The sequence below is a fragment of the Diplotaxodon limnothrissa genome, linkage group LG18 (genome assembly GCF_057381915.1).
Source record: "Diplotaxodon limnothrissa isolate DT_005_m linkage group LG18, D_limnothrissa_male_GT1.1, whole genome shotgun sequence".
NCBI classification, from domain to species: Eukaryota; Metazoa; Chordata; class Actinopteri; order Cichliformes; family Cichlidae; genus Diplotaxodon; species Diplotaxodon limnothrissa.
Genome location: NC_140613.1, coordinates 15,977,101 through 16,121,279, shown reverse-complemented (window position 1 = coordinate 16,121,279; position 144,179 = coordinate 15,977,101). Strand labels below are relative to the sequence as shown.

At 40.8% G+C, this 144,179-nt stretch overlaps 6 protein-coding genes across 7 annotated transcripts in view; 3 read left to right on the top strand and 3 right to left on the bottom strand.

Moving 5' to 3' along the window:
• The window catches only part of LOC146613343 (uncharacterized), a 19,361-nt gene extending 15,678 nt beyond the window's left edge, over positions 1 to 3,683 (top strand). Inside the window, exon 2 of the mRNA XM_085379010.1 lies at positions 1,750 to 3,683. Within this exon, the coding sequence (XP_085235136.1) occupies positions 1,750 to 1,769 (20 nt within the window). The 3' untranslated portion in view covers positions 1,770 to 3,683. The remainder of the gene's footprint in view (positions 1 to 1,749) is intronic.
• Positions 3,684 to 31,048: 27,365 nt separating this feature from the next.
• Positions 31,049 to 103,134, top strand: agap3 (ArfGAP with GTPase domain, ankyrin repeat and PH domain 3). Its single transcript, XM_085379009.1, has 18 exons — positions 31,049 to 32,749; positions 39,937 to 39,995; positions 42,413 to 42,500; positions 45,528 to 45,613; positions 49,013 to 49,154; positions 49,585 to 49,719; positions 53,047 to 53,174; positions 53,448 to 53,603; positions 58,552 to 58,635; positions 62,928 to 63,032; positions 64,804 to 64,975; positions 70,829 to 70,978; positions 76,869 to 77,024; positions 88,719 to 88,873; positions 89,359 to 89,449; positions 90,207 to 90,429; positions 101,347 to 101,602; positions 102,572 to 103,134. The coding sequence occupies exons 1-18, from the start codon at positions 31,174 to 31,176 to the stop codon at positions 102,794 to 102,796; spliced, it is 3,987 nt and encodes a 1,328-aa protein (XP_085235135.1). The 5' UTR covers positions 31,049 to 31,173; the 3' UTR covers positions 102,797 to 103,134.
• Positions 103,135 to 110,273: 7,139 nt separating this feature from the next.
• gbx1 (gastrulation brain homeobox 1) lies at positions 110,274 to 112,428 on the bottom strand. Its single transcript, XM_085378105.1, has 2 exons — positions 111,719 to 112,428; positions 110,274 to 111,062 (listed from the first exon to the last, which is right to left on the bottom strand). The coding sequence occupies exons 1-2, from the start codon at positions 112,167 to 112,169 to the stop codon at positions 110,548 to 110,550; spliced, it is 966 nt and encodes a 321-aa protein (XP_085234231.1). The 5' UTR covers positions 112,170 to 112,428; the 3' UTR covers positions 110,274 to 110,547.
• A 1,778-nt stretch (positions 112,429 to 114,206) lies between these two features.
• On the bottom strand, positions 114,207 to 119,117 carry asb10 (ankyrin repeat and SOCS box containing 10). 2 transcript variants are annotated; one of them, XM_085377864.1, is made up of 5 exons: positions 118,688 to 119,117; positions 116,826 to 117,093; positions 115,902 to 116,406; positions 115,273 to 115,386; positions 114,207 to 114,899 (listed from the first exon to the last, which is right to left on the bottom strand). In XM_085377864.1, exons 1-5 carry the CDS (start codon positions 119,001 to 119,003, stop codon positions 114,714 to 114,716), a joined length of 1,389 nt encoding a protein of 462 aa, XP_085233990.1. In that variant the 5' UTR covers positions 119,004 to 119,117; the 3' UTR covers positions 114,207 to 114,713. The 2 variants fall into 2 exon arrangements, with proteins under 2 accessions (XP_085233990.1, XP_085233991.1); XM_085377865.1 differs by lacking the exon at positions 118,688 to 119,117 and adding an exon at positions 117,783 to 118,098.
• Positions 119,118 to 125,156: 6,039 nt separating this feature from the next.
• Positions 125,157 to 125,606, bottom strand: h2bk1 (H2B.K variant histone 1). The gene is made up of 2 exons (XM_085379125.1): positions 125,493 to 125,606; positions 125,157 to 125,393 (listed from the first exon to the last, which is right to left on the bottom strand). The coding sequence occupies exons 1-2, from the start codon at positions 125,604 to 125,606 to the stop codon at positions 125,157 to 125,159; spliced, it is 351 nt and encodes a 116-aa protein (XP_085235251.1).
• Positions 125,607 to 138,050: 12,444 nt separating this feature from the next.
• On the top strand, positions 138,051 to 138,650 carry LOC146613338 (acid-sensing ion channel 1C-like). Its single transcript, XM_085377798.1, has one exon. The coding sequence runs from the start codon at positions 138,051 to 138,053 to the stop codon at positions 138,648 to 138,650; it is 600 nt and encodes a 199-aa protein (XP_085233924.1).
• The last annotated feature ends 5,529 nt before the right edge of the window (positions 138,651 to 144,179 follow it).

Here is a 144,179-nt window from a genome sequence, read left to right as displayed (position 1 = left end):
AAATTGAAATAGTCCGTGCTTAGAATATTATAAAATGTTTAGTATTTTATCGTCTTCCCACTGTGTCTGTATATTCATGCAGTAGGGAATTGGTCTGGGCATTTTAATCAAGCTATAGTTTCAATTTCGAGTTTGACTTCTGTTTGCAATAATTTTCTTTGTTAGGGTTTTCTGTGATAAATAGAGTGCCCCCACTCCCCACCCCTACCCACCAAAAGCCCAAACTCATTCCCTGTAATACCTTTGACAGATACAGTTCAATTTAAATATATTTCCTTTTGAGTTTTATTGTTATCTTTACTGTTATTGGTAACTGAGTTTAGACACAAATATTTTTTGCCACAATCCTTCTGTCCTTTTTACATGTGAGCTTCTGTGGAAATTGTTTAGATAAGCCATTCCCAGACTAATTTGAAATCTGAAAATCCAACGTGGCCTTCTTCAGTCACAGCTCTAATCAACACTTGAGGCATAATAAAAGTACTTCTTCCTTTTTATTTTTGATTCAGTTCATTTCAGTTTTATTTATACATCCTAAAATCACAACAACAATTGCCCCAAGTCGCTATGATGACTCTCTATGAGCAAGCACTTGGTGACAGTGGGAAGGAGAGCTCCTTTTTGACAGGAAGAAACCTCCTGGCAGAACCAGGCACAGGGACGGGCATCCGTATGCTAGTGTCGAACTTCACTGTGCATTCATGGCTCACCAGGGGCCTGCATACTGATTTTTAGGCTTACCCTCAAGCGCTACCGGGTCTTCAGATGGCTCCTGTTGAAGAAGAAATTATGTCAAATAATGCAGGGCAGTTCTTTTTGTGCAGTTTCATCAGATCAGGTGAACCATGGGTGGTAGATAAGTAGATGGCTTACATGCAGAATTAACTAGTTGATTTAAGGACTGGAGATTGAAGAGCACAAGCAAAGATAATGTAAATATGTCTGATGCCAACAGATGTTTTGATGAGATGTCACTGAGCTGGGCTGTTATCTTGCCATCTGATAAATATCTGTCAAAGATTAAGCTTGCAAACAGTATTTTACACTGCTATTAAAAAAATCCCACTTTAACCTATGCTTGCTTCAAAGACATAATGAAAATGCCATCCAGATAGAGCGTCTCACTGGATGAAGCATACCCTGATGAACTGTGTCTGTTTGCGACGATTTTCATGAATTATTCACTCATTATTTTCAGATACATTATTCTATGCTGTTGCTGAGCTCCATTAGACAGCTTGCGTAAGTTTTGCAAGGAAGTATCAGCAAACTGTCAGCAAACTAAACTATCAGTGAAGATTATTTCCTTTAATGAAAGAGAACTCATCGGGTGGCAGGTTGAGAGTTTAATGTGAACACTGGCAAACTTTAGATCATTAAACAAGATACATGCTATCAAATCGATGCATGCATTTGATAGCATGGGTGGTAGGTCTTATGAGGTAGCTCTCAGCCTTCCACAAATTTCATACTTTATGAATTGTGTTTTGAAGTCAGTATTTATAGGGCAGATAAGTAAGAAGGCTCACGGGTCATGTGGTGTCTCATTAGAGTGTACATAGAGTCAATAGATATGATTGATTCATAATGGAAGATGTTGCCTTATTGAGTAACCCACTGAAGTTTGGAGTGATTTATTTTTAACTTCACATCTATTGGACTTTTCACTGATTTTCTTTGCTTCTTCTCCCTCATGCCCCTGATGCCTTTGGCCCATCTCCACGGACTCGGACACATTTAACTCTGCAGGTAAGCCCCACAAATACTGAATAATATCAACACACGACGGGAATGGCTATATTGTTAGACACCATCATTTTTTAGAAGGTTAATTTTGAAAACCCCTGGGTGAATTCGTAGATTCATAGACTGGGCTTTCTGACACCATCTGTGGCTCTCAAAGAAGACTTCCCCTCTGTAGTCATGGAACCAGCTGTTGAGTGTACCTTTGTATCATTAACTGTGCTTAGTGGCCATCTGACAACTGGTCATAGTGATTGTCAATGGGTACCCTGCCAGTCACAGGTCTAAATAAGAGCCAGAGAAGTATAAAAACATTTGCTTTCCATGCGCTTAAATGCTTAAAAGGGTTTACTTTCTGACTTTATATAAGAGCCTTTTCTAAAGTTGGAGCTAGTTTATCCACCCATAAGCCTTCTAATATATTACGTAGGTGGATTGTTTGTTCTAATCTGATGAAGGAGTAAAAAAGGGGAAGAGGGGGTTTAGCCTTGGGTTTCTGTGCTGAATAGATTTGAATCCAGTGTTTTTATTTCCAGCATATGCTCCATGAAAGGTAAGGAACATAGGCCAGGCTAGATCATAAGCAGGACAGTGGTGGTGATTTATTTAGAGGTCTTAGGAACAAAGGGGTTTTGGGAATCTCAGATTCTTTTAGAGCACGGGGGATTCTCACAGTGATAACCTCCAGAGACGATCCCAGATGGGGATGCCATCCTTTCAGCTGGCCTACTTCCCTGCCACTCGTCGCACATAGCAATTTGTGCAATCCGCCTTCACCACTTGTCCTGCTAAGCCAGCCATGTAATTATTGTGTACATTTTAGCCTTGCTGCAGTGGAAGACATTCATCTTGCTGCATGAACAATTTCCATACGGTTTGGACGCTGTACTTTGAGTGATTGTGGTTAGAGCTCCGGCATGGCAGGAGTGGCAGGAATGACAGCAGAAAACGTGTTTCTAACAGTGATGCTGTTATGTCTTAGGTAAAAAGAAAGAAAAAAACACCCCAATCCACATCACTGTGTAACACCACAGAGCTGTGGGACATAATATAGTGGGACTTAAGTACAGTGTGCTACAGCTATTTTCTTTTTCAGTCACCTGCATGATAACGCACGTGAAGCCATTCAGTATTAGCTCAATAACAGGTCTTGGTTGGGAATACAGCTTTGGTGTCTGCTGCTGTGAAGATGCAGCTGAAATTGGTGTCCTGTGAGTTCAGTAGTAAGTCAGTCCTGACCTGAAGGACAACTTTGGTGTGTGTGGTGTAACATGCAGCAATAGCCTTTGATTTATTGGAGGAATTCTGTTTATGAAGTAGTTCAAGAGCTTAAGAGAATATTTTTTAAATGTTCTTACAGTGGCTGCCCTGATATCAGAGGTTCATGTTGCTGAAAAAAAAATGGTAACAGTGTTGTGATGATTTCTATTGAAAATCTGGTGGGAAAAAGGGAAAAAAACAAAACAGTTGTTAAAAAAATATTATTGTGCTACAAGTCAAATTAATCTATAACTACCATAAAATTCATCATCTGTAGTTATTGTGATGACCCCAATTCTCCATAAATTTTTAAACATAAACTTGCAAATAAGTGGAGTCAACTCCCTACTCTTCCATTGATTCCCAATTTTAAATTGTGTCTGAAGTTGGAGTCTGTGGTTTGGTTTCTGAACGCTCCAGGTGACAGTTGCAGATTGATTAGGAGTTTCTGTTTACTTCTCTACTTGCTGTAAACATATCGACATGGACCGCATGGTTTTGGCACTAGGTGGCTACATAAACAACATCTAAAGGTTTCTGTGCAATAAAAATCGAATAGCCTAACTTGTAGGGCTTTGATATGTAACAATATCAAATGTGTATTTATCTATGAGACCTGCAGAGTAATTTCCCTTAAAAAAAACAACTAACTAAAACAAATTAAACTGTCAGAGCAGATTTTATCACTCAACTCGTTCAGTAACTGGTGTTTCTAATATTAGGTTATTCAGCATTTGCATTTGTGAAAGACAAAACAGAAAACCTATCACCAGTTCCAGTGTAAACTTTGTTTTTCAGTGATTTAGCTCTGTGTGTAAATGGTACTTGGCAGCAAAGCCTTCTGTACTTGTAGCTGATAGTTGATGGTTCAGTGTTCATGGAAAAGAATTTTCTGTCAGAATTTGTGACGTCTTTAATACAGTGCTGTGCAAAAGTCTTGAGCTCCTCCTCATTTCTTTATATTTTGCTTGGAAAATTAAAAATAGGTGGAGTGATTTATTGAACCATATGGATATACATACAGGAAATACAGGATATAAGGGAATTCATTCTAATGAGCTTAAAAGTCAACATTAGATATGACCTTTATTCTTCAACACAGTGGGAACTGTCTCTTGTTTTTTCCTTATGTAGTTTTCAGGACTAGTCCTCCAGACATCCTGAAGGACATTCGAAGCCCTTCTTTGGATGTTGGCTGCCTTTTGTTCTGTTCTCTTTTAAAAATGATCCCACACTGCTTCAATAATGTTGAGGTCAGGGCTCTGGTAAGGCCTGGTAAGGTGTTCCATGGTATGTTTTTCTATCTAGTTATGCTTTTAGTGCGTTGGCAGTGTGTTTGAGATCACTGACTTGCTGAAAAATGACCTGTTGCCACTGAGTTTCAGTCCAGTTCTTGTGTATCTTGGCGTTACTCAGCCTTTCCTCTTCGTTTCCTGTCTCTAAGAATGGCTTCTTGAACATTTTTGATGAGGCTTCAGTGGACAATAGATGGATAAGTTAAAAGGCCAGGATCTCTGAGGTCCTATGTCAGATCTTTGCTGGATTTTTTCCCCCCCGTATTTCTTAAGGATATCAGATTCTTCTCATCTGCTTCAGATAGCTTTTAAGCCTGCCACTTCTTCTTTTGTCCTCCAGTTGTGCAGTTTCCTCTTTTTAAGGAAACATTGAACACCATGTTGAAATTGCCATATTTTCAGCCAGTACCTCTTTGGGAATCAACAAAGCAGTTATAGGTGACTTAAGACTTTTGCACACAACTGTATATTTCCTTTATGTGTGGAGTTTGGATGCTCTTCCCATTCCTGTGTGCCTTTCCTCCGGGTTCTTCTGGCTTCTTCCGCAGTCTAAAGATATGTTTGTTTGGTTAACTGGTGATTTTAAATGCTCTGAGGATGTGAGGTATATAAAGTGCTTAAAGTGCATTGAATAAAGCACTTTATAAATGTACGGCTAGTCCAAAGCACTTTGAGTGGTCAGTAAGACTAGAAAAAGTGTGATATAAATGTCATTCCATTTCCATTATTCTTATAGCTACACTCATGATTTTCCCCACGCATGATCTGCTTCTGTTGTCCATGTTGTAGAATAAAAAATGCTCGTTTAGAGCATATTTCCTCTTCCTATTGTCTTCTTGTGCTAATGTAAATGCATATTGACGTGTATGAGTTGTTCTTCAATAGCCAATGCTGCCTAAACCCTGTTAATGCTTTGCCTGTGATTTTGTCGCATTGAATGAAAATAAGCAATACAGTCCCACGCTTCAAAGCATCCACTTGTTCCATTATCCAACTTGTTCAATGAAAAGGGAACAAGGACATGGATAAAGAGAGACAGTTCACCTTCAAAGTATACCTTGCATGCTTTTAAGCGTGTTGGCTGCAGTGGCAAATTTTAGGAGAACTAGACTAAATAAATAAAAAGGCAAGGGAAAAAAAGTGGTCCAGTGAGTGACTCTGATACGCAAGGCTTCACTCAGTAGAAACTTTTTTTCAGGACAAATCTAAGTGGAATTGATCAAAGCCCACTGATTGGCTTAGCCTCATCTTTTTGTCCGAACCCACAACACGCAGCACTCACCTCAGAAATAATGATTTTTAAAAAAAATCAATATTAGCGTAATGGGTCATCACGAGCATGGTTACAGATCTGATTCCTCATTATTTATTTCAGGCTTGCTGGATGACTAAGCGTCATTTTGCTCTTTTGATCCCAAATTGAAAGAAACCTGTTTATGTCCACACCTCACTGCCTATAATCACATGTCATTTATAATTCTGTTTTAGCTCCTCAGACACTATTTGTGAAAATTACCTCATTTACTTAAATACACATCAGACTACAACTGAGCCAGATCAAGGGAGAAAATTGCTTTAAGTATGCCTTTAGGTGCTTTTTTTGGTGCTTTTTGTAACATTGGATACTGTTTGTGTTGTAATTGGTTTGAAGACCTGCGGCCGGACAACAGCACCTGGTGATGATGGCAGGTTTTATGTGATCCATGCGGCTTAGGCCCCTTATTTTTATTTATTTTTTGCATTTCCTGTTGTGTTTCTGTACAAATCAAGGCACTGGACACTGGGTACAGGCAGCACAGGAATCATTCAATGACACCCTGTGGTGTAGTTCACAGCTTCTCCAGTTGAAGGGGGTTACGCAAGATCTGCAGCATCACACTTAAAGAGGAGAGTCATAAATCAAACAGCGCAGTCACAGCAACGCAGCAACTTTGTGTCTGAGTTGCTCTGAGTGCTCTTCATCTCTTCTGCTTCGTTTCCCCTCTGCTCGCTCTCTTTATCCAATCTGGAGGAGATAACAGATAACAAATAAATAAATAACTTCATTGTTCTTTTTCTGAGAGTCTTTCAGTATTTGTGTGGTTAATGACAGCAATTCATGTGAAAATTTTCTTATCCTTTGTCATGTCCCCACCTCTTTCACACTTCTTCACTGCAGTGTCCTTTAAGCCTGTAAATTATAGGCACACTTTTTTTTGCCTGAATTGCCACTTTTCCTGTCTCATCAACTTTCCTGAACAAAGAAGGAAGTCTGAGATTGTTTTTTGCTTACTGTTTCAGCACCAAGTTGCAGGATTTTGGCACGAGCATCTCTTGAACGTCTTCCAAAACTCTGAAAAAACAGAAGCTGATGCAACTTTTTTCACCCATAGTTGAATTTAACGTTTTCATTCAGGTAATTCAGTTGCAGTTACACACTCTTTTTGAACAGATTTATCTCTATTAAAGCCGTAAGTTTAATTAAGTTTTAGATTTCACTTCTGTTTTAAAATGACCGTCTTCCTCTTTTTTTCTTTCCGATAAATACTGTTTTAGAGGTGGATGCTCATATATAATAAACATGGTCATTCATTTAAAATGAATGAGGTCAGCGTATGTGTAAGAAATCCACATGAGAACAAAGCTCAGGCTTCAGATTGCTGTAAATACTCAGATTCCAACAGTTTATTTCGACACCTGGTTTGTGATGAATTCACCAACACTAACATTATTTCTAATGTGGTCATGTCAGGCACACAGCGCAAGGCCTAGTTTGGAATAAGTAAAGGTTATTTTGAACTGTGAATCATACAAAACTACTCTGATGGACTCTATTGAATAAAAATACAGAGGTGCATAAAAGACCGATTTAAAATAAAATCCTAAAGAATCATAAAAAAACAAAAAAACCAAACTGGTTACTACTAGGTATCTTCTTTTTTGCAGAAACACAAGTTTTATGCTCTTTGTGGATAAAATTTTTTGGACCACACCTCTTAATCTTTGTATTCAAATGGCCTCAGTGCTATTCCCACAGGTGTAGCTGTGCAGTCTGCCATACTAAAGAGTTCACTGAATTTGAGTGTCATAGTGTAATAAGATGCCAACACTGCTACAAGTAAGTGCATGGAATTTCTTCCCTCCTAGCTATTCCAACAACTGAATGTGGTATTTTGGCAAAATTTGAGCAAACTAGCAGACCATGTAAAGTTACAGAGCGAGGTCACCTAATGGTATAGTCAACATCCTGCTGACTCAATAACTGCTGAGCTCCAAACTTCCTCTGGCATTAACGTCGGCACAGTAACTGTGGGCCGGGAGCTTCGTGGCTTGGATTTTCATGACTGAGTGACTCCTGTAGGTGTAAGGTGGATGTGGCCCAGTACTTTTGTTCATATACTGTAAGTGAGTAGTGAGTGTAGGCATTATATTTTTAAGTGATTCCACCTGTCATCCATCCCATTATTGTGAACATGATATCCCAGGAACGTTGGAAGGGAATTTCTTCAGATTTGGCACAAATGTTTACTTGAACTGGAGCATGAACATCTAACATGGGAGGTCAAAGATGTCGCAACACATGCTTTCAGGCACAACTTGGAAAATTCATATTAGAAAATTAGTTTTTAATGATAAAGTAATAGTGATGATCTTTAATGTCCATAGGTCAAAGATCAGGTTTGATCAGATGATGATTGTAGTTAAACTTTTATGTAAAAAAATATGTGGCCTCTCTAAAGAGCTTGTACTGCTTTGACCTTCCAGCACTCCCACAGAATCACGTTATGTTCATAATAAACAGTTTAACACCTCGCTGAAGTACAGAGACCGGGGAGCATCCGGTATCCATGGCCATGGCTGGCATGTGATAGAAGAAGGAGGAGAATGGGACTCAGCCGCCGGATGTGTAGTCAGGAACCAGTCATCACTCTCTTCCTAATCTCCCTGTTCACCCCCCTGTTCACCACCATCTGGAGAGGATGCCAGGGACTGGCCTGGTGGCAGAATTAGACTCACGGGCTCGGAGCGCTGCCAGGCTTGAGAAGAAAATCCTAGAGGGAAAGGGCCTTTTTGCTGTTCACGCTTGTCTGTCCTGCGTCCTTGCTCTGTGGAATTGGACAGCAGCCTATTGTGCTGACGTAGGCTGCCCGGCATCTCAACAAGACAACATCTAGCTCATCTGGCACCCAAAACATGCTCATAAGAGCAAAACCCTTGATTGTGGATTAGTCATTCTCTGCAAAGAAGCATGAGTTTAAGGTGTATTGAAATCAAGCTGCACACAAGATCACTGTAGCTATCTGTAATCAAAGCCTCTTTTATGCTTTCCCCAAACCCTCCTTTGTAGCAACTGTCTAATTCAAAGCAGTTGCAAGGTTAAATTTGTGGTAGAGGTGCCTATCGTTTGAGCTCTACTCCCCTGGAGATCACCAAACTGTAGAAAGCTGTCTTTTGCCAAATAATGAGAGTTTTAGCAAAAATAATGAGTGCAAAGATGCACTGAGGATGTGTTCAGATGTTTCTGGTGTTTGCTGTACGTTCTATAAATAATGCTTTATTTGCTTTGAAAAATGGGGAGCCCATCAGATATCATCAATTCTGACCCTCTTGTCTTTTGAATCGGTGCAAGTTGGCTAATTGGTGATGTGAGCAGAGATGCAGAGTGAAGTAAACCCCTCTCCATGGTTACCCAGGTTTTATGCTTACAGCAGGCCACAATAAGGAACATTTTGTCTCTGTCAGCATGGTTAGTAAGCCAGATGGAATTGAGGCTGCATGGAGGAATAATTTTAGTTCATTCAGTGGACTGCCACTGCCAAAATGTCTGATTATCTCCTCTTTCTGCACCTCCTCTCCTTCATCGCTACCAGTCAAACTAGCTTTAATAACCTGGTGGTCACTGCTTTGCTTTCACCTTTCATATCCTGACAGCTCAGTGGTCTGCCGAGAGACGAGACGAGGACAGGAAGTTATAATAGGTCGTTTGAGGCAGGGGTACAGCGCCAATGTTTGTGTGTGTTCACAAATGAGCGGCCTTGACTATGAGCCACGAGAGGAGCTCATCCTCGCTGATGAACTGCCTCTGATAGATTCCCCCCCCCTGCAGTAATATGGGTCACAATCATGAGGGATCTTCAAATGATAATACAGATCAAGTCCAACATGATTCCCGTTTCACTTAGACTGCTAGGATTTTGATGTAAGCGGTTTGTACTGTTTGTACTGATTTTGGAAATGCTGAAGTTTTGATTGCTGGCAGCAAAGACCCTAAACACTAAAAAAAGCTTAAATAGTTTTCATATCGGGGGATTTTTTTTCTAAATGTCATTTTGTATTGAGGTCTTTTGTTACAATTTCTTTTAAACATGAGTGCGAGACCACTCTTTAGCCATCCCTAAAGGCACACTTCACTGTCCGGGGTCGACTGTCTGAGACAAATAAAGATCCACAGCACTATAGTATCACTGCGTCTATGCAGGATTTGAACTTGAAGGTGTTCAGTCACAATGGTAGCTTAGCATTGTTTGCTCCTATCTGACCCGCAGTTCCTACGGTCGTGCATTGGTTAGGACTGGGTTTTAATCCACTACCTGGGTGGGGCCTTTTTATCTAGTGTTTGTATATTTTGTGAGTTCTGTCATGCTAATTGGTTTTCTTGTCGTAGTCCAAAGAAATGCATTTTAGGTTGGTTGGCAAATGTAAATTAATTTACTTGGACTTAATCATGAACCGATTTGCTCACTGTGACCTCACATCTACAGAATGTATCCACTAATAGTCTAAAATGACAATTTGATGACATTTTATATCTAAAAAGGTCAAAGGTCAAGACTGAACAGGCATGGATGTAAAGTGCAAGCTGACTCGATGGTGGAGGCATACTTTTAGTTTTTGATTAAGGTGATAATCAGCGCATGGCTCCTCCTCTAAACTAGAATGTAACCTTGTTGTTATCATTAGTAGCAGCTACAGTTCATGTCCCCATTTGCACCATCAGACCAGTTTATGATCTTTTAAGATTTTTAATATGGAAAATAAATAGCCTTGCATAACACGACCGCACTTTGTTTCCCCCGTTGCTGCTTCTTAATTATGAAAGCCGCGTTTCACAAACAGATTTCATAATCTTGCTGCAGTATTCTGAGTTTGAATTCTGTCTAGACAGAAAAAGCAGCGTTTCTTGAGCATTGCTACGTTAGAAAAACATGGAAGCTGGAGTTGTTCGCTTTCCCCCCCGTGAAAATCAATGTTGTTCTGACCTGAGGGATAAACAGTACCTGAGTCTGTTGAAGTGGATTTCAAACAAAATGAGTTTCCTTTTTCCTTTAATTTAATTAACCAGAAAATTGCTGAAGTTCAGGAAGGACAAATGTGTTCCCCGCTGTATATATATAAAAAACCCCAAAAACAAAACATAAACATAACCTATTGGTGAACACATTTAGAGTTTGCGTATTTCCCTTCTGGCTCTAGTCAGCCGCTCAAATGGGGCGATAGTAATCAAGGCCTGGCACGCCGCCTTCGATGTGTATAATATGCGAGCGTATTGTTTGTTCGTGTAGTCGTTTGTAAGAAAAACAGCATGGAGCAATATGGTTTGTCCTCCCATAATGTATTGTTGGTGTCTTACTGTGAAAGCAAGGTTTTCTCCTGTACTCCCTCCTACTCTAACTCCCTCCCTCTCTATCTCTCTCTCTCTCGCACTCTGCAAGGTTGAACGTGGGCGGCTGTACAGAGCATGACAGCAGTGCTCTGTTGAATGTAGACTTGAAATGAGGAATAAAGAAATCCAGCACCCATGGAAACACTGAGACAGTCTTGATAATGGTGCTTGTTTGTCTTTAGGGCAGTGGATGTGCAATTGTTGAGCCGATAGTTGCAGCGCCATTTTGTGGTTTTTGTTTTGTAGTATGTCCACGTTTAGGGAAAAAGGTGGATTGCGAGACTTTCCATTCTATTTTATTTTATTTTAAAAAATTTGAACGTGAAGTTTGTTTTTTTAATCGATGCTGTGTTTGTGGGCCAATTTCTAGTTTGAGTGTGTTCGTGATTTTCTCTGTCATGCTGTATATTTTGTTTGTTCATGCCAGGGGATGTTTGCATCCCATAAAGCCTTTGTTTCTATGTTCGCCTTTATGTAAGCATCCTTTTTCTTCCATCGTCTGCGCTCCTGCTGTGAATTGTTCAGCGAGGGGCTCAGCAACAGTGACACTGATGAGCACAGCATCAGCCTCCAGCAGTGTGTGTGTGTGTGTGTGTAGTTGGGGTTTTGTGTGTGGTTGTCTGTGCATGTGCCTCATAGTGAGTTTTTCTATTTGTGTCACGCCCCTCTTGACAGTGCGATGGCATTGATGAATGCAGTTGCAGCTGGGCTGAGCTGAATGTTGCTTGTGATTGTGTATCTTTTCTGCCTGCTCTTTTGTTCTTTTGGTCTCACCCAAAGTCAAACAGCAGAAAGACGTTTTTCCAATTTCTTGACACACTTTAGTTTCTGATAGAGAGAGGGGAAATGGTGTTGATTAGTTGGATGGCTGCACAGCAGTCAAACTGGGTGTGGAGCAAAGGCTGCAGTGGGGAGCTAGTTGATGGGTGACTGTGCAGAAATCGCAGCAGAGTGGATTAAATGTGAATTGAAATTTAACCTAATACTCTTTTAATGTTCTTAGATTTTAGACATTAGAAGGTCATTTAAATGTAAATAGCTAGCCAGAGAATCTCATTTATCATGTGTACAAGTTTATGGAAAGCATTAAACTGTAATTCCCCATTGCATTATGGTAAAACACTGGCAGCTAGATTTTCTGGTGTTAAACTGTTATTTTACTGTGCACCTATCTTATTCCAATACAGTACTGTGCTATTATCTTGGTTTCATACTGTTATTTACTGTTCTTGCTGTAATGTGAAAAAATAACAACAACAAAAAAACTGTTTATTTTTATTGATGTACTAAAGTAATCTGGAACTATGCAAACACGGTGCCTCGGCTTTGTCAGAGTACCCTGAACTTGTGGGCGTTGTAGCCTAAATATTATATCAAGATAGTGTCACGGTCCGCTGTGACGGACCGAGTGGAAAGTGCGTGGAGGACTCAGGTGCAGACACGAGTGATAAGGAAGTGGACTTAAACAAAAGCGAGCCTTTTATTGTGGCTGATGAATACAACAGAAGCAAACCAGAATAAGGGCAGCACAAGAGCAATAACTAAACAGAAACCTAAACTGGGAATAAACTAAGGTAAGGCTATGACTTGGAATATAATAGACCGGGCATGGAAACACGGAGGGTGGGAACACAGACGACGCGACACAGACTGTACGAAACACAGAGACTAAATACACATGAGGGATGATCAGGGGAAGTGGATGCACACGGGGAACACAGGTGACACTGATAATCATAACAAGACACGGCAGGAGTGAACGTAACACTGATGGGAGATGGGCAAAGTAAAGCAGGAAGTACACAGAGGTTCAAACAGGAGGAGAGAGAGCACGGGGAGAACGCAGACATAACGGGCTGGGGAAAACATAGAATAAAGCACAAAGAGAGACGAGGGCTCATAAATACACAGAGGGGCACACAGGGGGTAAGAGTCACGAAGGGAAAACACATAAGGAACAACGTAACAGATCAACCCAGGAAGCGTGGCCTAAATAAAGAACAAAATACAAAAATACATGAAAACTAAGAATACTGGGCCCACATGGCCCAGGACCATGACAGATAGTTCAGGAAAATGTGCATTTTATTGATGCTTGCACCAGTATTTAAAAGTGTCAGTAAATTAAGAGTATTTTCCATCCTTTTTTTCCAGTCAGTTTCTGTCATTGATGATGCATCACATAATTTGAAGTGTGAATCTATTGAAACAAGATGTTAGCACATGCAGCAGCAGCATTATAGTGCAACAGTAATGACACGCCATTATATTTAGTAGCTCCCATTTTAGGTATTAAATTGTAATGGCAGTGTGACACAGCTCTTGCTCTCAGACATGCCCGGGCTTGTCTTGTTGTCTTGTTGTTGGAAGGGGAGTTAAATGTGTGGCATTGCTGTAGCAATGATATCTAGATATTTTTAGTTCATGTTAAAAATTAAGGCCGGTATTGTCACGACAATGAGCTTTTGGCTCCCTTGCTCTTAAACACTTAACCTTATGGGAATGCTCCTGCATTCAACATGTGAACATTTGTACACCTGAGCCTGACATGATTAATTGGACTCTTTCTTTGTAACTTCTTAGAAATCACGTCACACATCCAGAACAGTCACAGTTTAAATGCAGCATTAAGATTGGAACTGAACCATTGTGATACTACTTTATATTTTTAGCTCATCATCTGTCCATCAACAGTTGACAAGAAGTACTAATTACAAACTTGCACAGATTGTGTCAGGGTCACATTTAAACCAGGACATTCTGCTTCTGTGTGTGACTTAAGTCATTCAAATATGATGCAATGTGATTTTTCCCACATGATGTAGGAGCTGAAAGAATTGAACTGTGTTAACTGGGAATGGTAATGCCCAGAATTCCTTTATTTTATTTTTTACGGCAAGTTGTTAGAGTGTATAGTCTACAGCAAACTCTTGGTTTGAGTGGTTTTATTTCCAATACTTAAGAGCTCAATAAGACGCCCTCTTTCAAAAGAAAAAAAAAAAAAATCAGACTCCTGTTATGTAACTGCAATTATGCCAATATCTGCCTGCTTAGTTGTTTTTGTTTGATAATTGATTTTGATCATGACTTTGGCTGTGTTTCACTCCAGCTTCATTTTTGCACATATAATAATTGCTTTGATGGAAACAAGCACATAGTAATTGGAATTCAGATTATACTCATCCATCTGAGCTATTTGAAGATGATCTTAATCATTTTTTTTCGCTGCTCATGGCCTACTTTGTAAAGACTAAAGGCTGCCACTTTTTTTTTAGTTCTTATCATCTCATGACTGATATAAGTCAGCATCTAATTGGCTGTTTCAAAAATTCTCTTCACTTTTATCAGGATGCTGTGGGGTTAAAGTCTGAGCACCAGGTTTTGCTTACAAAAAGCGACAGGCAGATGTGGAAATAAAATCATGAATGAACGGATGAATGAAAAATGAAGTGTTGTGCAAGTAAAATGTAAAACAGAATTTGTCTTGACACTTAAACAGGCACGAGGGCTTTGAGGTTGCCTAGGCAACTGGTTGCCTGTGCGATGGATGGGCAAGTGGGCGTGGAGTCAATAGGGGTTTGTGGGCCGGCGAGAGCGGAGGCAGCCGATTGGCACACAGCACATGCAGCACGGGGGCTTAAAGCAGAGCTCATCATCTGACAGTGGTGTCTACCCGCGTCCATCTGCAGCGAAATGAGGAGGGTCACGGCAGCGCGGCATCCTGGGAGTCCACACCTTTGCCTTTGTATCCCACAACAGCTGTTTGTGAAAATGGCACAGTCATGGGGACTCCCTCCCCTCGATTTTTTTTGATTGCCGCGTTCTCTGGATGCAGCTTTAAAAAGTCACGTACTGCGCCTCTTAACATCAGACTTTTTAGTCATGAGCTTGAGCTAGAAAACAGAATAAGAAATGCTTATTTATTTTTTGATTACTGGTCCATATTCCAAACTAATGTCAAGATTATCCTGGCAATATTGAAACCTATTGATCTCCAATGAAGTCCTGTGATCTAAAACCTCTTCAGAGATGACATACAAAGCATCAGATCATCACCTACTTGCAGCAAAGGCAACGCATTACACACATCTGGCAAAGCTAATGAGTCTTCTATTGTTTGAAAAGCTATGTAATCAGCTAATATTTGCAGCTCTGGTTTACTGTAAAGTGAGACAATGAAAACAACAAATCCTCACACTGGAGAATAATCAGCCTTGAATTGCCTTGCAGTAGTCTCACCACTTTCAGTGTTGACAACCTAGGCATGCAGCAGTGTTTCCAGCAAAAACCACTGAATAGAAATTCAAAGCTCCCTATTAAAGGTCAGAGGTCTTGTGGTTTGCACATTATTGTGCGCTCTAACCGCAGCGAGGACTCCACTGACCCCCACTCTGGTGTTTATTTACAGTTGTGTTGCAAAATGATACCCTTAGCTATAAGACAGGTAGTGGTTTAGCATGAAATAAACAGCTATTTTCACGGGTATATATTTGTTATTCCAGTGCATAAGTGTTGTTTTTGTTTGCAGTAAGAGCCTAATTAGTATTCCCTCCTGATAGCATCTCGTCTGTATAAATACATTTAGCTTATGGGGATGTCAGCAGCCATTTCTCCTCAATCATACAGCCGCCCAGGTCATTTGCATTAAGTAGCCTCTTTTTTAGGAGCTAATTATTCACATGAATTTCTAGCCTCTGCACTGTTTTTTCCCCCTCAGGCTGTCACCTCAGCCATTTTGTTCTTACTTTGAGTGAGAGGCTGATCAACAGTGAGAGATTCCACTGAGGATGCATTGTGCGTGGGCCACTACCCCACTGATGAGCTCCTTATGTAATATCCGTCTTCCAACCTCTCAGTGCACACTGGTGGTGGATTGTCCACAGTCAGCGCGACCTGGCAGATTTCACTCTTGTGTGGACACATTTAACATATCTCACCCATGCATGTGTAATATAGTAGCTGCACAGGAATCTGGAATTTCTTTTAGGTAGATTCAGATGGGTTTACCCTAATACACACATGCAGTAAAAAATATGCCATGTGTGTCAGAGGTCATCTTTGTTTCTTTCTGTATCTCCTGTCACTCTGGGTTAAAAGGGCCTTTAAATATATATATATTTTTTATTATAGTCTGTCTAGTGTATTTGGTTTTTATATAGCAACAGTGGCCCCCTGTGGTGAGGCTCTGTCACCACATACACAACAACTGAGGCAGGTTTTGACCTTTGGTGTGAAAGCTCTCTTTTCACATTTCATCTCACAGAGAAATAAAGGACAAAGTGAAGCCAGACTGCAGCAGAATCACTGCAACAAGCAGTATTACCCACCAGCACCGGGGTGGGGGGTTTGCAGAAAATGAGGGTGTCTGTTGTGTTGTGCCCTGCACTAAGTGGGCAGAGCTTATGCTGGGATTGACATCAATCTCTTTCGTTTATTGTGTCAACGCTGCGCTCAGTCGTTGGCTAAAGTCAGATTAGCCATTTATTTACTCTGCAGCTGTCCCTTCTCCAGAGGCAGTGCAAAGGCATTATTGTGTTCGGGTTATTATCTCTGGATCTAGCAGGCGATGGAGTACCCTCCTCAAAAAAAAAAAAGAAGAGTCTGTTACAATAATTCCCTTTATCACTCGTCTGGCTAAATTGCCTTTTTTACCATGTAGGTTTGGTTGGTTGAATGAATGGGAACATCCTTTTCCAACCTTTTAATATTCTGGAATCTGGAATTTTCCGGATCCGGAAGTTTTTCAGCCATTTTCTCTGGTAATTCAGCATTTATGACAGGAGCTTTAAATGACTGTGCTGACTTTGCCTCAAGACGCCCTGCATTTTGATGGCTGAGATGCTCATTGAGAAGTCAGAAGGCATATAGGGACAGACAGAGTGAAGAAATCAATTAAAACATCATTACATCTTCACAGCATTCACGGCATTGCACCGCTGATGGTCTTCACAGCAGCTCTGAATCATGTGACCGTCTCCTCTGATGATAAGGCATAAAATAAGTCAGAGTATCCGAGTCCTAACATGTATAAAGGCGCCTGACATGCAAGTAAAGTGAGGTTCATGAATACTTTGATAGATGGATAAGCCGTAGATGTGTTCTAGCATGAGTCATTGCCGGACCATTAGGAGATATGGACACACCGATAGGATTACAGTGCACTGAGCAGCTGTTTATATGTAAAGAGGATAATTAGCAGCACTTCTCCCACATATTTTTATTAATAGAATAGACTTCAGAATAGTCAAGAGAGTTTATTTGCGGTCAGTGCCCCACAGGATGCCGGCAAGTACGGCCTCTGTGCAAGTAATGCATTCTCTGTGGTGTTTGTTTCATGCCGAATGTGCGTGTGTCATGACTTTTTCAGTGTGTGCTTTGAAAGCAAAGTCTACTTAGCACAGAGAAAGTGAAAGCCAGCACAAATGAGACTGAATCCCGAGAGCAGCTGCTTATCTGTCAAGTATTTCATGTGCAAACATGTATTTACCTCCTTAGACAGTTTACACAGGATGATGATGATTTGCCATTCGAGCGCCATAGAGATCGACGCCATATACAGTTTCTTGGTTCATGTAAATATTTTCTGTGCTGCTGATTCCCTCACACACACACACGCACACAAACACACACACATATACGCACCATTCTGATTTTCATTTACGTTAATTGCACTGTGTATCTTTGTTTTTTATAATTTCCACGCCGGACACCAAGATAATTCTTTGAATAGATGGAATTTAATTTGCGACTGCAGCGGACTGTGTCAGGGTGATTCATGAGAAAACTCATATCGGCCGCTGTGAACCCACAAGATCATCACTTCTTGAATTTATGCATAACAATAAAATCAATTTTAAATCTCTCTGATCACCCCGTGCCTTGGTGTAGCACATAAAAATGACCATCACTAAAATAATCATTCATTTTGACAGCAGCAGCGTGGAGATAATCACCCGATGGCAGTGCAAGATGAAAGCAGTGATGTCACCTGCATGCATGCATGTAGATGTTCACTGGGAGGTTGGATAATGATGAAATACGCTGAGGGCCGCGTGGTTCCTACCGATCATCAATGAAATGCACATCAGTTAATGGAAACCATCGTTCTTCTCATTCACTTGCCACAACTGATATGAAAATGCACGCTTTCAGCTTGTTTTCTATTAGAGCGTCAGCAGTTTTATTGGCTTTCAGGTGCTTTAATCATCTGTTTGATGGCGCTCTTTCCATTAGGTAGTCTGCGTCAGCGTGCCTGACTACATACCAACACAAAGGAAGAACATCAAAGGATGTGGACTTGTTTGTTACACACTCCTTGGGAAACCCAGTTTTTTGTGTTGTAGCTTATAATAATTTCAGTGGAGCTCATTTAATTTTGAGTATGTTTTCTTTCCTGTTGCATCATTTCCTCAAATGTCCTAAAGTCCAAGACTGCATGCTTTTTAGTTTGCTTATATCTTTGACAGGAATTTGCCTGAAAGAAAGAAACAGACTTTTTGCACTCAATTTATCCACAGTGGGTCACAGAATCTGTTACTGACTCAAACAATCAAGGCTTTCTATTCGAAAACTTGTACAAGCATATATCTTATACAAGAATCGTGGCCTAAAATTAAGTTTTTAACTTAATTAAGTTTTTAACTTAATTTTAGGCCACAATTTTAGGCTCAGATGTGATTGGCAGCATGGGGACAAACAGTTGTTGAGCTGGTCACAACTGCTACACAGCAACTGGTCACAAGGTTTTGCAATTAGCCATACCTTCTTTTTAAGTGGCCACAAGCCAAAGGGACAGGAAGTCAGTGACAACCCCCCCCAAAAAGCATAGCATATGACTGAAGTAATGGTTAGCATTTAACAGTAAACCACACTGTTTTTGATATCTGTCACAATACACATCTACTCAGTAGTTCGCTGCCTTCTCTCCTTTTCTATTGTTATTCCTGACCAGCTTCACCAGCTCTCTGAACGTTACCAGCCCTGTGTCTTTACAACAAAACTGTAGATGAGGCAAAAGCGAGCGATATGCCAGCCATCCTGCAGCTGTCACTCTGAAGAGGCGCAAAACCTGACACTGCGGCTGTGCTCATCTCATTGGCATGCACCAGCAGTGACCAGGCAGTCGGTTCAGACTCAGTACAGACAAAAGGGCCTATCAGAGAAAAGCGACAGCAGGCTTCACGCGCCTTTACCTTTTGATCCCCAAGCACTGACCTTGACTCCCAACTGTTTAAACTGCCTTTGTTGCTGCAGAGGTAAGACAGGAAGGGAATGAGGCTTGGGATCTCTGTTATTTTTTTGCACCATGTGGTAGCTTTCCATCATCGGCCCTGAAACAGTGGTGTGCTATGGCACCTTTCAGCAGGTTTCTCTCATACCTGATTCTTCCTGCTGGGAGCCCAGAAATAGTGCACTGCAGCAGTGTGCTTCTCCTAGGGGTGGGCCGCCATGTGACCTCAGAAACTACCTATGGAGATGCCTGAGTAAAAATAGCAGAGCCGTCATCTTCTGCTAATACTGGAGATCAGGCTGTGTGTGTGTGGGGTGGTGTGGGGGGGCTTCCCCTGAATTTCATTAATCTCAGAGTGTCTGCAGTTATTTATCACGCAGGATTGCATAACAGAGAATCGCATTAAAGAGCTGCATCTTCCCAGAAGTGCGGATGAGGCTGATGCATCTTGGAGGGTTTGAGGTAGCAGGTATTTGTAATGGTCCAGTTAAAGAACAGGTCTCCCTTCTGCTAGGGACTCTGCTGATGCAGTGTTCAGCAAGCACAAGAGGGGGATGGAGGATTGTGGGCGGATAGGACTGAGTTAAGGATGAAGAGATGCAGAAGGAGAGAGGAGGAGGAGGTGGAGAAGAACCAGAAGGAGATCACATTCTTGTGTCATTTCTGCTGCTGAGGATTGTGTTCCTGTAGCCTAAACCTAAAATTCACAGCTCATTAGCCTGCTTATTTCACTTTGGAGTACAGAAAGGAAGATGTGGTGTGCGTGTGGAGTGTGTATGTGTGGCAGTGTGTTTATCATATCGAAACACATTAAACCTTAGTGGCAAGGAAAAAAAATCAATTGCTGAAAAGTTAGCATGGATTGGAGGTGTAGGAGGTTATGACACTTCAAATCTCAATGAGGCCATAGTGTTGAATAATAATGCACACTGTACATGCTCTGCATACAAGGTGCTTTCTGTTAAATGGATTCAAGAGGACTCTGGAAAATGAAATGTTTAAAACGGGTTAGATCGGCATCTCAAGTGCAACATTGTTCACTCTTGCTCATTAAATGGCCATTTATTGCAATTTAGATGCAATTTTCTTGGCTTTTAATAATTTGTTACAGGTGAGAGGGCGCTAAAATTTTCAGCAAATGGCTCAGTTACTGATATTAGGGCAGGCTACGCCTAACGTCAGTAGCAGTCTGGCTTGGCGAAGAACACGATGTTGACGTCTCAGCAGTGAAAGCGGAGAGATGATGACTGCATCATTCCCATGGATGTTTCAAGGTCTCAACTGTACTTCTGTGGCAGCTGTCTGCCTGGACACTCTCCACAGAAGTGCAGAAGTTATTAAATTAATCTCTTTGGTACAGCAGCTACAGTATGTTCCTCCATTAAACTGACTAGATTGTGACACATCCAGAAGAGAGAAGTCCCCCATGTCTAATAAAGACCACTTGTCAGCATTTTAAAGAATCCAATCTGTGGTTTGGATGTAAGCCCGAAGAAGTGTGATCAGTTAATATAAATTCCAAGTACATTTTATATTTTGCCCGCAGGTCTGTTCACATGATATCTCACAAGCCTTTTGCCCCTCTTAAAAAGAAAATCCCCCCCAAAAAAATCAAAGTAATAAAAAAACTGATCAGTGCTGCTTCTGTGCACTTTCTGTTTCGCTCATTTGACGGTGATTTTTAAAAGGTCTCTCGTTCAAGCTTTTACGTGTTTTTGTTCCACCTCGTCTGTGTCAATACCCGACAAAGGCGCTGCGGTAAAATATCAGATGGAGGCACAGAAGCTTCGCATCGAGCTCTCTGCGGTCATGAGAACCGTCAGAAGTTGACAAACGGGGGGGAAAGTGCTGAGCTTATGTGTGTGCGACATATTACCGTTGTTTCCGTGATTAAGCAAAGCCGTTGTGCGTGTCCTAGCTAGTCCATTACTCTCCTGCCATTTTCAGATTTGGCTTACATTGTAACAAAAGCCCTCCAGCAGGCCTCAGTTTTTTGGAGAGCCAAATTGCAGGAAACACTGTTTGGGCACCATTACTCAGTGTCTCCATGTCAAGTCTAATCAGGTCAGGTTTTGTGATTCATTTCGGCCTGCTGCTCGTGCCCACACCATGCTGGACAGAAGCAAATAGCACAGCGAAGTGTTTCCTCCTTCAGTGTACCTGTCGGGGACAGGATGATAGGCCATTATGTTAAGGGGACCTAAAAATGTCACAAGGAGATGCACAGCTCCATATTGACTTGCACTAATAGAGCTGTCACGAAACTTCACCAAGTACGATACAGATGTTTTCACTGGTGTCCTCAACTTCTTTGTCATTCAGCCCCTGTAGATAGCAGCTGAGCTGGAACTAAGCCTCTGTGTCTGGCTGTCTGGGTGAGGACGCGTTCTCCTCCAGAATACTGAATGTCTGTCATTTCTGATAGAGGTTCAAAACGTTTACTGTAAATGACTTTCAGGTTATTCAATTTCATGCTAAAGTGCCACTTTTGATGCCTTGGAGAGACGCCGGGCCTGTGGAAGTTGCAGAATGGGAGTCGTTATCTGTCAGTTTGGTGGGGTTTTTTTATATCTAGATATTGTAAGTGAATGTTTTCTGGAAAACCCACAATCTGCCTTTGATGGATGTTAGTAAGCATGTTACAATGGCGTTCACTCGACTGAGTGCCATTAAACTGGAGCCGCTGGAGTGGGAATTAATTTTCAGTCACCTGTAGAAGTTTGTCTCCCATGGCTTTTCCACAGGCTGAAGATATGAGATTCTCATCAGTCACAGATATGCTAGTTAGGCGAACATAACAACAATTAATCCCACACTGAATGCAGAAATCGACGGTGCGTCAGAATTCTGGAGCCGTTATCTGTTGAAAACAAATTGCGTAACTGTATGCTGTAAGCCAGCAGCACCGAATCTATTCACATGCAGCTTTTATTTTGCAAACCTGGGGTTCATGAACTCAATTCAAAACAAATAAATGCCCCTATTAGCTGCTTCACAGGCGTGCATGAGGACGGGTCACTTGTAGGTATGATTGTATCCCTCCTGACTTCTTGGTTGTTGTTGGTTTTTTTTTTTAATTAATTATGTTTTTTAAAGGCGCTGTTGTCAGCTTCATAACGAAGCTCCCAGCTTATTGTTTCAGCATGCATGGGCGGCACAGGAACGGAGACAAAAGGCGTGGGAAATTACATGGGAGCTTGTGCCCGAATGTGTCGCTATTCTTGGCCCTCTTTTTGGAACAGCACAGGAAGAAAAACCTTGATAAGGAGTGAAAAGACTCGACAGAATCAGACAATATACTGTAGATTCTGTGGTAACGCAGCAGAAAGAAATATGGCCCACTTACGTATTTTGCACAATTACTAGCTTGTGAAGATGGAAAGATAAAGAAAACAGTTATATTGCAATCGGAACTAAAGTAAAAGTCTCCTAATAGTTTCGAGTTGCTTTACTGTGCTTTAGCAAGATGACAGCTGCGATTGGCTGCTCCATTTATTTTTCCAACTGCAGGGTTGCTGCAACAGGATGCCAGTGAGATACAAGAATGAAGCTGAAAGCCAGATGGTGCATGACAAATTACATTTTGCTGCTAGTAGAAAAAGAAAAAAAAAAACTGAGGGAAAAGATGATCCAGTGATGATCCAAATATAGTCCAACTCCAAGTTTAAAAAAAAGACCACACAGCTTGATTAAAAGGATTTCTTTCTGTTTAAATTGCTTCTCACAAACCGTGCCCTACCTCTGACCTCTTTTTTATTAAGCAACAGTTTAGCTCACACAGATGTCAGCGAATTATTGCACATCCTAGCCATCGCGGCTCGCTATTTTGAGTGGATTAATTCACTAAAAGCGAGCATATCTCTTATCAGCTTCGCAAAAAAGATAATTGAGGATCGCCTTTATGTAATAACACTCCAAATAATGCTTATATTGCTGCTGCTTGCACATTTCAATAAAGATTACACAATATGTGCAATAGCACATCAAAGCTATTAGATAAAAGCAAGTTCGAAGGCAAGTATGAAAAGATGATACCAGAAGTAAGCGGGGGTTTGCAAACTAATGTGGAGAGGAGGAGGACTGGGAGCCACCAGCCCACACAGATCTGCCTGTAAAAAAAAACCAAATCAACAAAAAACAACAAAAAATGTGCATCTCTCTACAGCTTCCTCCTACGTCTTCTTAGTGGTCATTTTGTCATCTTCTGCAAACCAGTATGTTGCCTCCGTGTTTCCCTGCTCATGCCCAGTTAGTGAATTCCAGGCTGACCTTTCCTGCACGCACTTGTTTCATTCTCTTCTGCCAAGTGTGCAAACCTCATCTTTTCTGCACAGTGAATTACTCCCTGTGGCATCACATGGCCAGTAGTATGTTAGCTGGCAGGGGCGGCTGTGATGATTACATGACACGAAACTCAAAAAGTCAAGTCTCCCGCCTATTCATGCCCCCATGCACATACAGTAGACTTGCAGATACAAAACATAAACACACAGCAAACAAACACTGATCCCTGGTACTGTTTTATTTTCTGTCAAAGGGAACAAGAAAATTAGCAGTGAGCAGCTTGGATGTCAAACATTTTAATTAGGGCTTATACAGCTTAGGTTACGCAACTAATACACACTCTTGTCACTGTCCCTCTCTCCCCCATTCAATCTTGTTGCATTCTCTGTCTCCGTCGTTCTCTCACACACACGCTATACAAACGCACAAGCGCTCGCTCTCAAAACCTGAATTTTAGAGACAGAAGCGTCTGGAATTTTTTCACAGCCTCCCACAGACGTCCTCGAACCTATCATTTTCTCTGCAGTGGAGCAATGGTGACGTATGCTCGTCGCTAGTGCAGCTGAATTTTAAAAAGCTCTCCACCCACGCTCAATACCACTACTGCAAGCATAATTATCATAAACTTTCCTTGCTGTCTGTAGCCCCTTCTGTGTGTGATTCTCTTGACTTAATTCATTTGCAGATATTAATTCAGCATCGATGTGGGGAAAAGAGGAGTGGTGGGGTGAAAGGGGTCTGGTAAATTTATGTCTTTTTCAAAATTGGCAGGTCATTGTGTAATTAGCAGCACTGTGTAATCACCTGGGCGAAGCGCTTGTTTGCATATATATATATATATATATATATGTTTTTTTTCTTGTGCCCGGAGGTTTGTGTGTTTTTACGTGCACAGATCGGCTTATATCCCTCTCAAACTGTTTGTTTACATTGTGTCCGTGGCTGATTCTTGCTTGGGAATAAATACTGTTGCACAATATTTTTTTAGGGGAGGAACACGTTGTTTTAGTCCTGAGCTGTATGCAGTATTCACCTGTGTTTCTGTGTAGGTTTTATTAGATGTTCTGCAGATGTTTGTTGAGGATTTGCAGATCTTATTTGTGGTTTTTGAGGGAAGCCACCGAGTGCTGAATGTGCCACACAGAGACCTGAATATTCACACTCCAGAATAATTCCCCCTTAAGACTGTTAAGGCAATAATTAATTCGAGGGACAGATTTTTTTTCATTTAATTTTTCGGTTTCGCTTACTTGTCCTTGTGCAAGAGTGGCATAATCAGTCAGGAAATACTTCTGTATTAAAAAGATCTGTTGCATTAAAAGAATGTGAGAGCATGCACCGAAGCAATCTTAAAAATAACAGTTACACTATGATTACTGGTTTTCATTTTCACTCATGCTTGAATAAATCCCCCCATACCTTCCCTGGATACTGATTCCTGTGATCTCAAGGCTGTATTATCTCCTGATTGCTTTCCAGATTATTTGATTGCTCTGTAAATCTCATATAGTAGTGAGTTTTGCATAGCCAGTAAAGGTTATATATGTGAGATGTTACTGATATAGTTCCCATTTTCTCCCCCAGTTGCCCTACTGACTCCTGGTCTGTGTAGAGCAAAATTGGGTCTACAGAGGGGTTTTTTAGTGTTAGCACAACTGTTATTATCTCTAGATCTAAATACAGCGTGGAAACAGTAGAAAGAAAGACGTGCAGCTGTGTGAAAACTGACTGCTATGAGTTTGGCATCATTATTTTGCAATATGCAACTGTCTGGAAATCATGCCAGTGATGATTAACGGAGCTGATAAGCTTGGAAGGACATAATTTTGAAGGATTGGGCAATTTGGAACCTGTTCTCATTTCTCATCTCCACCTAAAGCTCCAGGTTAAAACCAACAAAATTGCTTGTTTTTACTGACACATTCTTGCCAGCTAAAATCTTGTTTTCATGATCACTGAGGTAAAGCCCAGATTTTAAACGCAGACAATTAATGGGTTGGTTTACTTGAGAGTCAGCCAGGGAATTTAAAGACAATTGACTTCAGTCACTATGTACTGATTTCTGGTTTCTGCTTCTGTAATATTACAGAAGATTCACCTTACAGGCACAGAGTTCAGTTCAGGTTTACATGCTTTGTCTGCCCTGTGTATACGCTTAAGGAGCTACATAGTTTAAAATGCAATCATCCAATTTTATTAAATATTAAAATTGGTGTTATCAACCTTAAGTTTCCCATGTTTTAATAAATCCTTGTTCAGCCTTATATTTTTTAAAACAAGTGGTCGCTTGGAAACTGTTCCAACCAGTCTTGCCATGTTCAGTCTTTTTTTTCTTTTTTCTGAACCAGGTCAACTGGCAGCACGTTACGTTTAAATGCTAAAGCTTCAGCTAAGCTGATTTGAATACAGTTATCACTAAGATCTTGAAGGAAGCCACACGGGTTCCACTTCTGTCAGCAAAGAATAGGAAACCGAGGCAGCAGTTTACATGAGCTCACCAAAATTGGAAAATGACAGATTACAAATTTGTTGTTTGGCCTGATGGATCTCATTGTGTCATTCAGATGGTGGGGTCAGAATTAAATAGCATGAAAGCATGGATCCATCCTGCTTTGTATCAATGGTTCAGGCTGGTGGTGTAATGGTGTGGGGATATTCTCCTGGTGCACTTTTGGCCCCTTAGTACCAAATGAGCATCTTTTCACCACCACAGTCTACCTGAGTATTGTTGCTGATCATGTCCATCCCTTTATGACCACAGTGTACCCATTTTCTCATGGCTGCTTCTGGTCAGGATAACACGCAGTGTCACAAAACTCGAATGATCTCAAACAAGTTTCTTAAACATAACGATGAGTTCGATGTACTCAAATGGCCTCCACAGACATCAGATCTCAAGCCAATGGAGCATCTTAGGGATGTACAACTGACAAATCTGAAGCAACTGTGGGAAGCTATCATGTTGATATGATCAGAATGTCTGACGAGTGTTTCCAGGATTTATGCCATGAAGAATTAAAGCAGTTCTGAAGGCAAAACAGGAGTCCTCCCTATTTGTGAGGTGTACCTAATAAAGTGTCCGGTGATGGCGTTATTCTGACGAGTGCTCTGAGAATTGTTTTTCTCTATCAAAAGAGCACAGCACTTTTTCTTGCATTTTTTGGAAATCCAGAAGATGCCACCAGGATTCCTTTGTTATTAGAGCCTCAGGCAGTCTTGCATGAGGTCAATTAGCAATTCCGAGCTCCTGTGTTTCGTCTGTGATGATGATGATGATGATGATGATAATCACAGTACCTGACTCTCTCCAGTGAGGGCAAACATCTCTTCAATCAAGGGGTATTTCTGATAGCTCTGAGTAATTTTCTCCTGTTTCTCCATGCTGCGCTTCCTGAGCAATATATTACATTCACATGTTCACACGAGGCTATATTTAAAGCGTGACATCAACACCTATGAAAAGTCATGAACATTTCTGTTCTCATTAAAGCTTGTTAGTCACTGTGGCAAACTTTGCCATCAATTTGTCACACAGAGCTCAGTTTGAAAAGTTCTGAATAAATGTATTTGTGTTTTTTAGAAAGCAAACAACACTGGAGTTTTGTTTTTTTTCTCCTTTCTCCCCTCATACGTAATGCTGGAGAATACCGGATGCCTGAGGCTTGAGCTGTGCTGATGTGTGAATGAGGTCAGCAAAAAACCATATTCGAGAAGAGTTGGGCTACAGCCTGCTACCTGCCGAGTGCTAATTATAATAAGTCGGGAGGCCGCCTTCAGTCTCTCTTCCTGTCACCCTGTTTGCCGGAGGAAGCAAACCGTCTCCGCCAAGGAGTTTACATATGTACGCGGCCGTCTTCCTCACACTGACTCATGTTCTAATACTGACGAGGAGTTAGTAAGCTTTACTCATGTGGCTTGAATGCATCATGCAATCTGCTAGACAGCACCAGTGTTTGTCGCACATAGTGTCTGCGTCTTATATAAACACACTAGTTCTGACTGTCTGCTATGTCTGCTGTTGAGACATTTCCGTTATGTGTGTGTGAGTCTGTGTGTGTTTCCAGCTAATGGTTATCCAGACATCATCACAAGCCCCAAAACTGCTTGAGTCTTCCAGATAAGTGATGTTGCTGTAAAAAAAAAAAAAAGGCCTTCCCAATTCAGCCTCTTAGTTACCCCGGGCTTACAGGGCCACAGAGACCAGTCTGAGTGAAGCTTCTTAGTTTTGAAAGTTTTCTTTGTGTTATGAAATACTTTGTTATTTTAATGTAACTGATATAATGTTATAATTAGGATGCAATTCCTTAGCGACGTGACTGCCCCCCACTGGAAATGTGGTATATTGTGTCAAATGATCTAATATGAAGAGAAATACTGCTGACTGGCAAAAGCCTTGATTGAATTCGATTAGAAAGTGAAGGCGAAAACCCCAACAGGCAGTCTAATTAGGGATTTGACGAGATTGTCCAGTCAAATTTTATAATGATGCCTGCTTTGAATTCAATTCTGATGCCGCCATAATAACAAAAATGAAAGTACTGTAGAGATGATGTGCACGCTGTATTTGTGACACATTTAAAATATAATGTCGTCTTATGGGATGCTGGAAAAGTACCAAAGGGGTTTTTTGGGATGTTAACCTGACAAAGAAAGATTCCAAACGTAGCTTATAGGTGAGATAATAATCGCATGGCGAGAAAATTGTCTTGCAAAAGTACAGAGCGTACCTTTCTGTTGCTGAACGACTAAGGAATGTAGCCTAAGAAAAATTGAAAGAGAAACTCAGGTCGGGGTGTTGGCAAAACAGCTACGCCTGTGTTTGACAAGGTGACGCACAGAAATGAGATAAACGGCCAACACACACAGTATGACCTCCGCTTACAATCAGGCAGATGTGTACACATACACACAGGGAGATACAGACGCAGAGGGTAATTCTGAAACCTCAGAACATGCCAATCCAGTTTTTCAGAAAAGGTTTTCCCTCCACCTTCCATCAAGATACAGTTTCAAGACGGAGAAATATTTAGCTGCAGGACAGGATTAAACACAAGAGAGGCTCTGTTACCTGGTCAGCACTTTGAAATGCCAGGATTTACCGCAGCACAGGTTTCCTTTGGACCGGACCACAACAAAGACAACAGGATAGTGCATTAACTTTAATCCTATCAGGACTTCCCATGTAGGACCCTGCTAACCAACACCTGCATTAAGGAAAGGACTCAAAGGGAGCGATACCACATGGCCTTTCTGGGCCGCCTCCTCGGACTGTCCATTAGCCGCTCCGGCTTCTGCTTGTTACCACAATATCAGGCTGGCATGGAGTGCGTGCCAGAAATGACAAAATAGTTTTTTTTTGGTTTCTATGCTGGACAGAAAAAAACTGGGGACTAACTGAGCTGCAGATGTCAACAGAAATGTCTGAAAGAAGCAAAGGAAGATAAAAACCCAGGAGTGGCGCAATGAATCAAAGATGATCAATAATCTGAACGTGGATTCAGGCACCTAAATATCTTTGTTTCTTTTTGGTTATATCACGGAAAAGTGCCTCTGAGGTTATAGCTAGAATATGTTGATGTGCTTCGGGAGTCGCAAGCAAACTCGAGACCGGCACGAGATCCAGTGGAGTGAAAAGGACCGTTTACTCGACGATGAGACCCACATCCTTTCAAACCCCTGCTTCCTAGACACAGGTAAAGGCCGAAATTACAACCTCTGACAGCCTGATATGGGATTCAACTTTGCTGCTGTACTTGCTCACTTCAGATTTTTCTGACGGTGCACGCGCTTGGTTAGAGTTTCCTGTAACAATATCTAAAATGCTTTTGATTGTTTTCATTCTAACACCGCTGAGTCAGTTGATAAAGAGACATAAGGGAGAAAGAAATGTGCCAAGAAACACTTCAAATATCAGGAATATCAAACGTACTGTAGATGGCACACAACGGCAATAGCAATTGGAGGACTTTAGGGAGACGTTACGAAAAAACAAAATCAGTTCAAGTCAAATGCTGTTGAGATTTAGCGTTTGGCACAAACTGCAGCAGTTGGGCTGTAACTTTCTGCCTCCCGGTTATTCTGGTTTCCCCACAGTGATGCACTCAAGGAATGGCCACTTGTTGTTGTTGTTGTTGTTATTCTTCTTTCCTCATAAGCAGTGTTGTTAACTTCTGATTATGCATCTGTTTTAGATATATGTTTTTTGTCCAGGCAAATCACACCAGCTTTGAATGGTTATCCAGCCGATAACAGTACATGCCCAGTGAACATTTTCCCTTCCAGTGTGCTTTCTCTTGTTGACCACAAAGGGGCAGTGTTCCAGTCTTAACCACACTGGGTGCTGCAGAGTTGTGGGGGTAAAATCTGCCTTGATTCTTTGTGGTGCATGGCTGTCTAAATGAGCTCTGCCCATTACGCTGCACTAATGCACCAGAAGATTGAATAGGCCACGTAAGGCTGCTCAGTCTTTTTATTCTCTGCATTTAATCGAATGCCAGCATTCTCAGTAGCTCAATGTGCTAATTTTCTCAATGAAGTTAGATGCAGGACTGCCCACACAGTGAATGTGTAATTATGTTTAGATTCAGAGAATGCCATTTTACATAATGTCCAATGTACTGCTTTCTGCCATGGTAACCATTAGTGCTTTAAAAAGAACAAGTTCCTCAACAAAAATAGCTGTCAGCCAATCTTGGAATTAAGTTAAGCTCTCCCATTGAGTGTAGGCTGTATAGTGGGAGCCACTGGAAGGTTGGTGTGTGGTTGTGTGGGTACTCCCATGTTACTCCGTGGCTGTGCTGCATTAGTATTCTCATAGATCCTGGAGCAAGGGAGACATTTTGACTTCTGCGTCCCCGTAAAAGTGTTTAAAACCTAAGCAGCGTATCCCCAAAGCTGATGTGTTTAGGTGAATCAGTCAAGTGTCTAAATAAATACGAGAAAGTTTATAGTTTATTCTTTTCTTCTACCATTGGTCAATCCAAATAAAATGCCCACTTATGGCTGTTTCTTGTGGCTTGTAGTCTGTATATATCAGTGTGTAATCAGCAGAGTCTTATCTCGATCCTGTGTGTTCACTTTTGTCTGTTTATACCTCCGGGGGCTGTTAGCAACTCTGGTGAAATCATGAGGGCGTGTTCAGTGTCCTTGGGATCCACTCCTTGTTTTCCATGTGTCCCAGGGGTTGGAAGGCAGCTGAAACTTCAAACAGAGACACACTCCCTCATGCTCTACATGGCAAGAGCTCAGAGATTAAGGGGTTTCTCTGCACCGCCAACAACAGGGATTGCTCGCAGTTTGCAACTTGCCGAAGAAGAAGGATGATTCAGTTTTTTTGAGCTGTAACTTTTGTGTCTGTTACAGATATGCCTTTGTTGCAAAATCAGCAGTTAAAGTTTTGTTTTTCTTCTGTGCATCTACTTGCTCGAGACAGGTAGAATAGAGCGGAGCAAAAAGCAGCTACCATCTAAATGCCTGTTTGATTCTGCTGAGGAAAGGAGCCAGAGGATGCAGGTGGCAGCGAGGCTTTGAACTAACTTGTTTGAAGTTGTTTTTTTTTCTTTCCTCATGTCAAAGGTGAAAGATTATACCTGGCAGAGGAATTTAGTCTTCAAATGAAGGACTTCATGAGCTGAATCTCAACTCTCTGGCAGAATGTAACACACTGGTTTCAGTGTGTTAATGAGGATGATTGTGTGAATCCGTCTGAATGAAGTGTGATGCTTTTCCTTAGCAGTGGGAACGTGGATGTGACCCCAAGGAGTACAGCTATAGAACAGCAGCAGCAGGAGATAACTGTATACCAAGTCTCTGTAATCTTGAAAGAAACACATACAGATGCACCGGTGTCAGAGCTGGAAATGGGCCAGGTCACTCACACCCTGGTTGGGAATTGTCAGCCAAATGGAGAAATGACTTGTATAGTCCAAATGGAGAAAAGCCCGAGGTTGGGCAAGGCACAGCACGAGCTCAGCAGGTGGCTCTCCCTCAGTAGCGCCGGGAGGCATAGAGAGGAGGTAGTGGTGGAGGAGGATGAGGAGGAGTTGGAGGAGGTGATTGCGGGAAAAATGAAGACAGACAAGTTTTTTAAACCACCTTCAAAATACACAGGAAACTCCTTACTGCTAACAGCTCAACCAGACGCCAAGGAGCAGCTCATTCAGAGCTCAACATCGTGCTCTGCCACCATCCAGGCTAAAGGACTTGTTCATGGGAATCATGACAGTGCACCAGGAAGAAGGTCTCTGCCTTGGGCCCTGCTACGAAGGTCACATCAGGATGAAGCCCTGCTCGGCAGAAGGACGATGAGCATGTATGACGGTCCGGTCAAGGTCCAAAGAGATCGTCAGCCTGAACAAGAACGACGGCTGCTAAGGCCCAGGAGCGTTTGCATGCTTCCAGGCGCAGTCGCAGTTCTGCCAGAGCCCCAAGCCCAGGAATCCTGCAAATGGACAGGAAGTTTAGACAGCCACCAGCACAGGAGCAGGAAGGCTGAGCTAAGAGCAGTGGATGGCCTCAATCCTGTTGTGGCTCAACGGCCATCAGGCCCTGCGGAGGTGAACCTTAGGGTCCGCCAGAGGAGCTGGAAGCCCAGGCCCGTCAGTATGACAGTACTGGAACTAAAAAAGAGGGGCTCTGATGATGAGATAAACAGCGAGAGGAGTGGCAGCCACAGAGGTGGCGAAGGAGAGGGATTTTTCAAAGGAGGCTTACGACGGAAACTGTTTGGCAAAACCTCTCAAGAGAAGAACAAGGAAAAGCAAAATGACAAAGATGCTAAAATTTCCCCCAAAAACAACAAATCTGATACTTCAAGAAGTACACTGAGCTCTTTAAGACGGAGTTTTAGTCTGCGAATCAGGAGGACTCGTCCTAGGGATTTGGGTCCTGGGGTAGAGTCAAAGGAGTACTCTCAGACTAAAAGTACTGCTGAAGAGGCAACGATGCCTCCTCAACCCTTCTCGTACCTCACAGGAAGAAAGATTTCAACTTCCAGTGATCAGACGGAAGATGGAGGCATGCAGTACATTCAGTATCACAGCAGGGGGAAGGTCAAGGTAATGGAGGTACCTCTCCATCCACCAAAACTGACTTCCAAACCAGTTCAGGAAGAACAAAGTATATGGCAGCTCATAGCAAACCGTTTCAGGAGGAAAGACCAGCCAAGCAGTGGCAAAAGTGAAATTCAGCAGTCCCAAAGCAAAGACAGTGGTCAATATCCCCAGACTGGGAATAATAAGTCACAGCCTGTCACCATAGAGACTCTGGCAGGCATTGACTCCCACAAAGGTCAAGGTAAGACCTGCAAGACTGCTGATTTATTTCTCAGCTCAGTGCTCCATTTTATATACCCCCTCTTGCTCACTGCACAGAAAGTTACAGCTCGAGAGAAATAAGGAAGTGCACTTTTTTTAGGCCAAGCAAATGAAAAACATGTGGGGGAATTGTGAGTTTGGATGGCATTCAAAAAAAGTCCAAAGAGTCCTTTTGGAATTTCTATTTCGGGTATTTTATTTCTCCAGTGTTTTTCATGTGTGAACCTCAGTTCGTGTGCACATGCACAGCAATTACTTTGCCTTCTTTGAGGTTTTTGTAGTTCAGTCAAAAAGTAGGTGAAGTGAAATCACCAGTGACTGCAAAGAACACATGATAACAGTTTGTTTTACAGAGGGGCGGCTGTGGCATAACACAGTCCCCGTGCTATCTCTGTGTTATCCTGACCCAGGCCTGCTTATTGGTCTCTCAGAGACGCAGCTTAAAGAAGTAGCATTAAAGCAGTTAGTGGCTGTAATGGGGATGCATTTGGCAGTCTCGCAATGCTAAATTAAGAGGGCTTACATACTGTAATGATGGGGAGAGGAGCAAACGACTTAAGCGCTGTGTTTAAAGGTTAACTCTGACAGTGAAGTGTGTTTGTCCAGTTGCCTGGAAGAGCAGGCAGAGAGGCAAATATTTGTAACTATCTGAATTAATGGCTGTGATTTGCTGCGTTTTGTGCGTCAAGCTCCAATTTCACACCTTTTCAAAGAGACCTAATTAGTCGTCTGTGACAACCTAATAACTTCCCCCGATGTCAAGTTGCACATGTCATGTATATATTCGCAACTTTTGAACCAGCAAAACATTTCTTTTGTTTTAATTTTCATGTTAAATTGAGACTCATGAAGGGGCTGAGGTCAGACTTGTTAATCTCTTGTCTGTTTGTATTCTCCCATGACACGTTACCAAGGATACCTATTGATTTGTTTTCCAGAGTCAAGTGGTATTTGTCCATTTCTTCCACTGCAGTCAGTCAGTCAGTCAAGCTTCAGGAATGTAGGTGTGCCGATCAGCTTCAGTTAAGCTGGGTGTTCAATGCCCTGGGCGGGACTCTGCGCTTGTTGCTACCTGCCTAACTGTTGGTCTTAAAGTAAATTAAATCCAGAAAAGCCGAAGCCCAACTCTTCTGTGACTGAACGCTTGCATACACTCAGGCTGTACTTGAGTGTGTGTATGACGTTTGGGTGGAGGAAGGGAGTTTAACAGGGGGAAGAGTTTGAGGTGTCCCCACCCCCACCTGTCGAGTAAACAAAGCCATCCTGTTGGATCCAGGAGTGGCCAGTGAACTGTGTGCTGAAATGGGGAGTGGGGTGTGGTCTCTGGGGTCCTTAGAGTCGGAGAAGCAGTGTAGGTGGTCAGCGGTGCACATGTGTAGCAGAGGTTGAAATACTGCAGTGGTGCTGCAGATAGAACTCTACAGTAACCTGTACTCTAACCTGTCAATGTAGCTTGCAGACAGGAAAACACTCAGTGATGGGTATTTTTTGGAGTTACCTTTTAGAGAAGAAAATCCCCCCCACGAAGGTGAAATCCAGACTCATTTATCTTAAATCTGACACAAAATATATTCATGAGGATGGAATTCCCTTTGTTTCCCTTTCGCTTTGCCTCCTTCGATATTAATTCATGTGGTGCTTCCTGTATGTGCTTTACCTTTCAGATGGAGTGGGCCTTACTTTAAAACCTGCAGAGAGAAAAATAATTAGAAAAAAATGCTTTTGTTTTTGGCGTTCATATCAGCAGGTGTAGTTGAGTCCCCAGCAGGTAGCTATGTTCAAGATAAATACACTTTCAGGGGAAGTTGAATAAACAGTGACACAGCGATAATGCCCTCTCAGCTGCAGCAGGACACATAGGGAGACGGCAAGATATTGAAAAACCACTGAATCGCAGACAGTCTGGTTAGGAGCAGAGGGAAATCTGTTAATAACTGAATGTAACTTGTATATGAGCAGCTGCCACTGCAAATCTCAGCTCCAGTACATTGTGTTTTTCAGAACTGTGGCTCATTTGAAGCAGGATCCTGCTGTTTCACCAAGAGGTCTACCAACCATTTGCCAAAAAAGCTGCAATTTGTGGATCTTCTCTAACTTATGCATGAATGAAACTGAAAGCAGACTGATTCCTTTGGTTTTTGTTCTTTTTTTATTATTCCTTTTTGTAGCTGCAACGATAACCTCTGGCACATTCCCTTCTTAATTTGACAAACTGAGTCCGTCAGCCTGGGCATTCCACTGCAAGGCTTCTTGAAAACCCAATTTGCAAATCTCATGTTAAATGTGAATTGGGATGTCCAATTTATTTTAAGGGGAAGTGATCAATGCCTTTCTGCAGACAACACAAGGCTCTGGGAGCTTTAAGTAGGCCAGACCATCCAGGTTGCATTAGACGAGCTCGGGGTAAAGATTTTCACCTTGTTCTCTGGTGACTGTGTTTGTCACTTACCTAATTTGATGGAAATGACTGGCTTGTGCTTGGGAGCTCAGCAGAAGAAAAGTAAGAGCTCTTATGCTTGTTTTTTTCTGTAATTTCTTTCTTTTTTCTTTTTTTTTTGTAGAGCTACAGAAAGAAGATGCTGCAGGACCGTCTTTGTCATGACATGCATGATAAAAGTAGCCAGACAGGGAATGTCAGTTGGTGAATCATCAGAGTAGAAACACTAATTGCTAGCTAAATTCTCACTCTGTAATTCATGACGGAAGGAAAGTATGGTTGGAAAGTTGGTCAGAGTAAGAGTGGAAGTTTAGATCTCAAGGTTGTCCTCTCTCGTTCCCCAAAAAACCACTTCAGATTCACTGCACATTGGCACGCATGCATGCATGTGCATACGCACGGACTTGCTGCTCACATTAGATTTTCTTTTCTCATGGAATAAGTTGGGGCTTCGCTTGTGCTTCGCTACCCTCAGACTGAGTGGTCATTTTTATCTGAGCAGACGTGAGCAGCGAAGTGAAAGACCTGACAAACATGCTGCCAACAGTTTTACCCTCACAGAGACAAAGACACTGGTGTCCTCTGTAGGCATCGCGAGTCCCGGGGCTCCCTTGTTTCCATAGGCATTCTGGGACACAGCGATATGGGGATGGTCATATTTAAAGAATGACGTAATGCTGACCACATGGATTCAATTAGGGGTTTTTCTTTTAGTGGGGGAACAGTTCGGTTCCACTTTATCTCTTTCGGGATGGCAAATTTCAGGCATCTTCACCATGATGCTGTTTCTTTGTTGTGTTCTTGATTTCAATATTATTTTAGTGAAAGGCACTCATTTTCTATTGCTTCCTTTTGTTGTTATTATTGTCTGTGAAAGAATAAGTGGTGCTGTTTTCCGGTAGTCAATGCGGTGCTCCAGAGATGAAGCGATTGTCAGTGGCCAACAACACAATTTCTGCATTGACCTGCGATGACCCAAAATTTCCCTTCATGGCTACACGTTAGTTGGGTTGAGTTTAAAATACTCCTTGTTTAAAATCTGAAAATCATGTTTTTTGGGGGCTTCATTTATCAAATATTATTCTTTATTCATTCTGCTTTATTTCACTAATAACCAGTTCTTCATTAAAAGGACAATCTAGGAACTACTTGCTAATTATATTACTGTACTGACGAAAGCATCTATGTACCCATGATGGCAGGCTTGTGCTAATGATACAGTAACAGGATGTAAACATTAGATGGGCTGTGATGAGACAGTAGAAAGAAAATAGTTCCTATATGAAAGTGCCGGACCATTCTAGTAACAAGGTCATGATACCACGTTTGACAAAAACATATTTGTTGGCACTTTAAGTACAACAAAAAAAGCTGCGTTGAGTTCCATTATATTCAAGAGAAAGCAGATATTACTACAGCCAGTATAAATGACTCACAATCTAGTCAGATAAATAGCAATGCAGCCCAGAGGAACATACAGAAAGTTTGATTTTGGGTGAGCTGTTAACAAAGCCTGAAAGACTGGCACCTTAAGATGGGTTCATGTAATTGCTATTTTTGAGCATTACCGCTGGTTGACCTTTCAATAACAAGAAACAGGAACTGTAATAAAATGGGGCGGCAGCCTTATCGGAGATCGCCTCAGAGAGCCGTGACCTGCATTGAGTTTCCTGCACTTAAAAACTGAGGCAGTTTGGATGTCTCCGCTCATGTTCTGACATGTCAAACCCACACTGAGAGGGCTTAACTGGAGGCGTGCTGTTTAAAGACTCCTCTGCTCCAAACAATGGTTGGTGAAAGGCCCCTGTGTTCGGGATGCACTCTCCTCTCCCACAACAAGTGAGACATCCACAGCAGAGTGACGCTCTTTGTAAATGGATTGGAGAAAAAGTCAAGATTTTAACTGATTTTTGTTTTTGTGGGGTTTTTTTTAATGGACAAGTCAAGGGGAATTTTTGGCTCATGTCTCCCCGTCTATGAGTCATTTATGCTTTTAGCATATTTTGGAAAAAAAACCCTGAAACATGTCCTATAATGACACTGGGGTCCTTACTGTTTATGCTTTGTGTCTTTTCATATTGGCATCGCCTGCAGCAAAAAGAAAAACCGCCATAGCTGTGTAATGATGGTGTACGAGTAGTTTAATTGTTATGGTTTAGAGATGTGGAGGGGGTTACCTGTGCAAGGCGGCATGTAGGCTCCTGTATTAGAGATGGTATCTTATTTGGGAGGTTCAGATGGCAAGAAAGCCTTGATCCAAAACAGGAAGGTGGTCTTTGTTCTAATAGATGTTATGACACATAGCTGTACTCCATCTCTGTGGGAAATGGGCACAGCTTGTGGAGCTGTCATTTGTGTTTTTAGTTCTGAGGGTTCACATTGTACTTTATAGTGTTCTGCCCTTTTTCAGAGCTCTATTATCTAGTCAATGTCTCCAAATGTCACTGGTAAACCTACCATGCTGAATCAAGCCTGATAATAACTGCCTTTTAAAACAGATTAGCAAAATCCCCTCCTAAGATTGGGCTGTACATTGAAATGGCCTTCACAGACTGCATTAACTACTTCTTCACACTTGTGTTGTGTACAAATAAACAAATCTAGAGGAAACAGAAGAGTCGGACAGATTGAAAATCGTGGGGATCGATCCATCCATCCATGCATTTTCTTAACCACTTATTCAAATCAGAATCTGGGGGCTGGAGCCAGCTGACATTAGCTGACAAGCAGGGTAGTGGCTCTTGGGGCTTCATCTAATATCGCCGTTAGTTTTTGGTTTAAGTTGCTTTAATCAAAGTGCTTCTATCATTGAACTAAGCCTGAAAAACTGGCACCTTAAGATTCCTTATACTCTGAATGCAGGGAACAGTTTTTCCAGGTATCCGTTGTAACCAGCAGATACCTGGTCCAAGGTATTTTGTGATGTTTACAAATGGAGATAAACTTTTTAAAAAGTTAATTCGTCTTCAGATGTTAGCTGATGAATTTAAGATTGCATTTCAGTAAACGGGGTTCCACTTTTGAGGGGACCTGCATACAGCTAAGGCCTGCTTGGATTTGATTGGTCGATTGAATTTGAACTAGGAGCGGACTATAGACTGAAACCAGAAAGCTTCCAGCACTAGAAATCACCAGAAGGTTCGAATTCAGCTCATTCATATGCAGATATGTTTCTGGAGGATTATAAAAAAATTCCTACTTTATGCAAATTATTATCACAGAAATATGAGATGCACTGATTGTAATTTTCTTGGCTGATTTTTATTTCTTATTTATTTATTTATCTACTGATTTATTCATTTAGTTATTTATTTAATTTTATTTTTGCTTATTCCAGTTTTCTAAGCTCTATAAGGGACAGCTTATACAAAAAAATCAACTTTTTTTTTCTATGCGGGATATTTTTACACTAAAATAAATTATTACGTTTCTTAATTTCCCACAAACTGGACATGATAGACTCTCACTGAAAGAACTGAGAATAAAGCTACAGATAATTAGCTAAAATGGGTTTCTATACATTTGCCTTTACTTGACATATTTTACCCTACCAAACAAAAGCAGGTTTATCAGATTTATATATCAACACAAATGCAAGTTACATAAATAATATAATAATTATGTTTATAACTTCATCAGATAGCAGCACGTGGAACCTTTGCTCTTTTTTTTTTTTTTTTTTACTTGGCTAAACAATTTTTTTTCTTTTGTTCCTGCTTTGAGCCCTTGCTCATACCGAGTCTGTAGATACTGAGCTCTGGATAGCTTTAGCTTTAGCCACTCTTCCTTTATTAGCCTCTTTAAAATGTCCATGTTCAGCTGGGTGAGGGTGATTTAAGTGTCTCATTAGGTTTAACATTTCATGGCGGTTCCTCCATGGTTTACTTTGGCCAACTTTGTGTCTTCCTCAGAGCTCAGTAATGGCTGTGAGCAACTATTAGCCTGTGCTGCTGTGCACATGTTGCACATGCATAATCAGACATATGTGAGGCTGTCCTATTGGTCACCAGTCAAGAACACAGCATGACTGTATCTTTTTCTTTTTACTTATTTAAAAATTCTACTTTTTTAAAGTTTTTTTTTTTTTTACCTGTCTTGTCCAACAGCATTTATTATCATAATTATGATCTGAATGCACTGTTTGCCATACAGATTTGGTTTGCCTAAACTCTATAAATAATGTTTTAATAATTCATATATTTGTATTATTATTCACATAGGATATGTGTAATTTAGCAATGCCAAAGCTGACAAGCAGGGAGGGGTTGAAGTGGTAAAGAGAAGAAGGGGGGAAATTAAAGAAAGATAAAAGAACAATGAGGGAAAATAGGAAAAAGGTAAAAATAAAAGGACAAACATTAGAACACGACAGGCCAAATGGCTATATATTCATAACTACACAACTTTTTCACTAAAGTTGGCTCTATCTATCTGCCATAAAACTTTGATTCAGTGGTTCTGGTTAACATGTGTGCAGGAAATCTTTTTTTAAAAAAGGGCAACAACCCCACAATTCCTTTAAAAATGTTTTACTGTAATTGAGTCGAAATGCTTGATGTGACTGGTGTAGCATTCAGCATAAAACTTATTGCAGACTCTTTAAATTCAGCCGCTAGCAAAAGCTGTCGGTGCCATATTATAGCTGGGGGTCAAATAGAACAGAACGCATATTATCGCTTAGTACTTTTTGCTTTTGTCATTTACGTCTTCATTTGTCTTTTTCTTTTTAGACTCTTTTGTCAACAGCCAGGAATGGACATTGAGTCGATCAGTGCCGGAGCTGAAAGTGGTGAGTAACTTTTTTTTGTTGTTTTTGACAATCCTGGTGTTAATTTGCCCTCAGAGGTTTCATCTTACTAACAGATTTAAATGTCAGTGGGAAAGCATGTTCTCTCCATGTAATACTAGTTTTGCATTTCACATGAGAGGGAACATTTGAGAAATTGGCTGGACTTTTTCCCTGGCACATAGTGGGTGATTTTTAATGAGATGCGTTGGCATGGCGATACAGGGTGGTTTTGCAGCAGGACACAGGATGAGTGACAGTTTTGGGCTAGGCCGGTGACACATCCTGGGTCCGCTCCCACCCGCCAGTGAAGCACACGCACAACCTCTGCCAAATGCACTACTAACATCCTCACATGATTTAATGCCATACCCACATAAAGACTAGCAGCCTTGGAAGGCTCCGGTCTGCCGTTCTCCCAGTGGATATGATATTTTCAGTGTTAGGTGAATTCATTGTTGTGGCACCTCGAAGAAGGGGAAACTTCAATGGGGGGATTCACAGCAAGCACAAAGACAAACTTCCTTTATTGGCTTCAAACACTTTTAAATGCGTCTGTTGCTTTTTATGTTTCTAAGGTGTTAATTGGCAGCTTCCATGCGGGGGTTTGTTAAATGGACCCGGTAAGACTAAATTAAGTGTCGCAAAAATAGTAATCATTCTTTTCAAAACTTTCACAGAGTTACCGTGCAGCGACAAGGTCGTGCTGAAAGGAAGTTGGTTACAACTCTCAGAAGCTTTTAAAAACGATAGGGGGGAAAAAAGCAGGTTTTGCTTTCTTCCTCTTTGATACCACAGTAATAGGGGTCAAAACAATTCCTGTAGATGAATTAAAACGATTAAAACCATGTGAGAAAACCTCTAATTTTTTTCTGCCGCAACAGTGAGCTGTACTCTGGTACTGTTGATTTCGTGCTGGTGACTTGACTGTGGTTAAATCCTGTTTTATTGTCATCTTTTGATCATCTCACATCAGAGCTAAACGTCTACAAAGAAGAGTGAAGGTTCTGTAGTAGCATAATGCTGATACAGCATTTCGAGATCATAAATCCTATATACCAGCGGGCCACAAAGCCCAGCAGTTAAACAGCAGGAGAATGCTGGTTCTGTGGCACATTCAAAGCCTTTTTTTTGACTCACAGCTTTTACAGCACCACAACTTTTTGCTAACTTTGAATTTATTCATAGCTTATTCTTCTGGGTACCTCATGATATACATACTTCAGTTATAAAGAAGCTAGACTAGGAAAAGACCTTGAACACACCTTTTCTCTTGTGCCTCAAACTTCCCTATAATTAGAACCATACCTGCTTTAACACCCACTAATGATCTGTGGAAGGAGAGGGCGATGGTGGGTAGAGGAGGAGCTGGAGAGGGAGGAGATGAGGCATGTTGCAGTCTTTGTTCTTCCCAGACATGCTGGCATCGTCAGCCCACCCTCAGCCATGCATCACCCCGAAGGCACTGCAGTTTGGTCTGGTCTAGACGGCAGGGAGAGGTAGAACAGGACAGACTACAACCAAAGTCGGGTGTAAATCAGAGGCACTTGGACAATATTTCAAACTCACATGCCCTACGAAAGGGACCTTTACCCCCTTGAACACAAACCATATGGAGTTTCTTTTACTGCCTACTACGTTCTAAAGTTTTTAATTTGATTTTCTTCCACCTAGCCAACACTTGTTTTCACTTCAGGCCAGTGTGTAATAAAAATCTACTTAGCAGAGAAGCTAAAAAATGGAGTCACCTTTAGGTTTAGTGTGAAAGTTTCATTACTTTTTCAAATAATTACACCTTGACCAATTTTAAGAGTAAAAAATAATAATAATAGAAAAATCACACCCACAAAACTACATTTTTCATTTTTTGAATAAGAAACTTGCATACTGGTAAAAAAAAAAAAAGAGTTAGTCTTTTCAAAGATGCCTTAAATGCAGCACTTCTTCTTTTTTACTTATGTTCTTAAATGCACACACATTGAAATATATGCGCAATAAAAATGCCCAGAGCGTCAGTCTTTGATTTTTCAGTTGAGTTCTGATGGTATGTCTCTGTAGAAAGAATAATCTCTAAAACTTTAGTGACTCATACAGCTAGGATTTAAGACTTAGCAGCATAACTAAAGATTAGGAATTAAATAAGATGTGGAGATGGTTTTATTTCTGATATTATTGACCTTGATGCAGTGTTTTCCTTTTTGCCACACACAATTTGCACACACTGGGCTGAAAACTTGCAAAGCCTTTATGATTGAGGTTGAAGCTTCAGTTTTTTGGAAAGAAAATATAAAAAAATAAAACTCAAAACAGCACGACTTATGCAATTTCAGTGCCTTTGTGGTAGGATTTTTTTTCTTTTTCTCTGTCAGGTCACTTGAACCTGTACATCATCTCATAGCTTTTTGCTCTTGGACTTGCAGGGGATTGTGGGAAACCTGTCCAGCGGGAAGTCTGCCTTGGTTCATCGATATTTGACAGGGACATATGTGCAAGAGGAATCGCCTGAAGGTAAGAGCCTGCTGAAGAAAGCGTGGGTCAGGAGGTGGATTACAAACATGATGCCCAGCACAAAGATCAGAGCATTGCAGATTAAATGCAGCATGTTTACCGTGGCTCTTTTGACCTCAGCGCCTCAGCTGCCGCAGCCTGTCATATGTATTACATTGTTGACGATGTGTGAAAAGCTGGTTTTGTCAGCTTTCTGTTAGGATGGGACGGTTGGGTGACCATATTTGGAAGAGTGTAATAGGATATTTAAATAATGAAGAACAGCACTGTTTTTTGTTTTTTTTGCCGCTTCTGTGCGTATTTTTATAATTAACTTCCATTAAACTGTTTTGTTTTGGATTTTGTTAAGCTTCCAAATGGCGAGATTGATAACTGGCTCAGTTCTATTTCTCCCTTCACTGAAAATGGAGGGAAAATGACAAAATGTAACATTTCTAGTAATTTGAAGCTCATTACTAAAACATGCAAGTAAAAGTGGCACTGTAAATGAAGGTTTTTGTCACACTCAGGTGCTTTTTACACATTTAAAGCACTTGATATGAAAGGAATCCTTTTATGTGTGTGTGTATATATATATATATATATATATATATATATATATATACATACATACACACACACACACACACACACACATAAACCAAGAATGCCCCCCTCCTCTACAAATTCCAGCAAGATGTTGGCAAACCCAGAGTTAACTGATGATCTTTGAGGGGTTTGCAGTGTTTCATTTTAGTGTAATTATAGTGAGGATGAGACATGAAGCGCATAATTAGTTTCTGGCATTTTGCTGCACCATGGGAGAAGGAAAAAAATCCTCATAGCTTAATTAGTCCTTGAGAAATCAATGGCTGAAATGCTGGGGGAGGAAAAAACCCCCAGATCGACCCTTGTTGCTTTAATCAGGGAAATGTATCGGCTCATATATGTCCGTGTCCCTTCACATCGTTGCTCTGATACGACGTACCTGTCTGGCGAACACCGGGCACCTCATTGTTTCTTGCGCTTCAACACTGGCTTCACTCCAGACTGACTATTAACATTGCAGAGAAGCTTCACCCAGCAGAGGGAAGGTTCATCCGTGGCTGTTTCTTCACTGCTTTGTTCCTGGGCTTTTGCTATGATATCTGAAAAAAGATACTGGGGTGTGTTACTATGGCAACGCCGGATGGAGCTCCGTTGGATTGTGGCTCTGTGTCAAGGTCTAAGCCTCCGTGTAAGCAGAGTATGCTTACTGCGTGTTAACCATGCCTACCAACTCACCGTCTCTCTGTAGGCTGTGTGTGCAATGTTATCACTCGCCTGTTTTTTTTTCTCCTTTATGAGACGTTGAGCACAAATTCACATTATTCATAATTAGTCTTCATCACGCCAGGAAGAGAGAGTGAGGTAGTCTGCCTCATTTATTCACAGCATTGGCTTATTCAGGCTCTAAATAGAGACGACGACATTCTGGATGATTATGTAACTGAGATGTTTGCTTTGAATTTCCATCCATGTTTTCTCCAGAGCCGTATGCTTTCATTACAGATACTGGTTTCTGAGAGTCTCCTCCATAATCCGTTCTGGAGTACGAACATGTTGCCAGCTTCCATGCAAATCCTTTTCTCTGATAAATCTTTGGTTTGCTCTGATGCAATCAGCATTCACACATACAGATGCATAGTTTCTCAGTGCTTTGTCGGAATCTGCAAAGCGCTTTGACTTCAGTAGAAAAATATAAATAAATAAAAAGCTGACTGGTGGTTTATGAATCTCTCTCTCTCTCTGCATGTTATGCAACCAGCATCCAGCAGGCTTTGAGAGCCCGTGCAAAAGGCTGGGAGAATCCCCGATTTGCAGAGCGGGCTAAAATCGACTTAAAAGCGTGGAAGTGTGGCTCAAGTGCACGCTGACACAGGAATAGTGTCCGACTATTAAAAAGAAAAAATCTGGGGCCCCGCCCACTTACAGCTCCTCTGATGTGTGATCTTTAGTTCTGTGGGCTGGTTTAACAACACGATTTCCAACTTGTTCTTACTCAGTCGTTCCAGGAGTGCACACATCTGCTGCCTTCAACATAATTTTCCTTTTTTTTCCGGGGGGGGGATACATTTCACGATCATTCGTAGACCTTTTTAAATGTGTGCCTTATTCAGTTTTTGAAACGGCTTTTGGCATATTTTTTTGTATTCATGAGACATCGTTTTCACTCCCAGGGACATCTCTAGCCTCACAACTTTCTCATTTCAATGTTTTTAATCTCCACAGGATCGAGAACCATTCAAATGATATGCAAAATCTAATTTACAGCGTGGTTCTCCCATTGGTGTAGTCTTTATCTGCAGCCAGCTTTGCTAACGGCAAGGAAAATCTATTTGGGCTACAAAAGAAATGAAGAAAAGGGGAGAGAAACTCAAGGCAGTATGGATGCTACGTTCTTAACTTTCCACCAATTTTTCTGGGATGTGACTTAAAGCAGAACAGTTTCGGAGTCACGACACATTTACTGGATTCTGATGTTTATCTCCCATTGCTTCCTTTCCATCCTTTTATCATCTTTTCTAAAATGAAGTCTATTTGTCTTAAGATATCATTTATTACAATTAGCCGGAGAGTGTTTGTGAAGCAAAAGTCGGGCCTTTTCGTGACTCATGGAAGTGCAGTGATAGTGGCGCTGAACTGGTTCCCTCAGCAGCTGTGCATTTGACACGCTAAATGGCAATTTCTCGCCCACATAATTGGCTCCAGAGAGACCTGGTTTCCTGTCAGCATGTGATCCAGGCAACACCGTGTTCAGCAGGTCTAAATTGAGAAGCTGCACTTAAATTCAGATGCATATCAACAAACTTTTAAGAGCCATACATTTCAATTGCTTTCTTCTTCTTCTTCTTTTTTAAATTATCAGTGGGTGTGAAATGTGTCTGCTGTCTTTCCTTTTTTTTGACAACCCCCTGGTGGTTGGTTTACGTTCTAACAGACAATTTACACTTTGATTAATTGACTGGCTGTGGAGTAAACTCTTGGAATAAACATCTCTTCCTTTAGGTGGACGTTTCAAGAAAGAAATTGTGGTGGATGGACAGAGCTACTTACTTCTGATCAGAGATGAAGGGGGGCCTCCAGAATTGCAGGTAGGATCCTTAAAAAGGTCTCTTTAATCAAAAGCTGCTGGGTAGAAACTGTCAAGCTGACAGAGCCTGCTTAGAGACAGACCATTACTTCTCTACAGGACTGTTTGGAGCAGACAGAACTCTGTGGGTGTTCTAACAAAAGCAACAACGGATTGATGCAAAAGCCAAGTCGAGATGATTTTTGTGGTCAAAGAAACAACGCCTAATTATCTTATTAGTATGCGAAATCTGAAGAGTTATGGTTAATTTTTAGGAGAAAATGTGATGTTGTGACACGTGTTATGACAGTGCAGCCATCAAAATCTTATCTTCGATTATTTGTGAACAACGGAGGGCCCAATTTTGAGCTACTGCAGGACTTTGTGACATTGGCTGTCTCCAATTTATATACTTTATCCAGTCTAAGAAACTATGAAGCTGAAGCATCAATGTCTTGATCAATCATCCAGGTAAGGAAACCCCAAAAAGTTTATTCTGTTCATCTGGACGTAGCATTTTCGGTGGGAGAAACATTTCATCGCTCATCCGCGTGACTTCCTCAGTCTTAGCTGACTGCAGGTTTCCCCAGCTTTCCCCAAGAGTACATTTGCAAAAGGAAAATAGCACCACTGGCAAACAATCATCATGATCAAAATGCTTTCCTTTGTAAAGCACGATGTTAGAAATGTAGTAGAGAAGTAAGAAGAACATTGTCATGCTACTTTATTATTTATACTTGAAGTAGAATAAGTAAATCCACTTAATTATGGGAGTGCCTGTGATCACTGGCACTGTTTGTGTCAGCAAAGCATGATATCTGACAAATCTCCTTGTTACACCCTGTTTCCACCTTCACTCCTACAAGGCTCTACTCAGACCGATTTCCATAGATGGGAGGATTCAGTTTCCCATAACCAATCATGAGAGACTAACGTGCCCCCCCCCCTCCCCACCCCATGAATGTAACCTAATTTCAAGTCCACCTTGATGCATGCTAATGGCACCACACTGTTATACAGCTGCATAAACCGTGAGTTTAGCCTGTTCCTTCGTTTAACTGCTGTGCCTCAGGGGTGCCAACAACAAACATGCACTGGCCGTTTAAATTTAATATCGCTGTTGTGGCACAAAGCTTGACTACAGCCCATGTCAGTGATTGGCTAATTGGCACTCATGGGACACCTGTTTTTGTAACTGAAAAACTGTTGTTTCATGACGTAATGTCCGGCCAATGAACACGTCCAAAGAGCTTGACTCATTCAAAGCTGGCGGAGCTTTACTTATAAACTTATCTGAACTGATGACTTCCTCATGAGGTCACAGAGGAATGTGACGACATCTACGGTACCTTTTTGTCGCCTAGCGGCCGTAAGCTCTCGAACACATGAAGGAAGGGTTGGGAAAACAAGGGGCAGGGGTCGTCACACTCCTTACTGTACAAAGTCGGGCTTCCAGCAACACAAGCTTGAAACATAGTGTTTGATGACATGGACAAAGAACAAATATAGATTCCTTAAATTTTAGTGAGATAAGAAAAAAAGTAAAGTTAACCCTTATTTATGTTTTTTTTCCATTTGACAGCAGTAAAAATACCATAAAGGTCATTTTTTTAGCTTGAAATTTGATGACTTTCTTAAAGTGCCCTGATATGCCACATTTGCACACAGAGATGGCCAACTTCTGGCTAACCCATCTAACTAATTTTTAAATAATAATAATACAACAGAATAATAAAAAGTCCAAACTTTATGTCCTCCTTAACATTTGTACTTCATATGTACTTAACATCTTCCAAAAGTCATCTAATGGACGGGATTGAAGTGTTCACCGGGCTGATTCTGGCCCCCAGATTTCTGTTTGACACTCCTGTCTTAAACCAATAACAACATATAAAAGGGGTTAGGGTTAGAAAAAAATCACACTGATGTAAAGGTCTAAAAAACACGTGTCAGATGTGATACACTTGGCGTTACAAAGTTAATACATGCTTTGTGGTCACCCATAATTACAAACTCACAGATTTAACGTTGGTTCTACTGCCCACTTCTTAGACATTAGGATTCACTCTTCCCATTCTCACCAGCATGGTTTCCAGCTGCAGCAGGCAGCTGTTTTAAGCAGAATCTGTGATAAGCCCAGTGTATACTAAACAGCCCAGCACTAAACACCAGTTGAGCAGTGTTAGCAACAAACACACAGGGGCACATTTAGCAGGTAGAAGGCTTTATATGAAACAGGACCCATTTGCCTGGTGATAAGGAAACAAATTAATTGACTTTTTATGTTCACAGGTTATACTTATTGGCCCCAAGTTGGCTAGTCACAACATCTTTTTATACACTGAGTAATATGTACTCAGTTACTTTGCACCCTTAAAGTAAATAAACTCTCTCACGTGAGTCTTTCTTCTAACTGCAATGTTATTAATATTTTCTGTTGCTAAGCTTACATAGATTTGATGAGGGATTTAAAAAGATTCAAATGTAATAATCGGATTCAATTAAAGGCCCAAGTATCAAAACCACCAGCCCCGGAGAATATAGACAAACTTGCTTGTGGCTTCATTCACAGGGTTCAGTGTTTCCGGTGTATTTACCCTGCAGTTGTTTTAGCGGCTAGTGATGCCTGGCTTGGCAAAGCTCCGATTTACGCTTGCATTACGCTCGGCGAGATTAGGGAATAGAAATGAGTGCAGCTCAGTTGTCAGCTGCCTGTATAATTACTGGCATAATTAAAGGCCTCCATTATGTTCCCACTCGCAGGAGGCTGAGCACAGTTGTGGTTTGGAAGCTCGATTTGCCATTCAGTCCCTGTGGGGGTCTGGGCAAACGTAAAAGCTGAATAAAGAAGAGGGCATTACAGGAGAATAGTTTGTCACTTGATTGTCACCGTTACTAGTACTGTGGAGTCAGCTTAGCCTATTTCCTGCTGTGGATGTTGAATCAGATTGATTCGCTCTGCTCCCTGTTGGATCATAAACTATCCAGAAATTCTGACATATATAGAGATGACACAGAAAATACACATTTTCCTGTATTATGGTAGCTGTGGGGATAAAGAAAGCAGATACGCATTCAGTAGTAATCATTATTCATTCAGTCTGTTCACCTTGGTCTGGTATCTTGCCTAAAAACATGTTTCAGTGTCCTAAGATTGTTGCTACACTGCCCCCTTGTGTAGATATACATGAAGTACAATAACAGTAAAAGTGCTGCAACCTATTATAAGGTAAAATGTATTCATAAAAGCTAAAACAAATAATGGTTTCCATCCCTGTCTCCCATTATCCCTTTTAAAATAAAAAAAAATAGTATATTTTTGTGGTCAGTGCATCAGCGATAATAATGCAAACGTTAATTTGTGCAAATGTTCTTGTGGTAGCTTTTTTTCTTTAACACATTACCTCTGCTCTGCCCTCAGTTTGCTGCCTGGGTGGATGCAGTGGTTTTCGTTTTCAGCCTGGAGGATGAGATCAGTTTCCAGACGGTCTACAATTACTTCTTGCGCCTTTCCAGCTACAGGAACACAGCAGAGGTCCCCATGGTCCTCGTTGGAACACAAGGTGCTTGCCCTGCATCTGATATGTATATACAAATGTTCTTTATTGCCTCTTACATAATGAAACTATAGCTGTTATATGCTATTCTTTAATAAGTGAGGTATATTGAATTTATATCTTAATGTCAACAAAAGTCAGGAGAAGACCAAAACAGTTTTTGTGGTTTGAGTGCCGATTTGTTTTTGTGCAAAACGGACCTCTGTTGCTGTCCACACATCATTAAAACACACCAGCAAAGCACGCTGTTGCACATCAGTACCCATCAGTTTTGGAAATATGGAAATATGTAGGCGTCTTTCAGATTCCGAGTATATATTCGGGACTTCTCTGTGGGGGTTTTTGGTGAAAGCTGTTGACACTGGGTATTGCCAGCTTCATTCATGGAATTAAATATTTGATCCACATCTTTTTTTTTATTGCTCTCTTCTGCTAGATGCAATCAGTGCTGCCAACCCCAGAGTGATTGATGACTCACGGGCCAGAAAGTTGTCAAATGACCTGAAGCGCTGCACGTACTACGAGACCTGCTCCACCTACGGCCTGAATGTGGAGAGAGTCTTCCAGGACGGTGAGAGGGGGTGTTTTAAAAGTGCAGATAGGTTAAACAGGAAGGTGTAAAGCGTAGCTTGAATGTAATGACGTTTTATTTTACAGCCCACTTTTAGTTCGATATACTTAGTAGGTTGTTTATCCTGCAACGCTTCAGTCAGTCGAAAGAGCAAACACTTGTCAGCATTTGCTAATTTTAGAATAAACTAGTTCTTCAAATGTAAGGATATATGCTTAGGAACAATGTTGCAAACTTTGGATAGGCATTTTACATTTTTGCTGTTTGTAATGACCTTCATCTAAATTGCCTTATTCCCAGGTTCCATTGCAGGCAAAACATTTAAATTAGCCTCATTTCAATTCCACTCTCAGACTTCCACTTAGGATTTCTTGACAGCTTCTTGAAGAAACATTTAAATTGCAGTTTTTCAAATACCGGATTTTGTGTGAATCCGACTAAGATATGCAATCTTGTCACCTCCTTCCAATTTTAGGAAACACGGTCCAATTTGGTATAACTTGTATTTGCAAAACTATGAGCCTAGTAATTAGTGTAACCCTTATATTACACCCTCTGGAACTGGCTCAAACTGGCAGGGAGGGCATTCACAGAAGAGTTTTTCTCAAAACCAATGTAACTTAATAAAGCTGAAACTCACAAGTCGGCATTATTAGTGTTAGTTATTAGTGTCCTGTTTGCTGTGGAGGTGCTGAAAGGTGCAAAAAAAATGAAGGGAACAGGAGGTTTGAGGGAATAAGCACATTTTTATAGCCTGGAAGGTCCAGCTGCCAGTCTGCCAATGTCAGCCAGTTTCCCCCTGATGCACAGCCTCCACTGTGTGATGCCGCTCCCTCACATGGGAAAATGTTGGATCAACTCAATAAACTTGGATCAACATTTTCCTTGCTTTCCCGTGTAACTTTGTAAAGACGAGAAGAATTTGTGTCGAAATTTCCATAATGACAGTTGTTTCTCTGTTTCTCTTTACCTCAGGCTACATGCAAAGTACTATAATATTTCACATTCAGTAACATATGATTGTCAGTACTGCAATTAGTCATTGTGGAAGTTAGATTCATGATCAAGGCTCGCATGTAAATGTGGACTTCATTCAGTTCGGCATAAATGGCGGAAAAGCACCATCTTGTATATTGTCTCTTTTTCAACTTTCTGGAAACTCTTGAGTTTTTCCCTGAATCCATAATTGAAGTCATGAAACTGTTATTTGGAAACTCGGCTGCTTCAACTCTGGCACATTTTCCCCTCGGGCGGCAGCTCCTTTGAAAGGCTGTCATCCCTTCAGAAAACATCTGAATATGTAACGCTGTGTTCACTTTGCATTTAACTGACTGTTGATGCGCAGGCACGTTGTCTTCCCCCCCCCCTGCCTTAATTGCTTCCTGAAGCTCAATTTGAAATAATTAAAAGAGATGAAGGGAGCGCTGGCTGTCTGGAGAAGTCGCCCAGTATCACTCGCACCCTCTTTCTGTATTTGCCATGCTGCAGCAGGCAGCCGGGCGTTATGGTCCCAGCTGTCAGCACGACTTCAGATCATCTCCCCTTCCCTCAATGCTAATTCACGTCACGCAGCCCCGAACATCACCTCCCTCCTTCGACGCCTCGCGCTCAACCCAGTCGCGTGTGCAGCAAATTAACGGTTTACGCCACCACCAGCATAGCCAATCAGGCTGTGACACAATAGTTCCATTTGGCTAACATCACACTATAGAGCTCCATGAATGACAGAAAAAAATTAAAGCAAGTCATTTTGTATGATTACTTTTCTTGGTAACCTTATTGTCCCAGGAGACATGCATAAGCAGTATGTTCCTTATTACCTGCCTGGAAAACAAATGGCCCGAGGAGGTCTAGATAATGTGCGTAGTTGGGAGTGCTAGTTTTCTTTCATTGCTTTTAGCGCTCTACAAAGACTTTTTTTGGCATTTGAATTGCATTAAGACTGAATGTTGTGATGCTGTAGTCCAAATCTACAGCAGTCACAAGGTGAGATGCCTGATGTAGTTTTTCTTCTATCTCTTGCTCTAATGCTGTCAAGAAAGAGTGGAGAATTTTACATACATGCGACCTTTAATAGCTTTTGAAAGAAAGCTATGCAAGTAAACGCATCAATCTGCTATTTACTATAACTAATAGAAAATTATGTCTGCTACTAGCATATCCCAAAGTGGAACTGTTTCTCTAACTTTTTATAATTCTGTAGCTGGTTTATACCTGAAACACATTCTTACAGTCATGTCTAAGACTGGTAGCTTGCCAGAGCCAATTCCTGTTAATCTTATTGTACTGTTTTGGACAGTCTATTTGGGCACTCCTGAATCTCTTTTAGACCCTGTGCACTCATATTGGGAGATTAGATCTAGTCTTTTCTGCACCTTTTACTTTCGCACTTTGTTGAGCAATGACTTTATTGTGTTATGCTGTAAAAGATACCCATTGTGCCAATATGAGGACATACTCTTTTTTTTTGTTTAATAACAAGAGGATCTATAATGAAGTAACAGCTTCCTGTTCAAAGAGGAAGTTGGTTTTTGTACTTATCAGGTCCAACTACTTAAATAACTGGGAGAAATTTAAAAAAGCATCTCAGACAAGAGCTCGAGTCTCAGGAGATTCATAGTGAGTGAACTGAGCTAAAACCCCAAAGTGTTCTTCAATTTTAATAAATATAATATTTTTGTGTTTGATTTGATGTCTGAATCGAAATAAAAACAGTCAGTTTTATTTGTCAGTTTTTGTCTGTAAAACACAAGGATGCCGCTGACGTGTGCTGATTGGTTGTAAATATTGTAACCAACCTATCAGCCGACGCATTCCCTCGATGGCACTCAGTTTTGTTCAGTGACCATAACAGACATCTGAACTAAAACCACTGAACTAAAACAAAAACTTTTGTGTCAGAAACAGCTGACACAAAAGCTCAAAAGGGAGCGCTATGGGTCCAGAAAGAGACTTTTGGTTCTGTTATGTCCCTAAAACTTAAAGTGTTTTACTAAAACCTAAACTCCATAAATGTTAAACATAATAAAAATTCATTTTATTTCTGTTTTTACTCCCATGAACATTATATTTTTTGGCTTAAATGGCATATTTATTCTGGACTGTCGCAGAGACCACCTGTTAAACCTGAAGTTGAAGAACGGGAATTCTCTGTCTAGGAATTCGTTGAGGTTTCCCACTGTTGCTCAGCAACCGAGCTACTCTGCATCATCACACGTGATCCTGGGTTTCACATTCTCAAAGTGTAACCCACTAAATCCCTAAAAACTCTCCCAAGGTTGGCTGACCGGACTAGTTGACCGTATCTTGCTGTGTGTTTGCCTCCAGTTGCCCAGAAGGTTGTGGCCATGAGGAAAAAGCAGCAGCTCTCTATTGGTCCATGCAAATCACTCCCAAACTCTCCCAGCCACTCATCAGTCCCCGCTGCATCGATCCCCTCTGTTCACATTAACCAGGTAAGATCCAGATATTCACAGCCCACACTTAAATCCTCCACGTGAATATGTAAAAAATCTCCAGTTTATGTAATTCTTCTCATGGTGATTGGTTGTATTGTTAGTGAGTGGGTAATTTTGTCCACATCATATTTTTCCTAAATTGACCTGGTTCTGTCTCCCCTGTTGTTGTTTTTTCTTTTCCTTTTTTCTTTTTACTATCCTCTCTCCTCTTCTTTCCTCCCACTTTTCCTCTGATTCTGTCGGTTCGTGTTAATCCCTCTCGCTCCCCAGGCGGCCAATGGTGGGGGTGCATTCAGCGACTACTCCTCCTCCGTTCCCTCCACCCCCAGCATAAGTCAGCGGGAGATGCGCATTGAGACCATCGCTGCCTCCAACACGCCCACGCCCATCCGCAAGCAGTCAAAGCGCCGCTCCAACATTTTCACAGTAAGTATGCGACAGCTGATGCAAAGCAACACCCACTCACACTACTAGGAGGCATGTTGCCGAGCGCACTTTTTCCACCAGAGGGAGACAGGTAGCTCAAAATGCATAAAAAAAGCCACCTCTCCTGCCTTCAATGCAGGCAAAGACAGTGTCTTGTTCACACAGCACAATGGGCAAAGGAGAAAAAGACAAAATAAATCTCATTAAATCCCTGAAATGCACCAAAAAATAAAAAAAATAAAGAAATAAAATGAAACCTTAAAGCAAATATCAAAGATAAACACTGTGGAAGAAAAACATTAACTCTTTTCATGTCCTTTTTCTTTTCTAATTGGATGTAGTGAGTGCACATGAATTAAGTTCCTCATCTCACCCATAACAAACTGGGCCCTCTGCGCTGTCTAAATCTTTGACCTCCCTCCCCCTACCCCTCTTATTTTTGCTAGATCCTTTCTTTGCAGTGACTTCCCTTTTGGGGGAGAGACGGCAGCGACAAAACCGCCAATGCCACTTCTCCTGCCCCGATCAAGCTAAACTTTAAAATCCCAGCCAACCTGTGGCCCGTTTACACGCTGCTAATAATGCATGCTGGCACCCTTAGCACCCCTGCTTCAGACAGAAAGTGCTCTAACTGGCCACTAATCAACTTGCTGAGTCCCCATTTTACATTTGATTTCGATCGCTAAGATTAACTACCACACCAGTATCCCGACACCCCTGTCTGCCTGCTCTTTACCCCATGTCCTGTCACATTTGCCCTTTGCCCTAACCGATAGCGTATATGTGCACTAACCACTCTAATTTCCTTAGCTGTCCTAAGCTTGTCTTTTACTTGTAGCCTCTGCCATGTTTTTCTACCCAGCCTGTTCCCCTTCTCCCCCTTTTCTCTTCCCAGCCTTATTCTTTGCTGCTAAGCCTTTCCTAAACTCGCTTAGCCGGACCTGGGCCTCCTTAAGCTCAGGGAGGTCTGCAAAAAAAGTACAAATCAGCAAGCTTTAAAATCAGTACAAACTATTCTCTAAAGTTCCCTGGTTGGGGAAAAACAAATTCCCCTGCGAAACCAGTGTCTCATTCACATGCCATCTTTGTATCCAAGTTTTAAATTTTTTCTCTGCAGAACTTTTTGAGCTTTATGAGACAGATCAGGCTATGTGAGATTACCCCTTTCCCTCTCCCTCCCAGTCATATCCCCTTTCTTTCACCAATCTACCTCCCTCTCACCTCTTGCTGTCACCTGTTTCCCATCTCATTCCTATTTCCTCTCTCCTCTCTTTCTAACCAACTCCTTCTCTAACCCTCCCCGATCTATCCCTTCCCCTCCTCTATTTGTCCTACCGCCTTCATCTTGTTGCCCCAGCTGCTGGGGAGCCGCAGGTTTTGTGGCCACCGAGCAGTACAGGCTGTGTGCTAGCTCCCCTTGTTGTCTCCCTTCCCCCCCGCTAGGTAGTGACTAACCATGTCCACCAGAGAAATGAGCCTCTCCCAGTCCGCGTCATGGAGATGCCGAAGCACGCCACCTACCCAGTGTGGGTGCCAGAGTGGCAAGCCGAGCGGGAGTTTCAGCTCATGACCTTCTGAGGAGCAGCGAGCCGAGGGAGGGAGGAGGGAGGGGGAGGGAGGAGGAGGAGGAGGAGGAAGGGACGGAAAGTTGACGGGGCGATGTCGACATTTCTTCAGTGACACTCGAAGAGAGCAATGGGCTCAGGAGAGGAAGACTTGCTTTGCAAAAACCTCCTTGCCATTTTACGAAAAACAGCAGAAAGAGAAAATATTTCATCAACACAACAATGCCGAGGATGTTCCTTTCCTAGCTTTGCACGTCTTAAAAAAGAAATTGGTATCTGTGTTACAAGTTCACAAAAAGTTCTGCTGGTAGATCGCAGGTTGCCAGGCACAATCTCGAAAGTAGGTGAGTAGATTGTAAAGCAGATCTCAGAAGGCCTCAAGAGAAGGTCTCCAGAAAAATGCCTTAATGTCATCGATAGACGAGCTCTGGCAGATCAACAATAGACTCTCTTTAGTCACTACATACGAGGTCCGGTCCTGTTATAAATCTGAGATAATAGTAACACATGTAACAATCATGGCACTGGCATTGGGACTCTTAAAAATGAAGAAAAATCCTTTGCATTGTGCAGTTTACTTAGATAATACTGCTCCAAATATACCAGATATGGTTTACGTAAAAAGAAAAAGCCCCTTGAAATAGATCAGTGCTTTGCATTAATACATTTAGATTTTTTTTAAAGTAAGTAAATAAAACTCAAAGCTTTACATCAGAAGATCTTATCACTCCGTCTTTTCACCACCCTCACAAATCACCAAACCACAATCATTTCAAGCCAGTTTCCACCATAACTGTCATTGGCCACTAGGTGTCAGCACAGTACACGTTATTCTTTCCTAGTGCTTCCATAGTCAATAACTAAACAATGTGTTTTGTAGTCTGTCTGTGGTTTCCTGAGGTCTTCAGGTTGTCTGTCCCCTTTTTGTGTTGAAAAGCACACTATTGAGGAATATAAATGAATATTACAGCATTTTTATACTTAATTCCATCATTCATTCGACCCATTTATTAATGTCCGCCATTCAGTGTTTCTCCATTCTGTATTTCAGTCCCTGAACTTGTTTCTCGTGTGAAACAAAACTCCAACAACAACACAAACAATATTCATTTGACACTGTTTTTTAATATTTGCAGATTTGTGCTTCTGTTTCCAACCTTTCTTCAACAAAAAGGGCTTTCCAACTCCTTCCGAATTAGAAGAGCATGATGGTTAAAAAAAGAAAGAAAAAAAAAAAGAGTCCCCCTGCTTTGCCAGTCCTGATAGAGAGGAAATTATTGGTTGAGGACTTTCAGCTTGTTGCTGCTTTACCCTCAGTGCCCTATTGCATTTCGGGTAATGCGTAGAACGTGTGGAAAACGTAGGACTTTGCGTCAAATGCAACCTAAAGTCGAGTCCACTCAAGTGTTTGAGCGCACTCAGAGTAGACCATCTAATATCACAGCATGAGACAAACTGTAGGGACTCTTGTGGAAATGCCCCATCCACCCCCTTTTTTGCCCTGCCCCACCCTCTACTCACTACCCCGTGCTCTCATTCAGACACGCCACACAAAAAAACAAAAAACATGCTGTACAGTCGAGTCACTTTTGGAACTGTTACCCAGCCACCTAAAGGACACAACCTTTTCCTTACATGACATCACGCTGCCTTTTGCCATAAATGAGGACTCAAGGACTAGAGGTGCCAAGTTGTTGTTCTTTTTTTGTTTGTTTGTTGTTGTTGTTTTTTTCCTTTTAGATTTTCCTCGATTCATTTGGTCTGTTTTTATTTGACTCGCTCTCCTTTTCCAGGACGTTTTGAAGTACTGAATGGATGTTGAAAATGTGATCTAAAGGTATTAGCGCAGAGGTATTTTAGATTAAAGCAGTTTGGGGTAAATTTTATGAAGGCCTTCATAAAAACTAGTGTAGATCGTCAGGGTGTTGAGGTAATACAGAGGCATAATATACGAAAAACAAATGAAACTGGGTTGCACCGACTTGTATGAATGTAGTTAAACTTAACAGTTATTTTCCTTTTATTTATTTTTAATTTATTGGGTTGGGGTTTTTTTTTTTTTTTTTTTTTTTTTTTTTGCAGATTCAATTTTAATTTATTTTTTAATTTATTTTCATTTTCCTCGGTTTAGGTTTGGTACAGAGATTATGAACTCTTGCATAATCGCTTTTCTATCATGAATGGATTGACAAAAATATAGACTGCTGTATATCTTGTATTGTATTTTATTTACAATGGTACTCTATAAAAAGTACATACATATAAGGAATATATGAAATAACTGTCCATCCTATATTTTGTGGGAACTGCAATGTTTGGCTCAATCTGTTGAATATTTTGAAGTGACTTTGTGACTTGCTTTGTATGGTGTCTGTATAGAAGCTAAACAAGTCATCATAAAAAAAAATAAAATGTTGGAAAAAAATATAAACGCCAGAGTTGGTTTACTTGAACTCAGACTACCTCTTTTCCATTGGTGACTGGACATCTCTCATGTTCTGAGTGAGACCATACACACTCATGTCTGTCCCTACCTGTACCTCATCTCTTTATTTGTGTTGGGGTGGGAAGGTTATGATTAAACTGTTTCATGTCAAGTTTCAGTCGCTGTACCACTGGGTTTTCCCCCCCCTCTCCACAGGCATTCCCGGGAGTTTTAATGCTGATGTATTTTAACTTCTCTGACACTTAAATTGTCTGACTTTGGCAGATTGATTTTGTGTCCTTCTAGGTTTTGCAGGCTGGAGGAAGAAATACTACCAAAGCCTTTTTTTTTTTTTTTTTTAAAAAAGAGAGAAAGAAAAATAACCACTCTCCTTTCTTTCCTTTCTAACCTGTTATGACGTTTAACATATTGATCGTGCTATACAAGCACTTATTATTTGACTATGTGAAAGGCACAGCTGATGCTGCAGTGGGTACAGCAGCAGGTGGTCTGCAGGTCCACTAAGGGCCCGCTCTGGGTCTCAGACAGAGGGAAGGATCTACCAAAGGGTTTCAGGGCTGAGTCATGACTCAATGTGTGGTCGTCTCTGGTCTCCTCTGTGTTGAGATGTGTCCAGTGTGGTCTTGGTTTGGTCTCTATTTTTCTTTAAATTTCTTATTTTCATTTTTTTTTGACTTGCACGTCGGTGTTAATGCTGTTTGTTCCGCTGGTCTGCTTGTCTGTTAATTTGAGGCTTCTTTTGAGACTATTTTTTATTTTGCAACGCTTAGTTTACAGCAAATGTTCCAAACACCCTCTGACCCCCAGTCTCTTGCCCTCACGCACACACGCCCCAACACGCACGACCCCACCCAAATTCTCCTCATACCCCCACGGCTCCCATCTCGTGCTCTGTGCGTCGCTTCGGTGTCTGACTGACTTTCTTGTTTCCTTGCAGTCACGGAAAGCCAATGAACAAGCAAAGAGCGTTGACAGTAAAACAGACAGCATAGGCAGTGGAAGGGCCATACCTATCAAACAGGTAAGCAGTCTTACTAACCCTTTTTAACTACATTTCCCACAGTTCCTGTGGTAAGTATGGCTTCTTTGGTCTGAGTAGAGGTTTAAAGTAATTTTATATTCAGTGATTTTGGAGAAAAGCCGTATGCTACAAAATCCACTAGATGGCAGCACAACCCAATGTAATAAATGCTTTACAAGCAGGCACCACTACCACTATTATATGGAAATCACTCACACACACACACACACACACACACACACACACACACACACACACCTATCAAAGTGTACACTTCCAAAAAACTAAGGCGGAAATTTTAAACCCTGGAGAACTGATGAGTTTGGTTACCTTTGACCATTGTTGGGTCATTTTGTTCTCAGCAAATGACACGATCTGTCAGGAAAAAAAGAAATCAACATTAATATTTGATGTGTGATTTTTCTGAGCAGCAACTATAAATTTATAGATTATATTTAAAGCACCATCGTTTAAAAAAAACATCCAACTTTGTGTACTGCAATTTTCCAGTCACAGTTTAAGGCTTGTTAGTGGATAATAAAGATTTTTGTGTTTTTCCTCAGCTGTTCCTTAAAGGATATATCTTGTTTTGACTGTGGCTACTAAACAAATATTTACGGGATCTCAGAACATTATTTAGGGTCAGTCTCATCTTGTAGTTGAACCACTGACTCCACCTGATTGTGCTGAACTAATATTTAGTTCATTCATTCATATCTATATATTGTCCCAATAGGCATTTTTTTTATGGCGGCATTTTATTTGATTTTTTTGAGCCATGGTAAAAATGCTACAGCTTTAATGGTAATGATTATTACACAAACACTGCTGGAATATTAGTCTAATATTGGTTTGTTTTAAAAAATCTTGTCATTATTTATTGATTTTTTTTTTGTACCTGTGTTTCTTTATTGTTTCCCTATATTATATTTGTTTTAGTCACACGCTGCAGTGAATGGAACAGATGCACAGCAGCAAACCACCGAATAAAGCGTTTTCTAAATCCTTTCTAAAGGTCCGACTGTAAGGAGGAGTAAATGGTACATTCATTAGTAATCACTCCTGATTATATGAGGGCTTTTGAAAATAGGTCAGCATTCCTGTATTATCATCTTTACCTGCAGCTGATAGAGGACACTGTCCTTTCTTTCGAAAATGTTTTGCCAGACCTCCTCGTTCCCTGTGGGAGAAAATTGCCAAGGCTTTGGGTCTAGCTGAAATAATGGCAGGGTGATGCTTTCTTAATCAAAAACGTTCCTTTGTGTTTAAAGTAGAAATAGTTGGCTATGAGGTGATCACTCCGTGGGCAACGATAGTTGTTTGTGTAATGGATAAGGCTTTTTATTTATTTTTTTATTCAGCAATACGAGTTCAAATTATGAGTCTGAGAACAGCAGCTTGAGAACAGCTAAAAACTCCTTTAAAAATGTTTAATACTTCATGATGGCTGTTCTACAAAGATGTAATTTAGGTCTCAGCGAAGTGGCTGCGTTTTTGTAGATCTGTGTAATTCCCTGCAGACGCTCATTAGTCCACAGGTGATCAGGAGTTTGATTTTCACAGATTAAACGAAATCCCCCTCAGAGCAATCTTTAGTGTAAACTCTTTCAGTCTTAGCCCGTGCATTAGTGGGACCTCCTTTCTAAAGTGCGCAGCCAATTTCCCTGAGTATCGCAGCCACTTTTGGCAAGATCAGAACCGATGCTTTATCTAAAGAAAAAAAAAACACTCCTTCTTTTGGATGGGTAGGGATGCAGTTCACATACAGATGTGGAGGGACAGATGGAGTGTTTTTGTGTGTGTGTGTGTGTGTGTGTAGTGGTGGTGGGGGAGGCATGTGGAGGGGGACTGACTAGCTGATCTCCAGGCCAGTGAAATGCACAATCAAGGAGATCAAAGTATCAATGCGAGCTTAATTACCACTACTCCCCGCGCCCCCACCCCTCACCCTCACACCATCAGGCCAAATTACACATTGCATGCCCCCCCACACACACACACACACACACGCACTTTCTATCTATAAAAATAGTGAGTGAGGATAACAATGTACTCACTGCTGAGGAGCCGTCAGCAGCTCTTCACCCCCCACACACCAGCACACACACTTTTTTCCCTTCTCCTGGTGTGTCACAAAGGGCCGGCCTATCAGTCAGCCACAGTGGCAGTTTGCAGCTTTCCTCCTGGTAATCTGACAAAAGGAGAGAAAGACACTATCTCCTCTGTGTAGATATCACAATTGTGTGGACACAGAGAGCGCGTCTGACAACTGGCCCGTTTCCTTGTTTCGCACAAGCTTGACACACTCATCCTTTTGTGTGCGCGCGCGCACCCTCATGTGTACGTCAGTGTCGAGGGGAAGCGCTGGACTCCGCACCTCTCCTCGTGATGTCACACTATCCCATTTTCTAATCTGAGACAGAGCCCCGATGATTAATTCAATTAAATCGTATGTCAGGCTTCCAGTTATTGAAAGTGACCTGATCTATGATGATATTTATCACAGTCGTAATGGGCAACTGTTCACATAAAATAACAGAAGAATTAGTGTGCATGCGTAGATTTTCGCATAATTGCCTTAGCATCTTTATCGATCTGCTTCACGGCTCTGATGAATAATTTGAAGCTCCACACTGATTGCGTGTATAGATTTGTGTATGGTTCAGTAAGGCCACAAGATGAGGAACATATTTGCTTGTAAAACATGCATTATAAAGTTGCTAGAGGCCCTCTGACTGCATCATTTACTTTGTATGATTAAAGACACGTTTAAAAAGTGTTTACAGTTCTTTTATTGACCATATTGAGAGAGAGCCCGGGCAGTCAGCAACTAATCGATCAAAAGGACACAAGTTTCTTCCTGGACAAAAAATCCTCTTCAAGTATGAATAGTTACAAAAGGGTTAACAGTGGCTTTTGAATATTAAAAAATATATATAGTTTAAATTCTAATTTAATGGCCTGTGTTTTCCCTGTCCTCATTTTCCATCAAAACTTTAAATGGTTTCAAAATATTGTTCTCATTTTTGATTCATCTTGTCTGAAAACTTATGGGTTCTTAAATGTATTCCAGTACAAGTAATTCAGCAATACTTCATCTTAATAAACAACAGGCTGTACCCAGTGGTACGGGATCTGACAGAGCCGGCCTGCTCCCTCATTTTTCAAAGCTTACATTTGGATTTTCTTTTTTTCATTATAAAAATGTTATTTCTACTCTGTAAAGTAAAATTCAATTATTTCAGATGCAGATTTGTTGATAGGATATGAAGCCTGTACTTATGAGCACCAGCGTACAGCCCAGTTGTCAGGACAGTCAGGATTCATTTGTGGGGGGTGGAGGGTCGTGGCAGATGAATCAGGGTCTGGATTAAGATGATTGTCGGCAAACAGCCTGGTGCCCAGGTCACCGAGGGTCAGCTCTTCCTGATGTGTTAATCAGGATTAAAGCCTGCGGGATGGTCCTTACTAGCAAAACACTACCCCTTTGACCCCCCTTTTTTCAGCTCTCACACACACACACACACACACACACACACACACACACACACACACACACACACACACAGGGCCGGGCTGTAAAAGCACAAACATTGCCCCGACTTAATCCCCTAATTAAGCAGGCCCCTCCTCACTATTTAACCTCAGAGAGAGCCTCCTGGCCCTTGCACTCAGCAGCCTTTGGTCACCTCCAGCAGTGGAACTCTATTGTTTACTAGTGGATTTACTAAACAGATAAGGAAACCTTGTGAGGCCTTAAAAGGCCCCAGAAGATAAAGTTGAATAGAATAAGAGATGAGTGGGCTTTGAAGAGGGTAGATCACACTCTCTAATCCCAGGATTGAGGGGTCTTCCAGAGTTCAGCATGTTATGTGCATGAATGCAGGGAGGAGGTCTGGCAAATTGGATTGTCTCTGTTTCTGAATGGTCCCTATAGCAGAGGAACTTGTCCAGCTTTGTAGGTTCAAAAGGGCGCAGAAGCAAAAGCAGCATTTCATTAAACCTGTCAGCCGCCGAGCTATAACAGAAAGAGATTAATTGCAATTGTTAGGTAATTGCCAAACTGTTTTTAATGTAATTACTTCCATACTGTTTCATAATTGTCATTTAATATGATGTTTGTTTGCTTTATGGTGTACCTCCAAGAAAATTCTCCATGAAAGCGCAATAACAAATCTGTAATAACAATAACAGCACTGTTTTATGGTATTTAACATCCATAATGGCTCATATCATCGACCGCGCTGCTCTGAGAGGAGCATATGCTCACCGTGATGGCTTGTCTCTTACAGGGAATCCTTCTGAAGCGAAGTGGCAAATCCCTCAACAAGGAGTGGAAAAAGAAATATGTCACACTGTGTGATAATGGCGTCCTCACTTACCACCCCAGTTTACATGTGAGTCCCCCCCACCTCCACACACAGACTTTTGCTCCTTCCTTTGCTATTTCTTTTCCACTCGGCTTTATGGGTTTGTTACACCACTGTTTGTACTCGTGGGTGCTGCTGGAGGTTTTTAATGCAGGACTTTTGTAACCGCTGAGCACGATTCTCTTGATGCGATTACATTTGCCACCATTGCTGTAGGAAACTGGATTGCAACCACATATGCACACGATGTCAACAGAGACTTATTGCTGTGTGTAACGTAACGGCCATATTAGCAAACCCTGGGACTTTGAGCTTAGTATTAAAAAACGGGGTGTCCTAGTGGTCATCTCTGCCCACCCTGTGGTGCCAATCCACGGTGTCTGCTAATGGAGACATGGCTGTGCTGCTGCGTGCCTGCCGCGCCCAGGCCTCACGCTGGCTTGTATTTATAATGGTTCTCACCGCATGGCAGCAGAGCCTGACCAGCCTCCCACATCCATCTTTGTCAGAGTCCCGCTGGGCTGCTAATACCTCTTAAACACTCGGCTGGCTGGCAGCAGACAGCTGAAGAGCCCGGTGCTCCACTCAGAAATGCCCGTCTCTGCCCTCGGATTCCCTCCATCACTCTCTGATTCTTCCAGCCTTGCGTTCGGCATGTCTAGATCATTCGGCCACATGAAATGAGCGATATTTTCAGCATCTTGTCTCTAATGAGACAACTCAAACTTTGAAAATGGGCCCAGTGGTTAGACATGAACCCTGTGTGTGGTCTTTTTTACTCTGACATTGTGTTAGTGGTTTAATTTACAAGCAGTTATTAGTAGAGCGGTGCCAGGCTAAAGTGATGTATGTAATTGACTGAACAGGCTATCTCTTGATCATTACAGCTATTACAGGTCATCGGGGCAATCTATGAATCTATGAATCTGTTGACTTACAGAGGGAGGTGAAATAAGGCTGACAGTTACATTAGCTCAAGCTCATTTTGAGCAGTGGAGCAGAGAAGGAGTAAGAAAAGGAGGGGAAAAAAGGGGGGAAGAGAGAGATTGAGGAAAGGCGCGAGGGAGGGAGGCAGCCTGAGAGTGAAAGAGGGGAACCTTTAATTTCGCAGTCAGCCAAGCCATCCACACAATCACCTTCTGTTAATTCTATCTGCTACATCAATTAAATTGTTTGTAGAAACTAATTGAATGTGGCTTAATCACACATCTTAATAGCTTTGCACGCTTCGATCTGGCTGTTAATTCCAGCAATAAAATGAAATGAGAGCGCTCACTGGGTAATTAGCGAGGAGGCTTGGGAAAGAAATGAGTGCTTTATGACACGGTAATAAAGCAGAGGAGCCGGTGGGGGGACGGCAAAGGCCGAGCTCGCCTCTATCTGGATCTTTTTCTGCTGAGCCCAATGATTTTCACCTTGGCTTCCCACATTTGGGCGGCAGTCGCTTTAAACCAAATCAAATGACCAAATTGAAAGAGAATGAGACAGTTTGCATTCATTAAGCCTACCATCTCGCTATTTGGAGAGACGGCGTGGGCACAGGTGATGTATAATGGCTTTACAATCATTTTCCCACTATCACGCAGCCGTAGTGGAAGGTCTAAGATGGGTTGTGACTAATGGGGATGGAAATTGAATAGTCTTTTAATTTGTTTTTCTTCTATAATTCCTGGATTCTTGTTGGTCCACAGACTGTAATCAAGTAGGTAAATTGTGGGATATATCTGGAAATACGAGCTTGTGTAGGGTGAAGGCTGCTTGATACAATTGTCATGCTCTTATTTATTACTTCCTGTAGGACTACATGCAGAACGTGCACGGAAAAGAGATAGACCTGCTGAGGACAACAGTTAAGGTGCCTGGGAAGCGACCGCCCAGAGCAGTGGCCACCGTCGCCCCCACTGCTAGTCCCAAAACCAACGGGCTGACCAAGGACCGCAGCACTTTGCAGCTGGGCATAGGAAACACAGGTCAGAATCCCTGCTTCATTATTTGTCCAATGGGCAGAATTTCTGCTCTTTTTTCACATAAACAGTTATGATACGATAGGATTAATAATTTTAGGGTGCTGTGTCACAACATGAATGACGGTATCACCCTCTTCCTCCCTGCTCTGCGTCCACTACACTTACATCACACTGCACTTTTGTACAAAGAGCACAAATGTGAGCAAAGTCTAATTATTTGAGGAGCTCATAGTTTGCTCAGCTTTGCAGATTTCAGATTTAATATTTTATGTTTAAAAACTTTATACAGCTTAGTAATGTTAATGTTAATGTATCAAGAGAGGCACACTTTGCAGTTTTGGTATAGTTAGCTGGCACACCTGATGCATTCTGCTCATCTAGATCTAAACCTGCACCGTTCTCTCAGCTTTGGGCTCAAATAAACTAGAGCAAAGTGTAGGACTGCACATGTGAAAACACCCTTAGATAGACTACAAATATGGTGGTGCAAGCTTTTTAAAAAAAATTTTATTATGACTTTTTTTACATCATTGTGGTTTTGGACAAATCTCAAAAAACATGTTCTAGTCATCAAGTATTTTTATTTTGTTGTTGCCATAGTACAACCTTCACTTCATCCTTTGGACTTCGGAGTGTCCAAAATGTAGTCTATTGGGAAATGATTTGTATATTTATATAATCTACTGATCCAGCTTAATCATAAAAGTTGCAATTTTAGCCATGGTATTGAGGCTAGTGCCACATTTATAACACTCACTTATGCTGGTAAATTTAAAAGCATGGACACTTTTAAGTTAAGAGAGATCATATATATACATTTCAGGCTCTTAGAAGAAATAAATCATACCTTGAATATGTAATGGTTACTCAATTAGGCTTTTATTACATTACTAATTTTATATTTCCCTCTGTTTGCGATTAATCACAAAAATGGCTCCCAACAGGTTAATTATCTTTCTGTATGTTTCATATATGCAAATTAGCTGCCGTGTAGTATACACACTGATGACTTAATGAGCATCTATGACAAATCTATTACTTCTCTATATTACTGAACAGGGAATCGCAAGTTGTGTTCAAGTAAATGCTGCAACCATGTTTAAGAAACAGTTGTTTATCGTTGTCTTTTAAGTCACTGACCTACTTATTCTCCATCCTCTGTGGTACTGTAGTGGTCACAGAGACAGCAAGCAGTTTAGTCCTGAGCATCGTGCCAGGATTTTTCCACCTTCAGGCTTAAAAATAGAGCTCTTCTCTCAGCAAGCAGTACCACTGGAGGCTGCTGAGAGTCTGGCAGCCGTATAGAGAGGAAGCCCGTGATTGGATTTAGGGGTTAGGATTAAGAGTAATTAATACTAATTAGCAGAGTGATCCCCGAAGGGAGGTGGGGTCCTTCGTCAGCTGTGAAATGGGCACAGTGTTTCCATCATTCAGGCTAAAGCTAACTGGCTGAGAGTGGGTTCAGTGCCAAAGATGTGCCACCAGGGACCGTTAGGACTGTCCGGGCAGGTTACTTTCAAATGTGGCCAAGGTGCTGCCACAGCTGAATGAGTTAATCAGTCACAAGCAGAAAGATGTAGGAGTTTACAGAGCGCAGGACAGGAGATCAAGGTTGTGTCATCCTGCAAAGTGTTGACCTTGAGTGCAGGGTTGAGGAGAGTCGTCTGAGTGGACGAAGGGCGGTGAAAATCAGGCCAGATAAGGTTTTGGGGAGAATAAAACCCACCACCAACTGGGTTGTTTTCTTTCTTGTTGTTAACGCAAAAGTGTTGTTTTCACCTGATAATCATTTCTTGGAAAAGACTCATCAATGATGAATTCCCAACATTTTCAGTTTTCATCTATGTCTGCATCAGGGAACAATGTGAGAGAGATTTGCCTTAATCTCCACTTAGGAAAAGAAAGGTTACAAATCACATCAGGTCTCTCTCCGGGTGGAGGACCCTCTTCTGATTATGCGATCGGGATTTTGATTTCATTAGACATGCAATTGATGAAGGGAACAAAGGGGTAATTTTTCATTCACAGTGTCCAAATCACAAGCCTTGTCTTTGCCTTTGGTAATTCATTCATTCCTTAGATCTAAAGACCTTTATAATCACTGGGAGAAGAGGGATAGCAACCGGGAGAAGGAGGGGCAGAGTGGATGGGGGGAGATAGGAAGATGAAGAGGAGAGGTTGAGAAGACAGAGAGTAAATGTGGGAACGCACGCGCCCGCGAGTTTGCCAAGCGGCCAGGTTTAATTCCTTTGCTGGGTGCTGAGCGGAACCATTTTAAATATGATCCTCCCTGTTAACATGCGTCCTGCCGTGTCACCAGCGACAGATACATTGTATCAAAGTATTAATGGGCCCAGTCACTTTTAATCAATCCTCTGGGAGGGAGAGATGCGCTCACCACAAGGGAGGAAAAGGAGAAAAGTGTTTCGCCCATTCCCTCCCAGCTCTGCGCCATGATTTGTCTCCAGCTTATATAGTGCTACAGAACTAAGAACCACACACTCCCTAACTAACAGGCCAGTAACAACTTCGGCAAGTTGAAATATTTCCCAATCTCTTCAGTCTGAATCCCTCAACCCTGTTGGGTAAGCGAAAACCATCTCCCATATTCCAAATGTGCTTAGCTTAATTATCTAAAAGTGAATGTTGTTTCTCTAAAGTTGCTTTATTGCAACACGGAAGTGCTGCTGGGGATCCCTCTGAGATCCACTGAGAGAGTTAATTGTTCGTATCGAGATCTGTTTTGTCAATAGAAATAGACGTCATCAGATGGAATCTGAAAAGGAGCTGAAATGGAGAAGAAAGCATCCGTAAAAATGTCTATTTCCAAAGATAATACAGGCTGTACTTTCATACACAAGGGCTAAAATCAATATTTTAATGTTAATTTGTTGCGTACAGTTTAAGAAATCATTGTATAAAATGCATAAGTCTGAATGCAAATGCTGTAGTGACTTGTGATTGGATTAGGAGCCGCAGTATGAGAGGCGAAGGGGGACGTCTGGGCGTTGGTCATGATGATGATGGTGGTGGTGGATTACACAGCCGCAGATGATGTGTTGCTCGGCCCACATTAGCATGAATGCTTCATTATCTCACTACTTGTACATAATGGGAACAACTCCACGGAGGGGTCAGGCCTCGTCACGGCTCATCAGCCCACTGACGGCCCGGCCTAAAGAGAAATGAGAAGCAAGGCAGAGCTGCTCCCCGCTAATCCATCGCCTGTACTTAACACCCGAGCCTTGGATCGCCTGCAGTAGAAACTATATGGCTTTTGTTATCTCTTTTTACACATGACAATAAAGTCCACAGTGGGTTTTTTTCTGTGAAGAGTTTAAGCAGGAAATGAACAAAAGTTAAATGTTTAGCGTGCTTTCTTTATAAGAGAATCAGTGTCAGAATGTGTTGAAGAAAAGTAGCAATTTGTTTTGTTTTTTGGTGATATTTTTTTAATAAGTAGATGCAGTGGTAAAAGAATTATAGTCTAACAGATAGCAATATTCCAGTATAATAATGCCCCATTACAAATTAAATTATAATGTAATAATATAAGTAGATCATTATGGTACATAGCACAGTATTTTTAATGACTGTGCAGAAGGGTAGTTTAATCTATAGAAATGCTATTATTCTAAGCTTAATGAGGAAAGCTGTCAAACAAATAAAGCTGGGCAAAAAATGTAACATCCCAGTAGTCTAATATTTAGAACTAAGCAGTCTTTGTTCATCCGGATTTGCTTATTTTACTGTTTATATTTCATGTAATGTCAACATAAATGGCTGCAATGGTTTTTCATAGAGACTTAAACAGCGACTGGACAGAATGAGGCCTCAAACTGGGGTTTTGGTTCACCCACAATTCAAAATAAATCCAGTTATATTGTCAATAATCATTAATTACTAATATTTTGTATTGTCTATGACACCAAAATCCGTGTGAGAGATTTCCAATTGAGTATTAATCCCTTGAATCTCAGTTTGAGTCATAATGTTTCGTCATTGTCAGTCCACCGTAGTGCCACTGTTAAATCTATAAAATGTAAAGGAGTCGGGCCTGGCTGGAGCTTTGAGTACAGTGTTCTTTTAATGCCACAAGCTGATTATTTCTCCACTGTAATTACATTATCCTCCCCTTTATGCAGGAGTGGTCTCTGGGGACTAATGGATACAGCCATGTATAATTCATTAATCATTAGCATCCAATTTGACAATTAGACATGATTGTTGAATTTTAAATATCAATCGAAGTTGCCTTGGAGTTATCTAATCCTTCCCCCCCCCCTCTCCTCTCTATTTTAAGGTATCACAGAGTGAAACTTTGCACTCTGTGAATTAAAACACATTTTGAATAGTGGAAAAATGGATTTTCTGTTACAAATGCCTCTAACTTTAAACAGTAACACTAACGTTGGCTCTGGGAAATAACATGCAGTGGTGCACTGCTGTCCAAAATCACATAATAATAAAAAAACACTTACCAAGAGCAAATGTATAGAAGTCAGAGCTTTTTAAAAAAAAACTATATAATTTATGCGGCACGTTTTTGGAAAACAAAGTTTCACATTTTCTTTTCAATTCTCCTACTCCAAGGCTCCCCCCCTCCCCTCCTCCCCCCCTCCTCCTCCTCCGCTCTGATTTCAGCATGCTAATTTAGTCGGTGCTCCTCAGCATGATTCCCTCGCTCTCTCTCCCATTCTTGCTGCGATTCTGCTCCCTCCCCTCTGGGACCTGAAGATTAATATTCCTGGGCCCAACAAGATAATTACTGATACTAATTAGACATGATTATGTGAATTTGATACACTTATTACTCTAGATAATGAGTAGGACATATTATCCTAACAAGCACCCGTGCCGCTTAGTTTACTTTACACACGAGCCACACACTATATTTTCTGTTATTGTCACCTCAATCAGAAACTGATATTCTCTTGTAATTATTAAATAAAGGGCCTTGATGTGTGTTACCTGTAAGATGAGGAAGCTTTGTCAAGAAAATCAGAAAATTGTGTTGATTTCCATAACAAAACCTCTGATGTTTTAACCTTCTAAGTGCCAGTGTGATATCTATTGGCCTTATTAAACTGACTTGTTTTTACAATGTCATGCAGCATGTGTGTGTGTGTGTGTTTTTATGGCAAAAACGCTGTGAAAAGGATCTTGTTTTTAGACGCCCACGCTACTTTTAAGTAGCACTTACTTTCCGTTACTTTTATTTATTATTTATTTTTTAGAACATATTTTCATGTCACATGAGAGATTCCCATTCATCAGATTAACTGTCGGAGCTGTATTTTCCACCTCCGACAGTTAATCTGATTCCGCTCACATGACTGGAAGCATATCGATGAGTTTTTCAGAGTAGTTAGGACGTGTTGTAGGAGCTACTCACGAGCAGGAGGGAAGGACCCCACATGGTTCAGCCTAGCCCATGAATTAGTAAAGAGAGCCAGGCGTCCGTGGCTTGCCTGATTGGAAGTTAGGGGGAGAACGCCTGCTGACGCCAGTGGAGATCGATGTGGCAGTCAGAGGGATGAGGCGAGATAATTAGCGTTCAGAGTGTATCTTGTTAATTAAGGGCTAATTAGAGGCAGAGGCGGAGGGAGAAGGGTTTTGTGTGTGTGTGTGTGTGTGTGCGCGCGTGTGTGTGCGTGGGGGGTTGGTTGACAGAGATATGTGCACAAATAGGGTGGCAGCAGTGTTGCAGTGCAGTAGAAACTACCTAAAACTGTTAACTCAATTACATCATTATCCTCTGAGCTTGAAGAAAACAATCCTGCAAGTAAAGAATTCAAACAGCTGTATGCAAAATAAGAAACAAGCATTAATTTTTAATTTTTTTTTATTTTCCAGGCGCTTCTCACTCCAACAGCAGCACATCCCTCCAAACGGGCGGGTCGGCGTTTGGCGGCAGTAAAGATGGCATGCACCAGCGCTCCTTCTCTGTGTCCAGCGCCGACCAGTGGAATGAAGCCATCAACACCAGTACAAGCAGCGGAGCCCGTAAGCCCTCCACCTACGCTTTCTACATCCTCACTCGCCTCCCGAGTTCTTATAATTCGCATATAATTCATTATTGCCACAAAGAACAGAATGTATTAAAATAAACTTAAGGGGACCTGATCCTGAGTTGTGGAGTGACGGAGCTGCCATTTGCTGAGCTTCTTCGGCAGGTGAAACAAGCCTCATTTTCATAATTAGCTGATTAGAGCTGTGATCGCTGTGACCTTTTTGGCTGCTGCTCTTTGATAGAAGCAGCATGTTCAGAGGAGAGGAACGGTGAAGGTTAACTTTCCGCCATCGATGCATCTCCTCTTGCTGCCTCCTTGTCACATTTCGCCCTGTCACTGTACTTGAGTGAAGTAAGAAAATATATTCACCATGTCTGCTGCCCCCCCCCAAATCCCATCCTGTCTTTACCTTCCATCTTACTCTCTGCCCCCCCTCCTCCTTCTGTTTTCCTCTCTTTTTCTTCCGAAGAGGAAAATGAATGCTTTTCGGGGGTACCATTCATCACCAGTTATTTCCCTCTCTTTGTGGTTGGCAGTAAAAAAGCACTTAAATGCACATCAACAGAATAACAGTCATTTCCATGCATGTTTGCACTCTGGTAGTTCTCATTAGCACGGCGGCGGCTCCCCCCCTCCCCATGGGCTCCCAGGGGCCCCGGCAGTTTAAAGAGCGCACTTTACGAGCGCTGCTGGAGTCCAACTGCACGGCCCTCGTGGTTCCGCAGACAAGCCTGTCTCTCATTTGGAGCTGCCAAACGATCAATTCTGCCTGGACGCAGGCACTTCCATCACCCCCTACCCCTGTCTCCCATCAGCAGCATGCCCAAAGCAGAATTACTTAGATTCGTGGGGTCCTCAAATAAATGAGCATGAGTGTGTGTGTGTGTGTTCGTGTGTTTGCATGTGTGTGTGTGTGTGTATATATATTCTGTATGTGTTCTTGCAGAATTTTTGTGAGTGGCTGTTTGTATGTGATTTTGTTTTCCACAGAGCGTGTTTGCATTATAATGTGTGTGTGTGTGCGTCTGTGGGGATGTTTGTGAATGCGGGTTGGGCGACCGAACTGCAGAGAACAAATAGGACTTCCTAAACATTGTGCTATTGGAAATAAGGAGGCTAGAATTTCCTATTTTCATGTTTGGTAAACTGTAAAGCCTTTAATATTAACATAGCTCATTAACCAGCATCCAGTCTTCAACTAAATCAGATACAATTTGCTCCATTATTTTATTTTCTTCAATTATTTTCATGCTACTTTTAAGGTAACCACAAATGAGCTTGAATGAGGCAAATGAGCTGAAAATAATAGCAGAAGCGATGTGTCAAATGATAGATTATGTTAGAGGAAGAGAAGTGTCTCTGTAATCAGTGCATAGTCAGTGCAGACAGTTAAAGGCTTACGCTGAACGCAGCATCAGAAACTTTGCTGAATATCTTGCCGTTAATGTCTCCTTACAGTTTAAGGACGTGAATTAAAGTAGCGGAGCAGATCTGCAATGTAAAGTGATGCCGGGCTGTCACAACACAAACTTGATTGAAACGCAACCCTCTTATCTTCCTTCCTAATGTGTCTTCAATAATCAATAGAGGGTGTTCCGCAGTAACGGCTGCTCATGTTTTGCCATGTGAATTGACTCCAACCATGCCCAATCACTCCATTATCCTTGGTGAAGGTTGCAGGTTAACATAAAATGTGATTCTGAGATGCAAAAACAGCAGATTGATGATTCACTGGAGAATGAATGCATCTTAGCCAGGTAACCATTTCCATATTATTTAAAGAATGTCCTCATTTGTAAACCTATTGAACGAAGGCAGAAGCCAAGGTAGTAGCATCTCTTGAATATTGAGCGCAGATTTTTGATTAAATCCCGGCCCAATTTTTCTATTGCTTGCATTCATAAAGACACCCATTCTTAATGCACTGGATGCTTGTTTAGATCCTGGTCTCCTTCACGCACCTCAATCTTTGAGCCTGAATTAAAAGCAAGAGGCTCAAACAGTCAATTGATAGGCTGGCTGATGACAGTAACTTAAGTCTTTGTCAATGCGTGAGTGAAAGTCAAAGTCAAAAGACTTCTGCCTTTCAGTGTCACCGATGCCTTGAGCCAGGTCTTAAAACAGGGGAAATTGATTAAGTAAAACTTTACATCATTCAAAGGTTATCTTTTCATGTTTTCTGATATATTTTTGGTTTATAATAATATTTCTAGTTATATTTTATCACATTTTATTTACGTTAAATGTATAAAATTGTTTTGTCAGAAATAAGTGATGCTTACGTGGAACAAAGAGTTGATTAATTAAGAAGTATTTATCAGGTTAACCTGTAATAATTGAAATAATTGTTAATTGCAGAAGGGCTTGTGAGCCGTGTCAGTTTTCATGCCAATATGAAAATATGAATTTTTTGACAATGCTGTGCTGATTATCAAAACCTTAGTCCATGCAAAGTTTGCGTCGCTTCCCTTTTTTTAATCCCTTGTGCTCCAATTTATTTTTGCACCATTGCTAATTTATTTATATAAGAGTGTTTTTTTTCTCTCTTCTGAGTTTGCACATCAGCACACAGGTACTTAATGCACAGATAGCCTTTTCCTGTGGCACTGTGTTTTACACCTTGGCCTCCCAATGCGAGGGTGATGGCATGTGGGGCGTTTGATTTCTACGCCAGGCCGTAATGAAGTTTGACATTTAGTTTGGAGAGAGCAGCAGAGCGCGATCAGGCCTTGATTAGTACGCTCTAATTGAGGATAATAAGGGGGAGGCGGTGATTGTTTCTAATTTTTGCCATTAATTGCAGCCGTTGGCTTTGATTGAGGACAGGCAGGGCTGCCATGTCAAGGGGCCTGGCGGAATCATAGTGCTCCTTACCCGGAGCCTCTTGAATAACAATGAAATGACTCCCCCCCCCCAATTCTCTTCACCCTCTCCCCCCTGCTGCTCACTCTCTCACCATTTTTCATTCTTATTCATTTTGAGCATAGCGTTGGTAAAGATGTTAGCAGCGCCCTCTGTCTCACCCATGGCCTCCGTTCTGGAGCTGTCATCTCAGTGCTGGGAGTGCAATACACTGTAATCACAGGTTAGCCTCGTACCTACTCTGCTGCCCAGGTGATCTTGGCTGAGTGGGTAAAGAGACTTCTGGTCCCCAGCGTGCTTCATTACCCAGCTTGGTCCTGATGGCCCTCATGCACGCTAACAGCCAGCTAATAATGCCACGGTGAATTCCTCGCTTGCAATTTGCTTTCAACTTCATAATTGTCAACTTAACAAATTTTAATTAACCTGCCATGCATCATTTAGAGCTGAGAACCACTCAGGGGCTTTATATAAAACTATTATATCTCACACGCTTTGCTATTGTTGCTTAGTGATGTGTGCTGTAGTTTTAAATGTCCTGCTCCTACACCTGAATATCACAAACTTCTTAAAGCCCAGTGGATGCAAACAAAGGGGTGTGTATACCTTTTTACATATATATATGTTTCAGGTGCAGAGCGAGCTGTGCCGGGGTCATTTTCCACAACATTAAGGGCAGAAATTGATAATTAGAGGTGTTTATGACACGGTTGGGCCCCCCTGAGGGGCAGCCCTCCCCTTTAACCTCAAGCGACATTAAACAAATGCTGGCTGTCACTTTGGAGGCAGGTTGGAGCTCGAGTCTTCCACCCGCCATACGGAGCTGTGCTGGCGGGACAGACGCTGGTATGGAGAGGGAGGAGGAAACAGAGGGTGGGGGGTGGGGGGCACATTGGAGGACCCCTGTGCCCCCAGCTGTCTGAGCCAGCTAATGACTCGTCTCAGGGGGGCTGTTGTAAGAGAGCAGGGAAATTGAAACAGACGCCTTGACTAGGAGCTGCTACATGTGTGGCTGCGCGCTGCCATTCAAAACACCAGAGAGCCTAATATATGGGCTCCAGCTCATGCACTAATGTTATGTTTATTAATGTGATGGCATATAATCAATACATTGCTATTTATGCTGAAATATTAAGATTACCTTTAAAGACACTTCTCCTGTTTTCAAACAACTTAGAGATCGTTTTAATGAATTTGTTAATTTTTCCCAGTAATGACTTTACGGTTTGTATACATTAACTCTCATCAAGAATAATTTGGAGGGCAGGCATAATGATGTTCGTCTCAGGTGTCGTTTCCTATATTTTGCCCACACTCGAGCAGTGTATCCCCGATCCTCTGAGCTCCCCCCACCCCCGCTCAGGCATCTTCAGTCCCCCGCTGAGCCCATCTTACTCCTCCAAGACAGCCCCATCTCCCCAAAGGTAATGACCGAATTAGGCCTAATGTTGTACACTGGCTAATGGCACAGTGCCGCACATTATAGCATGTGCAACTGGCAACGACAACAGCAATAATCCCTGAGCCCCTTGTCCTCCTGCACTCCACCCCTGGGGCTGGGACGGTGCACAGGGAAATGAATGGAGTTTGCCACACTACAATGAGCTTTTGATGGGAGACAATGGAGGAGGCTGCCAGCACCACACAGGGTGGTAAGATGAGAGCAATATGGGGCCCATCTACTGGCCCTCCCTCCCTGCTTCCCCCAGGCCCCTGGCCCCCGCTCCCAGATTCATAATGGCATCCGGAGGGGGAAAGAAGGGAAAGTGATGTCAAATGTCAGGAAATCAGAAAGATGGCAAGCTGACATCCCCCTCCTATCGTCCCATCCCTCCTATCCCTTTGCCCAACGGTAGCACAGGTTAATATCACATTTATAAAATCACTTACAAGAAACAAAGCCGACTCTTAGCCCCCTGTCACTCTCAGACAGTCATATAAAGAGCTTTGCCGCAGGCCAACTTAGGTAACCATTTGTTCAGTGATAGCCCCATACCTGTCCTTCAGACCATCTAAAGCTGGAGTTGTTACACAGTTACTTTTAGAGCTCTCGTAGCCATTTTGAACTCCTCCTACTGTAGATGCAATACTGGATTGTGACAAGTCTACATTTACTTTTCATGATATTTTCAATATTGTAAACACTCAGCTGTCATTTCACAGGAATTAACATGGTGCAAACATACTTTTTCACCCTTTTTAGGACATGTGATAAAATTATTATTATTATTTTAGCTTCAATCTCTGTTTTTGTAACTCATTGCGTTAACGCTTGCTGTGCCACTAACGTAAGAGTTTTGAGACATGTGTATATCTGCAAAATATTAAGTCTACATTGTCCACACAAAGTCACCTTGATGATATTGATCTGCAAGGGAAAAGTCATTTATGGATACATATGAAGTCATTTTAAATTTTTTAACCCAGCATTCCCTTTTTCATCCATATTCTGCATCTCTTTTTCTAAATGTATCATGCATCATCATAGCAAAAGACAGAAAATCCCGCATGACCTTGTTTTTCTTCACTGTCTCCGTCAAATTTTTCCTTCAGTAGTCGTGAAGTCATTACTCTGTGTATTCGTTGCCTGCAGAAGCTCCAGAAGAAAATCATAATGTCAATTTTTTTTCCCAACATGTCAAATCTAAAACAAAGTTCATCCTCACAGTTCTTGAATAAATCATGATGTTTTTTTTCTATTGTTTGGAAATATTATCTTGACTAGAATTGATTCTGTCTAAAAAAGCAGAACCTTATTCTACACATTTCTATGAGTGATCCACCAATGGGACAGCTGCATTTAATCAGGTTTAAAACGAGCTAAAATTAATAAACATACCTGTCATACTTTATTTGTTTGGTGAGGTTTGATGCCAGTTAGTAGTCAGAACTACGATCATCAAGCTGATGATCATATAGTAAAAATTAAACTTAAAGATAAGGCTGAAAATCCAGAGTGTGTTTTCTTTCGCTGTTCAAAAACAGTAACTGTTTCCCCTTTTATGCTTTTTTTCCCACAGCTAACGGGACGAGTGATCTGACCGGTTCGAGTGTGGGCAGTGCAACGAGTCCTAAACTTGAGCCACCTCCCTCGCCACACGCAAACCGCAAGAAACACAGACGGAAAAAGAGCACAGGCATCACAAAGCCAGATGGCTTATCCGCAGGCAATGAAGGTATGAAAAGTTACAATGCTACATTAGCTAGATGATAAAAGTTGCAGAATGAACAAAAATATATAAATCTTTCAAGTGCTGCACAGGGGACTGACTGGCAAAATACTCACCTACTATTATAGAGACTCAGTTTCATTTTGTGGAGCAAACACACAAAAAAAATTGCGATTGTACATGTACAGTTTGTGTTTCTATGTTTAACACATAGCACCAAATTTACCAGATATGCCATCTAATTCTTTCTCCTTCAAAGTTTTGGTTATTGGTTGCTCTGCACACACACACAGATACATAAAGTTGCACAGATCTAAACAGTAGCCCTAACTGGTAGGCATGAATGTATACAGACAAAAACTATAGAAACTTCTTTGCATCCTTTTACTGTTTTTATTAACATATGTGCTATTCAGTGATCAGATTTAAAATGACTCCTTATAGTCGTCATGGAATAAGTGCATGTAATCTTCTTTATTTTGGCTGAATGTGGCCTATGATACACATAAAGGTGTGTAGTTTTGTATCTCCCTGTGGCCCCCTGCACAGTTCACCCTCAAAGCCTCCATTTATTTTACTGTTGCGTGAATAGCGAATGTGGCCCTCCTCAGCAGGGGAGTGGCAGTCAACTCTCCACCCAATTAATAATGATTCTTCAGTCCAATGATGAATGGACTAGTCTAATTGGATGGCATTGTGAAAACACTGTGGCGCATTTCAGAGGCCATAAAACTGATGTCACCAGAACGGGATGATCAATCAACAAGATTGATACGCTGGATAACAACAACAATGGCATTGACGCCTCCTAAATGGGGCTTAGCATTTATAATCATTATACTTTTTTATCATGGTCTCTGACAGCTTCTCTTTAAAGTCTGAATGGGTCTGCTGACCACATTGTTATATAGAGGGAACATCATCAGCATCACATAGATAAGTGGTATGAGATAAGTGGTGCCCTTTTTATTGCTAGGGTAGTGTGTGGTGACATCGGCTTCTGTAGGGGTAGTCTGGCAGTCTTAAAATATTCTGAGTTAGCCTTCAGAACAGACATCGCTGTTTCCAAAATAGTTGGGACGTTGTATCGAATTGATTTGCAGTCATTTGAAGATTTGTTAAATTCAGAATAGAAATGTTGAAATTGAGACATTTTGCTGTTTTTTGAAATAATATATTTCAATTTGATTTTGTAATACATTTATATATTATTTTTTTATAATGGTCACTATATTTTCAGTGTGTCTGCCGCGCTATCTTAACACGTGGCATGGTCTCGTTGTCTGGATGGCAGCCATTCTGCTCTAAAACCTGTATTTATCATTAAGCATTATGGTGCCTTCACAGATATATAAGTTATCAGTGCTATCACTGAGGTTAGCTTTATTATATCGATAATGCCACATCCACGATTTGCTAAATAAATTACAAACTGTGTACCATGGTGATGAAATCCCACCTTCCTTGCATTTTTATGCTCTTAATTTATTGAACTATATGCCCACGAAGTCTTTCCGTCTCGTCTCTTGGAGATGTATATTCAATAACGTTCCCAATTAACCTAATTATCTGCGAGCAGATTGTCTTCCATGACGCATGCCCCAATTTTTTTGAACCATGTACTTGGGATCAAATTCAAAATGATTATATACTTTTCAAAAGCAGTAAAATCTAGCAGTTTCAACAGACTATTTTCAGCCTTAAAGTGATTTCCAAAGCAGTGCATTCTGTTTTTATTTACATTCTAAACAGCGATCCAGCTTCCAAGAAATGGGATGAGCTGCTGTGTATCTAATCAAGCATCCTTTTTTTTTCCAAGGCACCCGTTTCTTCAGTTTTATTTGACATTACTTAGATCTTAATGTATATCTCCTGACAGAATTACACAGTCACATTAAAGTCTTCACTTAGCGATGGCTGGTATTATCGAACCCCTTTATATCTCGGCAATAAGTGTACCACACGGTGCAAGGTTTACTTCAGAGACCGAAGTATAAGAGTAATCAGACAGGAGGAGGCAGATTCTCAATGTTTCTCACATCATCAAACATGCACATTGTTTTCTGTCTCTCTCATTGTTCTCTGCAAGCTTTTCTATTAGCATCAGCTTGTCTGTTCTGCTGAATGCTCTGGAATACAGACGTATCGCTTAAATATTGGATTCACCCAAGTCTGGGATGTGAGTTGTGTCTCCTGTTAAAAGAACAGGAAAGAGAGAGAGGAGAGATGAGGTGGGATCCTTGAATAAATTGCTATCAGTTTATCTCATTTACGGGGCAAATCAGAAGCATGCAATGCAGGCTGAAATTGAATTTTAGTAGTTGTGAAGCATCATAAATCAAAACAGCGTGAGCGTCTTAAGGTGAGAAATCATTTTGGTCAACATGGAACGTGTGGGATGTACATGGGAGCCTGGAGAGACAGTCGCTGCAACATAATTTCCAAATATGGCACTACAGTAGTTAGCGAGGCTTCTCCAAATCACTGCTAAAGTGGAGAGAAATTTAGACTTATGTTAAAACTAAGTTCATTAGTATGAAGATTACAGGCTAAACACTCGGCAGATGGGCTCATACTTTCAAATGGGTTTGAGTCATCCGTTGTACTCTCTTGTAATTTAGCTTTTATTGTGCTTCAAAATGATTTTATTTCAAATTAATGCAAGGCCATGTTTCCACAATCAATTTGAAGCCATATTTGGATAAAGTCAAAACTCTCTGTTACGTCTAATGCGCTGCACTTGCACCAAGAATAGGCACAAGGGACACAGTCCCTAATATCCTATGCACTGTCAGAGCTGTGCGGTGTAATGAACTTCTCATGTGCTTAAAGAATGATGCAGGATGCATGGCGAGACAACTGACAGCCCCGTAATGTGTTTCTCAGCAGCCGCCCGGCGACGAGCTCTCTCGATGTGTCGCTCGCCATAAACCCACTGGAAAATCGATGGCCGATAAAGAGTTGTGTTCAGGGGGAGCCCCCTCTGATTAATGCAGACTGTCAGGGAGCATCATTAATGTATTTCTCTTTTAAAGAAAGTGTATCAAATGCTCATTGTTTTGGGGAGTTTAGCTTGCCCAATGTGAGCTGGGGTGGGGGGTGTCGGGACGGAGGTAAACTGTGACGAGACCTTCCTTGCTGATGCTTCCAGTTTTATAGGTGGAGATATTTATTCTTGCTAAAGTGGCAGAAATTAAAAGAAAATAAGAATGTGTTTGATGTGCAGACGATAACGAGATCTGCAGACGTCCAGTCAAACAAAGGCCGTCAAACTGCACGTCCATTTTTGAAGACTTAGGGAACTTGCTTCAGACACTAGAACATTTTTATTATTTAAAACTTCTATAAGTCAAATTTAAGACGTATAATATCTGCTATTAGATTTAGAAAAGATTACGGTATGAGATCATCAACTAACGTGCCATTTTGACAACTTTTTTGTTCTATAAGTAGGAGTTTAACGTTTAATTTGAGTCATTGTTTTTGTCATTTTTGAGACTTCAGTGCATCTGCTTCACTGAGTGAATGGGTCAAATGCAGAGAAAAACAAGTAATTTCCCCATGGGGATCAATAAAGTATCCATTATTATTATTATTATTATTATTATTATTATTATTATTATTATTATTATTATCTACTTACCCATAAAACACATAGAAAAAACACAAACCGTAACAGATCAAAAACTCGGGCGATGAAGTCAAAGGAGTGTCTGAATGTAGCTCTTGCAAGAGTGATTAAAGGTTAGTTGCAGCGTCAAAATCAAACACTTCCACGAAAGCGATGCATATTATAAATATAATTTTAGATTTGATGAGACTTACACTCCTAATATTTATAAGTAAATGCTTAGCTGCCTGATTAGAAATCGTAGTAATAGATGCAATTTGAATGTGAATTTGTGTTTTATTGTCTATCAAAGTAACTGTCAGTAACAAAAAGACGTAAAAATTCCAGAAAAAATGAATATGATGAATTCTAGGTGTAAATGTAATGTAATATAAATCTGCATCTAAACATCAACAAATAGGAGACCCTCAGTATAACCTACTGAATCTAAAATTATTAAAGCACTCAGACATGATAATAGTTAAAAACCATTCATAACATTTCACATTAATATGACATATTAAGTCATAATATATGATAAGAAGACATAAATGCAAGATAACATCTTCCTTTTTTTCTCAGTTGGAGGCATTCAGAATAAAGCGTTTGTTTGTGACAGAGCAGAATTGGATTCAGTGTACTCTGTTTCACAAATTAATTTTTGAATTAAAAAAAGTGCAGAAACGGGATAATCACTTTAAATCTTTGAGTAGTTTCATTTAAAATTTGAGCTGATTGAGTTTAAAGTGGTTGAAAGCACTCGATGTAATTTTATCAGCAGTTAAAGGAGAATCGGGGAAATTATTTCTGTGTTTGTAAAAGTGTGGACTCTCAGAATCATAATGGTAACCGCTCTTGTTAAATTACTGGAAAGGTTAAATTGAATCAGTTTGAAGATCGTGGCCAGAATGCTGATGCTGATGGGAACTTCACTTTGGTTGAAAACTGTAGATCATCTTTCATTTAAAAACCATTTAAACTAAATTTGATGTTGTCAGTCTGCCACAGTCGACCCAGTGGAATCATTTTACTTTATATATGAACATGAAGAACTCAAACGGACTTAAATAAGCAAACCCTGAAAACTAAATGGGCTTTAATACCAATGTAGCACGTTTCAGATCATCTTTACTGTGGCTAAGGAAGAGGTATAAATGGACTGAAGAAGCTTACCACTGGATGCGGATTAGGAGTGTGATAAGTGTAATAATCTGGAATTAATGACATATTTACCTGCTAGCAACTGGACAAAGAAACAAAACCAATTTGCAGTGATGTTAAATGAGAACGCCTAGCATACAGTGCACCAACCCAACTAGTAACACAATATATTTAAGTGCCTGCTGCAAAATGTTTAACTGCCTTTATAACATTTATAATATTCATTCATCAAAACTTTTTTGGACTATGTTCCCTAACCCAGGCCAGTCGATAGTAAGCTAAAGTTTTGCTTATATTGAGAGTCCGGCTGTAATCCAGTATTCTGTTGTCCTGCACCTTAGTAAAGTAAGGGTTAATATCCTCTGGAGTCCAGCTGGGGATTAGGAAATGGAGGTTTAACTGCCTGTGCTAATGGTGGGTGTTTATCTCAATACTTTGTTTTGTCACTCCCTGACTCGCTCTCATTTCCGAAAGCTGTCCCTGGAGCCTCCACTCTTGTAATGGCTTAGCTTTCTGAGTGCCACAGTACAGAGGGAAAGGAATAACAAGATTCTCATTTGGGCTCTATACACACTGCCCACAGATACATGTATAATTGGCCCTGTTTTCATTCTGCTCTGTTGTTAAATGCACTAGCTATTAGGGTAGTGGTATTGGTGCTGATTTCATGTGTTTGTTTATTGTTGGAAGGTGTGCTCCTCGTTTGTTTGAGCACGAGTGTGTGCGTGTAAAAGTGTGCAGAATTGTGTGTGTCAGATAGATAAAGCGTGTGCTCTATCTCTCTCTTCCTCTCTGCTTTTTTCTTTCGGAGTTTGGTCGTGGTTCCCCTGGGGCCCCTGTCGCAGTAATGGCCTGCTCCTGATTGCTCTGATACAGGTTAGGAATATTGGCTTTAATGATGTGTAAAATGAGCAAGCAGTGCCTGTGACATTTACAGATGGCACCGCCTTGGCCTGTTCTTCCCAACTGCTCGTTAATTCACGGGAACGGCAAGCACTTCTTTAAGTGACTGCCTGATGCATGCATACGACACAAAACAGCACATCCTACACACCAAAACAATAGCTCACCTTATGTACCTCTGCACCTTGTCATTTCAGTGAAGCGCTCACGCAAATAGATGAAATAAAGAGTCCTCAAGGTGAAGAGCTGTTTGCTAAGTCATCTCAAAGGGTTTGTGACACCGGTCTCCAGAGGTCTTTGAAGGGCTTAGACAGATAGATCCAGGGTTGCAGACTGCGTTTTAGACAGCACAGCTGGGCTCAGCACCAAACCCCCTGAGGTGCTAATCTGGTCCACAGGTTCTCGATGGTACATCTGCTGCACATGCACAGCTATAGAGGAAGCACCATCCTCGAGTCACTGTCTTGTCTGTGAGGTTTCAATTTGATTTTTGCACATCAAGTAAATATTTTTAATGGCAACCAGTCAATAATAAAGGAAGTACTCAATAACATCGGTACAATAACACAAAGGAGACAGCTATCCCCTAAATGCACTTAAAGCATTATGTGTGAATAGTGGATTCAGGTCTAGAAACTCCTGCGTACAAAGTGTAGAAGACAGTATACTAAAATAAATAATAAAGCAAACAAAATATATATCTTAACATAACACAGAGCTCCACTTAGAATTTGTAGTAGATCACTATCCAAAAATTTAATGTTTAACATAGAGAGCAGGACTCGAAGCCCTGCTGAAAACAGGCAAAGCACAAACATATTAAAACATGAAAAAGAAACTGTTATATTAAAGTTTCTGTTATATAGAAATATAAAACTGTAAAGAAAGGAACAGAGAGGAAGGAGAGAGAAATGGAGGGGCGAATAGACTTCCATATGACTCTCAGTGCATCTACATAATGAATATTTCCCTCCACCATTGTGAAATCGTTGGACAGAGTAACGCCTGAATTATGCTCCTGCGCTGAATCTATGCAGAGCCTATGACGCAGCCTGTGCTAGTGGCCGACTCCATCGGCAGCATTTATATCTGTGCGAGTTGCAGTTACACGTTACGAGACACATGTCACGTCACAGCAAAGCACACTTTTTATATGAGTGACAGAAACACAATTTTCTGACTGAAACCCTAAATTTGTCTTATTCTACACTTGTATTCCCAAGATGTAATGTTGATTAAATGATCATATGCTTCAGTGACTCTAGATGTGGCTATTATTATTTAGCAATTCTAGTGTCAGATTGAAGAGGTGTGTCTTTAAAAGTATAACGCAACGAGCCGTACTGGTTGCTTTTCTACAATTTAAAATTAGAACGTAGCAAGTTGAAGCTTGGGCGGAACTGACAATAACTGCTGTATCCCTAATTAATTTGTCTCTGTGAGGAATAATGCATGTCTGACAGTTTGGTATTGAACAGTTTGGCACATAAAGCGACTGGCATCAGTGTAACTTGGTCATTTCAGGCTGAATGTGAGAAGCAGTGTACTTCTGAGAAAACTGGCATCATGTGCTTTCCATCATTAAATGTGATTAATAACCTTGTAGCAGTGGTATGGAAAAGCTGCAGCCTTTCCTTTTTTCCTGTTTTTGGAAGAATATTTACTGGACTACATTACTGCGGTAGTCGAGCCTGCCACAGATGAATGCCTGAACACGTTTTTCAGGATCATAACAAGTCAGAAAAACAGCCGTCTCTCTAAGATGAATGATGGTTGCTCACAGTCTGTCTTATAACTTCACTTGGTCACATTAACATATAACTTAAATATGAAATCAAAAAGGGGGAGGGGGGGTACAGTATCTTCCTTTGTAATTACATTGTAATTACACAATGTAACTACTTAAGCAGAGGTACTTAAAAAATCTGAACTCATGTAAGTCCAGTGTAGTTAATATGTAAAAAAACAACAACTATTTGCCATCTATTTTTGTATCTTGAAGAAATGTTTTGCTAATTAAAGTGCTTTTGTGTTGCTGCGAGGTGCCATCAAGTTGCGAATGAACCTGTGACTGAACAGTTTTATGATGCATTTAATGTCGGACGAAGATGTGTATCTTTATCTGTTCCTTCCTCTTTAGCTTTATGGCCATCACACTATAATTTCTTTTTTATTATGCCATGCTAATTGAGGGAAATCATAGTTTGGTCATTCCTCACAGTTTGTGCCTCCATTGGCTTTAAATTGTGTTCTTGCTCGTCCGCCCACTCGCAGAGCTGTGGTAATTTACTTCTAATTGGCAAGAACTTGTTGACCTTAGGCTCCCAGATTGATATGGTCAGGAGGTTAATGCTTATGTTAATGTGAGAAGGTGATGGTTCCTCTGTTAGCCGTGTGCTAACCGCAACAATTGAGTAATAACAGAAGCGCTAATGGTGCTTGTACAAGCTCATCATTGCAGGTGCCTGCGAGATAGCAGCGATACCTTTGACACTCGGTTCACGCTCAGATTTACTGAAACACTCTGACCTCGGCTCACGTGGAGCTGAATTGCTGCACTGTGTAGTGGAGCTGCATGTAATGACCGTACATGGGTCACACATAAAGATTCCTGCTGCATACAATCGTGTGCTACCTCCGTGGTTACACCATGTTTCACGTGTGTGCATTACTATGCATGGAGAATTGGATTTGTTTTGTCTTGTATACTCATCAGTTTAAGAAACCAGCCATCCGTCGCTTTTTTAATCTCCATAATGAAAGTGTTTTAATGCCTCCAATTTATTGCCTGGGCAGCCAACAGAATAATTAGCTTTGTTCAGGTTTTTAAAAAGATGAAAACACAAGTACAACAACATTTGAGTCTGAAAATCACAAATTATAATCAGATGAATTAGTTATTGTACCTGAAGGTATATTTGACAAGAAAAATGGATTTCTACTGTGGGTATTGCAATTATTCTTTTTTCTAAATGTAATTTTCTTTTATTTTCTTTCACCTATTTGCTTCTTTATCTTTAATGGTAGGCTTCTATCTTTTTAAAAAATATTGTAATCCCATCAGTGTTTTCTTATGTCACACCAACATAAAGACTTTTTCTACTATAAGTCTAAATAAAGAGGCTTCCAAGTCTTTATTGATTCTCTGTGACCTGAAGTCGATTCCACAAACTAAATCAGATAATTGAAGTCGGCGTCGAGCTAATTGGATTATTGCTTTCCCCCTGAAGAGATGGCTCTCCGCCGCGGCACAGGGATCGCTACATTAGTGGCGTCCATCAGACATCTGTCATTTAACAGCACAGGCTCGTGTCTCACAGCAAGGAGGGTGAATTGATTATGAATGGGGGAAAAAGTAGTAATTTCTTTGATTAGATGATTTGCCTGACAATCTTATCGCCATGTGATAGCCCTCATTTTATAACTCATACAGAAGCCGTTTATTGTTAAGCATCTCCTTGTGTTCAGATTTCGGAATGGATTGCAGTAAAAGCATCAATGCATCTGTGCAATTAAAAAACTTTTAAACTTATTTAATGGTAAATTATGTCAACACGTTTGGCAGTAAACAGCAGCACAGATAGCTTATCAGTAGAACTGTTTCCATTGGATAAAAGCTACATAGGAGGAGAAGAAGAAAAAACCCTTCCTCTTGTGTCTATTTGCCTCCAGTCCTCCAAGCATGGTTTATGCAAATGAGATGACTATTTGCATAGACATAATTAGGTAATTACAAATCATTTGGCTATGAGCTCAAGCATGTGCAGAGACCAGAGACGTTACACGGGTACAGTACAGAGTTAATGAATTGCTGCTGAACAGCAGAATCATTACAGCATGTGTTGGAACATATGTTGTGTCAGACCTCTTCTTTGCAAACGACAGGTGACATTTTCATAAATCTTAGTTAAACACAGTGAATGGATGGAAAAATGGATTCAAAGCAGCTTGGTTTAAAAATGTATCTGTGTGTTATGACGAGGAGGAAAAATTGGGGGATAAAGGATTAAATTTTTGGTAGTAGATTTTAGCATTCAGTCGATTCATAAAATAATTTTTAAGGATATATGACACAAATATTTATAAGCACCTGCTTATCTTGGACTAATAACTGTTGCTGGAGATGTGGCAGTTAATTTACAAACAATACAAAACATCTACAAAAACTCTTTGAAAGCTAGTAATGGTATACTCTGCATGAAAACCCAAATCTGGCCTTAATTGGTGTTCCGACAGTCTAAATCTTCAATTCTAGACACATTTTTAAGCTGTCTAAGATTTAATTTAAGTCCTGCTATAATACTGTGCAAAATCACTCTAATGAATGGCAGGTGTGTCACAGGAATTAAATGTAAGTGGTGCTCCCACACATTATTGCTTATTGACTAGTGGTTCCCTCTGTGACTGGGGCTAAAGTGACAGATCTGAGGCAGTGCCTTTCAGTTTCTGTTTATAAAAACTTACCAAAATGGTGTGTTAATTAAAATAATATTTATACACACACACACACACACAAACAATTAGATTACCATTTCCAAAAAAGAACTGGGCAAAGTTGCGTGTGCCATTAAAGTTGTAGTGCGATTAGTCAAAGTAAGTATCAAATTCCTATGGTGAGAACCAAGATAGTCTCTTCTATGAGTTGAGCAAGTCAAGTCACTGCTTAAGTTATTCAAATCAAAGCCATGAAATGCAAAATTCTGACTGTGTCCACGAGTTAGATGTCGCATTTGGTTTGGAGCGGCTGCTTACTCCACATCCATAAATATATCGGACATTTGTTGACAATTAGTAAGCCTCCTGAAAGAACACACGTGGAAAGCAGTACCACATTAGCTTTAAAATGCTCAAAAGGAAAAACAAATATAGCACAAAAAACTTGCAACAAAATGTTAAGCATCACATCTGATACTGCCACTGTTTGTCTGCTTCATTGTTTACATTCGTATAGTGAATCATAGCTAAATAATATAATTAAAGTGAATCCACAGATGATTATAGATATATTTTATATTATCATGGGAAGCATTTTTTAAAGTTTTAAGTTTAAAACACATAAATAAAAAAAAGGAACAGGATTGATATTTTTCCTCCTCTACTTTTTGTTTTGATCCAGAGGATGCTTAATAAAGATCGAGAGCTAATCTTGGACTATCATATTCAAGTGAGAGCTGTACAAACATCATTTTATCAAATGCACATTGTCAGCTTTAAGCAATGAACTCTGTAACTGTCAACAAAGCAGCCTCTGCTTTAAGAAGTAAGAACATGAGCTGTAATGCCATTCTTCTGGTGCTCTGCTCTAACTAACCTGACCAGTGCCAGAGCCTCATATCAAAAACTGTAGAGGACAATTGCCTCCCAGACTAGTCTTTCTGGTAAGACATAGGCAAGAGTTGACCAATCCCAGAGTTTTAAGAGAACAAATGTGTCTGCTGGTGAGATTGCCTCTGATAAAGCATCATTTAGTTGCATCTTTGATTACAGAAGGGTTGACGACTCAAAGAATAAGCAATGTCTATCGATGTGTTTGCACAGATAGCTTCTGTAGAGCTCAAATAGGGGAGGTGAAAGTTGGTGACCTTGACTTTAGCAACCTCAAGCAGATAATGCTCGAGACTCTACAGGTTATAAAGCTAACTTTGCAGTGACTGTGACCCTGATGCGGTATAAGTATTTTTTCTGAGTCTCCAGTGGTTTCTGATTGTCTTTTAGCAATGTGTTTCCAGTTGAACCACCAACACAATTTTTCTGTTTAACGTTGGATGTGTCACCGATTTCTGAGCTGAACTTCAAATCATCTGTTTTAGGTCTAATTCATGACTATCAGTGTCAAGTCAAGCTAATATATTAGCTGGTCAACTTTGCAGCACGTCACTCTCATACAATAATTCTTGTCTATCTGTACTATTTATTGTTAAAAGAGGCTAAAATGACCAAAAGATGTTTTATACACATTCTTACCAAGCATCTAATTATCTAATCAATACTAATATATTGTGTGTCTTTTTTGTTTTGTTTTCCAGAGCAAGAGGATTCCTTTGAGTTCGTGATTGTGTCGTTGACGGGTCAGACGTGGAACTTTGAAGCGTCCACGTATGAGGAGAGGGAACTGTGGGTCCAAGCTATCGAGAGCCAGATTTTTGCCAGCCTGCAGTCTTGTGAAAGCATAAAGAACAAGGTACAGTTTGTCATGAAGGATAAAGAATATCAGAGGAACTGGACAGGGTTGGCGATTATCATCTAATCAAAACATCGTCGTGATCGTCATCATCGTGCTACATTTCTCCCACTTAATTTACATTCCTCTTTTTCTCCTTCTTTCCAACCTTTATCACGCCTTCACCCTCCTCTCTTCCCCCACTTCAAGCTGTCACATGTGGGAGGTTGTCAGACAGGTGCACCGCAGTGTGGGGGATCTCTTATTAGAAGTGACAGACATCAGAGATAGAACACGGCTTGTGTCAGCATACTGGGGAGACACATCCTAATTTTCATATTCATATTTTCTCTGCCTGTGTCTTTTCCCGAGACTTTGAAAAACCTTTTCTCTCTCCCTTTGCTTGTTGTCTATAATTTGAGTCCAGCTATAATTGTTTGCTTTCTCGTGATCGCCAGTGAAATAATTAGTTCCCGTTGATTTATTCTCACCTTCATTTCTCACAGTCTCGGTTGGGCAGCCAAAGTGATGCAATGGCCATTCAGTCCATACGAAACATGAGGGGGAATAGCTTCTGTGTGGACTGTGACGCACCAAGTGAGTATAACTCTCTACGGTTAAAACACATCTGAACACATTGTCTATTACATATGAAATACAGATATTAAAGGAACAGATTAAAGACAAAAAACCCAACATTCTTCCCCTCTTTTGGTGACATAACAAAAGGTAGTAGAGGTCAAGATTTTGAGAGGGTTTTTTAATCTTTAATTTATCACGTCGTGCGTAAAAGCAAACAAACAAAAAAAAAACTTCAGTTTTCATACTCCTGTAACCAGATTCCTTAGTTTTGTCAAAAAATACTTTAAAAACTTTCCATACAATGCACCTACAGTGCAACAGGGCACAAAAAAGTCCACTTAGAACATTAAACACTTTGTAGGAGAGTTGGTAATGCTATATGAAAATTATGACGTCATATTATTAGATAATAAAAGTGGGTTGGGTTTGCATTTGGAGGTGCTGCTACATTTGGGAAGGTGCAAAAAACTACATTTTGGGGACCAAACAGCAACTGCAAAGGTTTTATTTGATATCGAGTCATTTCTACCAGCTTTTCTCAAGTTAGAACTAGTATTCAGCACTGTTAGAAGTACTGCATCTTGCAGTTTTGGCAGATACTGATTATTCTTGTCTGACTAATTTAATTGTACTGGGTTTTTTTCCCTGAAGAGGTTACCAACATTAAACCATACTCAAAATAGGTTCATCACAAATTTCCTGGTGAGGCTTTCAAAGCATCTCTTGTTAATACTTTTAATTTTTTTATTAATTCCTATCTTCTGTCACGCAGACCCCGACTGGGCCAGTTTGAACTTGGGTGCCTTGATGTGCATCGAATGCTCAGGCATCCACAGGAACCTGGGGACCCACCTGTCTCGCGTGCGCTCTCTTGACTTGGACGACTGGCCGGTGGAGCTCAGCATGGTGATGACTGCCATCGGTAACGCAATGGCCAACAGTGTGTGGGAAGGCGCTTTGGAGGGGTACACCAAGCCAGGGAGCGACAGCACCAGGTTAGCATACTTCTACAAATAAAGGTGCTGCTTAATGAAGCGTGCAGAGATTATAGAATGAGAAGGCAGCGCTGTCTTCTCTCCATTAGCTGCCATTTATTAGCCACCCACATTTGAACAGAGGCAATTCACATCGCAAAATGCTCCATAAGAAGCACCAGGGGTCCATAAATGTCAGCCTATTGAGCCAAAAACACAGTATTTTATGTCTGAGCGTCAGTCCATCCTGTACACACTGATCGCTGTGCTTCTCTTGTATCAGTCACTGCTTTGTTGTTATCAACAGTCTCTGTTATGCTTCTGACCCTCTGTCCACTGGAAAACCATATTTCACCAGAGGAATGTGACATCATTTTGCACTTGCCTGATAAATGCTCTGACTAGCTTCATATCCATCATGTTTGTCATTTGATATGTAAGTACTAATCAAGAGAAAATTAGCAAACCAAAACCACATCTGAAACAGCTCTCTGTTCAGGCTTTCTTTTAAGATCCAGCATGTGCCGATAAGTCTGGGACTTTCTCAGCACTGTTTGCAAAGCCAGTGTGTTTTACTTTAGATCCTGGCGAGCGGCTCTTGTTAATATGTTTTTCTTAAATGACACTTTTCCATTCACCTTGTGAACGCCTGTCCTAACCTAACCCACCCCGACAAATACCTTTTCCCTTTCTTCTGAGATCTGGTAGGAGGATTGTTTATCTCTTGGTGACAGGTGAGGCCTAGCGTTCCCGCCTGACTAATGATCTGCTGTGTGGCTGTGCAGGTAATTAAGCACACCATTAGGGCTAAACCCCACCCTGAGAGACAAGCCCTCAGGTCCCAAGCTGCCCTGTCACATATCCATCATACAGGCCTGGGTCATCACTCTGTCTGTCACACAGAGACTGTCTGTAGGGTCTCCCTGGTGGCATTAGACTGTTTAACATCACAGCTTTGTAACTTTAAGAAAGCAGGACGTCTGGTTACTTTCTTTGCTAGTACCTTTGTTTTTACATTTCAGAGACTAAAATCTTTCCAAATTTTAATTAAATATATAATAAAATTAAAACAATATGGCATTACAGGGACCCTTTTTATTGCAAACTAATTAGAAAACATTTTTCATACCAACTTGATAACGTAGATGTATTTTGATAGTATCCAATCAATGTGGCCAACCTGTCTTATAATGAAACATAAATAGTGGTTAGGTTTAAAATTTTAATGTAACAGACTTTAACATGGTAGAGGTGTAACATCTTTGTTTTGTCATTTTAAGCCAATGCTTAGTAGATTAAGACAGTATAATATGTTAAATAGCAAGAATGTGTTAAACATAAATGAACCGCTCTCACTTTATAATGGTCCTACTTTGTAACATGAAAGGACTATTGCACTGGGGCAGCTGTTGCTCAGGAGATAGACCGGGTCTTTTGCTGGTTGGAAGGTCAGAGGTTCGATTCCACAGCTCCTACAATTCATGTGTCGACATATACTCAGGCAAAATACTGAACCCTGAGTCTGAGTGTGTAAATGTTACATAAAAGCACTAAGAGGGTGAATTGCAGTAGAAAGTGGTTTGAGTGCTCAACTAAAGCACGATATAAGTACCTGAACCGTTTAGTGAAATTCAAACTGTTGGTGTGGAAGAGAATGTATTAGGAAGATGTCACGTTGGGCTATGAAAGCTTGATGAGCTGGTCATTTATTTTTGTAGTATTTTGGACTACAAATTAGAGCTGGGCGATATGAGATTTTTTCATATCACGATATGTTTTTTTCATTTCAGGCGATAACGATATCTATCACGATATAAGCCAAATAACTATATTTGTAAGATTTAAATGTGCCGTTGCTCACAAGTAAAATGTGAAATAATCAGCAGCTTGTTTTTATTTAAATATTTATTTCCCATAATAAGTTCAACAGGGTAGATGTACTTAAGGAACATGAGACTTTTTCAGATAACTAAAGGCAAATATTGCAAACTACACAAAAGGCAGCCGCTAAAGCGTTTAAGTTTCAAAATAGAACAAACGAAACAGACTAAATTGTCAATTCCACTTAGAAACAAAATATTAATTCTAAAAATAAATCTTAGTTTGTTTTACAGAAGAACAGACAAAACTGACTAACTTTTGTCAATATCAAATAAACTGAGAACTAAAAGGAAATTCTCAATCTCTCCTTGTTGTATAGCTTAGCTTTTCAAACAGTTTTAACAGTTACTTTAGTCTGACAAAAGCCGAATGACGAATTAGCGCTTCCAGTCAGAGACTGAGGCTACGTCCACACGTACACGGGTATTTTTGAAAACGGAGATTTTCCGTTTTCGTTTTAAAAAATAATCCCGTCCACACATAAAGGCAGAAATGAAGGAAAACGCTGCTATGAACATGCCAAAGCAGCAGGTGGCGCTAGATTCCTAACCGTGCAGAAATGTTGGCCAATCAGAAGTCTAGAAGCCTCGGTGGGAAAAAGTAAACAAAGCTGGGGCATAGAAGCAGAACCGAGTCGTATGTGTGGACGGACAGTAACTGTGTGTATATGTAAGCATTTAAACACTGCAGAGAGTAGAATTAACAGTATTGTAGAAATTCATTTCACCGAAACAATAACGTGGCGCACAGTGTGACGCATGCACCAGTTTATTGTATTTCCAGACTTGCTTTCGGCACAATTTACAGTGCACGCTACTCTGTTTTTTGTCAGACTTGAAATAGCCGAAATACCTTCACACTACGGAACTTCTATGGCTCTTCCGTTCGACAATCTCTCCGGCATTGGAACCATCATCTGTTTTCTCTTCGGTCACGCTCGGTTGATTTTTCTAGTCGGCACACTCATTTCCTCCATTACCCGCTGGCTGCTTCCCAAACAAACACACGTGCGGCTTGGCACTTGTGCTGTACGTAACAAGTCACGCGACGTGACGCTGCGGCTGTGATTGGTTCGGCTCTGCGCTACTTAATTTGGATTGGCTGACCTTTTTTTTTTTTTTTTTAAGAGGACAAGAGCGGCGAGGTCTATCGCCATAGCTTAATTTCTCTATCGAGTAAAAGTTATATCGCGATACATATCGTTATCGTTCTATCGCCCAGCTCTACTACAAATAGGTTAATCGGTTGAAACCTCTAACTCTAATAAGCACTTGAGTGATTATGAGTGGAAACGGTCATCAGTTCCCGGCCTAATTCCAACCTTCGGGTGATACTATGGCTTGATTGATGTGTGCATTTTAGGCCAGTGCACACTTTGTTTACAGTGGTGCTATTTACAAGCCAAAAGTGGCATATAAACAGTTAATATTACACTTATAACATATTGTTGCTACATGCCAAAACTTACTGTTGGAGTTTCATTAATTATGAGTGTAACCTCCATTGCTGCTAATTCATAGTATTTTTTTCCTGTGAGTTTAACCTTTGAAATCACTTATTATAGCTTAGATCTCTTAATAAGAAAGCAGCATAAGGCTGTAAAACTGCAAATTGTATCCTTTATGAACTACTTTCTTTAGGAAATGCATATTTTTCTGCTCACAGTTGGCCCACATAAAATGATCTGTGCAACATTGAGCAAGTTTTCAGTTATTTTTCCTCTTGGATTCATTCTCTGACTCTCCGGCCAGTTCAGACCTGAATGATGGCCTACAGTTGTTTATTGAATGGTATCTGTGTGAAAGTGCTCCACTGTGGACTTGATGAAAGATTATTGATGTTGATTTCTCTCCCTACCGCTGTCAGTCGCACGTCGCCTCGAGCAGGAAGGTTCTTCATTGTCTAAAAAATCCGATCTTATCCCGGAGCAGCATCTCCATTAGTTTTCACTGTCAAACAATAAATCTCATTTGCAGGATAACTAATCTTTAGCCAAAAAACAGAACTTGGAAATATCATATATGGACACCGGTCATTTAGATGCTCTGGACTTTCTGCTCTGCTTTGCATCGGACTATTTTGCTTTATCCTGAATGATGAATTCAAACCAATTTAAAGGGATGCGGTTTCTTTTATTATTTTTATTGAATTCTGACGCCACTTCTGTGGGTGCTTCTCTTAAATTGAGCACCGCGCATAAGGGAGAATTTTAATTGTGTCACACCGGTGACATGCAGCAGCTTTGTGATGGCACCCAGGCAGGCGGTGTATGGCTCCTGACTTCTACTAAACATTAGTGACACCTAATCTAAACGATTCAGTAACTACCTGAATATCAAGTCGGCGTCTGATAGAATGTCTCCTGCAAGACTAGTTTTACCCCTTTTGCATTTTTGAGATTTAACTTAAAAGCACTCATCCACAAGATTGTTTTAGCTTATGATATTCGGGTGCGAAAGAACACAATATATAGATTTGTCGTACGCGGATCTGCACAGCAGTGCAATTGCTGGCGTAGAACAGAATGATTACAGACATCATAATAGAAAGCGTGTTAATATGCATGGATATGTACGTAGGATTACCTGCTTTTGCAGAAGAATGCAAGGTACCAATAAAGCATCATTTGCAATGGTAGTAATTTATTTGCTGTAGTTTTGTTTTTTTAAGCATGAGCTATTAACTAGACTTTTTTGTCCGTGTGAGAATAATGCAATTAATGTAATTCACAAATAAATACCCACGCACCAGTATGCGTGCATTTAAAGGATTTTTGTTATCATTAGATAAATATTTCTCAATGTTTTCTAAGTTGGTGTTAAATTTGAATATTTTTGGAATAGGCATGTTAGACAAAGTCTCTTTGGCTTGTTATAATGCAGTTATAACTGCTATTGATCCACCAATAAATGCTCAGGGCTTTCAGGTTCTAATGAGCCACCAAGTCTGCTGGTTTTCGTGTTCTCTTCAGTTTTTTTAGTCCTCATCTTATAGGATCTCTTCCCAGAACGAAACAAGGAAAGCAGTTCGATTAACTAAACTGCTCTTGTGCTAACGCCTTACAGCCAGCAGATTTATAAATAATTATTTATTGGTAGAGCGGTAAAGCTTCTTCAGTATCAAGTAGTGCCAACATGCTAACAGCAGAAGTCAGATCTGGCCAGGATACAGTTAAATGTGTGATAATAAATCTGCGGGAGCTGTGCATTGTGGCTGATCTCTGCAGTCAGCATATTGCAGGGGAGTTGTTCTTTTAATTAGCACCTGGGAGTCGTTGTGTTTTGCATGTCACCTCTAATTGCGTGGCATGTTTGTGATAGAAAAACACTACAGATTATTTTTACGGAAACTGTGGGAGAGGTCTCGCGGTTAACTTTACCCCTATCCTTTGCCGCGCACACACACACACAAAAAAATGAAACACATACACAAGACACCAAGACTCATTTGGGGGAGATGTCCTGGAGCGTGGACGGATGTGGACGGCTATCCCTCACTGACGTGGGCCTCTCACTGTCACCCTCTGTAGGCTCCGCGCTGCCCTCGGCCACAGGCAGGTAATAGCTCTGATGAGAGCCCTCCACTTTGTTTCAGAAATAATTTGCCACTCCTGCCGCCTGCAGGGGCTGCGTGGTAATAAAAATGAATCACACCGCTAACCTCTCCAAACCTGGCCCCGTTGCCTTTTTTAACCCCTTCTGCTCCAGCAGTGCCACCTTGGCGTGCCCTGCCAAGTTCTTTATTGCTGCTTTAAATAATAATAATAATATCAGCCATAAACTTCTGTTTTAGGATCTCACCAGATTGGCCTCTGTGCTGCATATTAGTTCCCAAAACATGGAGCAAAGCTTCCAGGCTACTCACAGGTTACGAGTGCGGGAACACCAACTCACCAGAGAGATTTTAGAATAGTTGGCCTTGCCAGGAGCCCCGGTGGAGGAAGAGTAATTAATTAAGACAAATGAATGACTGGGCCTTACCATGTCCTCTGCCTCTGTTTCTCTCTAAATGAAACCCACAGGTCAGTAATTAGCCCTGTGTGGGAGAAGTGGTACTGTAGTCACTAATTGCCCACATGCCACCGGGTTTCAGGGCCAGGTGGACATAGAGGAAGGACTGCTTCATTGAAGAAGGGGCCTAAGCCATGAAATTAAGATTCAATATTGTTAGCATTAAAAAATAAAGACTAATAAAGAAAAAGAATCCAACCCAACTGCTTTATGTGATCGAGATTTTTTTTTTAAAACCTGCGTGCACTGGGACGCACACTTAAGGGGGGCATGTGCTCGTCGTCCCCTCAGCTTTGTATGTGAGGCGAGGGTTCAGCAGGGGTTAACAGCATGAGCATTTAAGGGTGTTAGTCTTGCTGGCACAAAAACACAGCCACTCCATCATGAGGAGGCTGACAACCTCATTAATGTCACAATATATTCAACTCATCCCTCTGCCTGCCTACAGCAGCCAGATGCTTTTCCACTGGCCTTTCTTTAGAGCCCAACACAACAACCTTTTGAATTCTGGTCATCTGTTCAGACCGCACTCTTGAAGCGAGAGAAGCAGCATCAATTCCACTTGTAAAATATTTGTCTTAATTCTTTTGTGTTGTTATTCTCAGAGCAGAGCACACCGTGTCTACAGTGTAACCCGCTGGACTATAGGAGGCCTTATTTAGCACTCTTGCTGTGGCGTTTACTGTGTTGCTCCTTCATTTCTTGCCCTTAGCAACCTTTGATGCTTTGGGGCCCAGCTTTCTTTCCCTGTTGTGTGCTCTTTTTTTTTTTTTTTGTTCATCTCAGTAGTTTCCCTCTGAGCCCCCTCTCTGTCTTTCTGCTGCTGCCCCTCTTCCTCACTCTCCCCTCACACACGCACACACCCACCCCTCGGTTTGTGGAAGTGAAGCTGCTGGCTGCATGGGAATTGGTCCCATACAAGTCGCCCACCCCCACTGTGAAGTCTGTTCAGGCTGGTCAAACCCAAAGACCCTTCCCTCTGCCATTTCCACCCTTCAGTGCGTCTGTTTGATGTATCCACAGTGACTCTGGATGATCATGGACGAGTGGGAGGAGCTTAGACGCTTTGATAGTTTAGGAGGACTCGGCATGTGAAAGATGTGCGATGGCCATCCTCCTGTTCCTCCAGGCCAAGGCACCACTATTGCAGGCACTCAGATTGGTCATTCCTGTGGCTCCTCCACCGTTGGCTCCACCCGCTTTGTCTCAGTTTCCCTTCCCTTCCTATAAATTCCTGCTTGCCTTTGTCTTTCAGGCTTGACTAATTATCCTTGTTTGTTCCTCTTTATTTGAATTCAGTCATGTGTTCTTGACTCCGTGGGCTGGATTTAGGAGAATCATTCTGCCATTTGCCACTTAATTAAGTCAGGGTCAGAATCCATTGCTCAACGGAGAGCTGGAGGGACGGAGCTCTAATAGAATTATAAAAGAGGCCTTTCTCCACTGTTAAGGCTGCTTTTATCTAGGTGGGCTTCGCATAGGAAAATGAAAGGGGACACCAGCTCTAAGCAGGAATCCCATTTCCACTTTAGAGTCAGTAAGTGTTTTGATGTTTGCCCAAAGATTACATTGGAATCAAAGCCAGCGAAAGAAAGTTAAACAGCAGTGATCGGCCGTGAGATAACTCTGGATGACGGAGGAAGTTTGCGGCGAAGCAAACACCTCTTCTTTTTTTGGTTGGAGGCGCAGGCATTTTTATTGGGAACCTTAAGATCCCCTCTAATCCCTAAGCGACAGAGAAATTTAGAACAACTATGTGCTCGAGCCTGGGTGGGGAAATTAGTGTCTGTGTGCTTAGATGTCTGCTCGTATATAGAGAACTAACCATCAGTTCAATTTTCAAAATTCCCCCCCATGCTGTGAAGCTCACTCTCCTTTCCCTCTTTACCTCCCCTGCTACTCTGTCCTGGCACTTTGACATGCGAAATCTGCTGATTTTATTTTTCTTCCTCCTGCGGTGAGGAAGTGTCCTTTTCAAGGGTCTCAGTTCCTTCCCCCCCCCCCGACTGTCTAAACCCTGCCTCTGTTTGGATTGTTTTTCAATTTCAAACAAAAGACAGAGGCGGGATTACCATTTCACTTCCTTTCACACTCTTTCAAGTGGCAGCAGCTGAGGTTTTTTTTGTTTTTAAACCACTGCCTGGCTGTTCTAGCTTTTTTTTCTGGTCTGTCTATTCTTGCTGAATTTAAAGCACAGCATCAGCAGTGAGCGAGGCCTTTTTCTGCAGGTCTCCAGGGCTGATTTCGTAGTGAGGGCTAACAAAGTGCCCTCAGGGCTCCTTTCTGAGTTGTTGACGTCTTCCTAATGGCTCTCCTCAGCCTTTTTGTTTTCACATCTTGGTGCTAACTTTCTGCCTCATTTAGCTCATATCAATTCACTGGGCTTTACGGATTCAGCATCTCATTCAGCGTCCAGCTCTCTGAAGCAAACTTTGGACAACAGGTTGTTTTTAACCCTGCTCGGATTTTTGTTAAAGGTTGTAGAGTTTGCCTTCGGGATTACAGCCAGTCAGTCAGATTTCTGACAAACTTAAATGTCTTTGGCTGTAAAGAAGGGAAATAATGGTGGACGGCAGGACGGCCCCTTCCTGTTCTGAGCAGACCACCGATTCTGAGGCCAATTGATTTGCTAACCGGCTTGTCCCCACATAATGACTGAGTAGGGATTGATGGAGGTCTTACACCATAAAACTGAGCCACAGCAATTGCCTGCTATTAGGGCTGTATTGTTGTTCACAGAATACCCTCTGCCTAAAGAAAAGATTTGCTTATGCTGTAGCGGGGGGGGGGGGGGCTTTCTCCGTCATTGCTGCATTACATTACATTACCACATTCCCTTTGAGGTCATAATGAAAAAAAAATGTACCCATGTGTCTATAGGAGCAATTACTTCAAGGCTGTTTTGAGATGCGGGCTAAGTAGCTTTATGAGCTGCTGGGTTTTTTTGCAGTTAATCAATCTCTGCTTGGGTGCTGATAGAAGAAGACTTGCCCCTTTTTCATCACATCCTTAACTCCTGTAGTTAGGGCGGGTGCCAGGCTGCTCTGTGCAAGACTGACTGCTTTGTGAAGTAAGCCTGGCAGCTGACATATGAGTCTGAACACAGTTGCTGTCTGCGGTAAGTCGGCAGCCTCGACACCGGGCTGCTAAGGCAATAAAAAGTAGTGGCGAAGTTTGGTTGCTGTTTTTAAAATGGTTGTTTCTGATTGAGATGTCGCTAACAGGATCTGTTGCTAAAATACTGTGAATAGATTAAAAACAACAGTGAAATTATCCTTTTCAGTATCTGCGTAGCCAAAAATTTGACCATACCATAGAGCTGCACTGTTGATGGAAAGCACTTTGTATAAACGTTCCTTTCCTATGATGAACACAGGGAATGCACTTCTGCTGATATAAATTAGTGTGTGCTTCAAAAGTTTATTATTTGCTTTAATTGACTTTTTATTGGTTAGCGCTCCCTTAAACTTTTCCCCTTTTATTTTCGGCCATTTTTTTGCAACTATTTTCACGTATGTGTGTCTGACCGTAAGTCTGTTTACGTGTCTGTATGTTTCAATATATGTACTTATCTTCACTGCGTAAGTTTTATTAATACTGTGAAGCACCCTATTTTTTGAAAAGTGCTATACAAATAAAAATATTATTATTATTATTATTAACCCACAGATTTTTAATCTGTCCAAGAAATATCCAGCTGTTCGGGAAAGAAAAAAAAATATTTGTGAGCTATGTTTGGGCATTTCAGTTTGTGGGGAAATTGGCGAGGGACCTACAGAGTGGAAAATATTAACAGATAAACTAACAAAACTCACAAATGTAATCTTACATGATGGGTAGCTTAAACCAGAGCATGTAGAACTGACTTACTTCATTTGTGTAAACCAGGTCTTTATAGTAAGCTGATACATACACAATGTTATTCACTGTGTAGAGACAGATTCTTCCACTTCTCATCCAAAGGTAATTTTTTAATAAATGATGATGAAAGCTGGCCATTATTTGATGATGAAATACAGTTGAATTGAGTTAGAGTGTCCGTTTGTACTTGCTGCTATGCCTCGACCCGCTGATAGAGAGTCCCACGAGAGCCTTGTCACTCTAGCCAGCGTTGCTGCTTTAACTTATCCTTACAAACCTTCCCCGTTCTGTCACTCACCCACAAATCCAAACAACAGCCTCTTTTTGCTCCTCTTATCACACCGACTGACAGGGTCACCGGGTTAGTACCACACTGGGCATGCTCAGTCATTCGCGTATTGATATTGATTTTTTTTTCTCCCCCTTTCCTATTTGTACAGTTTGTATGTGGGCACAGAATGAAATGGGGGGTCAAGATGGAGAGCAATAGATAGAATTCTGCCTGGTGATAGAGGATGGAGCCTTCCCTCATCCTCTATTCTCTGCTGCGGGCTGGAGTGAAGGAGCCCCACATCCCACTGTCCCTTTCTGGCTGCCATTCAGCCCCATCGATCTGACTCAGGGCCCAGCCACCCCAAGGGAGACTGGGGCTCTGAGACACACTGCCTCTTTTGTGGAGGGGATCCACCAGTTCAGACTGACAGCCGACAGTGCTGATAAAAATACGTCCCCCGCCTTCCCGTATTGTCCACAGCAGACATGCTGTTCAGGATGTGTAACCTTTAGAAAGCTGGCCAGGCTTTAACGGTCATGCTGACGACCATAATCACTAGAAACTGGAATATTGCCCAAAGCGTCACACCCTTTGGCATTCTCTCATCTTTCCAGCACATCTTTGCTGTATTATTTCCCACTGTGATAGTGAAGGCTAGTCACTTTCCTGTGCTCTAATAATTTAGAAATGTCACTGCACTCCGGTGAGTCTCTTAGGCCAATTACTCTAATATTTCCCCTGTGTGTCTGCATTTCTCCTTTTGTACATGTCTTTGCCTTTACGTCAAGGCCTCTGAATTATGAGATACGTTTCGAGAAAGTTCTTTAACTTGGGTGCGAAATTGCTCATAGCGTGTTCGTCATGTTTCACCCTGCCTGACCTGCGTTGCCCCTGTCATTTCCTTCCCTCCAGGGAAGAGAAGGAGCGCTGGATCCGAGCCAAGTACGAGCAGAAGCTGTTCCTGGTGGGACTGCCCCAGTCAGATGTGCCTCTGGGGCAGCAGCTGCTTCGGGCGGTGGTGGAGGATGACCTAAGGTTGGTGGTGCTGCTGCTGGCCCATGGCACCAAGGAGGAGGTTAATGAGACCTACGGGGATGGAGATGGACGCACCGCTCTGCACCTCTCGTGCGCTATGGCCAATGTAGTCATCACACAGCTGCTCATCTGGGTGAGTGGGCTCCACTGAGCGTTGTTGGGAGCATTGTTAAAGGTGGATGAACATTTGAAGCAGTGAATTCTGCTTTCACAGCAGAGCATTTGCAACTGTCAGTCATGGAAAAATTATTTTTAAATTTACTTATTAAATGATTTTAAAGTAATTCAAAAGGGATTTTAGGGGAAATTATCTGGAAATCTACACAAACTACTGTTTCATTGTATGTTTTGGTATAAATAGTAGCACTTAAGTACTTAGTATTAGGTGGCATTTTGAATTGGATGGACAACAGAGGTATTTCAGTGAGTAACTGGGCATAATTTCACAACATGGAAGAATTCATTTGGCAATGTGAAAAAAAAGAGGAGAACCTTGGGGGAAGGCAAATGTAGGAGGCAAAATATTATAGAATATTAGTATTTTCAAGTATATTATAGTATATTCAAGTATAAAAACGGCACTCACAACTTAGCAAAGAACCATTTTTTAATTAGTCATCATCACTATGTACAGAGGAGATAAGGAGAAAACAGTGTATACAAGAACTGGACTGAAAATCAGCCCTAACAGGTCTCAGTACATAAGGAGGTCATTACAATGTACAAAGCTTGCCTAATAGAGGCTGTGTCATACATACAGGTGTTCATACCAAATGTTGGCTTTTGTGCTTGTTCAGATGTAACAACGTCTTTCTTATATGCTGTATTTCCAACTTTCTTAGCAAAATACAAAGAAATGGGGGGTGGAGGATGGCTCAAGACTGCACAGTACTGTACCACCCCACCAAAAAAGGGCTTTTCACAGAGTGCTTTCAGGGAAATCAAAAACGTATCACATTATTACTAAATCTAATCAATGAACCTAAATCATAAGCATTAATTCCAGAGGACGTGCCAAAAATAACGTGTAGTTACTTGTACTTTATGCTTATGTCCTAAATTTGGCCTTTGTTCTTTTCTTGCCAACCATTCTCTCCCACAGTACGGTGTGGATGTGAAAAGCCGAGATGCCCGCGGCCAAACGCCGCTGTCCTACGCTCGGCGGGCTGTGAGCCAGGAGTGCGCGGACATATTACTCCAACACGGTTGCCCCAACGACACCAGCAGCCTGACCTCCGTGCCCACACCCAACATGAGCCGCCGCAACCCCAACATCAACAACAACAACGCCCAGTGTGAGCTCAACCGCAGTATCAGCATCATGTAGGAGCCAGAAAGCAGCTGCAGACGAGCACCCACCTAAACCCACCCGTGTCTCCTCCCAGTACTTCCTCCTCTGTTTCTCACACTGTGTAACCCAAAACCAGTACGCACGGATAGGTATCAGGAGTGACGGACCTACTGCAGATATTCCACCGCGCTGACAGAAGCGGGAGCGTTTGGGGTTTCGGACATTGTACATTGTTTATTTTATATTATTATTTTTTATTCCTGTTGTTTGTTAAATTTATTCAATCTCGGTCTGAAGTGATCACGATGAGCTTTAAGCTTTTTTGTTTTTTAAGCGTCAACCAAACAAATGACTTACTTTGGCATTCATACCTACTCTACGAAAAGCATTTCCTTAATGCTTGAACATTTCCTTTTTATGTCTTCATCTTCTGCGATGTGAACTGATTATACAGTGTGAATGAGAAACTTCCTTCAAATTTCCAATCCTAAGTGTAATAACATAAAACTGTAAAGAATAGTTTTAGAAGTGACAAAACACTGATGTGGGAAAGAAACTAAATCTCTCTTGATATCAGTGGCTGTTGCAGGCTTTCGTAATGATGCATGTCTTCAACACAGCTATCAAACTCTTGACATACTATTCATATACAAAGGCAAAGCAATTATAGTTAAAGAGTCCAAATGATTTAGATACTTAATTTACAGGGAAATGGATTCAGATCATCATAAAGGAGTTGATTGCACAATTCCTATCGGGTGAAATTGAGTCATTTCCTTCGCCACCCTTATTGTGATGCTCGGGTAAAAGTGTCCGTGACTACAAAGGAATTAAAGGGCATAATGTTTTATGACCAGTGAGCCACATGGCTTTGTACGCGTTCCTCTTCAATCAGAATTCATTCAGATTCAAAGGTTTGATTAAAGCAGTGAAATTGTGCCATTACAATCTTTTTGTTGGAGTAATTTCCCAAATGACAAGATTGTGTTGATAATTGACACAGATTCGCGCAATTTCATCCCGTGAGCGTCCTGGAATATCCACTCGCCTCCTGGGGCCGAAGGCTGTCGTATTTGGTACTCTAAAGAAGACTTCCTCTGTTGTTGCTGTGAAATGCATATACTGGCACTGTGTGTGTGCGCGCGCGCGCGCGTGCGTCCGTACACAACGCTACGATACGTCTGTGCTCGCGTGTTCGTGGGCATTTCTGTTGTTGAAAGGACGCCAGAGAGGAGACAGAAACTGTCAGTGACGATTTGGGATCATAACTGTGTAACAATGTACAGACCACTGTAAAAAGTAGTTCTTCTTCCTTTGCCTTATTCCTTATAAGAAGTTTGAACTTAGTCGATGAGAAGCAGCCTTTTACCTTCTCCTTAAACCTCTGTGCTCTCCCCCTGAGAACCTGTCAGCCCGAAAGCAGGGAGCTAACAACGCGCATTCACGTGACTGACGTGAGACATTTAGGGATTCAAATGAGCAAAGACGTTCATATATATAGAGAGACGAGTATAATTAGTTTGCATTATTACAAATGTACAGTATTCCACAGACGTGATAAGCCAGCTCATTTAGAGTAAGTGGGACTCGGACGTAAAAATGACTTTAGATGGAGTCGGCACAATGTGGGTGTATTTCTCCTTTTATTAAACTGCCATTTGTGAGGTTTTAAAACATCTTGATTTTACGTGTTTACATAGGCAGAATGTTTGTTTACAGAGCAAGTTATGAACTTGGTACCTTATCTACATGGTTTCGTTGTTGCGTTACAGTATTCCTGTTTTCAGAGCCTACTGAAAATGACCATGGGGTCAAAAGAGGGTTTTGTTCATCCAGGCGATGGAGATACTGTAAAGGAAAGTTTTGACATTTAAAAAAAATATATGCTTATTTGCTTTCTTGATGGGAAGATTGTGTACAGATGTTTTTCCAGAGCAGCCATATGAAGTAGTTATCAACCACATTTGGTAAAGGTTCTACTTAGGTACATTGCACCTTGTTTACAGAGCCGTTACCACGATGGAACTAGGCTTAATAAAGAAGTTACTCCATACGTCCCTATATTTCTGGGGTTTCTTGCTCTGGAGTTTATGCACACCTAACAGTCGTATCGATCTTCCTGTCTTCCTCCCAGCAAGAGGCGCATAAGCATATTTAATAAAATGTCAAATTAATCTTTGAAGACATCCCCAAAAGAAATCAAACTGACTTCTTTGAATTTACTAGTACTGTAATGTGATACTGGCCTTATTTCTGATCTTTACTTGACCAACCTGTTTCATTGAGTGCATTTTGTTGTCCAAGGGGATCAGTAAGAGGAGTTAAGCGTGTACAGTGATTACCCTTATTTACATACTGTAGATGATTTAAAAAAAAACACTAGAAATCTGCCTGTTTTTCCCCTGAAAACAAGATGAAGTGTAAATATTAGCTTAATGCTTTTATCTGAAGACAAACTCCTGAACTGAAATGGTTTTCGGTCTTCCTGACCAACAAACCGTATTTTGATATGTTTTGTTTTGTTTTGTTTGTTTGTTTCTTCTTTGGCATATTTTTTTAAGGTACTTCTGTTTGGTCTTGCCGTTAACCGACCATCTTTGGTACTTGTGTATAATGATGTACATTTAACATATTTATAATGCAGTATGTAAATATATTTTCTTGTTTTTGTTTTGTTTTTTGCTCATTTTCCTATTGTAATTCCTTTACATTCAGAACGTGAATCAAAAGCTAAAGAATAACTTGTTGTATGCTTGGATGCTTGGCTGACAGTTGACCTATTAATAAACACTCAAATAAAAACGATGTAGCCTTCCCTGGATTTAGGGAAATCAACGCATTTGTCTTGTGTATGTGTGTGTGTGTGTGTGTGTCGCTCACTCATTATCCATCACACTCCTGTCTCTCCCATCTCTTGTCTTGCTGTGCCTTAACGGTGAAGGTGAGGCTTTCTTTCAAATTAGAAGTCGCGTTTCCTCTTTTGCGTGTCCCTTCATCAAACTTCGTGTCCGAAACAACTCAGCCAGGCCTGCCTCGAGGTAAGTGAACCACCCTCTTCACTTCCTGCTCGAGGGACCCCCAACAGTTGCTGAAAGAGGATTAAGATAAAGAGCTGGGCTTAGTGTCAGGCAGCACAACACTGTGGGGAAAACTGAAAGATCTGTGTTCAGAGGAGTCAAGCCCTCACTAATCCACTTCTTATTTCCTGCTAATCTTGTCTCAGCATATCTTCATCCCCTTCCTCTTTCTGTTGGCCAGCATTGTTTGCTCTTTATCACCTGGTTTCTCTTTAGTTTCTCCTCTTCCTCCCTCTGCGCTGCCTTGAAATGGAGACTGACTCCCCCATGTCACGCTTTAAAGCTCTTAAAAACAAATTTTCTCAACCAACTTCCTTATTAGTAATTGGGTAGTATTGTCTTTGCTTACTTCACCTTGCGGATTAGTGACCTTCCTCTGGAGTCTCCTCAGAGGGAGGAAATTAATAGGGCTAATTTAGAATAACATTATCACCAGCTATCCTTTAGCAGCATTAGATGGGAGGTGTTCGGTTGCTGTCATGAAAAATCAAATCCATCTCACATTCCTTTGAACTTATTTTCGTTTATACTCCTTCTCTTTTTGGCCTCTATGCACTAATCATGAGATATATATCTAACAATTCCTCCTGTTTGGCTTTTGATAGCAATGAGCAACTATTTGGAGGAAAAGTTCAGCTTACAAAGAGCTGAGAGTTAACTCAGATTAAGGTAGCAGGCCATGAAACCCAGGGAATGTAAAAAAAATGATATCAAATGAACCTTTAAAGGTAGTCTGTGGGACTATTGCAAGATCAGGTAACACTTGTGTTTTGTTTAATAATAATAATTGTAGATTTAAGATTTATAAACCTTCAAGGTCTTTAATGTCAAAATTTAAAGGGTTTACTCGCACATATCTAAACTAGTGCTTGTCTGTTCTTACCTAGGGAGAAAAAAAAAGGTCTTGTAATTTATTACCATGCCTCGTGTCTTGGCAGACCCCGGCCACTTGTGTTTGTTGTGGTGAGACTGGAGCGCTTGTTTGCACCGCCGTGTGTTTTGATATTTCATCAGGGCTTGCTAAACAGTGAGGAGGGCTCTCTGCCGCCCACCTCTTCTCAGACAAATTGCCTCCGAGATTGCAGAGGTGGGTCTGAGGCTGATGGATGGGCACACAAAGACCTGACGAGACCATATTTGCAAACATTAAATCCATACTTCCCTTATGCAGAAGCTGCTTGGCCGCAGGTCACCGGCAGTGAGTGATGCACCCAGTCCTGATATGAATGCTGCATCAAGGTGGCACTGAACAAATGTTTATCTTACATGTTCCTTGCTGCCTGTCCTGATGTGGATGTGTTCTGTTGCTCCCTGTTTTTCCTCCTCTTTTCAATCTTGCAGTCTCTTTAACCAGTAATTATATCCTCTCTTGCCCTGACCCTCTCTCCTCTCCTGAATCCCCCACAGACTTAAACATCCATTATCAATTCCAGCTCCATCATGTCTGAGCAGTACATCCATGTTGCACCCTGCCCTTCCTGACTGCCCCACGTCTCCATACTCATTTCCCCATCCTCTCAGTGATCGACCTCTCTTTCCCTACTTGCTGCCCAACCTGGCTGCTTCATACCCACCGTGCCATCTTCCTCTTCACCCTCCTCTCACTCCTTTGTCTTATATAAACGCTCTGTTCCCATCACTCTCTCCCTTTCCCTCCTTCTTCCCTTACTTTTTCTCCCCTTCCCCGTTGGCTTTTGCCTGCATTTTGCTGTTAATTTGCCTGAGAATGCATTAGCTGTAATGAAGGCTGAGGGCCAAGGGAATCCTCCAGGGTTCCATTAATCATCCCCCCTCAGACAGGCAACCTTGATTACAAGTGGCAAGAAATTCATTAGAGCCGGGCCTCTGACAACTCTTATCTCCGCCACTAGATCTGACTCATTAGGCAGCCAAATTAAAGCTATGATGGCCCTGATGAAACTCATCGCTTGTTTATCTTGTGCGATTTGATGCATCTGCCCATACATCACTGTAGCCACGACCGTCCGGACCCTCCCTAGAAGTCAGGCCTCCAGTCGGCGCTGAGCAGCCTGCACACTCACACAACCAAGCCAGTAATGAGCTCCCTCGCTTTCCTCCCTCCCTTTCTCTCTCTCTCTCTCTCTGCAGGTGGGAATGAGGGAATAGTTACACGTCTTTGCTGGAAAGAACTTCTGATATTTCAATTTGTGATTCAAGTAGCACAATGGCAGAATATGGAGTCTCGAGATTGAAGTGTTTACTGAATGTGCGGCTTAAAAAGAACAGACTGTTAGAAACTTTGAATGGATTAACACAGTAACCCGAGAAACTCAAGTCTGCTACACATTACTCTCCTCCAGAAAGCTTCTGCACGTTAATAATTCATTAATAATAACAGCAATATTATTTCTTTCCACACTAACAGCTCTAAACCTGCAGGATCTCAGTGATAACAGCCAGTGCCTATCATGAGTTTTGTCATGGCTCCTCATCGTCAGTCCCTCCATGCAGCGCATGCATGGGGTCTGAAATAGCTGTGGCACTCTGGCACAGTGACGTGGAAATAACCAACTATGTTAGTCAGCTCTTGGACCATAATCAAACTTCCACTGCACCTTCACACGATCATCACTCCTTGAATCCTCATGTGAGTGTCACAATCTTAATGCATGAGGTGGACGGTGAAATAAAGTTTACTACTCATGGGTGCCCGGGTCATGAAGTGTCTGTTTATGCTCTGAGGTCAAGCCTGTATTCAACAGAGGCGTGAGGAAAATTAAATGTAAAGATTATTATAGATGTCTGTTGCTATTTGAGATTAGTTTTTTTTTTAAAAACCCAAACCCACCTTATTGTGGCAAAAGTTTAATTTCATGAAATATTAATTATCTGAGGAATCCTGCCCCATTATCATATTTCAAATGATAAATAAATAAACGTGATCTGACGTCTACTGAATCTTTCTGGAATCACGAAGACCATCTGATATAAAGTTAAAAAAAAATCCAACATAAGGTTTTGTGCAAGCAGCTCAGAGACAGCGTGTAAACCGAGGACCGTGATGAAAGTTTTCACAAAAACACCAAGCCTTCCTCCTGTAATAGGGTAGCTGTTTCTGGTTAGAGATTATGTTAATACTGCTGGCATGTAGAGTACAATTTCCGATTTGATTTCATTTAGCACCGCTTTTATTCGCTCAGGTCTGTTTCTGTAAGTACAAGACGAGTAACTGCATTTACTAGCTACAGGTCTGTGTATGTATCCTGAAGAAAATCCGCGTTTTAGGAGCAACATAGCTTCTTACAATCATAACATTCATTAGAAATCAAACTTATAAATATCGTCTACTTCGGCCATTGAAACAAAAGATGAAATACTTCATATTTTAGTAAATCTCGAAAGATGTCGACATTTCTGAGGGATATTAGTTGTATTAAAATGATGCATAAAGTATCTCGTATCTATTAGGTGACACAGCACCAATAAATTATGCCTTCAAAGCGGACTTTAATGCGTCCTATTAAATGACTTCTTGTTCATATTTAGTTCTTTTTGGATCGATTTACAAAAAAACATTTTTAGCGCCACGAGATTAAAGAGCTGATGTCTGTTTGTGTCGGTGCAGTGACTGATAGAGAAGTTCATTACAGAGTGTTGAATGTGCTCAGCCTAATGAGGATCCATCAGTTCAGTTGAGACAACATGGCCTCCTAAAGAGAAATCAATCACTGCTGCTGCTACCTTAAAAAAGACTGTTCCACGTCTCAGGTCCTTGATGTATCTAAAATAAAATAAAATAAAAATAAAATAAAATAAATAATTAATAGATTCTAAAAGAATTTGCAACTTCAGGAAATTAAGACTAACAGATGTGCAGCAGAAGCTATGAAATTACACAAAAACAGACATTAATGTGCTTCTAACGCCTCACTGAAACTCTCTAAAAAATGCTTTAAAAAGGTCTTCTAAGTCCAAAAAAAATGAACAGAAATATTTTTTATGATAAAATTTCAACGTTTCATCAGGATATATTTTTAGTCAAAACAGCCGCCTGACCGTAGTTTTTTTTTTTTTTTTTTAAATGAACTTGTTCAATAATCTTTCGTGATGGTTAAACAGTAAAGGCCACCTTTGTTTTCATTTTAGCGTAATCAAATGATTTCAACAGCTGTTGCTCTACATTTTAATAACAATGATTCAACCTGGATTCCAGCTTTCGTATAAAGCGATTTATTAGGTCAATATACTTTACAGTTGTCTCTTGTTTGGTCGTTAATTCCTTCACATTTTTTTTGTTCTTCCACAAATAGCTTTAAAAGGTGGTTTCTACACTTGCCAAACAAAAAACGCCTTAAGTTACATGCAAATGTCTCCAACAAATTGTACGAAACACAAAACAAACAAACAAAAAAATAAATCCAGAATAGCTTCATCAAATGAGGACATGCACATAACCAACAAAACAGTTTGGCCCTACATATAAATACTTAAAAAAATCTTTACAGTCGCATCTCATAGTGCTCATTTGTACCAGTTTTTACCCATTTATATTTACATATTAACAGAAACAATAAATAAAAATGAGAGCATATTGCCAAATAATTGGTCTGTCTGTGAGTAAATCCTCTTCTCCCTCAGACAAAATAATTGGAACATCCTTTTTGTGCTTCATGCGTTCAACAAATCAGTGGAACCTAGAGTCAAGTGTTTCTAATAATATTCTTTTTTTTTTTTGATTTTCATCTCAGTTCATGGCCTGGTCCCTTGCTCTATTTGTTGATGCTGACTCCTCACAGCGAACCTGTTGACGTGCACCGGGATGGGGACCACAATTTTGGGATTTCTCACCGGTTCTCCCGACCGGTTGTTGACGTTGCCCGCTTTGATCCGTTTCCACTTGGCCCTACGGTTCTGAAACCAGATCTTCACCTGCACCTCGCTCAGTTTGAGTGCGTGTGCGATCTGGGAGCGTTCAGTCAGAGAAAGGTATTTTTTACAGTGAAACTCCTTTTCGAGTTCGAGTAGCTGCTCGCTGGTAAAAGCTGTTCGTCTCCTCCGGCTCTTCCCTGCTGAGCTGCCGGTCGGTAGCGCCTCCTGCGAGCCCGTTTTTAGTTTGCTCTTCTGGGACAGGGCGCCGCAGTTGTTGCCGTCCGAGAAACTTTCGTTCTCGCTGTCCGCGGAGCTGTCCTCTCGGTCGCTGCAAACTGTGTCTGCTGATTTTAGGTCCAGCTTCTCGTCGTCTGAACTGTAGAGTTTGGTCTCGCCTAAAATGCGAAGATAAACAAAGAACACACGCAAACATACGCATTTAGTGATTTTATAGTTTATGATCCCGCAAATCAGCGGTGACAGCTGCAGATGTCTCACAACGTTGGACGACACTTGGTGTGTTTTGGGGAAAAAAGGCTGGCAGAGATCATGTGAAAGAACTTTTTTCAGAAAAAAATTTCAGAAAAAAATCAGATCAGTCATGCTGAATCATCAGCGGTTTGTTTGTGGTCACTCAGTTGTTCCATAAGTTTCCACCGCAACTGAGAAACTTAGAAAATGCTGCATCCACATATAGACTGGAGTTCTTGGCATTTAGCTCTGTTTTATGCTTTAATAAAGACTGGTTCAGAAATCATTCCAAATACGGCCTTTTAAAATAGCAAACGTGCCTGAAACGGCAGTTCCCTCATAAAGCTTCGCTTTATGCTGCATACTCGGGATTTAGTAAAATGCATTTTAATCAAGAGCTCTAAATGTGAAAAGATGAGATTAACTAGAACTATACACTATACCTGCTAATTCATCTTCACCCAAGAGGCCACTAATCTCCGCTTTATCGCATTTTACGCACAGTGGTCACTTTTACGCGGCAGCCCCCGAGGCTTAAATATAATGAAAGAGAATGACTTGTAGAAGTGGTTGAGCCTACCTGATATTGTCTGAAAAGTTTCCGAGAAGTTGAGCATCTCAGAGCTCTTGTCCCGGCTGTGCAGCTCCTCGGAGTGTGGGCTTTCTTGCCTTCTCGCTCCCGGGTCGGCAGCGCTTAAACGTGGACCAGGCAGCTCTTGTGGTGGATAGAAACTGTCCGGGGGATCCGAGAAACTTGGCATCGTTGTTGTGAGCGCAACCATGGACGGCACCCCCTGTCCCAAACTGGCACAGAACGTGTTGGTGAGTCGTCCCGCAAAAGAAGCCAATGGCGCGAGTGGAGGTATACCAGACGATAAAGGAGAATGGGATAAAGCTTGTGGGATAACCAAAGGTCTGTATGGCATGAACATAGGATAGCCCGTGTAGAGCAGGTGTCCCGGTCTGGGCTGAGGGGTCCCTATCAGGGAATCGATTGAAAACGCCGTCCCTTGCCCGCCTGGTCGCTGCATTTTGCAGGCAAACACTTTTGTTCGGTGAAAACTTGAAAGCAAATGTCCTTCCGTCGACGACGAGCAAAACTTTCAGTTTAAAGAGAGCGTGAATTGAAAGTAGATCCTCTGCTGTGTTGTCATCCCTGGAAGTAGACCCCTTCTTCGGATATCTGCGCTCTAAATGCTTCAGTCAGTCGGACGCTTTGTTGTGTGCACCAGCGCTACCCTTTCCCTCTTATTTGTCACACACTGAGACATAAACACACGCTCCCTCTTTCTATCTGTCCCCTCTTTCCAACTCCTCCCTTCACCCCTCTCTGATGCACAGTGTGTGTGTGCGCGAGGAAAGAGAGGGCGAGAGCGCATTGGTTATCATCTGCAATACAAGAAGAATGAAAAGGGGGTGTTTCCCTGGGGGCTCATCCATCTTCCTCAAATTACGCTTCATTTCCTTATTCAGCCTCTGACTTTTTGGCCGTCTTGAGAGGCGGTAGTTTCCCAGTGGAGACCAAATAGACGAGTCACCCCCCTCATCCACCCCTCCTCAAGCCCTCCTCCCCTTTTGCCAGGTTCACCATTGACTGCAAAACGGTGTGAGAGACTGTTCCAGCCCTTCCCCTTCTATAATCGTTGACCACACCAACCCAATCAGCTATTATTAATTTTGATTGATGATAAGTAATTACTCTGGATTCAAGGGACAGCATAAAACAACGGTGGCTTTTGTTGAAATATTGGGACCGATGGGCATCAGAGTCGGGAGGGAGGAGAGGCAGATGTTTCTCCCATTCTCCGCGGCTAAAAACAATGCGTTTGGCTTCAGAAAGAAGAAGTGCCACGACAATCGCTCCCCGGAGAGAGAGCAAGCGAGGTAGAGAGAGAGCGAGAGAGAGATGCTGCTTGCGAAATTAGATTCAGATAAAAGCCGTTTGTAAGGTCAACTTCAGTGTGGACACAGACTCACAGTGGCTAAAGTTACTACCGGTAATCCCCAAATCTAAATCTATAAACTTTAATCTCTTTTGCTGGCCATATGCCAATTAAAACAACGTGTGCTTTTTTCTTTCTTTCTTTTTTTAGAAACTAAATAAAGCACTAATTTTACTGTGCGCTTTTGGAAAAGTAATTTGTCCCTGATCAAAGTCGCATAGGGTGGGAAGAAAAAAAATCTCTTTTCTTAAGCACTGGTTTAATCGCAGATCATCTCACCTTTTAAATGGCAATGGGAACTGATGATGATTAGCCCTATTGAGTCCTGGGTGCCCGGGCTCTCCAACTGGTCGTCTGATTGCATGAGGACATAAACATATCACCACCGACTCTGATTAGCAGTGGAGGGCCAGGGCAGGCTAATTCTTATAATTGCAAGTGACTTCAGCAGCACCTCGCTTTGATCTACTGAAACCATTTGCCGAGCTCGTCTTCCTTTCTTTTTCGGGTTATTCTGAGTTTACGTTGCTGCTCTTTGCGCGCTTTGTGAACGAAATTCTGATTGCCTGTTTCATTTCTTAAAGACCAATTAAAACTGTGTTAAAATAGGGCCTGTGTTCTCAACCTCTTTATGACTAAAAACAAAGTTTTATACGGCAGGGATATAAAAATGATACCGAACCTCTATCTGCTGTCTGTAAATTCACATTAAAGCTGTTTTCCCCCCGTGTAATAATTTTAAAAAGGTCCAGATCGTCTCCATCTAAACTTTTCCACCCAGTAAGTAATGGAACAGAAGAAGCGCTCTTTTTTTCGCCTGTGTTGTTCTAACCTCAAAAACCAAATCTAAAAATAATTTCACAACACACATTCAAATATCTCTAAAAGTTATTCAACATATTTCTGCTTAATTTGATTTCAATTTTACATTTTTGAGGGCATACTGGATTGGATACCGGTGCTTCCTAAAATATTTTTGTGTTATAAATTAGTAATTTCCAGAAAAACGCGGCAATGACAAAACAGCCAGTAAACACACACAGAGAAAAATGACTACAAGCAAAAACATGACAGAAAAATATAAAAACACGAAACATGAAAAGAACAATGACCAGATCATGCAGCAGTAGTGGAAAACTTTATTTTCATTTAAAGCCTGTTTTAATCATATATTCATATAATTACAGGCATCTCAAACGATTAATGCAAATATTTTGATAGCAATACTCGATGTGCAAAACATAATTACTATGCTCCCTAGCGCTGACCTATGATAATAACTATGTATACAATTTAAAGCAAGTCGTCCTTTTTAAATTAAAGTGTAAAAGTAAGAGAAAAAGAAAAGAAAAAGTGATCAAAAAAGTAAAGAAAATATAAACCAATATAGCTGCAGCCCCACTGCATAATTTAATAATTCTAGTCTGTAGCGCCCTCTTGTGGTGCAACATCAAACGTGTTTCTGCGCTGAGACATGGATCAAAACATGACAGGAAACGACTCTGCGTCTGCCTCCTGAAAATCTTATGTATGGCAGCACGCAACCTAAAAGAAATCTGTGTATTGATTCACATTGTTGGACTTTTCTCACCATCGATATTTGGTACAAATATTCACACTCAGATTGGACTTTTAGTGAATGTATCCTCTGAAATCCAGGAGAAGATAGTTCTTGATGAACTTGGGCAGATCGAGCTTTGGGACCACTTTGTGTACCCGGCCTTCCAGGAATCTCCTGAGACTGCAGCGAGCCAAGTGTTGCAACGAGCGAGGAGTCATTTCCAGGGAGAAGACTGACTCATAAAATTCTTTGTGTTCCTTTTTTGGACAGAAACACACAAAAAATAGATTTAACTGATGAACTGATACTAGATTGATGGCTCTATATTGATGCTTTGATATTCTGAGTTTAGTTTTGCAATCAGCTTATATTTAAAAATGAATGATTAAAAAATAGCTTTCTGAATATAAAATAATGATAAATTACTTAATGTTCTTTTCATTTTTAAAAGCCCTCATATTTATAAGAAACTACAATATTTTTCTCTACCTAAGATGGGTTGAGATGGGTCACTTTAAAAGTATTAATTTAAAGACAATGAAGACTAAAACATTTAACTAAACATAATAATAATAATAATAATTAAAAAATGGTAAACCTAATTCATAATTTCACATTTAAAAAGCTTGCCTTAAACACCTCCTCTGACACGGACTCAACCCAGGTGTCCGTGACTTTGAGGTGACTGTAGGCATTCAGGAGAACCTCAACAGTGCGTGGCGATTTGGAGCAGTGCATCAAAACCTGCAAGGTGCATCACAACTCAGAGCAAAGCAGTACGATTTAAACAATCAACATTTAAGTTCACGAGCAAGCATGTGACTCCATAGAACGGAAGAAATAAAGTAATTAAACACTTGTGAAATGAACAGATTGGTCTTCCCTCCAGGGGTTTAACTGGAAATTATGCAATTAGTGCTAATTAATCTCCTATTAACACTTGCCTAATTAGGAACCAGGCATTTTGTGTAGTGCACGTGGGTTCACTGATAGTTGTAGTCTGTTTCCCGCTGAGAGTGCAACACTTCATGTTGTGCCATGAGATGGTAATGATTTGAATGTGAAGTTGTGAAGTCTGGAATATCGCAAGGAACAGTGTAGCGTTTCAAAGAAATCTTAGTCAAGGTGTTACATGTGCAGTACTTGCTAATTATGCAAAATGAGCCACCTTGATGAATAATTGGCTGTAGCCGTGATAGCATGCTTCTCCACACGTTTTATTCTGATTCCATGTAATATTCAAGCATTTAGGTCCCTACCTTCGGAAGAGCACCGGGCCACACCCGAATGGAGCCGTGGTTGAGCAGAGAGCGGACAATCCTCTCAGGACTATGGGAAATCTTGTAGGCCGCCACCTTCAGGATGTTGTGCATTGGAGCTTCACCTCCATAGTCCATGTTGTTAACACAGGCCCCATTTTCCAGCAGCAGATCCACTATGTCTGGGTTCGCATTCTTACAGGCCATGTGCAAAGGAGTGCGTTTGTCCTGTTCCTCAGTGTGGATGTTGGCCCCTGCGTTTATCAGTATCTGACACACCTTGAAATAATTACGGAGATCCTGTGCCTCCTGGGGCTGTGAGCAAGCAGAATTGATGGAGGTGAGACCCTCATAGTTCTGTTTGTCCACAGCAGCTCCATGACGCAGGTACAGCTCAGTGTGGTCTGGGAGGCCATTCCTGGCAGCCACATGGAGAGGAGTGTCATATTCATCTACAGTGCAGCCGTTGATTGCAGCTCCATACTGAAGGAGATACTTGGCACATCTGCAGACAGGATTAATAGAATCAGGTAGATCAGTTGTTCCTACACTTTAGATTTTTTTTCCCTTTCAGATTCAAAGGCATTTTAATGCATTATGCTTTTTGTCAGCTGTTTATATTACAGCAAAATTTACAACTAGGGGCAGCAGCAGTCCCAAATTTAATATATTTTACTGTCACTTGTAGCTTCACCTCCTGCTCCTGGAATATGTAACTCCTGAAGGAAGAAATGACAGAAACAACAGAATGTTTACTCTGCAATAAATACACCTTTTGCTCAGGTAAATATACTCAGGGGTTTTGTTTGCTTTTATATAACCTTGCAGCTACAAGGATACAAGTTCAAGTACTGGTGCTTAAGAGTGACTGAACTAGATGAGGAATGAAAATACTCTTACATAGTTTTACTGGATTTCACTTACTCAAGGGATTCAGGGCTTGTACAAACATGCAAAGGCAGAAGGCCGTCCTCTGAGACAGCATTGGCATTGGCACCGTGCATCAGCAAGAGTTTGGCACACTCTGGTTGGCAGTTTTCACAAGCCTCGTGCAGCGCAGTGGTGCCGCCAGGTGCTAGGTCAACATCTGCGCCGCGCTGCAGCAGGAGCCTCAGGCAGTCCGCGAAGCCTCGGCCAGCTGTGATGTGAAGCGGTGTCGTCAGCTCCTGCTCATAAGTCAGTGACCACAGTCCTGCCAACAGGGAGCAAAAGTGTCATGAAGCCAACATTGAACTCAAGCCATAAAGTATATATGTCACATATATGCTTCAGCAGATATAGTATACAGCAGGGGTGACAAAAATAAGGCCTGGGGGCCAGAATAGGTATGGCAAGGCTTCAATCCAGCCCAGGGGATGGCTTTTGGAAAACATTAGATAGGGAAAACATTTTTGGAAATTCAACTGTATTTTTATATGTTTTACAGCTTTTCCCGCTATAAACTAATAGACATAGTTAAGTAATAGATAAAGAATGAAATGACAGAGAAGTACCTGTTTTTCTTGGTTAAAACATAAAACTTTCAGTGGAACAAAAACCTTAGGTTTTTAAATACATGATAGTCTGAGCTACCAGGCATTTTTTTGTACTTTTACACATTTATCATGCGAGAAAAACTGAGATGTCATGTTGAAACTACACTTCTTTATCTTATATTAAGGTACCTCTGGGATCAGATGTTTGGTTAAACATCCTTACACTGACAAAGTTGAGTTTCACCCGTCTCGCCCACTTAAAATCAAAGTGGACTGTATGTAACCCTCAATGTAATTTGGCATCCCTGGTATACAGCGTAACATTTTAATGTACTCATAACATGTTTCATCAAAATCTAGTTTAACCTTGCTGATGCAAGATTAAACATAAAAATTAAGGACCTACTCAGGCCTCTGTAGTTAAATCTAAAGTTCTTCCACTCCTCCAAGTTGCTGGTGTCATAAATTGCATCAATAAGGTAGCCATACTCATCATCATCCACGATACCGAGGATAGTCAGCTCATCGCCCACGAGCAAAGAGTTCCAGAACTGCAGGATACAACCTGTAGCCTTGGCTGTGGCGATCACATCTTCTCTGTATTTCTTTTGTTTGCGCCACTTCACTCTAGGTGCTACGTAAGCCATATTACAGCGAGCTAATTTGTTTTTAAAATGTATTAGTTGTGAGGTTTCTCCTGAAGCACCACTTATGCAGGTTGTTTGTGCAGACAGGGCTATTTCAGGGAGGTGTTATGTGATATTGTGCTTGACCCTTTGAACCAGTGGCATGAGAGCCAATGACTGCATTGCATGTAACCTGCCTAATTATCCAGCTAATACAGTTTTGCAGTCTAAGAAATTAGAAGTGACACATTATTTCGCAACAACAAAAAAGTCCTTCATGATGTTTTGCCAGTGACGAAACAAGTTATTGAAAACGGACACTGACTCAGTCTTTAATGGAAGGGTCACAACTGAATCTAATGGATTGTCCTGTTGCACAGAACAAACAGATGACTCGCAGGTCTGATTATGTGGTGGGCATATGATGGTTTCTATAAATAGCTCTTCGGGTTCTGTGGCTATAAATATTGCATTGATTTATTGAGCGAGAGGCGCCAGATGCACGTTGCTCAGCAATGCACAGCAGTGATTTCTTTATATGTTTTTGCCTTTAGTTTTTTCGTGAAATCACAGGAAATATCGGTTGTGTTCAAACCATTCTGATTTTGGATGCCAATCTCGAGAAAATACGGTCCGATTCATGTGACTTCTTAGATCACTGATGAAGACAGATGTTGTCTCTTACCTTCCCCTCTGGCAGCCCAGCGCATTTCCCCTCCCTGTGGCTCAATGATGAGGTTTGCTGTGGATCCTCTAGGAAAAAAGCGCTGCATAGCCTCCAGGTCTCCTGTATACAAAGCATTGTGGATGACCACATCGTGGCAGACAGCTGGTGGCAGGGACTTCAGCAGTGCTCTGTTGTTGGCCTCCTTCTTCAGCATATAGCTACTCAGATTATGAGAGGCAAGTTGCCTGCTGTACTTGTATCTCTCTAGCGTGTCCTTGTCAAGTTCAAGAGAACGCAAGGCCATGGACGTGAAGACAAAGCTGCCTCTCGACATGCTTGTTGTGCGATATGTGTATGATTATGTCTAACAAGTCCCTTCTCTCTGTTTCTGTTGTTATTTCACTCTCTCTGGCTGATGTCCACTTTGTACCCGCCGGCTGTTCACAGGGTTGATTCACCGAGTTGTTTTGATATTCGGCATGAGACCCTCCCTGCAGCGTGACAAGTAAATGCTATTTTTATGTCTCACACGCAGCCACTCAAACCTCTCCTGTTTGCCTCCAGCAAAGTTATAAAGTCTCTCTGTTAGGCTGCTAGTATCAAACCCAGTGCATGCTGTTTTAAAAGTAATACAATGTTTACTAAAATTACATGTAATTTAGCAAAACTTTACCAAAAGGAGGCTTAAAAACTACTGATTTTCAGTGTGGTTCTTTCAACTTTTCCTACTTTAAATCTATTGAGCATAATAAGTCTGAAAAGTCAGTGGATGTGAACCTTTTTGTCCACTGTTCACCTTCACTGTTTTAACAAAAAAAAAAAAAAACATGTTAAAAAATAAAAAATCTCCAGACCTATAAGGTCAGATTTTGCCATGACATTTTTCTTAGAGGAAGAGCAAATAAGAATGCCCTATTTGTAAGCCCCTGAGTAGCTAGCAGAATGCCTTTTTCAGCTCAGTATTTTTTTTCCAAGAGCTTTAATGGATTTTATGTATCCACATGGCTCCCTGCATTAGAACATTAGGCTGAATGACTGGCAACCGCTGTGTCACTCTGCCCCACGTGTAGTGTTCTGATGGCGGAGGGACGGCACATAATTAAGCCTCTTAAGCCTACTCGCTAGGCATCTGACAAACATCTCTTTTGACTGATGAACAACCATTTTCCAGTAGTAGAAATTCTACCCAGCAGAAAAAAACTAAACAAAACAAAAAACCCAAAACAAAACAGATCTCACAGCTCTGTAGACACCAAGGATGGAAGGGTGACCTTCAATTTGACACCATCACCATCTAATTTTAGCAGTATTTGATACATTGCGTATCAAAAACACACTTTTTAAGGTGTATTTATCCGCCTTCATGTTGGAGTCTATTAAGATGCCTGCAAGCTCTGCGGAAAACAAAGTTTGCGCCACAGGTGGAGAAATACACGATATTGGCGAAGAGGTTTTACCTTCTTTTCTACTCGAAAACACAGAGGCAGAGCCGCATCTCATCTATACCTTAACGACTGTTCTGGTATGGAAATCAAGGTCATTTATTTTATGTTACAGTTGGTAATAGATGCCACATTAAACTGAAGGCGAGTAAGAGTTTCAACTTTGAAAACACACATTACCAGAGAGAGACTAGGAATATTGTTTTTGTGGCTGGAGTACATCCTTTTAAATGATATACATAATGAGTTTATAATATGCATCTGGGCTACCTCCTCTCTACTTTGATGTCTTCCAAATGGCCCGGGTGTCATCAGCAAAACATGTAGGCACTTTCCCGCCTCATTGACTCCCAAATGTATTTTAAATATCATTCCTGGTAACGCAATTATTTAAAACGCTGAACTAAACACTTACTAATGGGGAAAAAGACAGCCACTTCGATAAATTCATTTCTCAAATGGTGGGCATTCGTGTTTCCTTTTTTCCCCCCTTTTCTCTCTCTGTGAAGCGGAGGCAACTCTGATGATAACAAAAAAACATCAGCAGCAGTAACACCCCCTGCCCTCACAGCCCCCTGTGGACATATTAAATCTATGGTTTCCTCACATTACCCACCAGTAGCTGCCTCTCCAAGGCTTTCTGCATTGTGGTCAACCACCTTCCTATCCCAAGGCAGTCAGTAAGAGGCTGGACATCAGCAACGGCCCTGATGAGCGCGAGGCACTTCATTTATGCAATCATAGGCAATTAGTTCCCTCTGATTATGAGGCTCTTAATGCTATTTTGAGTACTGTGTGCCACAGTACTACAGAAAGAAATTAAACTATAGCCCTCCCTCCACACTGAGCAGTCATTTAATATACTGGGAACATAATGAAATGTACACAGTAATTACAGTAATATTAAATGCTAATGTGTTTGCAATTGGCTCTGCTGTTAGCTTAAGAGAGTCAGAAAGACCGTCCAAGTTTAGACATGGATCAATTATCCATCAGGTGTTTCTTATCTTAGTGGTTTATGTGTTATTTCATGTTATTCCTATCAGAAAAAGCGAGATCAGTGCCTGAGCAACTCTGTGCTGGTTAATACGCTAGATACACATTTCAGCACATGTCTCTGCCATGAAGTTTGCATTCAGGTCGTGGAACAACTGATAAGAGATGATAGGCAAGTTTAATTGGCTATTGACATTATCTAAAGACAAGCTAGCTGTTGCACTTACTGTATGTATTTTCCGATTTTAATCCGGGCTCACTTGTTCTAATTTTCCTTGTATCATACTATAGTTCATCCAGTTGTATTAAGCTAGGCACACACAATCTGCTTTGCATATTTCATACCATTAAACATCTTGGATAACTAATCAGCAATGCTTTGCTTCTATACATGTGACACATAAAAGTCTACAACTGGGCTTAGGTGAGGTTTCCTGTTTGCAAATTTTCCTCAAATCTCATCACAATGCTTGAGATGTTGGTGAAGAACCTAAATGAATTTATAGAGCCTTGAATTGAACAGTAGCCCCAGACCATTCAGTGGAAGCATGATTACTTTTTCTGTATTCTTTCAGCCCTTAGCCCACTACCTATAATGTATTGTATGGGTCTTTGCAGATTCCAATTGTCTCTCAATGCACTGATCACCACGCAAATAGCCCTCTGTTTCATCATGACAATTGAGAGGTTCATATTTCAACCTAATAGTCCTGTATAACTTTAACCATCTATCACAACCTCATTTCATTGCGGTTGCAGTTAATACGCGCTTCCCTGCCAAGTGGAACATTTTCTAATGATGCACTCTCACATGAAAACAAGGCAAGTCATCCCAGGCTCTGCATCACTCACTAATGCACCCATCCATAATGTGTTCATAGCAGTCTGCCTAAAGGAGACAGCGATGACTACTACTAGGCATGGGCATAAGAGGGGATATGGGGAAGAGTGCAAGACACAAAACCTAAATGGCCACGATTATTATGAACAAAGTCACTGCCATTAAAGGCCGTATCACCCTCATAATAACGTCTCTAGATTTCATATCATTACCAAGAATACTAGGAAATATCTGAGATGGTATCTCAACAATAACAGTCAGTGGCAACCTGCATTATCACAGTAAGTCTGGCTTTGTGGGACGTTGATAAGTGCAGTCTAATAGGTGTATGTAAAGCCCGATGTAAACACCATCCTAATTAGAGAGACCTTTATCAGTTCCTCCGCTTTATGCAGATTGAACTGGTGCAAACGCTAGTGTCATTATCCTGTAATCAAGTAGCATTCAGCTGATGGTGCCGTCTCTTAAAAACCTGATTATAATGCATAACAAGGACACAGTGTTGCTTTATCTCCTCTGTTAGTTTATAAATATTTCAATTTTAAGGATGACCTAGCCAGATAAAGATCTTGCAGAGGTTTGCATGAACTTCATCATAAGTGAAAAGATTGCTGTATTTTAAAATATAAGTAAACAGAGGGCTAGTGTGTATTTAGTCAAAAACAACACAAAACAAATGTTGACAACATACCAAACTTCGAAACTTATAAACACCACTAAGTTTTCCTTCAATTAAGTAATTGCTCTTATTTTATAAAATTATCATCTCATTTTTTCCATTATCATGATGGACAAAATTTCAGAAATAACTTTTAAAAATTATTTCTTTTACTTTTTTTTCTTCTATTTTCTCGTAGCTGGACAGACAATCCGGAAATGAGTTCAAATGATTAGTGACCAAAACCAAAGACACTTTTTTTGTTTCAGTACATGGCATAAGTCAGCATACACTCACACATGTTAAATAAACCTCCCTTCATTCTTTCATCGTCGTCAGGGTTAACAGGATGACTTGCTAGCTAGCTAAGCTATAGTTTAGCTAATTTTCTAACGTCACTTTTCATAGTTACAACCGCTCAGGTGCTTCTGATAATATCAAAACTGTTATGACGATGATGATGATGACGATGTCTGAAGTGAAAAAGAGACTATTATTTGTGGTCGTACAGACTATGAGGTCTCGAATCATAATAGAAAGTATACGTTAAAAAATCAAGGCGATATTACCTGGCAGTGATCAGGTTCAAGTTTACATGGTGAAACTGGAGACACCTGTTTAAGTGCCCACCTGTGCCTGCTGCTGTTGTAATCTGCATCTGTAATCAGAAAGAAAGTGTGATGTCATGTTTTAATCAGAACCATGTTTTCAATAGGTTTGTTATGGACGGCATCCAGCAGACATATAGATCCATACATTAGACTGTACCGGTGAAATATGGCAGACCTCTACCACACCATGTTCGCTCATTGTGGTAAGAGAAAATTCGCTAATGGAGCTTAATTTGGACATTCTTGATATATAGAAATATTCAAGCTCCCCGACAAAACATGATAGCATTCAGTGCACAAATGGGTTGCTAAGGTAGAATTTCTAAAGGGTTATTGCTGTTGTATTGACTTTATTGGCTTTTATAAAAGTTATCAAGCCGGTGAAAGGAATGTTAATGTTTAAATGCGGAGTGCTACTGGCTTCCAAATGAGTAATTTCTAGTTTGCCATCACACTGCGGTATACCAGAGGTGGGACCAAGTCATTGTTTTGCAAGTCTCAAGTAAGTCTCAAGTCTTTATCCTCAAGTCTCAAGTCAAGTCTCAAGTAATGTCAGGCAAGTCAGAGTCGAGTCTCAAGTCACTGGTGTAAAAGTCCGAGTCAAGTCACAAGTCTGAAACTTTGAATTTCAAGTCCTTTCGAGTCTTTAAAAAAAACAAACGAAAAAATAATGTTGCAGTTATATGCTAAATGTAAATATTAGACCATGTAATTTTAAAATCTGTGTTTTTCTCAACACATACAAAATAGTGAACTTAGAAAATATACACAAATTGTGAAATTGCACCTCTTTAAAATGCAGCTCAATTAAACTTAGCTCCAAGAATAATTTTCACCGACAGTTCTGAGATAAGCTGCATGTTATTCTTGGATGCGGTTGTAGGACCAGCTTTAAAATCGCATGACAAAAATATCATACACATTAAAAAAAACTGTATCACCAACGTAGCCTGGACAACATTTGCTAGTTAGATGAAGTCAGCTATCTCATCTTAGCATATTTATATGCATATTTATAATTATACGGTTCTTGGAGTGAGTGCATACACTCATGAAGTTTAGTAACTTCCGGTCACTGCAACAAGCCCAGGTACAGTTTACCGACGGATGGGTGCAGGACCTTGAAATGCACCGTGTAGAACGAAAGACCATCGTACGTATCATAAGTTTACCAGTCTCACAAATCGTCTTCATAAATACACATTCGTTAACCGTTTATTAATAGGACCTTTGAGCTCAACGGTAATTAATTAGTAGTGGAAATAATTTCTGGTAGCATCACAGAAATGTAGCAGTGACAATAATATTGTATGCTGTAATCGTACTGGACAATTAGTGATACAAAAACCCTGTTTTATCCTGTGAATAAAAGTATGTGTTTTTATCAGTGTACCATAATAACAGAAGCGAAACGCAATATTGTGTCAGGATAATTTACTATTTATGCACAATAAATAAAGGAGCATAGCGCGACAATTTCTGTTCAGCGCCAGACTTGCTTGTAACCTATATCACCAATTATGTTAAGAAAAATGACGCATTAACTACAACAGCAGACTGACCTTTGTGTAAATGCTTGGAGCAGACTAACCTGTGAGCTGGAGTGTTCTAGGACGTTATATTTGATCTTTGAATGGCTGCAATCCAGTCGCCTCTTTGTTACTTCGGAAACATGGCTCGAACAATTTCTCTTCAACGACATAATCCGATAACAACCGATCTCTTTACCCGTCGGCTTCCCGTGGCTGTCATGCGACCGGCTATTGCAGTTAATAATACAACAGCTTCTTGACATTTTTGTGTTTCTTTTTATCGCTGTATAACTGATTTTAATTGAAAGAAAATAGAAGATCATGGCTTTGTGAAATATTTTAATGACCAGCTTACAAATCTGCCAACTCTCAAGTTTAAATTCCTCAACATAACGCACTGGAAGTTTTCACTTGGAGCTGGTGTACTTGGTGACGGCCTTGGTTCCCTCAGACACGGCGTGTTTAGCCAGCTCCCCGGGCAGCAGCAGCCTCACCGCAGTTTGCACCTCTCTGCTGGTGATGGTGGAGCGCTTGTTGTACTGAGCCAGGCGGGACGCTTCTGTGGCAATCCTCTCGAACAGGTCATTGACGAAGGAGTTCATGATGCTCATGGCTCTGCTCGAAATCCCCGTGTCCGGATGAACCTGAGGGCAGGAAGAAGGGTTGCCATGCAACTTAATTAGAGGACAAAGAAAACCGAGGCAGCCGTAAGGTTCGTTGCGCCTTTCTTCTTCTTCACCCACCTGTTTCAAAACTTTATAGATGTACATCGCGTAAGTCTCTCTTCTTTTGGCTTTTCTTTTGGCTTTTTTCTCAGTTGAACTCTTCCCCTTCTTTTTGGATACGTCGTTAGTCATGTTAACTAGTCAAAACTGCTATATCCACTTATTCAGGAGCGGTTATCCCAAAGCTTGGCTGACGGGCAGCTGCTTATGTAGCGTGCCTTAATTAGTCATTAATTTACTTCACCTGGTTTGCTTCTCTAGGCTAGACTGATAGACATCAAAGTATAGCCAAATACTGACCATGAGAACGGTTATTTATCACAATAGTATTATTCCTTTTTTCCTTCGTATTCTGTGTTTTAGTGGCTTTATTTATTTAGTTTTACATTTTTTATTGCAAGTGGAAGTAGATTTCTATATTTAGGATGTTGCGCCTAACAATGGTGTCCACTGGGTGGCGGACTTGCATTAGTTTTAAAGACTCGACATGCGCTTGAAAGCGGATTTCTATACTTGCTTTTGATTTAATTGCAATCCACTTTAATCTTCCTTCTGCCTCGTGGGTCATTAAATGTACCAAACATGTGGATGCTATTAAGCATCATAACATTTATCAACAACACCTCTGAGTTCCATTTGCAGTCATATCCAGTGTTTAGGTGACAATCAGCCAGACATGTAAGGTTATACGGTTTTCCGATAGATTAATGCGCACTGTGTTTATTAAAAATGCATGCCATTATGCGCAAGGTTGAATTAAAGCTTTAACCCCAGCCCCAAAGCCCAGAGTTCATTTTGTTCACAGTAGTATTTTTTAGTGTGACAAAATTAACTCTGCACTCTTAATGGGGCACAGTGGTGCAGAGGATTGGACTGCTGCAAGAAGGCTCGGTAACCCCAGGTGGCCAGCTGGCAGTCTTTTTGCCATCTCCTTGTACCTGTGAAGGTTTCCCCTAACCGCACCACTCTCCTCCCACAGTCCAAAATATGCAAGTTAGGTTTACTGGTGCGGCACGGTGGTTAGCACTGTTGCCGCACAGCAAGAAGGTCCTGAGTTCAATTCCACCATCAGGCCAGGGTCTTTCTGTGTGGAGTTTGCATGTTCTCCCCGTGTTTGTGTGGGTTCCCTCCGGGTACTCCGGCTTCCTCCCACCGTCCAAAGACATGCAGCTTGTGGGGATAGGTTAATTGGATAATCCAAATTGTCACTAGGTGTGAGTGAATGTGAGTGCGAATGGTTGTCTGTCCCTGTGTGTTGGCCCTGCGACAGACTGGCGACCTGTCCAGGGTGTACCCTGCCTCTCGCCCTATGACAGCTGGGATAGGCTCCAGCGCCCCTCACAACCCTGAAAAGGGTAAGCAGAAGCAAATGGATGGATGGAGGTTTACTGGTGACTCTTAGTTGCCCAGTCTCTTTGTGGCTGTACTCCACCAGTGCTTTAAAGATAATAGAGCAGAGTGAATGGATAGATTGAAAAAAAAAAAAAATTCAGTGTGATGCTAATGATTGTTTCCTGCCACATCCATCCACCCATCCATCCTTTTGACCTCTCCGGACATGTCCCCTTTCACATGTCAGAATTTATGCTTCAGCTGAACTTTTACAAATGCAAAACTTACATTATTTATGATGATTTTCATGATTACTGCTCTCATTAGCAAACAGAAATCACGTGTTTAAATATAGACTGCTGTACTAACTGTTGAAATTTCCTTTTTCTTTGTGTTTATTTTGAAAAACTTGAAATGGAAAACTTTTCATTTGAGGAGTAATACGACTATTACTGCCAGAAGTAAGGACAAATTAATGGTAGCAGGTAATAGAAGTGAGCCCATAGGTTTTTCACTCTTCTCTTTTAATGTTAAATACTGAATACAGGGAGTGCAGAATTATTAGGCAAATGAGTATTTTGTCCACATCATCCTCTTCATGCATGTTGTCTTACTCCAAGCTGTATAGGATTGAAAGCCTACTACCAATTAAGCATATTAGGTGATGTGCATCTCTGTAATGAGAAGGGGTGTGGTCTAATGACATCAACACCCTATATCAGGGTTATTAGGCAACGTTCTTTCCTTTGGCAAAATGGGTCAAAAGAAGGACTTGACAGGCTCAGAAAAGTCAAAAATAGTGAGATATCTTGCAGAGGGATGCAGCAGTCTCAAAATTGCAAAGCTTCTGAAGCGTGATCATCGAACAATCAAGCGTTTCATTCAAAATAGTCAGCAGGGTCGCAAGAAGCATGTGGAAAAACCAAGGCGCAAAATAACTGCCCATGAACTGAGAAAAGTCAAGCATGCAGCTGCCAAGATGCCACTTGCCACCAGTTTGGCCATATTTCAGAGCTGCAACATCACTGGAGTGCCCAAAAGCACAAGGTGTGCAATACTCAGAGACATGGCCAAGGTAAGAAAGGCTGAAAGACGACCACCACTGAACAAGACACACAAGCTGAAACGTCAAGACTGGGCCAAGAAATATCTCAAGACTGGTTTTTCTAAGGTTTTATGGACTGATGAAATGAGAGTGAGTCTTGATGGGCCAGATGGATGGGCCCGTGGCTGGATTGGTAAAGGGCAGAGAGCTCCAGTCCGACTCAGACGCCAGCAAGGTGGAGGTGGAGTACTGGTTTGGGCTGGTATCATCAAAGATAAGCTTGTGGGGCCTTTTCGGGTTGAGGATGGAGTCAAGCTCAACTCCCAGTCCTACTGCCAGTTTCTGGAAGACACCTTCTTCAAGCAGTGGTACAGGAAGAAGTCTGCATCCTTCAAGAAAAACATGATTTTCATGCAGGACAATGCTCCATCACACACGTCCAAGTACTCCACAGCATGGCTGGCAAGAAAGGGTATAAAAGAAGAAAAACTAATGACATGGCCACCTTGTTCACCTGATCTGAACCCCATTGAGAACCTGTGGTCCATCATCAAATGTGAGATTTACAAGGAGGGAAAACAGTACACCTCTCTGAACAGTGTCTGGGAGGCTGTGGTTGCTGCTGCACGCAATGTTGATGGTGAACAGATCAAAACACTGACAGAATCCATGGATGGCAGGCTTTTGAGTGTCCTTGCAAAGAAAGGTGGCTATATTGGTCGCTGATTTGTTTTTGTTTTGTTTTTGAATGTCAGAAATGTATATTTGTGAATGTGGAGATGTTATATTGGTTTCACTGGTAAAAATAAATAATTGAAATGGGTATATAATTGTATTTTGTTAAGTTGCCTAATAATTATGCACAGTAATAGTCACCTGCACACACAGATATCCCCCTAAAATAGCTAAAACTAAAAACAAACTAAAAACTACTTCCAAAAACATTCAGCTTTGATATTAATGAGTTTTTTGGGTTCACTGAGAACATGGTTGTTGTTCAATAATAGCATTATTCCTCAAAAATACAACTTGCCTAATAATTCTGCACTCCCTGTATATTTCAGTCTGGGCTGGTGTAAATGTGTGATTGTGGCTGTTTGCTTAGTAGTGCCGTGTTTACATCTCTAAGCTTGTGTTTGATTCTGGGCTCTTTCCATCCCCGATACATGTAAGCTTTTCATGCTGATGATTAAGATTAAATGTTTATGCTCCAGGCCTGTATTTATTCCAGGTATTGTTGTTGTTGTTTTATCTGGAATGAAAAGTTTACCGTCCAAATTGGCCTTCAGCATGTGATCTATTCATTAAATAGGATATTCAAGGACGAGTTAGAGCCAACGTGATTATAAAAACATATCAGCATTTGACTTTGTCTTTAAAGCAGTGCGGTTACTTTTTTTATTCTTTGAAATTCTCAGCATTGTTGCATCTTTATGATTTTAGTTGGAAAATATTTTCTCCATATAGCAATAAGATATTTCCTAGCACTGGCACGCTAGTGAACGTGTTAGACAAAATTGCAGTCGAAAGCTTTATCAATCTTGTCTGATCCGTTTGTGCATACTGGAGGTCTTAGCTTCTGTATCAACAGCAGTTTATCTGTTTGATCGATGAGCTCCAAGGTACAGGAAGTAAACTGAATACAAATGATTCACATACAAATCTCTCTAAACGGTGTAGCACTGTGTTATGCTCATTCATTTCCATCATAACAAAGCTTTCTACAGCCTTAAACATGTTTGAAGTGACATTTGAAATACATACAATTTATTTCCTTATAGGTGTCTACAAAATGTAGGTAAATTTGCTTTTCTGAAATAGGCACTTTAGGTTGCTTAAGGCAACTGAATTCTCTAATGCTTGAAAACTCTGGACTACTTTTTAAAAAACTTGAATCTGCAGTTCTGTCAAGTGGTATCTGCTCATCAAAAAGCATACATAATTTATATATAGCGTTCAGCTAAAACATTAAAGTCACCGATAGATGATGTAACATTGCATTGCATTGTCTGCTAGAAAACAATGAGCATTTGTGTGGATGCGACTGACTACCCACCTAAATATTGCTGCAGACCAAGCATGCCTCTATGGCAAAAGCGCTCCCAGGTAGCAGCAGCCTCCCCCTGCACGATACTGGGTTTGCACCTCACAGCAAAAGCTGCAAAGCATCCAGCTCCAAAAGATCCAACTTGATTGAGCTTCCATACGATGCTCTAATGACGATGATGATGATGATGATAATGATGACAGGTTTCACAGAGGGCCCACTTCACAGCCACACTACAGGAGACGCCTAGAGGTCTAGTGTCCTGTGCCCAAGCTGTTCTGGTGGAAATTAGACAGTATTATGCAATATGGAAAAAAAGTGTATTGCAGGAAAAAAAAAATCCATACTATTTAACTTCACCCCCAACTGGGTGTGGCAGGTAGCTGCCCCTCCCTGTATCTGGTCCTACCAGAAGTTTCTTCCTGTTAAAAGGAAGTTTTTTCTTTCCACTGTCGCCAAATGCTTGCTGATAGGGGGTCATCCGATTGTTGAGGTTTTCTCTGTATTATTTTAGATCTTTACCTTACTATATAAAACAACTTGAGGCAACTGTTGTGATTTGATCGTGCTACAAATAAAACTGAAGTGAACTGAATTAAAATTGAATTGAACTGAGCTTAAGGATTTACTCTTTATCACTGAACAGATGTCGTAGATTTAAAATTGTCTGTCTTTCTTTTTCTGTTTGAAATTTGCACATTTGTGTTAATCAGTGAATTCTCAGTGTTAACACAAAGTGTTTGAACAGAGCCAAATTTCTTCATAGTGCTGCATTATGCCAGTACTTATTCCAGAGTCCAGGAATTTGTCTTTTCCTGTCGCAAGCACACATTGAGCAGTAGCTTACATATGAATCGGCTTTTATCTCAGAATAGCATTTATGCAAGGTCATTTGCAGCAACTGTCACCTATTAAGTAGCAGCCATTGGATGAGAAGGCCATCTTTTTGTTTCTGTTGTTTGACAGATTTTTGCTGCTGAACTTTTGCAACTCAGAAGAAAAGATGAGAAAAAAAGGTGAATCTGTCTGACTGTCACATACAAAAAGTGAGATGTTGTTCTTTTTTCTTCTTCTTCTTCACAGTTTAATGTTGCTTAAGGCTTTGAAACATATTTGTTTTATTGTATTCTTTTCTATAGAGTTTGTTGCCCCTTAGAATGAAACTCGGCTCGATATCTGCAGTTATTACAGCTCATGTTGTGTCTCAATGATGTATACAAATACATCTGTTTCTGTGAGCATGCCCACACTTTCATTTTGCAGTCATTGAATGAGCAGTCCAAAGCCTTGATAACAACACAGCATTGTGCTTAACATTGGTTATAAAGTCTTAACCCCCACCCTGAAAAAGGCAAGACTAGAAAAAAAGTTCAAACGTTTTGACATAATTTGTCTTATCTAATGGGTAACCTCTGGGTAACATGTGGAGGTGTGTGTGTTGTGGGTGGGTGAGGGGGGGTTTGTTTTACACAAACAAAGTGCGAATAGTTTTAGGTTTAGTGCTATTAAAGGAACTGTACCAGGCTTATTAAATTATTGAGATAAAAAATGTGAATGGAGACCCAGTAAATACTGAATCTTACAGTGCCTACTTATTTAAGCTATTTTTATAGGTTTGTTGTGTTTAACTTATTTGTTTTTTCAACTTTAACTTTTTTAACTTTTATTTGCTGTAACAAGAAATGTCCTAGCTTTGAATAACTCTTCTCTTATCTTGTCTTAATGAAGAGTACATAGCCTGAAGTAGAAGGATAATTTCCAACATTACTCATGTGTCTGCTCTGCAGTGGGCTATTTATCATTAGATGGTTACAGTAACACCATATTTCTGCTGCATTTATGAAATTATAGAACAACAATAACTAAAATTGTGTACTTTTTATTACGTAAAGATGAGAACTGTTGTGAAGTGGAGGAAAAATGTCCTGTTTAGAGTGACTTTGCCAAAGCTCTAGAGCTACTTTGTAGTTAATCAAATGAAAAGGAGGCTGGTTTGATATCCAGTAGAGCGATTAGCAGTACGATACCTCTGAAGATACTAAAAGTAAACAAACAATATGAAAGTTTCAGTTTCATTTTCCAACTGCAGATCAAGCAGACCAGCAGCCAGTGTGAGCAAATAAATGTGTCCAAACACTGTGAAATCCTTTGTTTTCCTCCATTACTTTTTTGTAAAATTCATAGTTAGAGGGACTAAAGAAGATTTTATGTGCCTACATCCATACTGCCTGCTGTAATTGAGGTTCAGCAAAATTAAGAGGGTGTTTTTCATAATCATGTGATTCTGTTTTTTGTAAAAGCTACAGGGAGGGATGGACAAGAGAGCCTTAGATTCATTTTGACCTCTTAGTGTGTTGATCTGAGGCAATGGTTCACCAGCCGAGTATCAGTTCCACCACAAGTTGATTTCCAATCCTTTGCAGAGATTTCAGTTTCCAAATCTTCGTTCCATGCATTCAGCTTAGATTGTGAACTCTGGTATGAAAGAGCAGATTATAAAATTGTGATGCGATTCCTTCTTTTAAACAGCCCTCTGTTGTGACATTTTCAGCAGGTGTTAGTGGAGATCCAGTATGTGAATTATGTTGAAGCTCTATAAAGCTTTGCAGCTGTAGAAAGTGAAAAATGCTTTCTATTCAGATTAAAAATGCGTCTCGGTTATTGAAAAGACATGATAACATCAGAGTTTGGATGATAGAGATCTTAAATCTTTCCAAGCCCTTAAGAAGCCCAGCATTTAAATGTAGCATCTGTTCCTGCGGGGATGAAAAAGCGGTTACTCCATATTCTGCAGTGTTGTGACAAAGAGTTTGGCTCTTTAACATATTAGGTTTCAATCACATGTTTTAACAATTGAAGCACCAATCTGCTTTTGCACTTTTTGGCTGTTTAACTATTTTTAGCCAAAAAAACTAACTCTGTTACATTTATTGACTTTGTTCTTATAGTCACAGTAACATTGTTACAAATGTGCTTGTGCCAACTTTCGAAAACTGTATATTGGAAAACAAAGTGCTTAGAGGCTGGGATCACACTTTTAATCTAATCAATAGTTCAGGGTCTGTTATTATGTCTTCATCCTGGCACTGCCCCCTCCAGTGCAGTGTTGCATCTTTGCTTCTCATTCTTTACTTAATGATATATGCGCTCTTAAATGTCATCTGCTTTAATACCGTGTCCAGTTGCTAACAGGGTAATCTGTTCTCAGAGGTGCTTGCCAAATCTCCATAACTTGGGCACTGCATAGAAGGACTTGCTGTAATTGCTCTTTTTTTTAGCTCTGCATCATATCAGGGCGGTTTGCTTGTCATGGGAATTTTTTGCTGAACTGTCGTAATTATAGCTCATTACTTAATGTCCAGCACCGTTTAGAGTCACATAAAGTGGCAGCTGTAATCACGTGCTGTTTTCACATTTATTGTCAGACCAGGTAAAGCTGTGTTAAGAGTACTCTGAAGATTGCCAAAGGTTTTGCAGCCTCGTTCTCATGAATGAGAATGAATCAGTGTTTGTGACTGTGTATACATTTTAATCTAAACTCTGTTACAGTCAGAGCACAAATAATAGAAACTATTTTCAGTAAGTCTTCCAGGCGGATGCATTTGGTCACATTTCTGGCAGTGCTGCAAGCTTTTATGGACGAATATACAACACATTCGGTTTGAGTCCACAAAAACAAAAAACAATATATGGAACTGTAAACTAGATATCTACCATTTGAATGAAGTATTCTACCGTATATAGAAAAATGGAGGAATATAGATTATGACTTAAAGCTTAATTGTATCACACATTACTTCATCATTGTTTGTATATAATGAGAAAACAGGTTCTCGTGATCGCTAGTAAGCAGTGTTTATGACACAGACACATTATATTGTGTCCCTTATGGTACATAGTCCAAAGCCCAGAGGTGCTTGGGGCCTGGAAATTTTACAGAACATTAGTTAATAGTTTAAAGTCAAATTCAAAGGCTCCTTCAAAGAGAGTACAGTGCTTAGTAGTGCCTTAAATATTACTCTTCCTAATTAATATTCACTGCATTATGCTGTGCATTCTACCATCCACTTGAAAGCCAATTACTGCTGAAAAGTCTCCCACTTTCATGCTGCAACTGCAACAACAGGCTTACCTGCTAGTGTGAATTTAGGTTTGTTAATGTTAACACAGGATGATGTTATCAAAATATAGAAAATGGAAATAAATACAGTGTGAAAAGCATTTGCATTTTCTGAGTGTACGTCGAAAAGAGAATGCAGATGTATGCAAAAGTGATGATGAAAATCACTATAAGATAAATACTGAATATTTATTGAGGTGTGTACGAATGTTTCTATGTTTATTCCATTAAGGGTGATTCATCTACTTTAAATTCTAATCAAGAGGATTTAAATCTATTGAGGTTTTAAATGATTGTTTGGTTATAGTGAAAATATGTCAGTATTGTTGCTGTTGGTGTCACAAAAGTTTCACTTTAATGTTTTCTGTTTTTCTAATACAAGTGAGTGAAGGTAGCAGTGGTGCAGATCTTCAACAATCTAATGATCTGATTTGATTTGTTAGTGCCGTGATTTCATTCAGAGTCACATCTCGATTCAAAAGGATACTTCATGTCATGTAGAGCATAGGACCCTATGCTCTACATGACAGTACATTTAGAAAAAAATGTATTGCTTCTGTGAAAGGATGGCTAGGAGAAAGCCCTTTCTCTCTAAGATCATGACAGCAGGGCTTAAGTTTGCAAAGTTGCATCTGAACAAATGATAAGACTTCTGGAACAATGTCCTTTGGGGAGACAAGACCAAAATGAAGATGTTTGAGATGTATGCACAGTGCCACATTTGGCGAAAACCAAATGCAGCATATCAGCACAAAAACCTCCTACCAGCTGTCGAGCACAATGATGGAGGGGTGATGATTTTGTGATGATTTGATTTGCAGCCACAGGACCTGGGCACCTTGCAGTCACTGACTCCTCTGTATACCAAAGTATTCTAGAGTCAAACATGAAGCCGTCTCTCTGACAGCTGAAACTTGTCCTGGGTTTGGGTACATGAAGAATCAGGGGGAAAAAGCGGATGCTGTTCTGTCAATGTTCTTTCTCTGCTAGTGGACAACAGCTTCTCTTCTTCTGCATAGGTACTTAGGGAAAGCCATCATTATCCAAAAGGCGTGCAGATGCAGGGCTTTTGAAGCAAAACACAATATATAGACAGTTTTTGTTTTGGGTTTTTTTTGCTTGTCACAGTTTGTGGGAGTTTTTTTTTTTTAAGTGCATCAGTTTGTGTTCGACAGATTGTTTCATTAGGTAGTGCTCAAGTTCAGTGCCCTTCTCCACTAATCTGTCATTGTTGTGAAATGTTTACGAAATGTAACTATTTGCACAGTTAATTATGAAGTCATTAAATGTGAAACAGTCCCAAATTCATTTTAAAATATTGCTTTTCCACCTTGTTTATTTGAACAAGGGTTTTTTTTTCTTTGTTTTTGTTGTTTTTTTGGTGTTTGGGAATTAACTCACAATCACAGAAAATAAGAATCACAGTTCTAATGTATTGCATTTTTTCTAGTAACATTTCATCACATTAACAAAAGCCCAGCCCTTGCAGAGGAGGTTGGGTGTTGTTGCTGAACATGTGTTTTTCTACATATTGTCTTATCAGCAAACAGCAGAATTGGCTGTTTTTAGTGCAGGGAATGCCACATCTAATGCTCCCTGCATCCATTATGATTTAATGCTTTCCTGTCACTTTACACAAATATGTATAAAGTACCAGAAGCATTTAGCCAAATTCCTACTTGATTTCTGTTTCAGGCAGTAATTTGACGCCTCGGTGAAGGATTTTTTAGTTTGTTAGTGACTCTCACCTCGCAGTCATTGAGTTGCCTAACCCTGCTCTGTGAGTGAAGCCATATTTAAACTCAGTGAAGGTCTCTAATGCTAAAGCACCATCCATCAATGTGTTTTTTAGCACATTAATCATTATCAGTTCTCACTGTGAATGCAAAGGGGCGCAGCTGAATCGTATTCATTTTCAAATATTGAGACAAGCACAAACCGCTTCTTTATCCAAACATCTTAATCAAGCTAATGACATTTTGACAAGGGATAAAATGAGACAAATACAGACGTGTCATGATGTTATGAGTTATTAAAGTGGCTTAATCTTGCTCTTATATTGTGGTGGGAAAAAAAATGCAACTGTCTTGTAGTTTGGAAATTGTTATATTGTAGATTTTGTTTTGGTAGACATGTTCAAAGCCTGTGTTGTGATGGGTAGATTTTAAAAGTGCAACAGCCTGTCACTTCAGGCATCATGTTCCATTTCCTTCTGCGAGCATTTTTAAAATTCCATCTCAGCTTTGACAAATGTCTTTTTTTGTGGGTTTATGTGAAATGTATACCTCTGTAGTACTCTGGCTATAGGTTCCTATGGGCTCCACGGTTGCCAGGACAGGATATTGATGCCTAAAGGGCTGTGGTCTCATCCCTGGCAGTCCACCTATTGTTAAGATAATAAGTGATCCCTGAGTAGCCAATGAGTGATCGTCTTGTTTGGTTCCAGGAGAAATTGAAGGGCTTGTCAGAATGGTGAGGTGAACTTTTGACCCCACAAGAAAAATCACCAATTTCATTACTGGTCAAGCCTAAACTGTAATTATACACACAACAAATAAATGTTCCAGGACTGCTGCAGAAAGACTCTGAAATGCTTTGGGATTTTTGTATTGCTTGAAGCAAAAAGAAAATGTATATATGTGCTATATATGTGTGTGTGTGTGTGTGTGTGTGTGTATGTATATATATATATATATATATATATATATATATGTCTTTTTGTTCATTTTTAAAATAACTTTTTAAAATTTTTGTTTTATTTTTTATATATAAAAGACAAAATGGAAATCTCATCGATGACTGGATTAATACTCAGTTATAATTATATTAGGTGGCTTGGAAGCCATTTTTTCACACTTTACTTGTTGACATCGTTATAAAAAGGTTAACATGTGGACAGTAGGTAGGAGCAGATTAAGAAATAATAACACAGTGATGGTGATGTCCAGATTGAGAGACTCCCCTTGTGAGCACAGAGACACAAACAAAGCAGCCATTCAGCAGTGGAATGGATCCTGACTACTAAAGAGGAGGAGAGAGAGCGAGAGAGAGAGAGCAAGAAATGGGGGAGTGGTGGGAGAGAGAGAGGGAGAGAGAGGATGCGAGAAAGAGAGTGAAAGGCTCCACACGGCAGAATATAAATCTGTATGTTAACAGGACTAAAGCTTGGGGTCTTGGAGCGGCTTTAGCGGTTATGCTGGTGGGGGGTGATCGTAAAGCGTCAAGAGGTGGTCATCCCTATTAACTGAAGATCTGTGCAAATAAGGAAGTGGAACCCGTGGAATCTGTGAACGCCGGTTGTCAAGCACACTGGTGGGCTGGTGGGAGGTCTCTGACCCCCTCATTTTCATTTCTGGAAGAAAGGAGAAGCGCAAAAAAGCAAGGTGGCAGCGAGGGACCAGTGAGCCATTTCTCTCTTTATTACCTTCATTCACAAAACCATTGCATCCCATTATCATAGCGATGTAGAGGCATTCTCTCCGATTGGAGGAGGAAGGGTCCCATTGACTGTTCAGGCTTAGCACCTCTCTCCAAACGCTAGCCCTTTTCATTGCAGTGCCCCCCCCCCCTCATCTTTCGCCTCTATCCTTACGCCTGCTATATTCTCTGTTCTTTCTTTTCTTGTCCCTCGTATTCTTCCTTTTCACACGACTCAGGAATCAGGAGGCATTGCGTTTGGGTAGAAGTGGCTGTTTCTGTCATTGTGTTTGGTGCCGTTACAAAGGACAGCTGAGCAGGGAGTGTGAGAGACAGCTTTGGAGATAATAAAACAGAAGCCTGAAAGAACAGGGGAGACCTGGGACTACAAGAACAGCTCAGTGGAATGCGAACTGTCATGAAAAGAAAACTGTTACAGAGACTGGCAACCCTTTTAAAGGTGGCTATTTATTGAGACCGTTACCACTTCTTGAGGGAATAAAGAAGCAGTGTGGCAAACCAACACTGCTGGTTGGTTTCTGCTATTCTTGTTGCTAAGCAAAGTCTCTAACCTGAAGTTCTTGGGGTGACAGTGCTGAGCATCACTCTACAGCCATGAAGGGAAGCTCAGAGGAAAGCATAGAGAGCGTCAGGCCCTCCAACCTGCAAGCTTTTGCTAACATGTCCACCCTACATGGCATGAGTCACATATTCGCTTATGGGCACATGACATTCCGCCAATTTCTTTGGACGCTTTCTTTCTTGGGTTCACTGGGCTTATTGATGCTGGTCTGCATGGATCGGGTGTCATATTATCTGGAGTATCCTCACGTCACTAAGCTGGACGAGGTGGCGGCAACAAACCTCACCTTCCCAGCAGTTACCTTCTGCAACCTCAATGAGTTCCGCTTCTCCAAAATCACCAAGAATGACCTCTATCATGTGGGAGAGCTCCTGGCCCTCCTTAATAATAACTACCAAATAGCCAACCCGCACCTGGCTGAGCCTGAAGTTCTGGCCGCCTTAAAGGATAAGGCAAACTTCCTGAACTTTAAGCCAAAACTGTTCAACATGACTGATTTCTATAACCGAACTGGTCATGACATCAGTGACATGCTGCTGCAGTGCACCTTTCGAGGAGAGGACTGCCACCCGGGGAACTTCACCACAGTAAGTAGCCAGGGGTTCTTGTGCTTGTCCTTTAAGCTGCTGTAATCCTATCTCGTTTCCTGCTCGTTTTGATAGTCTGCCGCTTTATTTTGAATCTGGATAAGTTTAGACCCAGTTTCAATGTGACTTTGCAGTTTACTTGGAACAGATGTCTTGCTTTAGTTTGTGTTTTTACTGCTCTATAATGTTATGAATTATATCTTTAATAAGGATAAGGTCCTGAGGTGAGATACCGCTATTACTTGCTCAGTGATCTCAGAAGACAGTTTGATTTCCAAGAATACAGAAAACATATGTAGTGTGTGTGTGTTCATCTTGAAGGAACCTATATTTTCTATTATGGGGTTCATTGAGGTCAGATACACAGTTTAAGTGCACGTAAACCTTTGTTTGTGCAAATCAGACACTTTAGTCACAGTGTTGAAATTAAGCCTCCTAACTGATTATTATTTTGCAGCTGTTTTGTATTCAAATGTTCTCTGTTGTTGCTCTGAGTGATCTGTTTTCAACAAGTAATTTCTCAATTGTCACTTAAAACAATGCAATGTAACAGATTTATTTTTGTTTAATTTGAGAAGTTGTTCAGGAGAGGTGTTCTGATGCCGAGCTATCACCAAGCATCCATACTCTGTGCTTTGATTCATTCCACACTCCATTTGGCAGTCACACACAAACTCTTCATTTACTATTCGGTATGAATGAAATTCACTAAACTGTAAAGTGCCCTTCTGCTTGTGTGGTAATAGGAGACCCTCATTCATTTAAAACATTGTGTATAGTTGGTAGGAAAGGGAACAATTGGAAAGTCATTTACAGTACATATGCTTGGTTCAGCCATTTAGAGTGACAGACTTAATTATTTAAAGCAGAGACCTGGATCCAGGTAATATGAAATAATTGCCTTGTCCAGATGTTTAAATCTGTCAGGTGAATCGAGTTGACTGGAAATAAATTGTAAGAGTGGAACAAGTAGGCAGTTTTGTCTGGCATCAGCTGATGCAATGATGTCTCCTCAAAGATCTGAACACACCCAAGGACTGCAGCTGCGTTACACTGTGAAATGTGTCTGCATGTTCTTAAAGAGTGACTCCTGCACAGGCAATGTGTTCTTACTGTTTTTCATTGTGGTTTACTGGAATCCCAGTTTATTATTGTGATTAATATTATGCTCTAAGCATTTTCCATATAAGGCAACCTGTGATCTCCCTGTTTGCTGTTGTCTAGTGCGTTGATGCAATTTCAAGCTTAATCAGCCTGTTTAATTGTTATTAGCTCATTTTGTCTGAGTGAAAAACAGACCCAAAAAGCAGCAGGGAAACCTTGGCTTGGTCTGGTGTAGCCATTATTTGATATAAAGTAGACTTCTGTACATGGGCCAGTGAATAAATAAACAAATAGGTGCAGCCTAGGGATAAGCTGCAATATTAGCTGTCTCTGTTTCACTCCCATTTCCTTATTTTAAGGTATTTTACTATTCTCAGAGTGCCCGTGTCCTTTATTCCATCTCTTGCAGTGCAGGTTTGATAGAGTAATACTTAACTTACACTGAACTTGCTAATCTTTCAGTTGAATCTATCCACTCGGAAAAATATGATTGCTTATCTATGTTGTATCTTTAATCAACCCTGAAATAACCCCCTCCCTTCAAGATGTCCAGTTTTTAAGTGAGTGATGGCACTATCTTCAGAGTCAATCATACTTCTTCTCTGCTGAAGGAGGAGATAAAACCCAAATGTAATATTGCCTTTCAGGCTTGCTTCTTTTCAATTTATGTCGCAAATATTGCGAACTGGGAATGTCTCCATTTACATGTTTGTTTCTGAGCAGCACTCAAGAGTGTCTTGAGAAGCAAATCGTTCATGGGAAGCTAATTGCTGTTGTACGGGTTGATTGAAAATGCTTGCGGCATCAAATGAGCTGTTAGAAAAATTTAATAACTTTGGTTATGCTGCACGTTGGTTTTTCGTTGCCAGGTAAGTACGGCAGATCCAACAGTAAACTTCCACTTGGCTGAGGATAGGTGTGCCATATTTAAGCAGTCTTATTTGTATCCATTAATCACTTTTGTATGTTGTTTGGATGGACCGGTCAAAGCAGTGCAACAGCCCTCGGCTGTGCTCTGAGTGGTCTGTCAGGACTTGGATGGGTGACAGTATGCCATACCCATCTAGCAGAGTGTTTGTTGCTGTATCTTAGAATCATCTCTCACAAGTAAGTGCAGAAACTGCTTCCTGCTCACTAATAGAGTGACTAAGTTCATAACCTGCTTCAGTGCACTGGATGCTGCGAAAAGACCCAAATTAATCATCAAACTCATAAAGCAGGTTTGATTAGGCTGGCTTGATATCATAATATATCATCATTGAATTTATTTGTTTTTTTCTTTTTAAAAAATCAGTATTGTGGTGGCTGTAGCTTATATTCAAATTCCCCCCACAGACATGTTGAGAAGCAGATTTACAATGCAAAGGACAGTGGGAGTGATGAGCTTTGACCTTGAATAAATGAAGGAAGAATCCCATTAAGTCCCGGTGATGATGCAGTTGGGAAACAAAGCATTCAAGATGTTTTGCATTGTAATGGATTGATGGGCAAGAGGAGAATGGTAATTTGTATTTTGAATACTATTAAAAACTTTAATCCCTTGTAATGATTTTACGAGGCATATATTAACAGTTTTGCAAAGAATTTGGATTCTTCTTATTTCATTGTTTCCTGCATTTAAAATTTAAAATAGCTGCTGCAACACTGACAAGCTTTTTTAGTTTGAAATTCAGGGAAGTTTCAGTTTCTTTGGAAGTATTGTGCACTTTGAGTATCTGCAACCTTGAGTCTCGTGCTTAAATTCATTGTAAAGTGAAGTAAAAACATTCTCATTATAAATCCCACCTCCTAAAGTGATTTAATATGCAATCATATCTAAAGAGAAATTCCCTTTTAAAGTTTAATTTAACAAACTGGGACTTATTTATGTCTATATTTATTTGTATAGCAGAGTTATATTTCTAATTGAGTTTAAAAAGGTGTGTTCAAGAAAGTGACCTTTTTCGAAATGCATTTATTGAGTTGCTGTGACTCTGTAAGACCTATGACTAACACTATGTAAATGGAACCTTGGTCGATGATACACTGCAGCTAGTGAGCAAGAAGTTGATTATCATAATCTGATGGTGTGGATGTAGTGCTCCATTCTTAAGTCCTGACAGGTTATGACAAGTCCCCATGGGCTACATTTCTGTCAATTTCTTACAGAGTGTGTGAAATCTGTATTCATCATCACATTCTGCTGAAGCTCAGTCTTTAAGATGTGAGTTGTCTTTCATCTTATAATCCCGATGACAGTGGGTGCCAAGGGTATAAAACACAGCCAGGCTGACACTATATGACTTGTGGGTCTAAAAATTTGGAAGAGAGAGTCTAATTTTCTGCCTATGAACAGCCTGATGCTGGAGACAGACAGTATTTTCAGGCTGTTGCATTGTTGGAATATATGTGCGCTGTATGTCAGCTTTTGTGTTTATATTGGCTGATGGGTTCAAGTGTCATAAAACCAACTTGAAGTCATTTAAAAACAGTCATTATTTCCCTGTTTGTTGAGCAGGTTCTTTTGTTTACAGTACTCTGCGACAGCTGAGTTGGCGGAGTAAAATATCACAGTTCAGCAGATGGTGATGCAGATTCTGTTACTAATAACTAATGATTAGCTATAAAAACGCGGCAATGTGTGTCTTTGTCCCAACTGTTTAACAACCTAAAAAATATCAATATTTCATTTTTTTTTTATATATCATGAAAAGGAAGCAAACTGAAAACATAACACTGACATGTTTTCTCCTAATAAATGTTCTTTCTGACTTTCATACATGATTATCTAACATTGACTAGCTGTGTCTTCTTGTCTAACAAATGTTCCTGTTACAATTAGGTCCAAAATTGAATTTATTTTACACCTCTGTTCACTACCAAAGTGGATTTTAAATTAAACAATCAAGTTATGATTGAAGTGCAGACTTTCAGCTTTATTTCAAGAGGTTTAACCAAGAAAACAACAAAAAAAAAAAAAACAATCCATTAGCTGTTCAAGAATTACAGTCATTTTTTTTATACATGGTCTCCCATTTTCAGAGGCTAAAAATTAATTGAACATCCTAACATATTTATGTATGTAACCAGGACTGTATTTATTTGTATTTAACACGAAATGTGTGCTTTATTGGGTTTAGATTAAGTGACTAGTTAATCTTGTACTGAAGAATGAGAAACTCTTGGATTGGTTTTGATTTTGCTTTGGGTCATTATCCATTTGCTCTGTGAAGCTCTTTGCATTCAGCATTTGGCTGAACTTCATCTGAGTGTAGCCCTGCACACTTCACAATTTATACAGCCAGCTCTCTTATCAATAAACACTAGTGACACAGTTCCACTGCCAGTCATACATGTCCACGCATGTCCAATACCATGTTTTACAGATAATTCGGTATGCTTTTCACCTCCCATCGCTCTGGTACAAGAACATTTTGGTTTCATTGGCCCATACAGGTTTCTTTAAAGAGCCAGGCTCTTTTAGCCTTAATCTGGCCTTCCTGTTCTTGAGTGTAGACAGAGGTTTTACCTTGTTGTAAACAGTCTTTATTTCCATGAAGGCATTTCTTGATTGTAGACTTTGGTAGTGATACACTAGCTTCACAAGACTGGCATCATTAGATGTTGTGAAGTCGTTTTTTTAAAGTAATTCTGTCATCATCCATTTTTGTCTTCTGTGGACTTCCTGAGCTCTTTGGTGTTGCTGAGTTTGCCATCGCACTCATTAAAAAAAGAACTAGATTGTTGATTTTGCTATCTTTATTGTAGTTTTTCAGCCTAATGATGGCCCCGCTCACTTGCACTGACACCACTTTAGATTTCATATTTAAAATAAGAGTAAAAAAGTTTAAAAAAAAAACAACTAATTCAGCACTTTGAATCTGATCTTATGTCTGCTTCACTTGTCATGAAATAACAGGGGAATCTGCCTCATCTGGACATGAAACTCCTTGTCAGTCAATTGCCCAATTAATTTGGAGCCTTTGAAAAGGGGGTGCCATGTATAAAAATGGCTATAATTCCTAAATAGCTACTGCAATAATTTTTGAGACCCCCTTGAGTTAAAGCTGAAAATCTGCACTTCAGTTAGATGATGATTTTTTTTCCATTTAAAATCCACTGTGGTGCACAGAGGCAAAACCACAAAAAATGTGTCTTTGTCCAACACATTTTGGACCTTACTGTATTTAAGAAAAATGTCCCAGCTTTTAAATCTGTGTATGATTCTATCATTTATATTTGTTTCTGTCTATTGTTAAATGCTCTTACAATCTATTTATTGGAGCTTTTTCATTAAAAACAACTGCCAGTGTAGCTAGAAACGGTGCTGATGACAGCAGTATGAGTACACAAACATAACGGTGAAGGGTGATAATTATGTGATTCATTACTATGCATTCTGCTTAATTATTACACACAGTCCTTGAATCCATTATAAGATTTTTCATTAGTATAGCTTTGTAACTGAACATTACATCACTGCTTTTCCTG

Excerpts from the sequence above, each read along its gene's own strand:
- agap3 (XM_085379009.1), top strand. The coding sequence starts at position 31,174 with ATGCTTTTCCTTAGCAGTGGGAACGTGGATGTGACCCCAAGGAGTACA. Across the intron at positions 39,996-42,412 it reads CAGTGCCGGAGCTGAAAGTG|GGGATTGTGGGAAACCTGTC; the intron begins GTGAGTAACTTT and ends TTGGACTTGCAG. Across the intron at positions 53,604-58,551 it reads GCCGCTCCAACATTTTCACA|TCACGGAAAGCCAATGAACA; the intron begins GTAAGTATGCGA and ends GTTTCCTTGCAG.
- gbx1 (XM_085378105.1), bottom strand. The coding sequence starts at position 112,169 with ATGCAGCGACCAGGCGGGCAAGGGACGGCGTTTTCAATCGATTCCCTG. Across the intron at positions 111,063-111,718 it reads AACTTTTCAGACAATATCAG|GCGAGACCAAACTCTACAGT; the intron begins GTAGGCTCAACC and ends TTCGCATTTTAG.
- asb10 (XM_085377864.1), bottom strand. The coding sequence starts at position 119,003 with ATGTCGAGAGGCAGCTTTGTCTTCACGTCCATGGCCTTGCGTTCTCTT. Across the intron at positions 116,407-116,825 it reads ACAAGCCCTGAATCCCTTGA|ATGTGCCAAGTATCTCCTTC; the intron begins GTAAGTGAAATC and ends TCCTGTCTGCAG. Across the intron at positions 114,900-115,272 it reads TGTCAGAGGAGGTGTTTAAG|GAACACAAAGAATTTTATGA; the intron begins GCAAGCTTTTTA and ends TGTCCAAAAAAG.
- h2bk1 (XM_085379125.1), bottom strand. The coding sequence starts at position 125,606 with ATGACTAACGACGTATCCAAAAAGAAGGGGAAGAGTTCAACTGAGAAA. Across the intron at positions 125,394-125,492 it reads TCTATAAAGTTTTGAAACAG|GTTCATCCGGACACGGGGAT; the intron begins GTGGGTGAAGAA and ends TCCTGCCCTCAG.
- LOC146613338 (XM_085377798.1), top strand. The coding sequence starts at position 138,051 with ATGAAGGGAAGCTCAGAGGAAAGCATAGAGAGCGTCAGGCCCTCCAAC.